The sequence below is a fragment of the Apodemus sylvaticus genome, chromosome 5 (assembly GCF_947179515.1).
Source record: "Apodemus sylvaticus chromosome 5, mApoSyl1.1, whole genome shotgun sequence".
Lineage (NCBI taxonomy): Eukaryota > Metazoa > Chordata > Mammalia > Rodentia > Muridae > Apodemus > Apodemus sylvaticus.
The window spans coordinates 152,482,804-152,604,628 of NC_067476.1; the positions used below are offsets into that span (position 1 = coordinate 152,482,804).

General features: G+C 45.7%; 3 protein-coding genes across 5 annotated transcripts; 2 read left to right on the forward strand and 1 right to left on the reverse strand.

Moving 5' to 3' along the window:
* The first annotated feature begins 218 nt into the window (after positions 1 to 218).
* On the forward strand, positions 219 to 34,721 carry Cse1l (chromosome segregation 1 like). Its single transcript, XM_052184328.1, has 25 exons — positions 219 to 356; positions 6,831 to 6,923; positions 9,336 to 9,478; positions 11,840 to 11,941; positions 12,024 to 12,169; positions 12,420 to 12,510; positions 15,551 to 15,658; positions 16,592 to 16,684; positions 16,788 to 16,955; positions 17,060 to 17,189; positions 18,110 to 18,175; positions 18,951 to 19,153; positions 19,737 to 19,821; positions 20,935 to 20,996; positions 23,744 to 23,880; positions 24,905 to 25,008; positions 25,937 to 26,034; positions 28,024 to 28,174; positions 28,283 to 28,491; positions 29,407 to 29,504; positions 29,596 to 29,681; positions 30,068 to 30,149; positions 31,127 to 31,273; positions 32,781 to 33,012; positions 34,205 to 34,721. Exons 2-25 carry the CDS (start codon positions 6,839 to 6,841, stop codon positions 34,292 to 34,294), a joined length of 2,916 nt encoding a protein of 971 aa, XP_052040288.1. The 5' UTR covers positions 219 to 356; positions 6,831 to 6,838; the 3' UTR covers positions 34,295 to 34,721.
* A 2,006-nt stretch (positions 34,722 to 36,727) lies between these two features.
* Positions 36,728 to 82,202, reverse strand: Stau1 (staufen double-stranded RNA binding protein 1). 3 transcript variants are annotated; one of them, XR_007978064.1, is made up of 13 exons: positions 82,000 to 82,202; positions 52,586 to 52,723; positions 51,233 to 51,398; positions 48,400 to 48,498; positions 43,290 to 43,520; positions 41,679 to 41,822; positions 40,707 to 40,853; positions 39,725 to 39,800; positions 39,385 to 39,545; positions 39,226 to 39,299; positions 38,633 to 38,755; positions 38,215 to 38,300; positions 37,776 to 37,820 (listed from the first exon to the last, which is right to left on the reverse strand). XR_007978064.1 is itself a non-coding variant. In XM_052184330.1 (12 exons), exons 2-12 carry the CDS (start codon positions 52,663 to 52,665, stop codon positions 37,805 to 37,807), a joined length of 1,470 nt encoding a protein of 489 aa, XP_052040290.1. In that variant the 5' UTR covers positions 52,666 to 52,723; positions 82,000 to 82,202; the 3' UTR covers positions 36,728 to 37,804. The 3 variants fall into 3 exon arrangements, 2 of the variants coding, with proteins under 2 accessions (XP_052040290.1, XP_052040289.1); XM_052184330.1 differs by having other exon boundaries at positions 36,728 to 37,820; positions 39,226 to 39,545; positions 43,290 to 43,502; XM_052184329.1 differs by having other exon boundaries at positions 36,728 to 37,820; positions 39,226 to 39,545.
* Positions 82,203 to 99,082: 16,880 nt separating this feature from the next.
* Ddx27 (DEAD-box helicase 27) lies at positions 99,083 to 121,086 on the forward strand. The gene is made up of 21 exons (XM_052184334.1): positions 99,083 to 99,240; positions 104,089 to 104,235; positions 105,556 to 105,615; positions 105,821 to 105,980; positions 106,420 to 106,460; positions 106,566 to 106,652; positions 107,508 to 107,613; positions 109,525 to 109,698; positions 111,540 to 111,690; positions 113,997 to 114,096; positions 114,186 to 114,327; positions 114,619 to 114,772; positions 115,605 to 115,686; positions 115,768 to 115,945; positions 117,755 to 117,861; positions 117,976 to 118,078; positions 119,641 to 119,735; positions 119,811 to 119,934; positions 120,109 to 120,196; positions 120,596 to 120,667; positions 120,773 to 121,086. Exons 1-21 carry the CDS (start codon positions 99,148 to 99,150, stop codon positions 120,789 to 120,791), a joined length of 2,283 nt encoding a protein of 760 aa, XP_052040294.1. The 5' UTR covers positions 99,083 to 99,147; the 3' UTR covers positions 120,792 to 121,086.
* The last annotated feature ends 739 nt before the right edge of the window (positions 121,087 to 121,825 follow it).

Sequence of the window (121,825 nt, forward strand, 5' to 3'; positions counted from 1 at the left end):
GTGAACGAACGCATTCCACCAACAGTTAAAAGCCACTGGGAGCCATCAGCAGAACCTGCCTTGGTCTGAGGAAAGAAACCCTAAACAGAAGCCTGCGTCAAAAGGCACGGTCTCTTGTGACGTCACTGCAGAACCGAACCTTGGTTCCGATTGGCCCTTGCAGCCGGGGTGGGGCCAAGGCATTCCTGGCCCCACCCCACATCGCGGCCTCACTCGCACATGCGCTGTGGCCGCCACCTTCGCCGCCGCGCCATTTTGCCAGGGTTTGAATGTGAGGCGGAGCAGCGGCTGGAGTGGGTAGTGTCGGCTGCGGCTCTCGCTTGGGACTCCCTCCTCGGTCTCGGCGTCCCCACGAGGTGAGGCAATAGAGCGAGCAAGGTGGCTGCGGGGACGCGGCTGAGGAGGAGGACGATCGCTGGGAAGCGGCTCTGGGCCTCTGCCTGAGGACGCGCGCCCGGGCTTCCCCGCACGCCGCCTCAGAGCCGGGCCCGACCGCTCCGGGAAGCCAGGGCAGCTTGAGGCTCGGCCTCACGCGAGCTTCTCGAACTCCCGCCCCTTCCCTTCCAGCGGCGCTCTAACTGGTTATGTCGCCGTCCGTCTCTCCGTAGGCGTCTGTTGATTGGTCGAACCCGCGTGTCCGTTCTCGGCGCGCCGGGGCCCGCAACGTGAGCGGTCTTCCGCGCTGAGGCCTGACCCGGCCGAGCCGGTCTGGTCCGTGCTTCTGAAAGAGGCCGGAGATCGCCCACTCTGACTTCGCGGGACTTCGGCCTCCACCATAGTGGACTTGGCCCTCGGGGTCTCACCTGGCTGTGTGGTTCGTGCCCCTAGGACGTAACGAACCTACAGTCAAATGGTGTTTCCCGTGCCTGGGGCTCACTGGCTTTCGAGTTGGATAATTAATCCGTGCACACTTGAGTCTTTTCCTAGGAGTGTGATTCAGAGCTAGTCGTTGCCTCTGCGAAATTTCTAGTTTTTTAATAGTTGGGTGATGCTGGGGGTGGAACCTGTGTTCTCTCGCATGTTGAAATGGCATTTTTAATTTTTTTTTTAACCCTCTCCTCAAACTTAAGATTCCTCACTTGCATATACCCGTCTCTCCATAAACACTATAGCCTCCATGATTGGCCCTTTTTAAGTATTCACGGTCCGGTCCTGCATGCTGTAGCTGTTTTCAGACGCACCAGAAGAGGGTATCCATTACAGATGGTTGTGAGCCACCATGTGATTGTTGGGAATCGAACTCAGGACCTCAGGAAGAGCAGTCGGTGCTCTTAACCATTGAGCCATCTCTTCAGCGCCCCCCCTCCTTCCCCTGCCCTGCATGCTAAGTCCCCACCTTTCATGATGTTAGAAGCAGCTGACCTCAGATCTTGTGGAGGCTGCCTCCCTGCCTTTCAAGTTCCCCTCTTAGGGAGGAGTTCTCAGTTCTCCGCTGTTCACATCACCCAGTTTTATGTGCTCTGTAGCATTGACTTTATATGTGCTAATTACTGCTTGTTTCTCATCTGCTCCAATGTAAGTTCTTTAACTTGTTAGTGCTGGGTTCCGTGCCACATGGTGAATGCTGTTATTTTATGAAGACATAGAAGGCCTCTATCTACCTATCTGACTGTCATCTGTTTTGGATAAAGGGTCTTACTTAGAGATTCATCTTCCTACAAGTGTAGGCTACTACACCCAACTCTTCACCTTTCCATTTGTGCAAAGGAATTTTCTCCCCCCTGGCTGTTTGGATTTCTAGTTGGGTTTGGGAAGCCACTCTCTCCACAGGAATGGGTGGTTGAGAGAACAGTACTTTTAACTGTGGAATTGATTTGTTGCTTTATTTGTTTAATGACTTCATTCCTTGTAACCCAGGGAATATAGTGAAGAATCAGAAATGGACAAGGTCTCACTGCGGAGCTCACATTCTAATTGGAGGAGACCATGAATGAATTCATTTATTACAGATAGTGACAGAGGTGACAAATCAAGACTGTTTCTCTGAAGACATATCATTTGAGCAGAGACTATCCCAGGGAAAAGTGGGGGGAACAAGAATCAAAAACTCAAGGACAGAAATAAACTTGGAATTTGGGGTGTTTTAGGAAAATCCAAGTCAAGTTGTGTGAAGAAGTGAGATAGTGCAGGGCTTTGTGGGCTGTGTAAGGAGTTCGGATTTGATACAAAGTGGTAGATTACTGTGATTAGGAAGCAGAGAGGCTGTAGGTGCTCAAGTTACTGGCCAGCCTGCAGTTCTCCTGAAGTGTGCTTAGTAACTGTTCTTTTAAAAAAGCCAAGGGTAGGGTAGGCAAGATGGATGGATGTATTGCCTGACCTTACAGCCAGGGTGTGGTCCCTGGGGTCCCCATGGTGGAAGGAGAGAACTGACTCCTGCGAATGTTGTCTTCTGACTGTCACACATATGCTATGGCACATGTGTGTATAATAAATACATATAGTAAAATTTGGGGGACAGGAGAGCTGGCTCAGTATTCAAGAGCATGTATTGATCTTGCAGAAGACCCACGGGTGGTTTCCAGTACCCACAGGTGGGTCAGATTGCCTGTAGCTCCAGGGAATCCAGTGGCCTCTGGCTTCCGTCTACACTTATGTGCGCATACAAGCAGACACTTACAGAGAGATACACAAATATACATAGATATGTAAAAACTTAGGGGCAGATGGTAAATTAATCTCTTAAGATGTCAGTTTTCATTTATTGGATTCCTTTCCCTCTCCCCAGATGCAAGGAAGGCCTCAGAAATGCTTCTCTTAGTACAGTAGACAAAAAGACATGTATCTTGGGACATTTTATTGTGGGTGTTTGTGAAATGTTTGGGAAACAATATTTGTTCTCCTCATCTTTATTTTCAACTGAGGACCCTTAAGACTTTAGCTACTCAAGACTTTAAAAGGTGTTAACATTTACGTGTATGAGTGTTCTCCTTTATGTACCTTTGTATGTGCACCATGTGTGTGCCCTGATACCTGAGGAAACCAGAAGGAGGCATCAGCTTCCCTGGGATTGGACTTGCAGATGCCTGCGGCTGTTGCAGTGTGGGCTCTGGGAGCTGAGCTGAGATTGTACTTTACAGCAGTGCTTTGACTAAGTCATCTGGGAAGAGGGATTGTTGCAGGCAAGTCTCTGGGATTAATGTTTTTGATTAATGATTAATATGGGAGGGCATAGCTCACTATTGGTGGTGCCACTCCTGGGGCAGGTGGTCGTGGGTGGTGTAAGAAGGCAGGCTGAAGTCACTGATAAGTGGATATTAATTAGCCCAGAAGCTCTGAATACTCAAGACACAATTAACATATCAAATGATTCCCAAGAAGAAGGAAGGAGAGGGACCTGGTCCTGGAAAGGTTTGATCCAGCATTGTAGGGGAGTACCAGGACAGAGAAATGGGAGGGGGGGTGACTGGGGAATGGGCAGAGGGAAGAGGGCTTATGGGGAGGGAGGAACCGAGAAAGGGGAAATCATTTGGAATGTAAACAAAGAATATAGAGGAAAAAAAAAAAGAAATCAGGCTGAGCAAGCCAGTAAGCAGCTCTCCTCCCTGGCCTGGGCTGCACTTCTTACTCCAGGTTCCTACCTCGAGTTCCTGCCCTGACTCCCCCGCCTAATGAACTACAGTGGGGATGAAATAGAGCCTTCCCTCCCCAAGTTGGGTTTTGAACGTGCAGTATCTACTACCGCAGTAGAAAGGTACTAGAGCAAGCATCAAGTGCTCTTAATTATGGGGCCTTCTCTCCACCCCCAAGACTGGTTTTCGAGGGGGTGGACTTGGGTTCAGTCTTCAGCACTCATGTAAAAGTCAGGTAGGGATGTAAATGCCTGTACACCCAGCACTGTGAGTGGGAGACAGGTGATCCCAAGGTTGTGTTATAAAACTTGTGGGTCATAATCCATGTCTCAAGTGACATCTGGCCACCCATCTTCAAGCTCAGACTTCCCTTGTAATAAACCCTCTTTTTTTGTTTGTTTTTTGTTTTTCGAGACAGGGTTTCTCTGTGTAGCCCTGGCTGTCCTGGAATTCACTCTGTAGACCAGGCTGGCCTTGAACTCAGAAATTCACCTGCCTCTGCCACCCAAGTGCTGGGATTAAAGGTGTGCCCCACCCCAACCCGGTTCATAGTCCAGTAGTCTTTATTGTACCTTTCTAGCGATTAGATGCTGTCTGTCGATTCCTTTGGCAACTTACTCCAGAAGATAAATGTTTTTCAGAATTTGGGTTTTTTGGGTGTGTGTGAACATAACTTTGTATACCACATACCTAGTGGGGTCTTGGGTATCACTTACACAGGTTTCCCCCTATTTATTTATTGGGTAGTGCGACACAATTCACACGTAGAGGTTGTTGAGCAGAGTCTATTTTCCTTCCATACAGGCCAAGAACTTTACTCACTCACCGTCTCACCAGCTCCAGCCACATTATTTCCTTGTGAAACCTAGATCTTTAAAAATTGTATTTGAAGTCTCAGACAGTCTAGGCCAAGATTTTTTTAAAATCATGTTTATTGTTTGTGGGGTCGGGTGGGTACTTACTTGCCATGTGCACATGTGGAAGTCAGAACACTTTTGTAAGGTAGGTTCTTCCACCATGTGGCTGCTTAGCAAGGAGCTCTGGCCATCAGGCCCTTGGCAGGTGTGTTTACCCTTGGAGCCATCTTGCTGGCCCAGAAGGCCATTTGCTGCCAGACGTTTGCCACATAAAGAAAACAAACTCCTGTCCATTAATTGATTTGGGGGGATTTTGAGACTGGAGAGAAATTATATGTCTGTAAGAAAATAAAATCCTTTCATTTTATTGATGTGGGGAGTTTTGAGACTGCAGACATGGATTACATGTTTGGTGCCTGGCAGTTAAGTGAGTCTTCCCTGTTGGTCTGGAAGCTGGGGCGGGAGGTGAGTTCCAGGTCAGCCATAACAATCCGTTGAGACCTTGTAGGAAATGGGGCTGCGGATGTCCCTTAGTCAGTAGAGAGCTTGCCTGTATCTACCAACTATGAGTTCAGTCCCAGAACTGCTTAAACCAGGCATGGCGGACGGCACACACCTGTAATCCAACATTGGGAAGGAGCAGAATGAGAAGTTCAAGGTCATCCTTGACCTTTGAAGCCTGAGCTAAATGTGACCCTTCCTCAATAAATAAACAAGTAGATAATAAGAAAAAAACCGTAAACTTTGTGGTTGTGTATGAAATATATAAAATAATTGTAGGACATTAGAAAGATGGAGGAGACTCAAAGACAATGAAAATCCCCTGTGTCCACCACATGCATAGATCCATACTACTCCTTACCCTTAGAGTGCATTTTCCTTTGGTCTTTTTCCTAGATTAAATTTCAGGTGTATGAGTGTCTTACCAGTATGTGTCTGTTTACTGTGTGTGCAGGTCTAAGGAGGCAGGAAGAGGTATCATTTCCACTAGCACTGGAGTTAGAGAGTTGTGAGCTGTCATGAGGGTCTTGGAAATTGAAACCAGGTCCTCAGGAAGAGCGGCCAGTGCTGAGCTGTCTCTTCAGCCTCTTCTACTTTCAGATATATGTAAACTTGCTAATGTAATTTGAATCATGTTGTCCCTGAAATTTTCCTACTTAGCTTTATTGCATTTACAGAGAATTTTCCCCCCTCAGGAAACCTAAGGATAATTTGGAATATGAGATTCTAGAAAAGGCTACATTGTCCCCATTTCCTTGGCTGGTATATATGGCTGTGTCTAAAAGTTGATGTCTAAGACATCAACTCTAAACAGAATGTTTTACATTCATTTTGTGTGTATGATAGGTGAGACAGAACATGTATCATATGCCATGGTGTGTGTGTGTGGCTGTCAGGACAGTTTAGTGTATAGTTTTTTCCACTTTTTTGTGGGTTCTGGATGGTATTAAGGTTTGGGGTATTTTGTTTTGTTTTGTGTTGTTTTGTTGGTTTTTCAAGGCAGGGTTTCTCTAGTCCTGGCTGTCCAAGAACTCACTCTGAAGACCAGGCTGGCCTCAAACTCAGAAATCCGCCTGCCTCTGACTCCCAGAGTGCTGGGATTACAGGCGTGCACCACCACCACCCGGCTGGTTTGGGTTTTTTTATTGTTTGTTTCAGATTTATTTTATGAATATGGGTGCTCTATTTGCATGGATACCTACATGCCAGAAGAGGATATCAGATCTCATTACAGATGGTTGTGAGCCACCATGTGGTTCCTGGGATTTGAACTCAGGATTTCTAGAAGAGCAGATAGTGCTCTTAACCAGTAAGCCATCTATCCAGCCCCTGTGTTTTCCTGGTTGTTTAGGAACTCTATAGACCATTCTGGCCTGGAACCTAGAGATCTGTCCATATTAAGCTTTTTAAACATAACATTTACATTTTAAAAAACATTATTGTGTATATATTGAGGACTCGATATATATTGAGGACTCCTTTACCTTTGTAAGTGTAGGTTCTCAGAATTGAGCTTTCAAGTCACCAGGCTTGTGTGGCAAGTGCCTTTACCTGCTGAGCTTTCTCAACAGCCTTGTACTTTCTTTTTGTTTGTTTGTTTGTTTGTTTGTTTGTTTTCTTTCGAGACCGGGTTTCTCTGTGTAGCCCTGGCTGTCCTGGAACTCACTCTGTAGACCAGGCTGGACTCGAACTCAGAAATCTGCCTGTCTCTGCCTCCCAGAATGCTGGGATTGCAGGCATGCGCCCGGCTAGCCTTGTTCATTCTTTGTTTTATGTTTTACTTTCGTGTGTGCACAGTGGCATGGGTAGGAAGCATGTGTGCTGTGGCATGTGGAGGTCATTTATGTTACTCACTTTGTCCTCAAGCAGTTGCTTATTTAGACTCTGTTTTTTTTAATTTTAGATTCAGTCATGGAGCTCAGCGATGCAAATTTGCAGACACTAACAGAGTATTTAAAGAAAACCCTGGATCCTGATCCTGCCATTAGACGTCCAGGTAAGGGTGTCTTTGTTCCTTGATTGATTGATTCTTGAGACACATAGCAGACACCTTCTGTGCAGTCTGCCTGGTTGTAAATTCAAAAGAAAGCTATATGTTTGCTTATGTTCTCAGGCCTGGTTTAAGTTAAGTCCTCGAGATAGGGATAATTCCCAAAAGGTGATTAAATGGTTGAAATCAAGGACTATGATTCTCTTCTTCCCTTGGTAGTTTGATTTAATTAACATTGTCTAAGTCCTAGAGTTACTTGTATGAACTTAGAATTTTAACCTCAGATACAAAAGTAAGTGAAGGGAGCCTCACCAGGCAGACTAGCAGCTTAGGAAGAGCAAGTAACGGCTTGGGATACCTTACCACTAGGCTAACTGGCCAATGTGTATGGTCAGATTTGCAACCTTGCTTGAAGAATGAGGATATCAATATGAAGTACCCTCATTTTTAAATGATGGTAACCAGCTTTAAAAAAACTTGGGAAATGTGGAGGTCAGAAAGGTTTTGAGCAATCAGTGATGATTCTTGCTATTAGAGTCCATGTGAAGCAGAGTGCCTCTGACCTTCAGGACATAATAATGTTCTGCTCACAGAGATGATTTGTCTTCAGAAGATCTGAGTCATAAGTGGAAGGAAATATTGTATAAAATAAACAGAAGGTGAATATGGGTGCTTTGTGTCTGTCCCACCCCTACTTGTTACTTCTTTGTTCACTGTAAAAGAAATCCAGTGCCAAGAACTACATCTGTGTTATAACTTTAGCCTCATCCTATAGAAAAGTCTGTGGGGTTTTTTTGTTTTTTGTCTTTTGTTTTCTCTAATTATTGGACAGTGTTATTTGAAGCTATTTCATACCAGTATGTAATGTACTTTGAGTTCATACACTCCTCATATTGGCTACCATCCTCTTTATCATCCCCTATAATTTGAGTGTGTGTGCATGCGTGTGCGTGCGCGCGCATACATGCGTGAGCGCGCGTACATGCATGAAAATAAGCCCATGCAGCAGCCAGAGGTTAATATATTGGGTATATTTTTTAAAAAAGATTTGTTTTATGTGTGTAAGTGCCTTTGTGTATGTATGTGCACCACATGTGGATATATGCACTACATGTGTTCCTGGTACCCAAGGAGTTGGAATTATAAAAGGTAGCAAGCTGCTGCATTGGTGGCAGGAACAGAACTTGAGTCATCTGGAAGAGCAGCAAGGGCTCTCTCTGACTGCTCTTAGTGATGATTTTTGAGACATGGTCTCTGAACTAGGAGCTCGCTGATTTGGTTAGACTGGATGGCCAGCAAGCCACAGGTAGAGAGAACTGTGCTTACTTGAATAACTGACATGCTCTCTTGTGTCCTGTTTTTATGTGGATGCTGGGGATGGAGCTCAGGTTTGTAATGCTTGGTCACCAAGCACTTATCCAGCTGAGCCACCTCCCTGGCCTCAGTCTGTTTTTCTGAGAGTCACATTAATGTCCCTGATGTGTTCCTAGATAAGGAAAAATTAATTGCTCTAATCTTCTTAGAATTTCCCAGAAAGCCTATGCTAACACTATTAAAACTTATTTTTTAATGTGTGTTTTTAAGGGTGTTATAAAAAGCCCCAGGACAGTATAGAAATAAACTGCCATTTCTGGGAAGCACATTTCTCAAAGAGTGATATGAGACCTGCACTGTCAGCGTGTGTATCTGACTATACCTACCAGGACCCTGCACTTGTTAGACTGTCTACATCTGTATTTATTTTTTTAAGATTTATTTATTTATTATATATAAGTACACTGTTGCTGTTCTCAGACACCCCAGAAGAGGGCATCAGATCTCATTACGGATGGTTGTGGGCCACCAAGTGGTTGCTGGGATTTGAACTCAGGATATGGTGACTCACAACCATCCTTAATGAAATCCTATGCCCTTTTCTAGGGTGTCTAAAGATAGCTACAGTGTACTTACATATAATCAATCGTTTTTTTGTTTGTTTTTTTTTTAAGTGCCATCTACCCATTTCCTGGGAAGCTGCAGGTTTGGGTGAATGATCACCTGAGTCGACTATTGATTGGTAGATGTGGAGAATTGAATGAGTCATTTCATTTAACAAGTGTGAACCATTTAATGGATAAAATGAGTCTGTTACCCTGTAGAAAGATGTTCTAATCTTTGTACTGGTTGGTTTCTATTTATGTATCTGATTTGTTTGTTTTGTTTATGAGAGAGAATGTCACTGTGTAGCTCCAATTCACAAAAAGCCCAGTGTGTAGCCTGGGCTGTCCTGGACCCTCCCACATGCTCAGATAATCGTTATTTGTCATCTAATCTTCCCCCTTTTTTGGTATTTTTATACTTTAAATATAGGCATAGTTCATTATAGGTATAGAGTGAGAACATTTTTATTATAAGTCTAACATGAAAATTCTTTTACAGCTGAGAAATTTCTCGAATCTGTAGAAGGGAATCAGAATTACCCACTGTTGCTTTTAACATTACTGGAAAAGTCACAGGATAATGTCATTAAAGTATGTGCTTCAGTAACCTTCAAGAACTATATAAAAAGGAATTGGAGAATTGTAAGTATTTTGGGAATGCACAGTCAAATATTGTGTGTGTTTCTATGGTTTATATAAATTCAGACATTAATGATGAACAGGTTCTTCTTCCAAAATGCCTGTTACTTCATTTAAATTCCACAGAACATCCTCAAACGTCATAATTCAGACTGTTAAGTGAGTGGGGAGACCAGGGATGTGAAGACAGTCTAAACAAATAAACTAGGTTAAAGGTGGGTATCTGTTGTGTCTGGGTACTCCCAGTTAAAGCATGGACACTAAGGTCAAGGACAGCCTGGGCAGCACAGTGAAATCCTATTCCAAAAATGTAAATTTTAAAGTAATTAAGATATTCATTCATCCATTTGTTTTACAGCAGGATCTTTGTAGCCCTGGCTGGTTTGAAGTTCTCTGTGTAGACACAGAGGCCGGCCTTGAACTCATAGAGATCCACCTGCCTTTGCCTCCTGCTGTGATTAAAGGTGATTTATATATATATATATATATATATATATATTTATAAGAGAGAGGGAGAGAGAGTGTGTGTCTTAAGGTCAAATACTTTGTGCCGCCACAGCTTTGTTTTCTGTTTGTTTGTTTTTTTTCTTAAAGATTTATTTATTTATTTATTTATTTATTGTATGTAAGTAGTCTGTAGCTGTCTTCAGACACTCCAGAAGAGGGTGTCATATCTCATTACGGATGGTTGTGAGCCACCATGTGGTTGCTGGGATTTGAACTCAGGACCTTCTGAAGAGCAGTCAGTGCTCTTATCTGCTGAGCCATCTCTCCAGCCCCCGTTTTTTTTTGTTTTTGTTTTTTTTCTAAGACAAGGTTCTCATGTAGTCCAGAGTGGCTTCAAAATATGCTATCTCTGAGAATGGCCTTAAACTCCTAGCCCATCAGCCTCTACTTCCTAAGTGATAGGATTATAGGCACACACCACCATGCCTAGTTTATTCAATCCTTGAAATTAAATCTAGGCCTTTGGGTAAACTATCTAAGTGTTTTATATAAGCTGTACAGTCAGCTCTGTGTTTGGGTGCTGTGGGCTCATATGTGTATGAGTGCCACCACAGTACATTTGATCTTGGTCCTTCCCTTTCCTGCTGTTTGAGACATGTTTGTTCTGTTTGTTTCTCTTCTGTGTGTTCTGGCCTTGGCTTCTAGGGCTCTGTCCCATCTCACTGGAGTGCTAAGGATTACAGGTATTTCTGCTACAAGTCTGGCTTCTGTATGGGTTGCAGAGATTTACTGAAACTCTAGTCCTCATGGTTGCCTGGCAAGCAAGCACTCACACCCACTGAGCCGTCTTCATCTGTCTGTTCAGAGACTGTCTCAGTTAGGGGCTCACTGCCGTGAGCAGACGCCAGGATCAAGGCAGCTCTTATAAGGACAACATTTAATTGGGGCTGGCTTACAGGTTCAGTCCATTATCATCAAGGCAGGAGCATGGCAGCCAAGAATATACAAACTGGGCGCACGCCTTTAATCCCAGCACTTGGGAGGCAGAGGCAGGTGGATTTCTGAGTTCAAGGCCAGCCTGGTCTACAGAGTGAGTTCCAGGACAGCCAGGGCTACACAGAGAAACCCTGTCTCGAAAAAACCAAAAAAAAAAAAAAAAAATGAATATGCAAACCGTCACAGGGACAATTTAGCCCTGAAACTCAACATTGTATCAGAAACCGTCATTTAGTCTCGGGTGTGCTGGGATTACAGGTGTCCATCTCTGTGCTTCTCTTTGAAAAAAAAAATGTATGGCAGGGCAGTGGGCAGTGGGCAGTGGTAGCACATGCCTTTAATCCCAGCACTCAGGAGGTAGAGGCAGGCTGGTCTCTGTTCCAGGCCAGCAAGCCCTTAGAGGGAGCTGTAGGACAGCCAAGGCTACAAAAAGAAATCCTGTCTTGTAAAAGTGACAGAGAGAGAGAGAGAGAGAGAGAGAGAGAGAGAGAGAGAGAGAGAGAGAGAGAGGAGAGAGGAGAGAGGAGAGAGGAGAGAGGAGAGAGGAGAGAGGAGAGAGGAGAGAGGGAGAACCAGTGACTATTCTTTTTTTTTTTTTTTTTTTTTTTTTTTTTTTTTTTTGATTTTTTGATTTGGTTTTTTCCGAGACAGGGTTTCTCTGTGTAGCCCTGGCTGTCCTGGAACTCACTCTGTAGACCAGGCTGGCCTCAAACTCAGAAATCCTCCTGCCTCTGCCTCCCAGAGTGCTGGGATTATAGGCGTGCGCCACCACCGCCCGGTCCTGTGACTATTCTTGAAAACTGAAGAACAGCTGCATCTCTCCATTTTCCTTGGTAGCGGTCAGTTGTATTTGATCTGTAAGCTCCTATGGACATGAGAGTGGGTCCGGTGTCACTTGCTTGTTGATATATTTGCTCATAGGTTGAAGATGAACCAAACAAAATTTGCGAAGGTGACCGAGTAGCCATCAAAGCCAACATCGTGCACCTGATGCTGAGCAGCCCCGAGCAGATTCAGAAGCAGGTGCTGCCCCTTCCTTCTGGGCTAGCCCAGGCTTGGTTCTCCGCTCTGTGGCTTTCTGCTCATTAACCCTTTCCTTCCCTAGTTGAGTGATGCTATTAGCATTATTGGCAGAGAAGATTTCCCTCAGAAATGGCCTGACTTGTTGACAGAAATGGTGAATCGCTTTCAGAGTGGAGATTTCCATGTCATTAATGGAGTTCTTCGTACAGCACACTCACTGTTTAAAAGGTATTAAGTTTATCTTTTAGTATACTTTCTCTTGTACGTGTCTGCTGTGTACCGTGTTACTCTTGAGTGTGTACATCTTTGCACAGCTCTCGGAGTTTGCTTCTCAAGCATTAATTTGACACTGCCCGAGTTTCTGTGAGCTCCTTAGATGTTTCTTTGTACTTTGCCTTCAGAAACCTCTGGTTGACGGTGCCCGTCATCTGTCTTTGAACAACAAACAATGCTTAACTTATACTTCTCCATTTCCTAGATACCGCCATGAGTTCAAGTCAAATGAGTTATGGACTGAAATTAAACTTGTCTTGGATGCCTTTGCTTTGCCTTTGACTAATCTATTTAAGGTATGGTATATCTCGAAAATCACCTAGTATTTTACATTGCTTAAGTACATGTATAAATTTTGAGATTTTTTTTTTTAAAAAACTTGTTTGATAGTGTAGCATTTCTTTGAGAAGAATTGCCCCCCTGTGCCAAAGTGGACATGCTAAGGCATGAGCTGCCTGGTTGGACACACCTTAAGCTACTCTGCTTCCCTGTTTTTATAGGAATATTTTAGAATATTTTAGAACAAAACTACTTTCTTTAGTGTGTTCTTGGTGTTTATAAGAATCATAGGGGCTGGAGAGATGACTCAGCAGGTAAGAACACTGACTGCTCTTCCGAAGATCCTGAGTTCAAATCCCAGCACCTACATGGTGGCTCACAACCATCTGTACAGCTACAGTGTACTCATATACATGAAATAAATAAATCGTTTTTTTAAAAAAAGAATTATATAAAGTTTTAAAAAATGTAACTTCACTCTCCTTTTCTTAATGAATTGAACAAGATCACACAAATGTAAGTAGTGAAATGGGAGCAGGGCTGACGGCTCACTCCTGTGATGGCGGAAGGTTCTTCATTCCCTGCTTGTAAAGAGGTTGGTTGTGTAATAATACTATTCAACTGTAGAGCTTAGGTTCTTTATTTTCTTTAAGATTTATTTATTTATTATATTAAGTTCACTGTAGCTGTCTTCAGACACTCCAGAAGAGGGAGTGAGATCTCATTATGGATGGTTGTGAGCCACAATGTGGTTGCTGGGATTTGAACTCAGGACCTTCAGAAGAGCAGTCAGTGCTCTTAAGCACTGAGCCATCTCTCCAGCCCCAAACTTAGGCTTTTTTATGGGTAGAGTAACATTTTTCAAAAATCAAAACAACGTATATAGTCTGTAGGCATCTGTATTCAACCAGTGTTCTAAATAAGGAGCGAGGTTTGCACGACATAAGCTGGTAAAGGAGAACTCACTGTAGGCCTAGAGCTTTACACATCACAGTTCATAGCAACAGACCAAGCCTCCAGTTGAGAAAAACCTTACTGTGTATTTTTATTTATTTATTTATTTTTTTTTTTTTCGAGACAGGGTTTCTCTATGTAGCCCTGGCTATCCTGGAACTCACTCTGTAGACCAGGCTGGCCTCGAACTCTGAAATCCGCCTGCCTCTGCCTCCCAGAGTGCTGGGATTACAGGTGTGCGCCACTACCGGCCCCGCATATTTTTCATTCTAAATTCTAGAATAAATCAAGCAACATTTGCTCACATAGTAGGAGTGTACAAAGTATGGAAAGTTTGTTCTGTTTGTAGCTTTTTGTTATTCTGTGGGTTTTAGGTTTTGGTATTTTGTGGGTTTTAGGTTTTGTGTTCTTTGTGTTGAGTTTTTTATTTTTTTGGTTTTGTTTTGTTTTGTTGAGACAGGGTTTTTGTGTGGAACCTTGACAGTCCTGAAAATCACTCTGTAGACCAGGCTAGCCTTGAACTCTGCCTGAGATCTGCCTGAGTGCTGGGATTAAAGGTGTGCAAGCCATCATTGCCCATCAGGGGTTAACATACAAAAATTCTGTCATTTACTACTTCTGTTTTGCACATTGGGTTTGGGAGGCCAGAGAACAAACGTGTTTGGAGACAGGGTCTCTGTCTAGATTTATTTACTGTATTTCATGTATGTGAATATCTTGCCTGCCTGCATGTCTGTGCACCCTGTGTAAGCCTGTTGGATTCCCTACAAGTATAGATTCTTATCCACTGCAGTGCTCTTAACCAGCTACTGAGTCATCTCACAGCCTTCTACTCGAAGTAGCTCTGGGTAGCCTAAAACTTGCTATACAAACCAAGCTGGCTTCAGACTCAAATGGATCCATCAGCCCTTTGAGTCCCAAAATTAAAGTTAGGTGCCACCACATTTTTCCCCCTCTTAGAATCTCACTCTTTAGCCCTGTTAGGCCTAGAACTTAGCATGTACATCAAATTGGCCTCAAACTCAGTGACCCTTGCACTCTTGAGTGCTGGTATTAATGGCATGAGGTATGCTATACCTAGCTTTTGTTTATTTGTTTTAAGATAGTCTTGTAGAGCCAAACTAGCCTTGAACTTAATCTGTAACCAGTGATCGCCCAGAACTTGTGATGATCCAGACTTCATCTCCCAAGTAGCTGGTTACATACGTACGTGCCTTACCCCCAACAAGTGTATATGTTGCTGAAGATCGAACCCTTTTCAAGCATGTCATTGTTGCTCCAACCCCATCCTACTCCAATTTTTTTGTGTGATTTTCTCTTCCTAGTAGCTCAGACTTCCTTGGAACTTTGGAGTGCTCTTGCTTGTATGTGGAGCACACGCTTGCCTGACCACACCCTGCTGTAACTCAGTCAGACTAGGGTCATAGTCCTTGTGAGTAAGAGTCCCTGTTCTCTTCAGAGCTCTGGCTCCCAAACGCATCCCTGTGCTGCCTTGTTCTGCTTCTGTAGACTCTCCAACTCAGAAGTCGAAGCAAGCAGAACATTGTTTAGATAAAACCATTGGGACAGCTAGGATAGTGACCTAACTAATGGTAGAAGAATTGTTTTTCTTTTTTTTTTTTACCCCCTTTCCTTTTTCCTTATTCCTTTTTCCCTTTTCCCTTTTCCTTTCCTTTCCTTTCCTTTCCTTTTTTGTTTTGTCTTTTGAGGCACTTTCTCCATGTAGCCCTGGCTGTCCTGGAACTGCTCTATAGACCAAACTCCTTTCTCTGCCTCACAATGCTAGGATTAAAGACACCCTCAGTGGCAGTTGAGGAATTTCTTAATGAGTGCATATTCAAACTGTTTTACTTGTTGTATGTGTGCACATAGGTGAGGGAATGAAGTCAGTGTTAGAATACGGGTTCTTTACTAGTTCTTACAAACAGATCAAAATACATACCCTTATTTTTCAGAATCACTTAAGTGAATATATGCTACTGTTTAAAGGGTTCCTTTGGAGAAGAAACATGAATAGTCTCAGCATAGTATAAAGCAATCTCACAGGGCTCAGCATGCTGGCTTATGATTCACTAAAGCCATGTTCCTAAATTTCTTCCCAAGGCCACCATTGAACTGTGCAGTACCCATGCCAATGACGCCTCTGCCCTGAGGATTCTTTTTTCTTCCTTGATCTTGATCTCAAAATTGTTCTACAGTTTAAACTTTCAGGTAAGTTTGTTTGGTTTCTTGCTTTTGTTCTTTGTCTCCTCTTTAAATACACAGTCCACCTGACTAGGCTGCGTTCCCAGCATTGGTTCTAGAAGGAAGTAAATCCTTTTGTATGGTTTGTTTTGTAGGGGTGTTTTTCTTCTCTATGCTTTACACACCCCAGAGTTGTATTTTACTAGTTCTTGGAGGTGACAGAGCTAGGGAAAGGCTGCGTTCTAGTGCATCTGGCAAAGCTGCTGGTTTTCACTGCCGCCAGAGCCTTTCTCTCTCCCTCTCAGGCCCACAGTGAAAACTGCTTTGAATAAAATTTCTAAAATTGGATGTTGGAGAAGTAGCTTGCCACCAGAACCAGAGTTGTAGACAATTGCAAGCTGCTTTGTGGAACTGCGGACTAAAAATTACTCAGCTGTTTCTTCATCATCTCCCCAGTTTTATTGACAGCATTACAGAATTGGGTTTCTGAGGGCCATTAGGATAGCAAAGCACGTAGAAGTGCTCCTTGGACTGTGACTCCAGGGTACACATGGTGGAAGCAGAAAGTCAGCTCCCAGATTACACATGTGTGAACACATGCACACAGGGGCAAAAGTTAATAGTTATGTAATTTTTACATTTTTTTAATTTAAAAATATATTTGCCTGAATGTGTGCCGTGTTTGTTGTTTATGGGGCCTGTGGAGGCTGGAAGTGGGTGAGATCACAAGGAGCTGTGAGCCGCTATGTGGGTGGGACCAGACTTACGTACTCTGAACTGTGGTGTGCTTTTCAGAGGCATATGAATTCCACTGCCACAGTTGCAGGTGAAGTAGAATTTTCAGACTAAAGTCTGGACTTGAGCCTACAGATGTGGGCAAATGTTTGGCATGATTGGGAAATTGGTTAAAGTAATCTGTTCATTTTAACCAAAAGTCTCAAGTCCGTGGTTATTCTTCAGGATCTTCCTGAATTCTTTGAAGATAATATGGAAACTTGGATGAACAATTTTCATACCCTCTTGACACTGGATAATAAGCTCCTACAGACTGATGTGAGTATTTAAAATATCGCCAGTCTTTGTCCTCCTCAAGAATTATTTTGGGCCAGTCTTGTGGTGCATGCCTATTTGAGATTTGTCTTTTCTCTCATGTAAGGATGAAGAGGAAGCAGGCTTACTGGAGCTTTTAAAATCTCAGATCTGTGATAATGCCGCGCTCTATGCACAGAAATATGACGAAGAGTTCCAGCGGTACCTCCCCCGCTTTGTCACAGCTATCTGGAATTTACTAGTTACAACAGGGCGAGAGGTTAAATATGACTTGGTAAGATGAGGGGTGAGACATCATATTCTTTACTTGTTTGTTTCATACAAGAAATAAATTAGTGTTGCTTTTAAATACATTCTTATTTTTGTGTTTTGTTTCAGTTGGTAAGTAATGCAATTCAATTTCTGGCTTCAGTTTGCGAAAGACCACATTATAAGAATCTTTTTGAGGACCAGAACACGCTGACAAGTATCTGTGAAAAAGTTATTGTGCCTAACATGGAATTTAGAGGTAATTATGGCAAAGTGGAAAGGGTTTTCAGGGGACTAAAAGCTGTTCTTTAAAGTGGACAAGCCGTGGAGATGGTCATAAGACCACAGCTCGGTCTGCATTCCTCCTCTTGCTTTAGCATCAACTTAACAAGATGACTTCTTTTGATTATAAGATTTAATCTTTTTAAACTGCCAGATAAAACTTGTGGCCTCTCATTATTGCGTGGTTTCTATACAAAGGTAGAAAATGTAACATTGCAATGATTGTGTACGTGTGTGCCTGTGTTGTGGGGTTTTCTTTTATAAAAATGTTGAGAAATAAAGTCTCCAATTCTTGAAATTGTTTAATTTTAGTATTATAAGTATTTTTTAATGTTTCACTAAAGTAAAGTGTTTTTAAATAGTTGGCTTGAAGGTTGATCCTGTCTTATCTGTTTAAAGTGGAGAGCCCATGTTTCTGCCTCTTGATTAGGCAGGTTCAGGATTGTGTTGTCCATCACTTGCCCAAGGCTTCTCAGATACCAGCTGCAACAGGGCAAGGAACCTAAGGATAATGTAATGTGACATTTGTTCTGTTTGTGGGTTTTTAAGCCACAGTTGAAGGATATATCTTTATTCTGATAATGTCTACCCTACTACATGTTTTTATTACCAAAATGATTTATCAAATCATAGTGAATATAGTTAGGTTTTGTTTTAATGTCTTTATTGGCAACATAGAAGATATTCCTAGAACAATGCTTGAACTTGTGCGTGCTGGAGGTGAAAGTGTAGCTTATGAGCCTTATTCTTTATTACAACTATAGTTTGCCCAATTCTCTGCTGTCACAGTGAAAGAAAACTTTGCTTGTAAAACAAAGCTGTTTTGCTGGCTTGGGTGTAGAACTTGATAGCTTGTGTTCTCTGGAAGCTGTGTTAAATGACCACCTTTCTCTTCAGCTGCCGATGAAGAAGCCTTTGAAGATAATTCTGAGGAGTACATAAGGAGAGATTTGGAAGGCTCTGGTATGTTTGGGTTTTCAGTTAATAGTCACCTAGCCAGCCAATTATAAAGCTTTGTCTTGCTAATGTGAGAAGTAACTAAGACTATACTTTCAGCTTTTATTAGGAATGTGTTCCTTCTTTAACCCTACCACTTCGTCAGTCAGTCCCTTCCCTCCCTCCTCCCAAAGCTCCCCTTCCTCTCTCACACTAACATATATACACAAAATTTTTTCAAAGTGTAAAGGGATTAAGGAAGATACTTAAATTGACTTCTGGTATCTTTTGTTTTGTCTTGTTTTTTTTTTGAGACAGGGTTTCTCTGTGTAGCCCTGGCTGTCCTGGAACTCACTCTGTAGACCAGGCTGGCCTCTAACTCAGAAATCCACCTGCCTCTGCCTCCCAAGTGCTGGGATTAAAGGTGTGAGAGCCACCGCTGCCGGACTACACAGAATATCTTTGCATGCATAGAACATACATGTGTGGGCACACCATACGCAGCAAAGCTCATGCTGTATGGTATCCTGTCTCAAAAACTCAGTTCTTAGAGACTCATCCTACATATCAATTCTTACATTGATTACTTGGGTTCAGTCCCTATTAGAAAACAAAACCAAAGAAGTGTTAAACCTCTGTCTTGTCAAAATATTCTCTGTAGGATTTATGATAGTATGACCACTTTAGCCTCATTCTTATTTCCGTATCTTAGAGGAAAAAATAGGTTCTTTTTGTGTGTTGCTGATAGTTTCTGGACTGGTTGTTTCTTTTTCCCAAGATACATTTTCTTTCGGTTTTATAGATATTGATACTAGACGCAGGGCTGCTTGTGATCTTGTACGAGGATTATGCAAATTTTTTGAAGGTCCTGTGACAGGAATCTTCTCTGGTTATGTTAATTCCATGCTCCAGGAATATGCAAAAAATCCTTCTGTCAACTGGAAACACAAAGACGCAGCTATTTACCTTGTTACATCTTTGGCATCGAAAGCCCAAACACAGAAGGTACAGCTTTTCTTGGTGGCTTTGTTTCTGAAACACATTGGCAGCCACAGGACTCAAAGAAACGATGTATTTCTGCTAATGGAGCCTGTTGCTCTTAATAAACTCTTCACAGTGTTCATGTAGGTGAGCTGGCTCACCGCGGACTCATGTAGAGATCTTGTATAGAACATGACATAGCTGCTTTCTTTAGGAGGTTGTGTGTTGGCTCTGGGATGGAGAGAATTTCAGCCCTGAACTGAAGACTAGCCAGGGTTACATAGTCAGACCCTGGTTCAAAAAAGAAAAAGGAAAAGCTGGATGGAACGATGGGATGGCCTAGTGGTTAAGAACTCTGGCTGTTCTTCTAGAGGACCTGGGTTGAAATCCCAGCACCTACATGCTGGGTCACAGCCATTTGTAACTTGTATGGAACTAGACAACCTTTTCTGGCTTAATCAGCACCTGACATACATGAAGGCAAACATTCATACTCATAAAATAGAGGATTTATTTAATGAAGTATTCATCTCCAGCTTTGATGTGCCTTACTGAAATTGGTCCTGTTTCTGGTACTGTTATTTTACTGTCATGTATTTACTTTCAGCATGGAATCACGCAAGCCAATGAACTTGTAAACCTAACTGAATTTTTTGTGAATCACATACTTCCTGATTTAAAATCAAATAATGGTGAGTTTTGTGAGTTTGTTTCTTTTCTGTAACTTAAATGTTATACCTTCACTTTTTGCAGTAGTAACTCAGGGGCTCTATCTTGTTCATGTTATTGGCAATTATTACATGGTTCCCTTGCTGCTGTCTGTAAAACTAACTTGACAAGAATATGGTTTGTTTGTGGGTTTTTTTTTGGGGGGGGGGTGGGTTTTTTTTTTTTTTTGGATTTGGTTTTTTGAGACAGGGTTTCTCTGTGTAGCCCTGGCTGTCCTGGAACTCACTCTGTAGACCAGGCTGGCCTCGAACTCAGAAATCCGCCTGCCTCTGCCTCCCAGAGTGCTGGGATTACAGGCGTGCGCCACCACAGCCCGGCAAGAATATGTTTTTATTTGTTTGTTTCTTTTTGGCTTTTCCAAGCAGGTTTTTTTTTTTTTTAATTTATTTATTTTTTTAATTTTTTTTGTCTGTCCTAAAACTTTCTCTGTAGGCCAGGCTGGCCTCAAACTCAAAGAGACTCACCTGCCTCTGCCTCCCAAGTTCTGAGATTAAAGGTGTGCGCCACCAAGGCCCAGCAATCCCACCTTTTTAAAGCTGAGGCAGGAGTAATAGTTCAGAGACTTTGAAAAGCAACAAGACAAGTTCAGGGCCAGATGGTGATAGATGAGATTCTATTTCCAAAAACAAGTAAAAAAAAAAAATCAAATTTAGTTTCAAAGGATGTTAGATGGCAAGGAACTTTTCTGTGTTTGAGTGTGTGCTAACATAAATTGAGATAGTTCTTTTAACAGTTTTTGTAGGCTTATATATAGCTAGACATGGTGGAGCATGCCTTTAATTCCACATGAGGTTCAGCAATATTCTAATGAGTTTCATTTGCTGGCTTTATAGTTAATGTTGACCAGTATTTTATCATCACTAATTTGTTTTGTTTTCTCTAGAGGAATTGAAAGTAAATCTCAGCTGAGTGAATTGAGTTCAGACAACTTAATTGTTGGGACAATGACATTCATGCACATCAGCCAGCTCTGGTCACTTGACCAGGAGTAGCTTGTCTAAGCTCTGATGTCTCATTTGTGAGTAATCTTTAGATCCTAAGTAATTGTGGTTTTTGTGTTTGTTTTTTTCAAACAGTGAATGAGTTTCCTGTGCTTAAAGCTGATGGTATCAAATATATTATGATTTTTAGGAATCAAGTAAGTAGTACTACCCCCCTGTCCCCAACCTTGAGTTTGTTTTATGTAGCGACTTCTTTAGTCTACTGTGTAATCAATATTGGACATCTACATCTAGCCAAAAAAATTCTTTAGTAACCTGTGATTCCATGTGATACTTAATTTCCCTTAATTATCTTGTCTTTTTCCCTTGTCCTGAGGACTGAAGCCACGGGCTCACACGTGCTACGGAAGTGTCCTGATGTGTTGTTGATCCATATAGTCCTCTTTGTATCTCGTGTTCTTTCATAGTTGTATTAAAGATGGTCCTGGGCTGGAGAGATGGCTCAGCAGTTAATTGCACCGACTGCTCTTCCAGAGGTCCTGAATTCAGTTTCCAGCACCCACATGGTGGCTCACAACCATCTGTAATGAGATCTGGTTTTTTCTGAAGAGAGCAATGGTGTATACATATGCATAAAATAAACTTAATAAAAAAAAAAAGACTGACCGGAACTCTGCACAGGTGGCTTTAGTTCTCCTATCTGGTGTGTCCTGCCTTGCCCTGGAGTAAGCTCTACTTACCTTATTGTTGGATGATCCACATAAAGTGCAGTGTGCACATTCTGCTTCTGGCTTAGTGCGTCCTCACGGTAGTGTCTGGATCCTCTAGTCTGGTTTGAATTAATACATGTATGGGGTGGATGGGCATGCCGCAGTGTAGGAACAGAGGTCAGAAGACAAGCGGATGGAGCAGTCCTCTCTTGCCTGCCGTGTGGATGGGGTGGATGTCGGTCATGGCCTCAAGCATCTGTATTTCCATCTTTTTGGAGCTGGCAGCTTGATTTCTCCCAAGAGAGGAGAAATACGTCATGGATGTACTTTGTCATATTATTCATGTTTTATTATTTGTGTTATTAAAGCATACAATGACAGCTATCCACTTTTAGAAATAGTAGGTTATCAATGGGTTCAGGGGAAAAGCTATCATCAACCCTTATATAACATTTTGATGTTTTGCATATTCTAAGGTTTACTTCCAAAATATAACCCTCATGATTTTTGCTGTATTTTAACATTACTACAATGTTGTCAATAGATAATATTATCTGTCTCTATAGAGAACATATTCTTTTGTTTTTGGGGGTTTTTTTGGATTTTTTTTTTTTTTTTTTTTGAGACAGGGTTTCTCTGTAAAGCCCTGGCTGTCCTCGAACTCAGAAATCCCGCCTGCCTCTGCCTCCCAGAGGGCTGGGATTACAGGCGTGCGCCACCACTGCCCGGCTGAGAACATAGTCTTGCAGGTTATCTTCCTTATTCGGGCTTTAGAATGTTTTCGCTGCCTGTTTTTGGCTAACAGGTCTCTGGCATGTAGGTTCTGTATCTTCTTGATACAGACTCTAAAGTCATTGAGAGTTTTTCTCAAATGAAAAGATGTTCCAGATTCACATTGTACATTTCCTGCCTAGACCTGGCTAGCCCCTCTAAAGGTGGAAATTTAAAGACCACTGGCGAAGCCAGCTATGGCTGCCCATACACGTAATCCCAGGAGTCTGAGAGGCAAAGGCAGGATAGCCCCCATAAGCAAGGCCTAGACCAGTCAGGGCCACTTAAGGATGTCCTGTCTCAAAGGAAAACAGCAACTCAGGAAAAACCACTGAACGGCATCAGGGTTGTTGCCAATGAAGTGTTACTGCTTCTAGGCTTCTCCTCAGGGAAAATTGGAAAGGAAATAAATCACTGTAGGAAATATTTTTCTCTTGATTTGGGTTTTGCATTATCTTCACAACAGTATCCTACAGTTTACCTAGACTGGCTTGGGACTCACCATGAGACCAAGTCTGACTTAAATTTCAGATACTCCTTAAAAATATGTACCACTGTCCTCACCTTTTCTGTAACTTTAGTCATGTTCTATTTATACTTACTTCCTTAATTTACCCTAACATGGAAGTACAGGGTGTTTTAAATTTATGTTGTGTGTGTGAGTGTTTTGCCTACTACATATGTATGTAGACCACATGTGTGCCTAGTGCCCTTGGCTGTCAGAAGATGGCATCAGATTCCCTGGTACTGGTGTTACAGATGGTTGTGAGCCACTGTGTGAATGCTGGAAACTGGACCTGGGTCCTCTAGAAGAGCAGTTAGTGTTTTTAATCTCTGAGCCATCTTTCTTGACAGACTATCTAGTTAGATACTTCCAGTACTGAGCCAGCAAGATGACTCAGCTGGTAAAGGCATCTGTGGCCAAGGCTAGAAACTGGAGTTCAATTTTGAAAATCCACATAGAAGAGTGGTGTCTCCTGCAAGATGTGCTCTCTCCTCCATGTGCTCAAACACACAAACACACACACACTTTTAACTACCACATGTAAAATAACTGAATTATTTTAAAGTGTGGTTCTTAAAATTGTAGAAAGCTGTTTATCAATATTTTGGTATGCTCACTTATTTTAAGATTCTGCCTTCATATGAGTTCAGAAAAGAATTGTGGGGGGATGGGAATAATAGGGCTAATGTCTAGAGAAGGGGCTCATGCCTGTCTGTACTTCAGTTCCAGGGGATCTGACTGCAGGCCCCTGAATGCACACAGTACACACTCAACACACATTGAGTAAATATTCTTTAAAAGTGACAGAGGACCCAGCCATTCAGATCTCCTCAACAGTATCCTTTCATGACACAACAGGGGTAGGTGTGGTCCTGGTTTTTAAAGTCATCGCAGTGTTTTTCCATTTTGTTTACTAAAAAGTAGCATTGGATTTAGAAGATATGTTAATATTTTTCAGGTACCAAAAGAGCACCTTCTAGTCTCTATTCCTCTCTTGATTAGTCACCTGGAGGCCGAGAGCATTGTTGTCCACACTTACGCCGCACATGCTCTGGAAAGGCTGTTCACCATGAGAGGGCCAAACAACAGCACTCTGTGAGTACTTGATTCCTGAGTCCTCCCTGTACTCGTTACCTTAGGGCAGAGGGTATACCTCTCTGGATGTTTTCATAATGTCATTAGTATTTAGGAAATATATGTGTAATTTTTATTCATTTAACTTCTCTTTCCAAAAGGATGTAAGACAACTCACAAAATAGACTCATTCTGTTAATGAATTAGAGCAGCGTAAAATAACAATGGTGAGGTTAATGAAAACAAACAAACGTATATCAGGAGGCCTGGTACAATGATGAGCCTGCTGGTTTTATTTGGAGTCTTCTAGCAGCCAAAGGAGAGAGGGAAACATGGAGACTTGAGTATTTATTGAGAGTAAAGCAATAGGCTTCTTTAGACTGTGTGTGGCAGCCTGTGTCTGCAGGGTCTCCCAACTGCTGCTGCACTTAACGCTCTTGTTCTCAGCTCTGAGACACTTGAGTTGAATCATTCTTAGGGTGTCAGGAAAGTAGCTCTTGTGGTCTGATGCCGGGTGAGATGCAGAGGAGGGCTCTGCATGACTTCAGACCGTTTTTCAGTGTTAATTCTTAAAGCCAAGTGTGACAGGGAACACAGACTCTGGCTCTGTTCTTCACCCAGCCTTGAGCACACATGATCTCAGTGGCCACTCAGGAGGAAGGCACATCCTGGGAGGCACCTTTAGGCCCAGATGTAAATGCAGAAATCATTTGCTGCACCTTCGAGAAAGGAAGGTGGCTGAAACCCTCCTCCTGATTGTGGGCGCTGTTCTCTGGCTGTAGATAGGAGCCAAGAGGACTGGATTGAGAGGACACTGAGCTCCCCTGGTGGGTTTATTTGTTCAGTCAGGCTTGACCCTGTTGTTTCTAATTAGGAACTTAGCATGAGCGCATGTAAGCAGCTACTTCCTAGAGGTGCGCACACCTGTCAGTGCTGAGAGATGGCTTATCTTATGCCAAGAAGTGTGATGTAGTATTTGCCCAGGGCACTCCGAGGTGGAAAGCTGAGGGTTGATAGTGACTGAAAGCTGTTTTCTCATTTATAGTTTTACAGCTGCAGAAATCGCACCGTTTGTTGAGATTCTGCTAACAAACCTTTTCAAAGCTCTCACACTTCCTGGCTCTTCAGAAAATGAATATATTATGAAAGGTAGGCTGTTTCCCTGGTGTTCAGACCATAACTATCTAACCTCAGATTACAAGGTAAACACTGTAGTTACACATCAGGTTCCACACTTCAAGAATCAGGTACTGTCCGTTTATACAAAAAAGTTCTGCTTTTTTTTTTAAATGTTACTTTGTTAACTAACATTTTTTTAAAAACGTTTTACTTTAGATCTGTAGCAAAATTTAATTTTTCCTTTCATAGAGTTATTTTCAGAGTTATTTCATATTAGCTCATGAAATAGTGTCTGTTGACTCTGCTGAGTGTGGTAGAGCAGGGCCAGCTGCAGGGAACCCTGGGGTTGTTGGAGCAATGACTGCCATGTGCTGCCTGCCCCAGGAAGGCTGGGGCCAGCTTCTCCTTCTGGAGCAATCTCTCTCACTGCCACATCTCAGAGGTCTCTATTGTTTTCAAAATCATGATACACGCTTTCCAAAGGAACTCCCTAAGGGAGTGTATGATGTATATGTGACTCTGCATTCATGTTTAGCATTTTAACATGATACGAGGATCGGTAGCTGACGTTTTCTTTTAGTTTCCTTTGAGCTGAGACTGTGTTTCTTTGAGACCATGGATAATGGTTCTGCTAGTGGTTTCTAATTAAAAGAAAATAGTACATCTGTTTCCTAAATGTTCTGGATGTCTGTCCTGACCACTGCATGCTCCTTCCTGTCTGCTTCTTTACTCGTCTAGTAATATTTCCCTTGTCCCCTTTTAAATTCTTTAACCTTTGGGTCTTGTAGAAGTGCTTTAGTATTTTCCACCTAAGCCTGATACAAAAGAAATACTTTTAAGTGTATGAAGAGATACCTAAGCACCTTAGGTTTTTATTTGATGAATTAGTGGCCCTTTTCTCCAGTCACTTTTATTTTAATGATTGACTGAACTGTCTGTCTGCTTTTATATTTTACAGCTATCATGAGAAGTTTCTCCCTCCTGCAAGAAGCCATCATCCCCTATATCCCTACTCTGATCACTCAGCTCACACAGAAGCTGTTGGCTGTTAGTAAGGTAACAGCCAGCTAAGAACCTAGCCTGCCTTTTATGAACATTTGCTCTGTGTGTGTGTACGCGCGCAGAATGTGAGCTTGTCAGCCCATGGGATTGATTTTAACTTCCTGTAAACTGCTGGGCTCAGAGTCCCTTTGGCACCAGGTGTTGTAGGAGGTCCATGCGTTCTTCTGTCCTCACGTTGGTATACTTTTGTGAAAGACCGTCTGGGATCCACAGTGGGCTGGAAATGTACAACCTGTCAGTGTGGGCTCAGAAGCCAATGGACAGTGTATGTTCTCATAACAAAATGGACAGATGACACTGTGAAATTAAGAAAGTGCATCACCCTGCATTTATTTTAAGTGGAGTAAGGTAGGATCTGCACTAATGGTTTATAGAAAATGACAGACTTCCATGTCTGTTCTTCCTTGCGTTTATTTCCGTTACGTAAAGTTCTTTGCTACACAGAGAAATCCTGTCTTAAAACAATAATAATAGTAAAATTCATTGACCAATAATTTTATTTATTCATACACAGACTTGGCTACTGAATTTATAAAAGTTTAAGGGCAACAGTCAGGTTTTTTTGTTTGTTTTTGAGATCTTTCTATATATATCATGGTAGCCTCAAATGCAGAGATTACCAACCTACTTTAATGGCACTGGGAATAAAAGCACACCTAGTGAGATTTTTTTTTTCTTTTGTTTGTTTGTTTGGTTGGTTGGTTTTGTTTTTTTTGTGTGTGTGTGTTTGTGTTTTTTTGTTTTTTGTTTTTGTTTTGTTTTGTTTTTTTGTTTTTTTGAGACAGGGTTACTCTGTATAGCCCTGGCTCTCCTGGAACTCACTCTGTAGAAAATTGAGAAAATAGGATTTTGTTATTTAATAAAACTCGAAAGTTGCTGTAGAGGATTGGCAGCCTGTGTGCAAGGTTCAGCGGAGGCAGGGTCAGAGCATGCCCTTGCCACTGCCTACAGTGCGGCTCTCCTAGGACACACGAGCTTGAGACAACTCACAGAGCTATGCTGAGGCGTGTGTGCTCCAAAGGAACTGTAAAGAACCTAGCTTAGTAACCAAGCATTTGCCCAGAGTGTGTGTAGGCCTGGGTTCATCATGCACTTCCACTCCCAAATAAATAAAATGACAAGCACAGGTTTATTTCTGTTTTGTTTTTTCCTTCTTTCTTAATGCTGATTTACTTTTTTTAAAAAAAAATGTTTATTCATTATTATATCTAAGTACACTGTGCTGTCTTCAGACACACCAGAAGAGGGCATCAGATCCCATTACAGATGGTTGTGAGCCACCATGTGGTTGCTGGGATTTGAACTCAGGACCTTTGAGAGCAGTCAGTGCTCTTAACTGCTGAGCCATCTCTTCAGTCCACTTTTTTTTTTTTTAAATGTGTGTATTTGCCTGTTTGTGTGTCTGTGCACCATGCTCATACCAGATGCCCACCAAGGTCAGAAGGTGTCAGATCCCCCAGAATTGAAGTTTACAGATGGTTGTAGGCCACCACATGAATGCTGGAAAACAGCCAGGCCCTCTACAGGATCAGCCAATGTTTTATTTACTGAGCCATATCTTCAGCCATCCCACTATTTAATTTTGTTAAGACAGTCTCATAACCGATGTGGTGGTACATATGTTTACTGCTATTACTCTGGAGGCAGAGGCAGGAGGATAGATAAGATCAACCTGGTCTACAGAGCTAGATTCAGGACAGCCCCCAAAACAGGGTCTCAGTATGTAGCCCTGGCTTACCTGGGCCTAGCTATGTAGATGGAATAGGCGGAATAGGCCTGGAGCTCAGGGAAATCGGCCTGTTTCTGCCTAGTACTCAAGGTGTGTTCCACCACGCCTAGCATTAATTCTGATGTTTTAAAAGGAGCTGACAAATATTTTACCTGTTTTTAGGAGGGTCAGGCATGTTCTGCTCTGGGTGATATATAATATAGTTACTTGCATGATTGAGATGAGATGGTCTTTTACTGTTTTTATTATTTCAGAATCCCAGCAAGCCTCATTTCAACCACTACATGTTTGAAGCAATATGCTTGTCTATCAGAATAACCTGCAAAGCCAACCCTGCTGCTGTTGTGAATTTTGAGGAGGCTCTGTTTCTAGTGTTCACTGAGATCTTACAAAATGATGTACAAGGTAAACCCTCCTTATCCTCATGCTGTGAGCGATTGGCTGATTAGAAAGCCCTGTCCTAGTGCCAGGGCCCTGCTGGCTGCCGCTAACAGCTCTTCATTTCTTCAACAGAGTTTATCCCATACGTCTTTCAAGTGATGTCTTTACTTCTGGAAACTCATAAAAATGATATCCCATCTTCCTATATGGCCTTGTTTCCCCACCTCCTTCAGCCAGTTCTCTGGGAACGAACAGGGAACATCCCTGCTCTCGTGAGGCTGCTCCAGGCATTCTTAGAGCGGGGCTCAAGCACAATAGCGACCGCTGCGGCCGACAAGATTGTGAGTCTGGTTACTTATAAAGAACTTAGCTTTTCAAGAGATTTTGAAAAACAAGGGGGAGCAGTTTTTAAATATTTTTGCTTACAATAATTCTATGAAATGAGATGTGGTTAATAAAAATGGTATGTGTACTTTATTGATATCAGCTATTATTTGGTAATTATATCTATAAGGGTCAATAGGTTAATTTCAAGATTTAATTTCAGTGGCTTATTGTGGTAAGAAGGTGTTGAAAGTAAGTCTCCAACTCCAATAAGCCCATGCAAAAAACATATAACTCAGTTATTATAAGCTATATGCCTAGATTGGGCAGGTCTATGACTATACTGCTCTATTCCCCAGCTATGAGATCCCTTGCTATTTGCAGCTTCTCCAGACCGTGTGGTTCTGCTCCATCTTCCTTCCTTCCTCCTCTTTTCTTTTCCTTTTCCTCCCTAAAAGCTCCAGCCCCACCTTACCCTTCCTCTGCCCAATCACAGGCTCTAGCCTTTATTTGACCAGTTAGAATGGGAAGAAGGTTCACATGAAATCACCTGAGTATGTGGATGTGACCCACTCCTAGTCTGAGGCAGCCTACCCCCCACCCCCAGGAAGCAGAATTAACAGAGTTGAGACAGCACCAGGGTAGCGCACAGTAAGAGGGTGTCATCCCCACCCCCTTGATAGTCAAGAAATAACAGCTGGAAAAGGCTGGGATGGTTGCACACAGATGTAATTCCAGCTTTGGAGGATGAAGGCAGGAAATTAAAAGTTCAAAGTCATCTTTGGTTCCTATGCCTCCCGATTCTCACTCCACCACTCCACTGCCTTCTCTGGTCACATTGTCCAGTAGGAGCCACTTTCCAAAAGAGCAGCCCGCGGAGCCCGTGCAGGCAATCCCTCCTGAGCACTCACTGTCCATCTGCTTTGTTGCAGCCGGGACTGCTGGGCGTCTTCCAGAAGCTGATTGCATCCAAGGCGAACGATCACCAAGGGTTCTATCTCCTCAACAGTATAATAGAGCACATGCCTCCGTGAGTCCCTTACCTCTGCACTGATGCAAAGATTCTCTTACATGCTCATAAGGGACCGAGCTGATCTCTGTGCTTCTCTTCGATCCTTTAGTGAGTCAGTTGACCAGTACAGGAAGCAGATCTTCATTCTACTATTCCAGAGACTGCAAAACTCCAAGACCACCAAGTTTATCAAGAGTAAGCACGTCATTTAGAAAGGGTTGGGACACGAATTTTGAGACTCTGGCTATGGGCAAAAATTCTTATCAGTCATAAACATTACATATAGAGTACCTGAAAAAAATTGTGTATCCCAAACACTAACTTAGTTTGAAATGTATTATGTTCCAACGTCTGATTTAGGGAAAGAAACATTTTCAGTAGAAATAGTAATGTATGTGGGAGAGGTGTAGGTTGGGGATTTCAAGTAAAGCTCTGTGATATAAACATGGGGCTTCTCTCTGGGGGGGGCGACTCGGAGACAGGCGTTGAACCCGGACGCTGTCCATGTTCATCCCCGAGGACTTGAAGGGAAGTTTCATTTCAATGATGTCACTACTGATACTCTTGTTTTCTCTCCACAGGTTTCTTAGTATTTATTAACTTATATTGCATTAAGTATGGGGCACTAGCATTACAAGAAATATTTGATGGCATACAACCAAAGTAAGTTGTGGCTTAGTTATAAGAAGACAGTGACTATACCTCTGTAATATAACCCAGTATGTGTGTTTGTGGTGGCTGTTGTGTTCTGGTTTAGGGATAGTGTATGGCGGTATGGACATAGAAAAGCTGATGTCCACATTTTCAAAGTGTTTGTCTTCTGTCATTCTCTGCTCGGTGTCTGAGACACTTTGTGCAGGGGCCACAGCCTGGCAGCAGTGACAGACAACCTTGCAGTTGGTGAAATTTGGTTCTGACTTTGTGAAAAGAATGTGTTTAGTTGTATGACCCATAGGGCAAGGAAGGCTAACAGATGAGTAGGGGGCTGGGTTAGGGGAAGTTCTGTGGACAACACTGCAGCCATTGCAGACTGACTTTAAAATCAGTCATGCTGTGGTAGTAGGAATTGTGGGCTATCTGAGGCTCATGTGCCAGACTCTGCCCCTTCACAGGGAGCAGAGTGCTCACCTTTGCTCTACTCTGCACGTCATCAGGAATAAGGATTCTGAATCATTTAGAATGTGAGAAGTTACTTGGAAGGAGTTGTTACTCATTCAAGGACTGATCAAATGCACCGGCAGCATTCATGTTTTTCATGATATTTAAGCAAAGAAAGGCAGAGCCTCGAGGCCGACCTGGCGGGTGCTCTGCTTTTGTATCTTAGCCATGTTCTTCATTTCTTGAGCAACTTTTAAAAACTTTTTTTTAAAAATTAACAATTTTTGAGTAACATTTTAAGCAAATAATTTTTCTCCTCATCTCCCCACAAAAGCTGCAAAGACTCTGCTTAAGAGAAGGTGTTCACAGCACAGCACTGACAGAAGGAACCGTAGCAGTCAGTCTGAGGCAGACTTAATATCGGGGAGTGTTCTCACTGTTTAGAACTGTGACTAAGTATGAATATAAGTTATATTTACTTTACTGTCTTAAGTATAATGTTTGTCTATTATTGAGTAGATTTGTTTTGCTTTTATTAATAGAATGTTTGGAATGGTTTTGGAAAAAATCATTATTCCAGAGATTCAAAAGGTATCTGGAAATGTGGAGAAAAAAATCTGTGCAGTTGGCATAACCAAATTACTCACAGAGTGTCCACCAATGATGGACACAGAGTACACTAAGCTGTGGTGAGTATTCCCGCCGAGAGCGTGGGGAAGGGTTTGTTTTCCTGTGGCTGCACAATTGACTGACTCACTCTTGGGGCGGGTGATGGGGGGGTGAGACCATTGTCTTCTGATCTTGGCTTCTCCACTGGCAGCTGATGGGTTCCAGCCTGACCTGCAGCCCTTCTGGGTTCACTGGTAGACTTCCATCCAGGTCTCATACTGCTTTCTAAGCCGGCCTCAAAGCAGTCCTCCTACACAGACTCCAGAGGCCTAGTGCTAGACCTGGTTTAAGATTTATTTATTTTATGTATGTATAAATTTTAACATTTATTTATGTACTGTAAAACAGTACATTGTTGTTGTCTTCAGACACACCAAAAGAGGGCATTGGATCCCATTACAGATGGTTGAGCCACCACATGCTTGAACTAAGTCTGTGCTCTTAACCAGTGAGCCAGCTCCCCATAGACCAGAATGGACTTGAAATCTACCTGTCCCTGCCTCCCAAGTACTGGTATTATAGACATGTACCACCTCTGCACAGCTTTTATTCTTTGTTTGTTTGTTTCTTTGTTTTTTGGGCTTTGTTTGTTTGGATTTGGTTTTTTCAAGACAGGTGTGTATAGCTCTGGCTGTCCTGGAACTCATTCTGTGGACCAGGCTGGCCTCCAACTCAGAAATCTGCCTTTCTCTGCCTCCCAAGTGCTGCTGGGATTACAGGCGTGTGCCACCACCACCCGGCTAGCTATTCTTAATTTGAAGGCAGAGGATCTCTGTGTCTCTGTCTCTGTCTCTGTCTCTGTCTCTCTCTCTCTCTCTCTCTCTCTCTCTCTCTCTCTCTCGTGTGTGTGTGTGTGTGTGTGTGTGTGTGTGTGTGTGTGTGTGTGTGTGTGTAGATGTCCATCTGTCTCCTCTGAAAACCCAATCTAGATTGTGTCTGATAAAGATTTTTTTTTTTTATTTTTTTGTTTTTTGGATTTGGTTTTTTCGAGACAGGGTTTCTCTGTATAGCCCTGGCTGTCCTGGAGCTCACTCTGTAGACCAGGCTGGCCTCGAACTCAGGAATCCACCTGCCTCTGCCTCCCAGAGTGCTGGGATTACAGGCGTGCGCCACCACCACCCCCGGGCTAAGATTTTTTTTGCTAGCCTCTTCCAAGTAATACTCCTTCGAGGATTGTGTGGCCCACTATGCATAGTTTGTCTCTTATTGTTCAGTTTTGTCTTTTGTCACATGTGTGTTAGCATGGTGGGGATGCTCATCTTCTGGAGTTGACCTCTGGGGTGTCTTCCTCAGTCACACTTCACTTTGGAGCTTTCTGGGTCCTTTATGGATTCTAGTAGACTGACTCTGCTGTTAGCCTTGGATAGCGAGCCTTTTATTCAGTAGTGCAGAACTCTCAACACTATGTTCACTGAGGAGCACTGGTGGTCTGGAACCCACAGCAGTCTTCATGTGTCAACCTCCTGAGACCTGAGATTTCAGACATAAGCCTCCTTGCTTTGGTTTTGTCTGCACCTTCCAATGCAGGACTCCTTTGTTACAATCCCTCATTGGCCTGTTTGAGTTGCCTGAAGATGACAGCATTCCTGATGAAGAGCATTTTATTGACATAGAAGACACACCAGGATATCAGACTGCCTTCTCACAGCTGGCATTTGCTGGTAAAAAGGAACATGACCCTGTGGGTCAGATGGTGAACAACCCCAAAATCCATCTGGCACAGTCACTTCACAAACTCTCTACTGCTTGTCCGGGAAGGGTAAGTGTGTGTGCTGTCACATGTCACAGGATTCTGACTCTTGGGGGCATGATTGGGAAGACAAAAGTTGAGCTAGTGTTACCCTGCTCTCCAATGGAGCGGAGAGAATGTTGGATGTGGCACATGCCTGTAATGCCAGCACTCAGAAGGTGGTCCCCAAGCCAACGTAGTCTACAGAGTTCCAGGATGGCTAGTACTGTACAGTACTTTATGGATTCTAGTAGACTGACTCTGCTGTTAGCCTTGGATAGCGAGCCTTTTATTCAGTAGTGCAGAACTCTCAACACTATGTTCACTGAGGAGCACTGGTGGTCTGGAACCCACAGTAGTCTTCATGTGTCAACCTCCTGAGACCTGAGAAACCCTGTCTCCAGAAAACAAAATGGTAACATACTCAAAAACTAATATGTTTTCAGTTGAAGACTGGCCCTTTAATTGCATTTAGCTAGTCTTTCAGAGTTTTTATACTATCTGATGGATTTTATTTTTCACACGTGGGGACAGCATGACAAACCCTGGTGTACCTAGTTAAAATAATTAGCAATGTTTTATCAATTATTTTTTCTTTATAGCAAGTTTTATTAGAATAAGTATGTGTAAGTACTTAATAGTCTTTGTATAGGCTTTGTTAAACAAAAAAATTTTTCTTTTGCCAAACATGGGTAGGGGTTGAATCTTTGCAATCCCAGATGAGATGGGTAGGTAGCTGTGAGTTTGATATTAGCCTGAGATATGTAATAAGAGTTTGTCCATAAACTAAAAAACATAAAATCCTTTTACCAACAACAGCACAGCAGAAATTCTTTATGGATTGTGTGTGTTTGTGTGTGTGTGTGTGTACATGTATGTGTGGGAGACCTTTAATTTTTTCAGGGGCCATCTACCTTCTTTTGAGACATATGTAGAGGTCACACAGCTAATTGTCACCTTACTCCTTCCAAGGCATGGGTGGGTCCTGGGAACCAAATTTAGTTAGGCTTGGTGCCTAGCACCTCTTCCCACATCACAAGTACCTTCACTCAGCTAGGCTAAGCCAAGATGTTTTGAAAGTATGAAATCAGTTGCAATATTTGGCTCTCCAGTGGACTGTGACTGGCTGCCCTTTCCCCACATGGTGGCAGCATCCCATCAAGCTCCAGTTTGCATATGCACACAAGAGCCTCCTACACCATGTGGTTTCATTCTCTTGTAGGTTCCTTCCATGGTGAGCACCAGTCTCAATGCAGAAGCCTTGCAGTATCTCCAAGGTTACCTGCAGGCAGCCAGTGTGACCCTGTTGTGAACTCTTCCTGACCCATGCAAGGGCTGAGGATGGTTCTTAGGAACCATGTGGACTTCTGAGCACAGCCCTGCTGAAGCATCACAGGTTTCCAACATCTTGAGCTTGTCAGAAACTCTTACAAAGGACAGTAAATATTGCTGTAAGCCAATGAGATTGTGTGTCTTGATCATCACTATTACTGATAACTTGTCTGGTTCGTCCTCAGTGGGACAAGTATTTACAGTCCCGTGTGTGGCCATGGGCTCTGGGGAACATTTGCACGGTTTGGGTTACTTCAAATTTTTGGCAGACCTTGACTGTGGAGACTTAATTTCTATTGTTTTGTTCTGAAGCTTGTATTTCTCTTGTCCTTTGTGTTTTTGTCTGTTTCTTTAAACTTTTATTGGAAATATGAAAAAGTAAAAAGATCTTGGTGACTTGCAGTGCACATTTCATAGTTAAAGTCTGTAATAAGCAATAAAAACCCAAAAGGTGTATCTAAAAGTGTCTTCAGGACAGGATTTGGTGCTTCTGAAACTTTGATAAAATGAGGAATTTCTTTAGATCTCTCTATTTTCCCCATCTGGACTCCATAAAAATACTAATTTTTAAATCATTTGAACTCAAAATGGTGGTTTTTGCTGTTTTCATGAAGAGTCTAAGCGAAGCAGTCATTCACACAAACTGAAGCGTGCCGGTGCTCCCCACTGTGGAGAGGCTGCCGGGCTACCTGGCTGGGGCAGGCATTTCCTATGGACAAGACCTGTGGAGCAGTGTAGGTGGGATTAGAATCCATCCTTACTGTAGATTCTGCTAAAGGGGAACTGTCTATTCCTGGTACTTAACCTGAACCTTCATGTGGTCACAGGCTAAGCAGTTGCTATGGAAACTATGGATAGCTTACCAAATGATTTCTCCTTCCCTCGTTTCTTTTGTGTGCCTGTGTTGGCTGTCTTCTTCCACAATGAGTCTTTTGGGACTGGCCCAGGTTTGTCAGGTTTGGATTTAAGTGCCTTGTCCCGCTGAACCATCTGGAAGAGCAGTCAGTGCTCTAATGCTGAGCCATTTATCTCTCCACTCCCAGTTTCAAATCTTATGTTTTTTCCCCACCATTTTATCTTTTTTGTGTGCACCCCTGTGTAAATTAATGTGCACCATGGTGAGGCCAGAAAACACAATAGGCTGTCATATCTCTGGGAGCACTGTGGCAGGTCCTCTGAAAGGGCTGCACCTGAGTCAGTGAGCTGTCTCTCCGGTATCTCATGGTTTTAGGTTCTGCCGCCGCTACTCCTCTTTACACAGTAGGTGTTACTAAGTTAGCTTTCTGCTTGAACAGGTGGGGTCTGGTGCATGTAGCCCCCTGGAATTTAGAGCTCCTCATATAAGTGTTTCTGGCATAAACTTAGTTGCAGAGAACTAAACCCAGGACCTAGGGAAGAGCGGCCATTGCTGAACCATCTCTTTAGCTCCTCCTACCCCTCCCCCCTTTTAAAATAATTGTAAAGACAGGAAGGTGGGATGATCTTGTATGTGTGGAACTCACCGAGTCCTCTAATGTGCTTGGCTCTTACGGATCTTCAGGAGAGCAAACTGCACAGGTGCAGCTGTTATGTTTTGGAGACAATTTCTTACTGATAAAATTCAGTGTTTACCTTCCCGTTCATCCTTTCAAGCTGCTGCTTAAGTGATTTTCATTTCATGGATGTGTGTGCTGTGCATGGAGCTCCCGTGGTGCTCAGAGCCATGGCCACTTGGTATATTTGATTATTACACTTTTAAGTGTAGTGTCCTCAGAATCAGCTCATGCTGCCAGGCTTGGTGCAAGTGCCTTTGCTCATTAGGTCAGCACTTGTCAGCCTGTGGGCCATGACTCCTTTGTGGGGTCACAGCAGTCGTGAGAACACAGTAGTGATAACAGCTTTCCTGTCGGAGGGCACCACCACATGAGAAACTGTATTAAAGGCCACGTGTGCGTTAGGAAGATTGAGAGCTGCTTTGTTCCCATCCTGTTTAAATGTATCTTGTTGTTTCTAAAGATTGTGAAGAAATAAACGGTAGTGACTCTGGGTAGTGACTCTGGGTGTGGCTCAGGGGCAGGCCAGGGCCAGCCATGCACTCCAATTCTTACACATTTATATACATTCCATAGCCAGGCTTCCACGCCCCCTTTAAAAGTAAATCCAGATTTTAAGCTGGCCACTCCCATTCTCTCATATCACACTTTCTTCAGTTACTGCTCAAGTGGAAAAAGACTTTCTTAGTAGCTGTTTATTGATCAATAGTTTAATATAAAGATTTTAGATCTTCAGGGTTTGTTTTTGTTTTTTGTTGCCTAGACAGAAACACAAGCATTACAAATATTTTCTTCTTTAAAAAAAAAAGGTGGGGAGGGGGATGAACCAGAAGATTGATCTAGAAGTAGTGGCATTTGAAAATAAATTAACAACAAAAAAATTTAGTATTACCATTTATTGGTGACAAAGAAAGACTTAAGTTTACTTACATTCCCTGGGTGAAAAGGTTCTAGCTAAGCCAGGAGTGGAAGCAGGGCTGCGCCTGAGGCCGCGGTGCTTCCACCAGGCCAGGCCGCTGGCCTTCCTGCCTCTGTGCACACCAGCACGGCACCAGGAAGCCTGTCTCCTTTCCCCTACTTGGAGGTTGGGATTGACTGTATTGGGCCCTCCAGGGACACCAGCCTGTAGTCTTCTGGGCCCACAAGTAATGTCCTGTAGTGTGGTAAAAAAGCTACCTCCTCAGGAGACACTCCTATTGACAATTTCTGTTCTAATCAGTAAAGGTCAGGGCTCATTTTAAAGTCTGCTCCTTAAAAATAAAGTTAAAAAGGACCATATCCTTTGATCTAGAAAGATTAAAAGTCCTAAGCTGTCCAATTTATACAAGGGGCAGGGAGTCAAGGATTCTGGTGCCAAGTCCAGAACTGTCCAGCCAAGCCAGAGGCACAGAATGCACCACCAAGCAGGGCTGTGATCTTTGCCAGTTACATGGCTGATAGCATTTCTAATCTGCTTGGTAAATAGATGCAACTGAGAAACTGAAATGAAAATCATAGTGTCGTATCAACCAAAGGAAAGAAGGAAACTAACAGGCATCACTGTTGAAGAGGAGGCCGTGGTTACGGTGGTGCTACAGGTGGCAGAGCTGAGTCGGAAGCACTGGGTTTTCTCTGGTGCGTTTAGCTCCGGGGCCGCTATAAGGCCTCTCTGGTGTGGCTGTCCGGGTTTTCCAAAGTATCTGAAGAAGCCAGCATGAGAATTGGCCGTTTCTCTGTCACGATGCAAAAACAAAAACTGGAGATGCTGGGGCTGGTCTCTGGATGGCAGAGCACGGCATCGTCACTAGCAGCCCAGCACAACCAAGGCCACCACCTGAAGTTTCTCGTCTTCTTTGCCACATTTTTATCCACCGTGTCTTGGCCCATTGGAGTTATCAGAAATTCCAAATTTTCAAAGCAGTTCTCAGTATTTTCAGTATATATGTTGGGTTTTATAATGGTTTGTGGCCAGAAAAGATTCAGCACCTCCCGCACCTTTAAGGAAGAAATGACAATGGCAGACATATTGAAATGAAGGCTAACGTCCAAAATGCAGTTTGCTAAGCCCAAGGCCCCATGTATGGGAACTGATAACAATCATCCTAGAAAATGCTGCTAAGTGGAGAGAGCAAAGAGGGATGCATGCATGTGTTGTGTCTGAGGAAGAAAGTGACAGTGGTGGCTGTAACTCTCCAAATCTGACACTGACACATACATGCAGGCAAAGCACCAATGCAATGTGTCTTATTCTCAAGTTTAGGGGAGGACTCTGTCTAAACAACAGTGGGTGAAGAGGTGGCACCTTGTGCACACACCCGCCAACACTGCCTGCCATGGATACCCATATGCTCCCCCACACTGGCATCGCCTTCTGCGTGTGTTCACTCACGCTGACACTGGTCCATTTCCTGTTCTTGGCATCTCTGTGCTCTGTTGGTCCAGCTCAGACAGCAGCTTTAAAATGTTCAGTGCAGCCTGGAAGGTGGAAGGAAGGAGTGGTCAGACCACAGGGAACAGACCAGTGTGATGCAGGAAACCCCAGCAAATGGGCAGCAACGAATGTTCCAGCCCAGCTCAACATAAAACTCCCATGTTTCCCTTCAAATCAGGCGGCGTCTTGAAGGGTGCATTATGGTCCCATCAAGTGAACAGCAAAGCTCAAGTGTGCTGATTCCTCCCTAGAACAGAACACCCCAAAGGGGGCTTAGCTGCCAGAGAAGAGCTCAAGTGAAGAATCAGGCCCGTCCACAGGCCACTGACACACTCAAGGGATGTGCCAGCTCCTCAGCACCTCCTGACCCACATACCATGTCATGACAGGACTCCACATCCTTGCCAATGCCGTGACTGACGAGAGGTGGCTGTGAGGAGCAGTTGATGAGAGAGACACACTCATTCTTGTTGTTCTTGGGGAAGTCTTTGTATTCAACCTAAGAAAAAACAGCACATCCCTTGCATGTGGGCCCCAGCCCAGAATCCTCCAGAAGCTGTTCTCCTGTTCATCTAGTGGCTTGGGTTTTAAATGCTTCCTAAGGAAAAGTGTCTTCTCTTCCTTCAGCCCTGGCCTACTTCTCTGCCACACACACACACCTCCTGGGCCAGGGTGTGCACATGGCACGCGTGTGGACATTGAGGACAACTTGCTGGAGTTGGTTTCCACCAATAATCATACTCAAGGTTGTTGGGCTTAGAATTAGGCACCTTTATATGATAAGTCACCTTCTCATCCTAAACCTTCAAAAATACACTGTATATTCAAATCTTAGATTAAGCCTATAATCTCGCCTTTTCTGGTTTCTGTAGTGCTGAGGACACTACAGAAGCAACTCTATTCAGGAAGAACCTGAATAGAGTTGAAGAACTTGAAGAGGTTCAGAGATGGCCACACAGCAGCAGTTACCTGGAATCCCTGGGCTCTGGATAGGTAGTACAGTTGCTCAGAGGGTCTTGTTCGAGGTCCATGGGGTACGTGGCCTGAAGAGATGTTACTCTTTAAAATGGTCTCGGCTGTGGGCGAGGTGCCCCCGTACAACAACTCGCGGGCTATCATGGCAGTTACCGTGGCCTTGGCAGGATTTGGAGCTGCCCTGGTGAAATCTTTGGTGTGGTGTCCTTGACTAACCCCGACAGCCTGGGCGACCTCTGGCACCATGGGGAGAATCCCAGCTGGCAGCTGATGATGGCTAAGATAAGGCATCCTGAATTCGTCCTCCTTATTACCTGCAGGGAACACAGCTCACCAGTCACCCTCGCCACCCAAGAAGCTACAGAACCACTTGCACCACTCTCCCCAGCACCATCCCAGCACATACAGGAAGGCAGTGACTCCTGTGCTTCAGAAAACTCAAAAGAGCCACACACAGCCACACTAATTCAGCTGACAAGAGGGCCAGACTTACTAGTTCCATTTTCATCCCCAGGGCTAGGTTCAAAAAACGTTACTTTCCTTCCATCTCCTGGTTTCTTTACTGGAGTCTTAAGAAAGAAAAACAGCAGTGAGTCCAGACAACAGAGAAGTGCTGGGGTCTGTGTGGACAGTCTTATCATAAACCCCACAGGGCAAACTCATTCCTCCCCATGACAGCATTCACATGGAGAAGAGCTGGCTGGCGCTGTGCCCAAGACCAGAAACATTGCCAGGAGAAAATGCTGGCTTCAAAGTGTTCAGCCTATTGGGAAAGTAGGGTCTGCACTGGTGCTAGGCAGAAACCCTTTACATAACTGGACTATCCAAAAACAGTACTTCCACAAGAACATCAGACACGGAGAGAGGGTGCTTCTGAGTACATGGTTTTGGAATGGGAAGTCTGGAAGGTCTCTCCAGACTCCAAATGCAGCGGCTGAATCCCAGGCACAGACTTCCAGGCAGTGGGTGCTATTTTTTGGTCATAAAACTGGCAGAACTCTAAGAAGCTCAGAGACCCCAATAAGACAATTGCTGGAGCCAACAATGGTAGCTGACAGTAACATTCAACTCAGAATTCACACAAGAATCCTAAATGTGATCTCAAGATTTGGCCTATTAACCATACTATCTTGTCCCAGAAAAACCAAAGCCAGACCCAAAACTAGGTCATGCAGACCCTTTTAAGCACAGGTGACAGTTGGGTCAGTTCATCCCAATCCCACTACCCATCAGAGGTAGAGAAGGGCCTCCTCCAGAAATGCACATCCAGCCCACAGTGACTAAACAGGAGAGACTTAACAGAACAGATGGCTCCCAGGACAGGAAGAACTAGACAGGAAACTCCCTCCTGCAAACACTAATCTCAATGGAGGAGGCCCAGCGGGCAGGCTGCTTACTGCAGAGAAGACGAAGCCTTGCCCCAGGCTTGCCCATGCAGGGAGCTAGGCCACCTGGCAGAGAGTCCCAGCAGTCACCTTCTCTTCTGACTTGAGTGCTGGCTTGGCAGGCTGCGCCTGGGGGACTTTGAACCCCAAGATCTCCAGCATGTTCTCAGCAGCATTGCGCTTGGCCACCTTCTTATTGGTCCCCGCTCCTTCTGCAGTGTGATTTCCAACCTTTACCTGTGTAAAACACCAACAGAGACCTATGGCTGAACCTTCTACCCAACCGGGACAGGAGCTGGGAGTTACCCAAAGCCCCAGGGATGACTCTGCTGAACTGGATGGTAAAAAGGCTTTGTGTTTCTGATTTGGAACTACTATTGCTGTGATGGTCACATTCAAGTTAGAGATGTTTAAAACTCTATTTTTAAAGAGTTTTTTTAAAGGTTAAATCTATGGCATGAGCCGGGCAGTGGTGGCGCACGCCTGTAATCCCAGCATTCTGGCAGATTTCTGAGTTCGAGGCCAGCCTGGTCTCCACACTGAGTTCCAGGATAGCCAGGGCTATACAGAGAAACCCTGTCTCAAAAAAAACCAAATCTAAAACACCAAAAAAAAAAAAACCAAAAAAACAAATGGAAAATGTGTGCCACAGCCCTTCCAATCAGCATATTTATAGACAGTATGTATGTAGGCGGCAGCACAGTGGCGCTCTTCCCATACCACTCTCCTGAGAGCTGGCTGTTGGTCAGATTCCAGCACACTTCACCAAAGTTGTTCATGATGATGGGGATCAGGCTGCTAAAGTCATCATCTTTGTGCCAAGCACTGAAAGAGCACTAGACACCTTCCTGGGCCCAGACCAGCCACTTCAGGCAGACTGCAAGTGGATCCTCTGTTTCTGTGATAGGATCTCACTATGTAGAGCAGGCTAGCCTTGAACTCAAGAGATCCACCCGCTGAGAGTGGACACCACCAAGCACAGCTAACTGCAGCACGGCCAGAGTCTGAACCATCAGGGCTGACATGGTCAGGGAAGGGCTACCTACAGCTCCACCAGCTCACCTGCATCACAAACTCCCTGCGGCGTGGAAGACCTCGTTCTGTAAGGAGCATATACTCTGGCTCCTTCTCCTTTTTTGCCTGCTGGATCTGTGCCAGTCTGCTGATAGGATTCATCCCTTGGCCATAATCCGGGGCTGTCTGTAGCTGAAAAACAATGTGCTGTTACTCACAGAAAAGAGCCAGCCAGTCCAGAGCCAGGACATGACACAAGAAAGAAACTTAGTGTTGGTGCAATCACTTGGAGTCAAAACTGTTTTAAAACTAAGCATGCTTTAAGACCATACTGAGATGCTCTGAGTTGGTGCTGCCTGTGACCTGTCACTCCCTGCATAACTGGAGACACTAACATAGTGGGTCTGCCATGTAAAGAGCTGTAGGACGACACTGTTTGGGCAAGAATGACAAAAAGGGAGGACTGAGCCAGGCACCCTAGGATCTGTGGCTGCTGAACTACATGGGCACCCATGCCTAGCGCACTCAATCACTAAAGCCCAGAAACCACTTACAGCCTCTGTAAAACCCTCAATGTGAAGATGCATCCCAACGGTAGAGGACTTGGCCAGCACACTTGAGGCCCTCAGCCAATCCCCAGTAACAAAAACAAAACAACAGTATGAATTAAAAGCCCTCCTGGTGAGGCCGGGGAAGGAGGACTGCAAGCCTGGGGACACTAGAGGCTCTTTCCTTTCACCACGGCATCTGTCAAGGATGATGGAAGTCATTTTCAGGACACAGCAGATGAAAAAGGAGTGGCTGGCTGAAGTTCTGTCCCTTTCTAGTGCTGAAAAGGGGCCAACTTTTTCATTTTGTTTTGAATAAAGATTCATTTTTATCTTATGTATGTGAGTGTTTTGTCTGCATTGCAATATCATATGTGCACTTGGTGCTCAGGGAGATAAAAAGGAGGAGTCAGATCCCCCCAGAACTGGCGTTATAGATAGTTGTGAACTGCCATGTGGGAACTCAGAACTGAACCCAGGTCCTCGGCTAGAGCAGCCAGGGCCTTAACTGCTGTGCCACCTCTCCAGTCCTCATGGTCAATGCTATATATATTTTTTTTTTGTTTTGTTTTTGTTTTTTTGAGACAGGGTTTCTCTGTGTAGCCCTGGCTGTCCTGGAACTCACTCTGTAGACCAGGCTGGCCTCAAACTCCGAAATCCGCCTGCCTCTGCCTCCCAAGTGCTGGGATTAAAGGTGTGTGCCACCACCGCCTGGCTTCTTCTTATTATTATTATTACTATAATTATATTAATCTATTATATTATTATTATTATTATTTTATTATGTCCACTACGTTTCATGCAAGCATCCAAGTCTTCAGAATAGTCTCTGTGGGCCCTGTAGTGCCGCAGTGCAGCTTCCACGTTGATGCCTGAGCTAAGGTGGCTCAAGAAAGCCCCACCCCTTCCACATGGAGACAACTGGCTGTGAAGCCCAACCCCAGGGGAAGCTGACACCCGACAGTTCTCCTCAACCCACTCACTCGGTGGCTCGCTCGTTTGTACTCAACCCGTCGCTCCCGTGTGGCATCTGTAACCTCCACTGTGCCCCGTGTGTGTTGGACAGCAGGTGCCTGGCCTGGCCTGTGGCTTCTGGGGAAGGCTCGCTCACCTTGCAGGTGGGCTGACTTTTCTTCTTGATCCTGGGCTTCACTCGCTCCACAACAGGGAGAGGCGGCAGCCTCCTCAGTTGCTCCAGCACGGCCCTGGCCGCGTTCTTCTTGGAGATCTTCTTGCTTTTCCCTTCTCCTTCCCCTACAAACTCCCCAACTGAAACCCTGGTCACAAAATTCTTCATATGTGGCGGGCCACTTTCCCGGGCCACCTGTGTCAGAAGGAAAGACTGAGTGAAAGCGTGACGGACACTTGTTGAAAGCGGTAGTGCACACTGCTTGGCACACTCGCTTCAGAGACCTGCGCGTGGAGGAACCTAGGACCGCTGTGCACGGGTGCAGAGGATCCGGGCAGAGGGAAGGACAGTTTGAGTTCTAGCATAGCAACAGCCTGGACAACTGTCGCTGTACCTTCCACCCCTAAAGATGACACTGACTGCCAGACCCTGGAAACAAGGGTACAACCCTCAAGGGTCTCCCCAAAAGGTCCCACATACCAAGAGAAGGAGACCCCTGCAAGGACCACAGCCACTGCAGACCCCTAAGCCAATGCATAAAGCAGCAGAGCGGCCCGGCCAACAGTAATGTTGGCTCACACGGGCTCTACCAACAGATGCACGTGCTGGATCTGCTCCCTCAGAATGAGAGCTTCTTAACAAGCCTCCGAACACACCAAGCTCATGAAAACAAAGGCTGAGGACTGTCACAGAGGAAAAGTAACCATAAAGGCAGGATTGAAAGGAAGGCCCTGAGCTGCGTGTCAGAACAGCCAAAATCTTCAGAAGAATAGCGGCGAGAGTGCAGGCCAAGTGTGTCTATGAGACCCCATAGCACAGCAATGCCCAGCTTCCTGGAGGAAGAGTTGGGGCTGAAAGTCTCTGCAAGCACACACCTGCTCCAATCTCAAGAACCTGGGTGTCACATCTACAAGATGGTCAAGCAACCGGTCATAGTGGAAGCTACCACTGAAATGTCTTATACTCTCTCACCGGTGAATGAAGGACACATTCACTGTCCTGCTTTAAGCTCTTCTGTCAAATTTGACATTTTTAAATGTAAAAAACTGAAAAAACTGTCTACAAAATAAAGTATGTCAAAGAAAGAGCTGCTGAGGTGGAGGTGAGAGGTGAGGGGGCCCAGGGGAGCTCGCTTGCCCTCGCCCTGCCCTGCACATCCTAGCAGTCGAACTTTCCAGGATGACGTGGTCTACACCCTCAGGTCAGATGTGAGCACTCTTGGCTCTCTGTATCCCCACAGCCCGCCTGGCCCCTCAGCAGTGGTGACACCACCTACTCACACCCAGGCTCCACCATGCTAAATGTGAAATATGACCTAGGCTGCTTGGTGGGAATGTGTTGGAGCCAGCAAATTCTGCCCTCCTATTAAACACCTAACTCAGAGTCCTAAGAGGCAGTGCACACAGAGCTTGGCTTGAGATTAACTATGATATTTATTTATTCAACAATACTTCCTGCTGGTCAGTGGTGGCGCAGGCCTTTAATCCAAGCACTTGGGAGGCAGAGGCAGGCGGATTTCTGAGTTTGAGTCCAGCCTGGTCTACAGAGTGAGTTCCAGGACAGCCAGGAGAAACCCTGTCTCAAGGGGGAAAAAATACTTCCTGAGAATCTAGCATGATCCAGGCTGTATGCCACATGCAACAGAGAAGGCAGGCCCCGCCCAACCTAACAATGGATGTGGCTATGACACTTCTGATTTGACAGTTACTCAGCAGGAATACTTACACAAACACCATCTACAGATGAACTACATGTGCTCATTTGAACGCAAATGTCCCTGAGGTCCCCAGTTGGTGGCGCGGGGTGGGTAGGTCAAGGATGTACTCAGGAAGTATATTCCTGTGGACAGCCCAGAGCACAGACCTCACCCTACTTCCACCGCCTGTCTCCTGTGTGTCGCTGAAGATCTAAGCTCTCAGCACCCTGCTCCTCCAGCGCGTCTACTCTCCTGCTGCCCCGATGCACTAGTGCTACCTGGGAGCATTAGCCCAAACTCCCACCTCTAAGTTGCCTCAGTTACTGTGCCTTTTGTTTGTTTGTTTGTTTGTCTTTTTGTTTTTCTAGACAGGGTTTCTCTGTGTAGCCCTGGCTGTCCTGGAACTCACTCTGTAGACCAGGCTGGCCTCGAACTCAGAAATCCACCTGCCTCTGCCTCCCAAATGCTGGGATTACAGGGGTGCGCCACCACACCCGGCAGTTACTGTGTCTTTATCACAACCAAGAGAAAAGTAATACGCCTCACAAGCCCATCACTAGGGGGCGCCCGAGCGACTTCTTCAGTGGCTGCTGAGAACTATCTGGAATGCCACCTACTCCTAAAAGCAGGTGACAAAGTGGAGGAGGAAGGGAAGCGATCTAGCTCCCAGAGGCCACCAGGACAGAGGGCTCTAAAAAGCCTGAGATTCAAGCAGAGCAGATGATTAGCATCAACAGCTGACAAACTTAACAGGAATCCAGGGGTGGTCCTGAGCAGAAAGATTTGGGGAGCCAGGCACCCTCTCTTAATCTAGCTCACCCTCCCTCTAGTCTCTAACGCTGGACCCTCATACCATACCACCCTAAGAAAGGGCGTGTTTCCTTTCCCTACAGGCAGTGCCCAGGGAGAATGTGGGATACAGCACTCCCCTGGCTTCCGCCCAGCAGTACGCCCGTCATTATCTGTGATGTCTCCTTCCCACCCCAGCCAGATAGGACCTCCACAGCAGGAGACAAGGACACTCCTCACACAGGCTGGTCTGGGAGGCAAGCACAGCTCTCCATCCCACATCTGCCCTGCAATGGGCAGGCAAGCACTGCCAGGTCTTAGGATAAAGTCACCCTCAGCTGGCTATGGGATGAAGGGTGAATGGATGAGTTTGGCAGGAAAATCATGCATTTTCTGAAGTAAAATGGAGTACTATAAAGAAAGAATTAAAATATCCTTAAAATAACAGCTTAACATAGGCAACAACAACAAATGTCAGAGGCTAAGCAGGCGCACACGGGTGAGAACCTGCCAGCCCTGAGTCTGACTGCGTCTACAATCTGGTCTGGTATCACACTTGTGAGCTGAGTAATGGGGAGATGAAGACAGGATCACTGGGGCTCACCAGCCAGCAGAGCTAAACTGGGGACCCCCAAGACACCAGTAAGAGACCTTGTTTTAGAAAAAGGCAGTGGCCCAATGACGCAGCTACTGCTGTGCAGTCTGACAGCCACTCGACCTGGGTCCTGAGGAGGAGGAGACGGTAGCACAGTGGTCCTCTGACCGACCAGGGGCGCTGCAGCATGCCCATTTACCAACACAGTAATTCGTGTTTTTAAAAAGCATTTTTTTTTTTTTTAGTTTTGTGGGGTTGGCAAAGCACCCCAGTGGTTAAAGACACTTGCTACCTGTCAAGTCCAAAGGAAACTCCATGTCCTCCAAAGACTTAGTGGCTAGTCAAAAGTCAGCATCCCTCGGGAGTGTGCATTTTCCTGACCAAAAGGACCATTTCCCTTATCCCTGCCAGAAGAAACAAATGGCTACCGTAGTGTCTCTCAGCACCGCTGGCCTCCAGGCTCTTCAGTGTCTCAGAAGTCTGTGACACATTTCAGAGTCTGTGCTGCTACCCCACCCCCACCCCCATCCCCCCCTCTTCTCAACTCTTCCTACCGCACCCTAGACTTCTCTTGTTCAAGGCCCTCCTTCCCCTCAGCAGTTCCTCTCTGCTTCTAACCCTGCCATTTCAGTTATCCGGCTCTCAGGCCTTCCTCCTGTCTCCTTCCCAGGCCGGGCCTAGTATGCCACCATTTAGTTTACCCTCTTCTCTGGGCTCTTCTAGATACCTCTGGTGGTTCTTTTCCTAATGTTTACAATAAAAACCTTCCACCTAACAGTGGCTCATAGCTTTAATCCCAGCACTTGGGAGGCAGAGGCAGGAAGATCTCTGTGAATTCGAGGCCAACCAGGTTTCAGAGCAAGTTCCAAGACAGCCAGGGCTTCACAGAGAAACTGTCTCAAAAAATGCAAAAACAAGAGCTGGAGAGATGGCTCAATGGTTAAGAACACTAAATGCTCTTTCAGAGGGTGCAGGTTCAATTCCCAGTAACCACATGGCAACTCACAACCAGCCCCAGCTCCAGGGCCTCCTGGAGCCCTCAATGGCCTCCAACTGGCATGTAACATGGGACAAATATACACACAGGTAAAATACCCAAAAACAAAATTAAATAAAGGAATTAGGCTAGGTGTGACAGCACGTGTCTTTAGTTTCAGCACCCAAGAGAGAAAGGCAGGCAGATCTCCATGAGTCCTAGCCCTTGCTCCAACTAGGGCTATACAGTGAGACCCTATCTCAAACAAAGGAAAACTTAAAAAAAAAAAAAAAAAAAGGCCTCCTCTTTTCTAGGGTATTAGGACTAGTCTAGAACAGAAATGTTTTTAAAATATAATTTTGCATTTTGAATAGACAAGCCAGTAATTACTATCTTTAGAACATCAGATCTCTAAGAAATGATTATTAAAATAGTAAGCCAGGGACACACACAATGAGGCCACTACGTCCCTTTTAAAGAACTTTGTAGATCTTGGGGCCACTGTGGTGGTCTCTTGATTATCAAGTTGAACTCATGCCTCTCCCCAGCACTGGCAAGTGGCCCTCAGAGAAGGTGGGGCTCACCTGGAGAAAGTGGGTGGTGGGGACAGCCCATCTTGGTCCTGCCCTTCCTTGTTAGCCCCTCTGCTAGTACTGAAGTCTACTTAAGTGGTTTTCTCCTACAGTGCTTTCCCTCCCCATCCTGCCACACAGCAGCCCTCGCCCCAGGACCTCCCCTCCAGGATGTTTCTCTCGGGTTTTTGTCACACAGCAAGTCTGACTGACCCTGCACCTTACGTAAGAGAGACATCGTGTCTGGGAGGAGAAGCTGCTTTCTAGAGAAGGGAAAGGAAGAGCCTGCGCTATGGCACAGTTAAGGAGAAGGACCTGCAGGAAGAGACAGTAAGCACTGCTCTCCTGAGCAGAAAGCAGGGCTGTCAGTGTGAAGGGTCGTTTGTTTTATGAGCACTGCTCCAATACTGAGGGGAAAGTTGACCCATAATGAACCAATTGTCGTACATGTGAAATAGGCTTACCTCAAAATTCACAGGCAAATTCCGCTTCAGCGCAATCTCAAACACTTGGCTTATTTCCGATTTATTGAGGTTTTCTTCCTCTGATTCTCTTCCATTTACCTACCGAAGAGTAATTGTTAATTAAGAGTCAATTTAAGGAGCCAGAGAGATGGCTCAACAGTTAAGATTGCTCTTCCAGAGGTTCTGAGTTCAATTTCCAACAACCACATGGTGGCCCACAAGTGTCTTTGTGATGGGATTGGATGTCTAAAGAGAGCGACAGTGTACTCACATACATAAAATAAAAAACAGAGTCAGCTTTGCGAGCCAGGTATGATAATGCAGGCCTTTAATGCCAGCTCTCGGGAGGCAGATGCAGGCAGTTTTTTTAGTTTGAGGCCAGCCTGATCTACAAAATCGGTTCCAGGACAGCTAGAATGACACAATTTTGAAATTTTTTTTTTTTAATAAACGAAAAAAAGAAGCTAACTTTCAGTCAAACCATCAACAGCTGGAGGGCACTGAATGTTGACTCTACAGACTTAACAATGAATGAGCCAGAAACCAAGGCCATATGGTATTGAATCTTAAGCCTCAGATCAAACCCTGCCAGAGGACAGTTAGTAAAGTCACCTTAACAAATGATAGCAGCACACCTTCAGGTGTAGTGGGCTGCCTGTGCTATGGAAGGCAGGCACCAGTGTGTAAGGAGGAGGGTAAGCCTGGCTACGTGTCTGTGAGCCAGGCAGTCGGAGGGAGGCTGGTTTGTGGTAGGTGCAGGAGCACACTACAGAGGTCCTAGAACCCACATTTGAAAGGTATGCAGTGGAACAGAATGCCCAACAGCTTTGGCTCAGACAGTGCAGCAGGCCAACAGCCAAAGCACAAACCAATACAGTCACCTCAACCAGGGTTGAGTCCACCTTTGTACCAAGGTTCACCAGTCCTCCTGCCAGGAGGGCTCGCTCAGAGGGCCCAAGCCACCTCTCTGAGCTGATAACATGGATTCTACAAAGTTCAACAGACTCAGGAGAGGATAGACCAGTAGCACCTGCAGTCTCAGACCTCACCAGAACTCCTGGCTTCACACTGCTGGTTTCTTTGGCCAAATTTGTCAACTTCTCTTTCCAGGATTAGTCCTGACAGGAACTCGCGGCTGACTTGCTAACAGACCATGGCAAGACTAGCCAGACTTTCTGTGTGGCTCAGCTCATCAAGCTGACTTGCCCATAGGACAGAAGACAAGCAAGCCATAACGATCAAATAAGATACCAGAAACAAAGCTCCCGGGTACAAATCCATGGCTACAGTTCAGGCACACCCCAGAACAGACATCTGCTTACTCGAGATCCACAAGCAATACTTTCTCCCCATCCAGCACCATGTGGTCAGGGCTCAGGTGCTTCCTTACTCCTCAACAGCAAGAGCTCTGGCCTTCCCTTCATATGCTTGCCGCCCTGCCCAAGCTGGACTCGGACCCTGGGACTCAAGGGACGATGCTACCTCAGTCAGCTAAGCAGCCAATACACCCTGGCCCTTACATCTGCTTTTCCGTGGCTAATTCTTAAAGCGAGTCTTCCCTCCAAGTGCCTTAGAAAGCTGAAGGCCTACAAAAGTTTGGTTTGAAATCTGACTACATAGGAAGGAGCCAGACCAGCTAGTGTCAACCTCAGCTACATCCACCCTGGAGTCTCTCACTGGCATGGAGCTGGTCAAGCAGCCACCACAGTCAGCCTAAGAATTATTTACTCTCCAGTCACAGGAAAACAAAACAAAACAACCTTAAGATTTCTTTCCTACCCTGGTAGTTTTAAATAACAAACCAAGGCTAATAACATTAGCATTACTCTTCAGCAACACGAAAGACAAAGGAACGGCCCCACACTCTTCAGCATCCCTTCCTGGAAGTGGGTTTTTCCACACTGTGAATGCCTGGCAGCCACTGGATTGATTATACATGTGCTAGAGTTAAGGTGGTGAGTTTATCTAATGTGGACTTTAATAAAAACAACATACAAAGGTGAGTCTCCTTATCTCGTTCATTTGGCTCTGGGACTGCCTAACCTACAAACATGACAGAAGCCAGGCTGTGGTTTCAGAGAATTGGCCTTAATAACTGGCTTCCATTCCCTATCTAGACGGATTCTCATTCTTGAGATGCAGTTCCCAAACTGTGAGACGGTACCAACGGTCCACAGAAGAGGGACACTACACAGAAACTATGGTGCCCTGCCAAAGGGAGCCATTTCTCTACTAGGCCCTCCCAAGCTGGTGACATCCTGGTGAGCTTCCTCTGCCACAACTAGCCCTGCTCAAGCTGCGGATCTGTGAGCAAAACGCATGCACCCTGCTCTGGGACGACGTGCTAGCAAAAGACAAAGCATTTTTACAGAAAATGGTGGTGGGCCAGAGGTCACAAGATAATCTAACTTAGCACTACAAATCATGGGTTCTAGCTGGGTGTGGTGGCTCACAGCTTTGATTTCAGCACTCGGGAGGCAAAGGTAGGCAGAGCTCTGTGAATTCAAGGCCAATTTGGTTTACATTGTGAGTTTAGGTTAGCCAGAGCGACACAGGAAAAACTAACACCAATCGGCAGTTCCATCCAAGAGCACAGGTGCTGAGAATCCAACTCACAAGCGAGAGCCCTGCCTTCCACTCCCACCATGTTCTCTTCCCTCCATTGCCAGGGGCAAAAGAAGGGCTTAGTTGTTAGTTCGCTTTCCTGCTGAGACGTTTAGGGGACACTCTCCCAGCCGCAGAATCTTGATGGCAATTGCCCAGTATCTACAGATATCAACAGCAGCTTGGAGGTGAGTGAGGTGTGTCTCCAGCTCACAGCCACCTTCCTTACCTCCAGCCTCTCTGGCAGAGGCTCACTCTGCAGAGTCCTCAGTGCTCGGGCAGGGGCTTCGTGTTTCACAGGTGGTCTCATCTTTCCTTTCCCATTGAACTGCTGTCCTCCCATGGAGAGTTCAACTTGGTAGAGTAACGGTGGGACTGGAAATGGGTAAAAGTATCTACAAACACAAGGGTGGGGTCTCAGTCTCCATCTGCTAAGTCAGCCATACCTTCTTCAGCAAACCCCACCCTTCCCCTACTCTGGCCTTGTCACAGTGTACATAGCTACAAATGCTTCCTGGTCAGAACTAAAAAGCTGTTCTAAAACTCACACTAACTACAGCTGCCGGCCACACAGTGTGAATAAGCAGAGCACTGGAGTCACACTTACTTCGAAGCGTAGCTGACAAATGCTACATATGCATCTGACGCGCCGTACTGGCTACACTGATGGGCCAGAATGGACATTGGTGCTGGGGGACAAACAAAGCTTGCTTTACCTTCTCAAGCCTTCAGTCTGCACTTGCTATCTCGAAAGGAGTCTGGGAATTTTAGGGGTGAAGTCATTTGGAAACGACCCTCATTTTTTGGAAATCTTGGCAGCACCAAGTCCAAAAGAGTCAGGTTCCTTCTACTTCAAAACCTGTATGTTTGAGGTTTGGCCCTTTTGCACCTCATCAGAGGAAGGGAGGAAAATGAAACATCTACTTTTCATCACTGATGTATTCACTGATGTCTCACTCCTGACAGCACAGGTTTTGAACACATGACAAGATCTTATGTAGCCCACGCTGTCCTGGCTTCTGCTTAGCAGATGATCTTTCGCTTTCACTTCCAGAGACTAAGGATTATAGGCAGTCTGCAACCACTCTAGGCTCTGACATTTCTGAGCATTCCTTTCTTTTTATTTTTTTCGTTTTTTTTTTTTTTTTTTTTTTGGTTTTTTCAAGACAGGGTTTCTCTGTGTAGCCCTGGCTGTCCTCGAACTCAGAAATCCGCCTGCCTCTGCCTCCCAAGTGCTGGGATTATAGGCGTGCGCCACCACACCCAGCATTTCTGAGCATTCCTTAGTCTCAGTATTTCGCAAAGTACAATGTCAGAAAACCCTTTCAGAAGCATGTGCGGCAGGGATCCTCAGAGAAAGGAAACAATGTAGCCATCCCGCCCACGGGTGTGAGTGCAGCTGCTCCTGAGCATGCATGCTCCTGCTTGGGCCCTCTGCAAAAGCAGCAGGCTTCAACAGCTTCCAGCACAGTACCAAAGGCAGACCTTATCTCCAGACGTGAACCTGAGGCAGACCAAATCATTACTCATGTCACAATTCATAGAGATCACGTTAGGGAAAAACCCAACTACCTGCACCTACCTGGGAGGATAAGCACCTCCACGCATGCCATAGCTGTAGGTGGACTGCATCCGAGAGTGGGGCTCCACGGGCTTATACATTGGCTTTCTTTCCCGTTTCACTCACAGTGCATTGAGCTCAGTGGAGAAGCTATACTTTCTACAACACAAAATCATACAAAGGATGGTTCAGGCCTCGGACACCAATGCAAATGGCCCAGCATTCTACCTCAGGATAGCCATCAGGAAATCCAAGAATACACACAGCAGATAGAATCACAGGAAAAACCTGGGAAAGGTGAGGCGAGTGGGTGTCTAGAGGCCAACGAGGACCAGAAAACATCCAGAGCTAGCTCCACCCAGCATCACGGTGAGGTTGAACCATGGTCACAGATGACAGGAAACCCAGTTTCATTTTCTTTTTTTTTCTTCCCTCTTACCTTTCTCCCTCTTGCTCCAGGCCCTGCTCACTCAGGCCCCAGTTTCAGTTTCATATACATCAAGAGGGAACTTTTACCTCAGAATTAATGACTTGAGAAAATACAGACTAAGGCTGGAGACAGGGTTTAAAAGTAAGAGCACTTGTTGTCTAATCTAAGACTAGAATTCAGATCTCTACATTGGCATAACAAGCCTGGGATCCCACACATGTCTGCTACTCCAGCTCTGACAGGATTGCTGTCCTCCAACCTAGCTGAGAAAACATGAGCCCACATTTTAGGAAAAGGTCCCACTCTAAGGAATAGGTAAAAAGTTCCATGAGAGATGCCAGTGCTGTCTTCTGGACTCTATACAAGCACACATGTCTGCATACATGTGCATGCACTCTCACAGAAATAGACACACACCACTCATCTTCTAACTTGCTCTCTTAGTCATCCAATTCACAAACTGTTAAAACATCCTGAAAAGATGAGTGTCACAGCACAGCCCACATTTTAAAACAAGCCTTGGGAGTGGTACTAGGTTAGAGAGATGGGAGTTCGAGGCCAGCCTGGTCTACAGAGTGAGTTCCAGGACAGTCAGGGCTATACAGAGAAACCCTGTCTCAAAAAAATCAAATCCAAAAAACCAAGAAAGAGAGAGAGAGAGAGAGAGAGAGAGAGAGAGAGAGAGAGAGAGAGAGAGAGAGAGAAAGATGGCTCAGCTGTTAAAAGCACTGACTGCTCTGCCAGAGGAAAAGGGTTTAATTCTTAGCACCCACAAGGCTACTAAAAACTCTCTGTAATACCAGTTCCAAAGGATCCAATACTCTTTTCTGGCCTCTCGAAGCACAGGCAACAGTGGTATGCAGGGAAAACACCTATACACATAAATTAATTAAAAGTAAGAAAGCATATCCCTTTTAGACCTTCAAGATGACATATAGGTTATCCTTTCCTGTCAAGCCTGCCCTAGGTTCTGTCCCAGAGACTCCTGTGGTGAACGGAAAGCCAAGCCTACAAACTGCCCACCTCCACACAGCACTGCACACAAGCACCACAAAGACACAACGAAACAAAAGAAACTTTAAAACAAATACTTTCACTAGGTCTAGTGGTGCAGGCCTATACGGTCAGCACTAGGAAGGCCAAGGCAGAAGGATTACAAATGAGGCCAACCTAAACAGCCTGCCTATCCCAAACCAGAAACAGCACTAGCAACAGCCAGCTTCATTAACTGCCCACGAAGCCCACATTAGGGCTGGAGAAGAGGCTCAATGGGTAAGAGCACTGCTCTTCCAGAGGACCCAGATTTGATTCCCAGCAGCCACATCATGGCTCACAATTGCCTGTAATCCAGTTCCAGGATATCTGATACCCTCTTCTGGCCTCTAAGAGCACCAGGTGCACATACATTCAGAAGTGGTGCACAGACAAGCATTCAGGTAAAACAACCACATACACAAAAATAAAAGTAAATCTTAAAAAAAAAAAAAGAAGAAGAAGAAATATACTGGGTGTGTCCCTGATCCACACAACAGGAGGGTCGGCAGGAGAGACGCTGTTTGGTTTGTTCTATGGAGGGCAGCACTCTGACCCAGAAGAATGGCCTTTCGCCTGTCTTCATAGTAAGCAGTGTAAGATAGGCCATAGGACCAACAGGGAGGACCATACTGTGACACCAGGTTTGGGTGCTGCCTCTTCCTGCCTCAGGTAACTTGGCCCATCAGTGACCTGGGCAGCCAGCCCTCCTCTTGCACAACTCCTATCGGACCCCACAGATCAGAGGCTGAGTACTGCTATGTTAGAGGACAGCACCTTACTGTCTGGCAGTTTTGTGGCTTCTAGTCGCTGTTGACCCTCAGGGGGAGAATAACCTCATGGTTTTTAGTCCTTGCTTTTTGGCGTGTGTGCTGTGTTTTTGTAAATCCTCACAGCCCTGTACTGGAGTGTAATAGAATCACCTATTTAAAGACACTACGTGATCTCAGATGAATATCATGGTTTTTGTTTTTTACTATGACAGAATTGTTTCATTTGTCAGGTTAATGTAAAAGACATATGCCACATGATTAGTTGATGTGTTTTTTTAATTTAATATTTAAATAAAATATTGGGGGGACATATAATTCCTCTTTAAATGCCTCTAAGCTATTACACAGAGTAAATTTTTAAAAATAAATATAATAAATATATTAATTATTAAATATATATTTTTATAAATACATTATTTTATATTATAATTGGTTGAACTAAATTTAGACCATGAATCAAATTAATAAGACTATCCATGGGCTTGCATACTTGGAAGGTCAAATGAATTACTGTTCTTCCTTATAATAGAATTCCCTATATCTGTCTATGTCTGTGTGTGTGTGTGTGTGAGAGAGAGAGAGAGAGAGAGACAGAGACAGAGACAGAGACAGAGAGAAAAAGACAGAGAGAATAAATAAATATAAATTGCATTTTAAAAACAACTTCGACTTCCAGGCCACGGTGGCTCACATGTTTTATCCATTCAAGAGGCTGAGGTAGGTAGATCTATAGTTTGAGGCCAGTTTAGTCTACAGAGCAACAGACCCTGTCTAGAAAAACCAAGAAGAAAACAAGAACCTCAATCACTGTGAGTAGAGTAGCCTTATAACTAGAGACCCCTGGAAGGCCTCCAGCAAGTATATCCCAAGTACATCTCTTGGATCCTCATCCACTTTGGGCCGTGTCTGAAGCACTATGACCTGCCAGCTTGCATGCAGACAGTATTTTCTAGCCCTTGTTCATCATCAGGAGACATAGAAACACCACTGCTGACAGAGTAAAGCATCTCTGGCCACCTCTGCAGATCATCTGCAGTCAGGGAATGCAGACAGGGATGGCTGAGAGGGATTTGCCACTCAGTGCAGGACCTGTGCTTGGGAAGCCATCACACCATACTAGACAGCAAGCAAAACACACTTTTTAAAGGAGCCTGTCTTGGCACAGATGGACTGATTTATTTTTCCTGTCCTGTGCTATTAGGAAATTTCTTTCTCTCCCAGCTATGGAGTCGCTGTGTGGTACAGGTCTTTTTATTTTAAAAAAAAATTTAAATAACAAAACACAAAACAAACAAACAACAACAACAAAAACCCTAGCTCCATCAGCCAGCTCCCCAGACCTCATGTCCAAGTGCTGGCCGCACTGCAAACACAGAAACAGGCCTCCCAGGCTCAAGCCACCTGCTGCTGACAGCCGCCAACATGGCCCTCGGACACTTTTAATGGGCATGATTTAAAAGAATTGCTCATCCCCTTAGAAACATATTCCTTCACCTTTCCCTCTATTTTGAGACCATCTCACCATGCTGTCCAGGCACTAATACAAAGACATATTCAAATACAGTTATGCTTGTTTGTAATGACTGATCTTTATTTTGTGTCTGGGTGTTTTGTCTGCATGTATACATCTCACAAGTGCCTAGGTGCCCAAGGAGATAGAGAACTGGTGGTACCCTCTAAACTGGAGTTACAAACAGTTGAGAGAGAGCTTCCATATGGTGCTAGGATTTGAACCTGGGTCCTCTGGAAGAAGAGTGACTGCTTTTAACCACTGAGCCATCTCTCCAGCTCCTAACTAGGCTTCCGAGTACCCTTGTTTGGTTGGTCTCATCCTGCAGCCAGGGTGTCTGGAACTCACTGGGATTATAAGTACAAAAGCTATCGCAGTCAGGTTAGAGTAATTCCTTTCAACTAGCTTCCTGTGAGTGGGAACTTCTGCTTCCTTACTTGTCTCAAGCACATGCCAGTGCCAGACACTATAGTGCACACTCATCTAAACCAGGCACTGCCATCCCCATCTCAGAGGGAACTCAGGCTCAACAAAGAGTCACCTGCTCACTGTCACAGAGCTCTTGGGAAGCTGAGCTGACTCCAAGGATGACTCACATACCTGCTGGACTATGAGCACCAGGATGGTGTTTTTATGTCAATTTTAATCAGAAGCTAGCCAAATGGTAAGCTCCAGGTTCAGTAAAAGACCTTGTCTCAAAAAAAAAAAAAAAAAAAAAAAAAAGATGGAGAGATGATTAAGGTCTCTTGGGCTGGAGAGATGGCTCAACAGTTAAGAGCACTGGCTGCTCTTCCAGAGTTCCTAAGTTTAATTCCCAACAACCACATGGTGGCTCACAACTATCTGTAATGGGCTCGGATACCCTCTTACAGTGCACTCATATACATAAAATAAATAATTCTCTTTAAAAATAAAAATGTGTCTCTTGGACCGGAGAAACAGCTTAGCAGTTAAGAGCACTGACTGCTCTTCCAGAGGTCCTGAGTTCAATTCCCAGCAATCACATGGTGGCTCATGACCATCTCTAATGGGATCCAAAACCCTCTTCTGGTATATCTGAAGACACCTACAGTGTACTCACATACATAAAATAAATAAATCTTTTTTTTTTTTTTTTTTTTTTGGATTTGGTGTTTCGAGACAGGGTTTCTCTGTATAGCCCTGGCTGTCCTGGAACTCACTCTGTAGACCAGGCTGGCCTGAAACTCAGAAATCCGCCTGCCTCTGCCTCCCAGAGTGCTGGGATTACAGGTGTGCACCACCACCACTCAGCCAAATAAATAAATCTTTAAAAAAAAAAAATGTGTCTCTTGCAGAAGACACTCAGTCCTCGCACCTACAATGGCAGCTCACAAAGCTTGTATCTCAGCTTCAGGGCCCAACACCTTGTGGCCTCCTCCAGCTCATTTACACAAACCTACACACAGACAGAGCTACTACAGACAAATGGAGACCTGAGGAAGACACCCCACACCCTCCTCTGGCTCCATGTGGGCACTCACACACAGACACAAAGCTTAATGAAAAGAGAAACTTCCTTCAAGGCTTGAGATTCACAAGAGATATATGAGGCATAATGGGCTAATCGTTCATATCAGATTTTCTGCTGAAGGCTTGTATCAGAAATACATAGCCAGCACCTGTAATCCCCTCACCCAGGAGATAGAGGAAAGAGCAAAGCAAGTCTTGGCTCTAAACTGAGAGAGAGAGAGAGAGAGAGAGAGAGAGAGAGAGAGAGAGAGAGAGAGAGAGAAGGAGTAGCAAGATGGCTCAGCAGTTAAAACTTGTTGCTCTTCTAGAGGGCATAGGTTTGGTTCCCAGCTCCCAACAACCTGTAAATTCCAGTTCAGAAGATCCAATGCCCTTGTCTGGCCTCTGACAGTATTATATTCATGTGGTATACAGCTCATACAGACACGCAAGCACACGGAATAAAATTGGGGGAGGGGTGCTGGCTATCCTGGAACAACTCACTGATTCCCAAGAGCTGGGATTAAAGGGTACATCACCACTACCCCACCCCCACCCCACCCCACCTCTCTCTGATTTAAATTTTTATCCCACTTATAGCAATGGCAGGCAGATCCCTGAGTTCCAGGCTAGCCTGGTCTACATAATTCTAAGACAGCCAAGGCTACAATGAGAAACCCTGGAAAAAGAAAAAAGAAAGAAAGCAAATCTTTCTTTCAAAGATAGTACAGCAGGTTACTCCACTTGCTACAAAAGCCTGCTGACCTTAGTTTGATCCCAGAACTCCCGTGATAAGAGGAGAGAACACCTCTCAAAATTGTCTTCTGATTTCCATAGGATGACATGGCAAATGTGCACACCACACCCAATAAGTATAAATAAGAAACAAATACATAATCTAATTCTTTCTCTCATACTATATCCTCTTATATGAAAATGTTTGTATATATACATTAATATATAATAACTTATCAGATACCAAATAGATTGAAAAAACTAAATTCAGTGACAACTCAAGCAAGGGGCTGGAGCTGACTCAGACTAGGAGTACATGGAGCTCATGCAAAAGACCTAGATTCAGTTCTTAGCACTCACATCGGACAGCTCAAAGCTACCTGTAACTCCATGTCTCTGGCTGCCACAGCCAGATGATACCCATAAAGTCCTGCAGGCACAAACATACACACATAAAGGTAAATAAATCTTTAACAGTTTTTTTGTGTTAACAGTATTTCATCTCCAAGACTGAAAAAAAAAATGACAAAGATAATGAGACAACCCAAATCTTCCTCTCAGACAAAGGTCCATCTTGCATCATGGGCCTTTCACCCAGACTGCTAACAAGTGGCCTCGCCGACTTCTGTCTCCTCACCTTCCCAGTCCACATGCAAACCAGCAGGGAAGGAGCCTGAGGACGGCTGCACATAGCAAGAAGCGCCAAAGCCTCTTAGCTCACGAAAGGCCTCAGCGCTTGGGACTACCCACTCCAAATCTACATCACTGTGGGACTTGCCAATCTCACTTTTTTACCCAAGGAAAGCATGTGTTTTCACAATCCATCCTGCACCGTTAAAAGTAGTGGCAATTCTTGGTGTATCAGGTATGGTTGTGCATGCCTTTAATCCCAACACTTGGGAGGCAGGAACAGGTGTATCTGTGAGTTCAAGACTAGCCTGGACTAGGACAGGACACCAGGACTATACAAAGAAACCTTGTCTTTAAATAAATAAATAAACAAACACAAGGCAATTCTCTAAAATTTGTATATTGAACCCCCCCCCCCCTTTTTTTTTTGCTTTTTCGAGACAGGGTTTCTCTGTGTAGCCCTGGCTGTCCCAGAACTCACTCTGTAGACCAGGCTGGCCTCAAACTCAGAAATCCTCCTGCCTCTGCCCCCCAAGTGCTAGGATTAAAAAAAAAAAAAAAAGCTGGGCGTTGGTGGCACACGCCAGAAATCCCAAGCACTCTGGGAGGCAGAGGCAGGTGGATTTCTGAGTTCAAGGCCAGCCTGGTCTACAGTGTGAGCTCCAGGACAGCCAGGACTATACAGAGAAACCCTGTCTCAAAAAAACCAAATAAAAAAAAAAAACAAAAACACAAAAAAAACAAACAAAAAAAAAAGAAAGAAAGAAAAAGAAAAGAAAAAAAAATTGCATCTTGAGCCACAGCTCCACTTTCAGCAGTATAAACACCAGAAAACCTGTGTCTGTACAAGCCATCAGGGGACGGTGGATGATCATTTACCCCAGAGAGATGGGCCTTACTCAGACAGAAACTTGACTCAAGCTAAACCCTGCTGACAGCTGACTCGTTCACAAAGTAAGCTTGGATTTTTCTCCTTGGGTTTTCCATGGTGGAAAGGACTGAAAAAAAAAAAAAAAACCAAATTCATGGACTTCTAGTCTCCTAAGGATTAAAAACTGCAGACCATGCTAGGAATATGTGCTTGGAGAAGACACGAACAGTCCTTCTGAAGCACCTGGAGCTGGGCAGCCCAGGCAGGGATTATGTCTTCCAAAGAGCAAGACCAAGGACTAGGAATGTTGTTTACTGGAACAACCCTTACCTAGGGGACATTAAGTTCTGGGTTCCATCCCCAGTGCTACAAACTAAGACCATCACCAAAGAGAATGCACAGCTGGGGCAGGACAAAACTGGAACTTGACAAAGAACTGCTCCGAGAGCCAGCCAATAAGCCCATCTCAGGGCTGAGCACTGTGCCCAATCTCAGACAAGAGAGCATCACCTTCCCCCAACCAGGACTTTCATTCTCCTCAGACCTAGCTTGGAAACCTCTTTCAAGTTGCTTTGGTCATAGTAACCCACAGTAACAGTAACCCAAACTAAGACACCAAGTTGTCCTTAACCTCCAATACAAGTCACAGTATATACTCACACACATACAAACATGCAAACCAACAAAACATAAAAAAAAATTATGTCTGAAGGTGGTGGTGCATGCCTTTAATCCCACCATTCAGAGACAGGGTAGACAGATCTGAGTTTGAGGGCAGCCTGATCTGCAGAGCAAGTTCCAGTACAGCCAAAGCTATACAGAGAAACCCTGTCTGGAAAAACAGAAAAACAAATAAAAATTTTTAAATTTCAATAAAGATTAATGAATGTCTTGTAGTAAATCTGGTCACCCCTTGCTTGACATAAAACATTTTTAATGCACTGAAAGGAGATTGAGAAAAGTGTTTTATCAGTTCTGGGAAATCTTTCAAAAGGCAGACCTTTGATACAATGACCATCCCAGATGGTATTTCCTGTTCATTGCTTTCTGAAACAGAAGGGTTAGATCGGGGTAGTTACCACTTCTCTTTCCCATGACTTCTAAGTGATCTGGTAACTGAGACCTATCTGTCCCACATCCAACCAGACCTCCGTGGTATCTGGGATATACAGGTATACATGGCAGTTTGCTTCATCACCACCACCTCTGCAATCTGCTTGACAGATGGGAAAGCCAGTTGAGAGGAGCCTAGAGAGGAGACACCAGAGGTGGCCCTCCCCGCAGGCTGCACTGGAGGATGTAATGGAGGGCTGTGAGCAGGTCAAACTGCAGCTATGGAAGAAGAAAAGCAGAGCAGAAACCAGTTCTTGCTCAGTCTCTGGCTCCAGAGCGAGCAGCAGACTCAACCTGAAGTTACACTTCAAGTGGGACATGGCTACTCTCAACAAAAATGAACAACTTGAAGATAAACAGCTTTCAGTGTAGCTAAGTCAGTGCTACAAAGTCTAAAGATCTACCCAAAAGCAAAGAGAGAAGGTAAAAAAGCTAAATTATAGAGGGGGTAAAGTAACTGCTGAGTTCAGCCAATCCTGGCACTCCCTCAGTTACAAAAGCCACACTACAGCATGTGCTGTGTTGTCAGTTACAAGTCTCAGGCTCCTTCCTATGTTGCCATGGCCTGGCCTTCCTACAGTGATTTTTAATGACTTAGAATATCCGTGCAATATATGTTCATTTTGCAGAGAGAATTGGCAATATGTAATGTGTATGAATATTTATAGAACACGGTAATGGCCTCTGGTCTCAAATCAGAGTGAAGCTGAAAGCAAGCTGGAGCTGCTGCTGCTAAGGGCAGTAGCTGATGACCCAGACTTTCCCACATTTGACCGACAGGAGGGGTTTTCACTGCTGCTGGTTCTTTCTCCTAATTACAGTAAAACATGGATCTGTTTCAGTAAAGGTTTATTAGGAGCTTCATCTAATTACAGACTCTAAGCCAGAAAACCACTGCTAACCACATCCTCCAGTGACCCTGTCCTGTCGTGGGACCGCGCAGGTGCCAGAGGAGAGCCTGGGAGCACAGCAGACTGCAGAGTGGTGAGCTGTGGGAAATTTGCGGCGCGGCGTCACACGGCACAGCATGGCACGGCACTCACACAGGATTCTTGCTTAGTTTTATTTGGATTTTTGTGCTTTCTTAGGGCAGGGTTTCTCTGTGTAGCCCTGGCTGTCCTGGAACTCACTCTGTAGACCAGGCTGTCCTTGCTCGATGCAGGAATCCACCTGCCTCTGCTTCCCAAGTGCTGGGATTAAAAGTTATGTCACCACTGCCGGCATCTTATTTTCTAAGTTAGAAGAAAGCCAAGTTTCTTCCTAAGTCAAAAGTGGGGGGCAGGGTGGACTGAAGAGGGAGAGGCTCAGCAGTTCAGAGTACTCCTTGCTCTTCTTAAGGACCTCGATTCTATTCCCATGGCAGCTCAAAACCACTGGAACTACAGGTCCAGGAAATCCAGCATCCTCTTCAGGCCTCCACAGGCACCAGGCACACATAGGTTGCATGGTCAACTAGTATATAAACAAAATACACTCATACACATACAACAATTTAATAATAAAAGTCAGACGTGGTGGTAGATAATCTGTGAGTTTCAGGTCAGCTGGTCTATACAACCAGTTCCAGGGCAACCAAAGCTACAGAAAAATCCTATATCCAAAACAGCAGCAACGGCAACGAATCAAGTGGGGGTCTGGAGAGTTGGCTCAGTGACTAACTGCACTTGCTTCTCTTCCAAACGAACAGCTTTGTTGCCCAGCACCCACATGGTGGCTCACAAACATGTTTAACTCCAGTTGCATGGGACCTAGTGTCTAATTCTGACTTCCATGAGCACTGCACACACATAGCACACAAACATACATACAGGTAAGACTCATCGTAGAACAATTCTATACAAATTTCATGGCCATCTTTCAAAAAGCAGAGGAAGTTTTAAGAGAGTTAAAAGTACTTTAAATAAAAAAGTATCAATGAAGGCTAGAAATGACCATCTTTATGGAAGCAGGCGACCAGGCAGGCCTCTAGCATTTCCTGGCCAATTAGCTGTTCCCAGGCAGAGTAACCCCTCGATGACTTTTACCATCAGGCCTCTCCTAGGGATAAGCCAGAGAAAGCAAATTACTTGAAAAGTCTGGCATATTTTCTCTCAAAGAGAGAACTCCCCAAAAAAGCAACACAGTGAGTGGCTTGAATGACCTCAATCTTCAGTGCAATCCCCAGTATGGCAGGTCGTTTGTTTGGGACAAAAACAGAGGCTACCGTCCTCAGCAGACAAGCTGCCAGTATGGACACACAAGTCTACAGGGGTTCAGACATCAGCTGAGACTTGTTCTGTTTTTTCTTTCAGCTGCCAAATGAGAAAGATGTCCTTCAACAAACCGAAAGAAAGAAAGAAAGAAAGAAAGAAAGAAAGAAAGAAAGAAAGAAAGAAAGAAAGAAAGAAAGAAAGAAAGAAAGAAAGAAAGAAAGGAAGGAAGGAAGGAAGGAAGGAAGGAAGGAAGGAAGGAAGGAAGGAAGGAAGGAAGGAAGGAAGGAAGGAAGGAAGGAAGGAAGGAAGGAGAGAGAAAGAGAGAGAGAGAGAGAGAGAGAGAGAGAGAGAGAAGGCAGGCAGGCAGGCAGGCGTGGTGGCACACACCTGTAATCCCAGCACTTGGGAGGCAGAGGCTGGCAGATTTCTGAGTCCGAGGCCAGCCTGGTCTACAGATTGAGTTCCAGGACAGCCAGGACTACAGAGAAACCCTGTCTCAAAACAACAACAACAACAACAACACAAAAAGAAAAAACGAAAAAGAAAAAGAAAAGGAAAGAGGAAGATGTCCTTCTCTCCCTGGCTCACTCCTCCCTAAAGAGGACAGACTTTCTTCCTGAAGTCTGTCTGGAGTGTTTACTCACTGACAAGAACAAATCAGTTTATTCCTCCTAACTTCAAACTCCAGCCATAGGTCACAAGCAGAAAAGGAGCTAAAACAAAGCCCACATTAACCTTCACAGCGGCAGAGCCTAAGGCTGAATGAACGCCTAAAATTAGAGAGGGTGGGGCCCAAAGGGATCCTTTCTGGCCCCTGCCCTATAAGGCAGACCCCCTGACATTTCTAGCTCCAGTCATAAATGTGAGGATTTTAGAGGCTCGTAATGAAACAGGCTTTCATTGAGACTGCCCACAAAATACTAGTCTCAAATAGCTCAAAGATTGGTTGAAATAAGCAGCTAAAATGTGAAAAAAAAAGTCAGGAGAGAGACTTGGGGGAGACCGGGAACAAGGGGGCAGCATTCGGGATGTAAAATGAATAAGTAAATGTATGGAAAAACAAAACTGACCATGAAGTGTAGGTGCTGGGAAGGTAGCTCACTGAGCAGTGCTTGCAATGAGAACATGAACGCCAGAAGTCGATCCCTAACACACACACACACACACACACACACACACACACACACACACACACAAATTTAAAAAAGAAAAGAATCAAGAGCAGTGTTGATTTATAATCCCAGCAGGAGGAACCCTGGGGTTTTCTGACTAGAGAGAGTCCAAACCAGCAACCTCCAGGTTCAAAAAGATAAGGTACACTGTAAGAGGAAGACACCAATTATCAAGCTGCCTGTCCACCACTGCCTCTCAGTGACACGGGATGTGTAGGGGCAACAAGACTATTTGAGAAGCTTTAAATTCTCACATGAGCAACTAAAACTTACCAGGCAAGAGGCTAGGGGTGGGAGGCTAGTAAGATGCACGCGCCAAGCATATAGAGCGCTCTAGATGTAGTCCTAGGCAACAACAAAAAATAACAAAAAAATAAAATAAAAGACGCCAAACAGCACTCATCCGCCAGCTTTTTACATCACTTGCTAATATCACCCTAGAAGTCACAGTTAAGCCTTTACAGAGAATGGGAAGCTGTGGTTCTCAAGAGAGAACAGTTTCGCTCCTCCAGGACCATCTGCCAATGGTGGGGTTATTTCCGGTTGCCGCGTGTGGGCAATGCAAGAGGGGCCTTACATATCTTGAGAACAGAGGAACCAGGGCCACCGGAACAAACATCACAGTTGTAAATGTGGAAATGCACGCATATTCAGTTGCTCAGAGAACAAAGCTCTCCACTACTAGCGTGTCAAGTTCAAAGCAGCCCTGGGACCTTGGAATTCCAACTGCTACTTCTGAGGTTGACTGCAGCTAAATCCTTCCAGACAAGCCGCCTCCTTTCAAGAATCTTTCTTACCATGGATGTGAGGGTCTCACAAAAGATCAAACTGGTGTCACTCACATGTAGAGAGCGGAGGTTGAAAACTTGGACACAGGACTCCTGGGCCTCACATCAGCTAGCTGACACAAGTGTCTCATAAAAACTTCAGTTGTAGTAGACACACCTTTACTCTGAGCAATGGCATGGCAGAGGCAGCTGGACCTCTGTTCAAGGCCATTCCAGTCTAGACACGATGGGCTTCTGGCCAGCCAGGGCTACAGACACTCTGTCTCAAAAAACAAAATTAATAAATAAATAAAGTCTCAAGCAGCCTCACTAAGCAAAAAGAAGTCACAGGCCCACACTCTTAGTGAGATATTGTCTAAAAATAAATAAAATTGTATACACATACATAATAATCATAACAAAAAAAAAACAACAAACAAAAGCAGAGCCTCACCTTGACTGACAACTATCACTTCATAAGTGTAAACACTCTTTCTGGATTGTGGGGAAAGGAACATGGACATGTTAACCTTGCCAAAAAAAAAATTTTTTTTAATTGCACATGATTTGCTACAAAGTAGCATAACAGTAAACGTGTTCCTCATTCAGCAGTAAATCCGGAACATCCTGGTGACACTGAGGACTCCTAAACAATTTAATACACAAGAAGACAGGGTCCTGAGGCAGCCAGAATTATCTGGCTTTCTGACTAACAAATACAACTCCAAAGTTTTATTAGTATACAACTTTTGTCTGGGTTTGGCAGGTTGTTTTGTTTTTATTTTTTGTTTTTTTAATACAGGGTTTTTCTGTATAGCTCTGGCTGTCCTCGAACTCACTCTGTAGACCAGCCTGGCCTCCAATTCACAGAGGTCAGCCTACCTCTGCTTCCTGAGCACTGGGATAAAAGTCTTCACCACCACACCAGGCTCTTGCTTTGTTTTTTTGTTTTTTTTTTTTAAAGATTTATTTATTTATTATATGTAAGTATACTGTAGCTGTTTTCAGACACCCCAGAAGGAGTCAGATCTTGTTACAGATGGTTGTGAGCCACCATGTGGTTGCTGGGATTTGAACTCAGGACCTTTGGAAGAGCAGACAGCGCTCTTAACCACTGAGCCATCTCTCCAGCCCCTCTTGTTTTGTTTTTTGAAACAAAGACTCACTATATAGTCAAGGCTTGTCTTGTAATAATCCTGCCTCTACCTCTTGAATGCTAGGAAATCACAAGCATATGGCCCCAAGCTCAGATAAGCACTTAAAAATAATTAGCTGTGTGTGTGTGTGTGTGTGTGTGTCCAGCTCCAGGCATACATATATACAACAGCATGTGTGTGGGGTCAGATGATTAACATGCAAGAATGGGTTCTCTCTTTTTTTCTGTCATGGGATTCAGGGACTGAAATCAGGTCACCAGGCTTGCCCAGCAAGCACTTTTAAGCACTGGGCCATCTTGCTCACCCATGACAAGACTTCTAATTAATTTTTCACTAATTAACCTAAGATAATGTAGTATTCGTTTTTGTATAACCAACATATCATTGCCCTTTGTAGAAGTGATCTCAATTCTAAAGAAACGTTTTATTTTTAATTAGATGTGTGTATATGTGTCTATACGTGGATGTGTGCACCTGAGTGCAGGTGATCACAAAAGCCAAAAAGGGTATCAGATCCCCTAGAGCTAGAACTGTGGGTGATGGTGAGCTACCAGCCTTGCAGAGAACTAAATTTAGGTCCTCTGGAAGCACGGGAAGAGCTCTTAACCACTAAGCCATGTTTCTAGCCCAAGACCATTTTCTGAGGCATTTTTTTCTAGTTGCAATTCAGTTTTCTGAGAGTAAAACTCACATCTCACTCTTGCTTTCCCCTCCCTTACCCTCCCCTCCCCTCCCAGGCAACAATCCTTGAACTTCAACATAATTCACACACCTGTAGCAAGGAAAGCCATGAGCACACGTGTGTCAATGCACCTTATACAATAATTTCCAAAATGACTGCTTTAAGACCAATGTCAAGCCAGTGTCCTAGAGTAGTTCTGAATATGTGTGTGTGTGTGTGTGTGTGTGTGTGTGTGTGTATATACCTGTACAAGAAAGAAATATAACCAAACGACTGAAAAACATTCCACTATGTACTTGAATGTGATCCCTAACACATTTGCACAGAATCAAGTAGACATAAAGGATTCTTCTGCACACAAGTATAACTGTTGAGTGGCCTGCTATAAAACAAAACAAAAATAAACAAAAAACCTTCCTGGGGGCAAGAGCAGTGGCTCACAACCCCCCTAATGTTGCAACCCTTTAATAAAGTTCCTCATATTGTGGTGACCCCCAACTATAAAATTATTTCATTGCTACTTTATATCTAATTTTGCTACTGTTATAAATTGTAATGTAAATAAATATCAGTGTTATCCTATGGTCTTAGGCCACCCTGTGAAAGGGTCATTTGACCCCCCAAAGTGGTCAAAACCCACAGGTTAAAAACCCACAGGTTAAAACCCGATGGCTGGAGATGCCTCAGAGGTTTGGAGCTCTTACAGAGGACCCAGGTTAGATGTTTAGCATTCACTTGATGTCTTACAACCATCCATAACTCCAGTTTCAGGAGATCTAATACTCTCTTCTGAGCCGGGCGGTAGTGGGGCACGCCTGTAATCCCAGCACTCTGGGAGGCAGAGGCAGGCGGATTTCTGAGTTCGAGGCCAGCCTGGTCTACAGAGTGAGTTTCAGGACAGCCAGGGCTACACAGAGAAACCCTGTCTCGAAAAAAAAAAAAAACTCTCTTCTGGCCTCCACAGGGATAAGGTACACACATGTGGTACACACATATACACGAAGGCAAAACACACATATATAAAATAAATGCATCTAAATAAAAATATGCTTCCTAAATGAGAACTCATTAATTGTTCCCCCTCAGAAAAACTGTAACACCAAACAAAAGTAAAAAAAAGCTGGGCGGTGGTGGCACACGCCTGTAATCCCAGCACTCTGGGAGGCAGAGGCAGGCGGATTTCTGAGTTCCAGGCCAGCCTGGTCTACAGAGTGAGTTCCAGAATAGCCAGGGCTATACAGAGAAACCCTGTCTGGAAAAAAACAAATACAAAAACAAAAAAACAAAAAAACAAAAAAAAGAAGGAGGAAGGAAATTGAATTCCAAGGCCAGGCAAGGTAGTGTACACCCTTAATCCCAGCACTCAAGGAGGCAGAGCCAGGAGAATCTCTGTGAATTCTAGGACTGCCAAGACTACACAGAGAGACTCTTAGTCAAAAATAAATTAAATAAATAAATAAATAAATAAATAAAGGTTAATTCTAATAGCCTACCTTCCCATAAATCTCATTTTCTTTTCTATCCCTCAAACCTTACTAGGCTCTTATTTCTCCTCCCCTACAACAGGTTTTTTCTTTTGGTTTTTTTTCCGAGACAGGGTTCTAACTGTCCTGGAACTCACTCTGTAGACCAGGCTGGCCTCGAACTCAGAAATCCGCCTGCCTCTGCCTCCCAAGTGCTGGGATAACCCTACAACAGTTTTAAAAATAAATTCAACAATTTATATAATAAAAGGGGCTGTGCAAGCCATAGAGGGAAGGAAGCAACCAATAGTTCTACCCAGCTATAAAGTCTAAGAACTGCAGTCATGACCAACATGGCAAGCTATCCCTAAAAGTGTAATGGTGGCACTCATCCCTTAAAGGTAACCAAGTCTTATGAGACTTAAGACAAAAACAACATGCATGGTACTGGAAACTTTTAGCAAACTACCTGGGGCTAAAGAGTTCATGGATCTTTGATGAGAACCTACAACTGCCACTTTACTAGACCAGCATAATCCCAAACTGCATTCCAAACATGTATCCTCATACCCACAAATAAGTGTAGATCCAAATCCTCACCAAAGAAGCTTCTTTGCATCAGAGACCATAATAGAAAACCGTAATTGGTAAAAAAAAAAAATGCATAAAACAACTGTTGTGGGGTATCCAACACAGCTGATGTATCTCACACAACTCCAGCCTTATCTAACTAAGGCTGAGGGAACACCACAGTAGAAAGGTGGTTATAAAAACTTTAAGAGGCATAGAATCAGGAAGTCTGTTATGAAAGCATGTCTCCTAGAAATGACAGGGAAGCCACACTCATAATGCCTCAACAATATGGATTCCTAAAGAAGACTGCGCAACAGTCATGTTTACACAGAAGAGAGAAATATACTACAGCAACCATAAGCAAAGAACCACAAAGACTAACAATGCTGAGAGCAGAAGTCATTTTCCCCAGGGATGAGCCCCTCTCATTGGCTATTAAACACTAAGAGGTCAGCTCTGAACAGGTATACGGGGGGTGAGGGGATGTCTGTGTGTGTATGTGTGTGTGTGTGTGTTCATGTATCAATATCAAATCAATATCAAAGAAAAAGAAGCCATGAGTTTGAGTGAGTGGTGGGCAGACATGGGAGGGGCTGGAGGAAGGAAAGGCAAATGGGGAAATTATTTAATTATATCTTAATAAAAATAAATTCAGCCGGGCGCACACCTGTAATACCAGCACTCGGGAGGCAGAGACAGGCAGATTTCTGAGTTCGAGGCCAGCCTGGTCTACAGAGTGAGTTCCAGGACAGTCATGGCTACACAGAGAAACCCTGCCTCGAAAAAACAATAAATAAATAAATAAATAAATAAATACATAAATACATAAATAAATAAATAAATTCAGGGCGTTGGAGAGATGGCTCAGTGGTTAAGAGCACCAACTGCTCTTCCAGGGGTCCTGAGTTAAATTCCCAGCAACCACATGGTGGCTCACAACCATCTGTAATGGGATCTGATGCCCTCTTCTGGCGTGTGTGAAGACAGCTACAGTGTTCTCATATAAAATAAATAAATCTTTTTAAAAAATTAAATAAATAAGTAAGTAGCCTTTTCATTTGTGCAGGTATAGCGCACATGAATGTACATCCGTTTCTGTGTATTTAAGCGTGAACAGGATAGGGAAGACAAAGGACAATCTCATGTTGTCCTTCTTCAAGATCCATCTACCTGATTTGGAGTAAGAGGTCTTTTATTGGCCTGAGACCCACCAAAAAGGCAAGGCTACCCAGTCAGGAAACCCCAGGGAGCTCCCTGTCTCTCCCTCCAAGCACCAAGCCCAGCTTAGTGAGAATAAAACTCAAGCCCTCAAGCTGCGTGCCAAGCACTCTACTCATCTGAGAAATCACCACAGCCCTGTAATTTTATAAACAAAATACATTTTTATTGCGTGTGAGAGAGAACACATATGTGCATGTTTGTGTGTATGTGAGAGAACACACATGGAGAGAGGGGAAGGGAGAGGGAGGGACAGAGAGACAGCGAGTGAGCACATAAGCTATGGTGTAAGCATGGCAGTCAGAGGACAACTGCGGGAGTAGGCTCTCTCCTTCCAGGGTTCCCTACCAAATAAGCCTTCTGGTCAGACAGTAAATGTTTTGAAGTCTAAACTTTTTAAGACCATAGGAATTTTCAAACCCACCAGAACACACAGCTATTCATAATCTGCTAGTGATTTCTGAAACCTGAGCTCCATAATATACCACGGAACAGAGCTCCACATCCAAGTTCACCTGCTTTTAATTCAGCAAAAGAGTGCTCGTGTGTGACCAGGCAACATCTAACTCGAAACACCTGCACTGACCGTGGTCTCTATGGAAACAGCTTTCGAGCTCAGCTTCCTAGAAACCAGCCTTGCCTCTCAGCAGCCCCCAGCGACGCCCAGGCAAGACAAGCCTGAGTGGGGTTTTCAATTCCACTCCCAGCTCAAGCAAGTGTCCAATTCTTACTTAGAATTAATGTCTCTGGACCTCAGATTCCCCAAAGCATTCACAGGAAAATTAACAAAGCCTCAATTTCAGCTGTAAACAAAAAACATACCAAGGACATCCTGAGGCCTGGCAGCGTAATGTTTCAGAACGAAAAGCTTACCCAGGGCCAGGCTGTGGTGGCGCATGCCTTTAATCCCAGCACTTGGGAGGCAGAGGCAGGTGGATTTCTGAGTTCCAGGCCAGCCTGGTCTAAGTGAGTTCCAGGACAGCCAGGGCTACACAAGAGAAACTCTGTCTCAGAAAACAAACAAACAAACAAACAAACAAAAACAAAACGAAAAGCTTACCCAGACTCAGCTTAGAAATATATCCACTGGGTTTTGTATACATTTTCTGATTTCTTTATGCTTTGGTTTCCTTGTTGCATACCCTTCCCTCCTACATTGTCTGCTGTCAAATAATTACTATCTCTCAAAGGAGGCGGGCAAGATGGCTCAGGAGGATTAAGCTACTTGTCACACAAGACTAGTGACCTGAGTTCAATACTGAGGTCCCATAAGATAGAAGAACCAGTTCCCACAAGTTGTCCTATGACCTCCACAGACATACAACATATATATTTATACACACAACATAAAAGCACTAAATTAAATGAAAAACTAGATCTTTATTATAATTTATATTCCTTTATGTGCACCAGAAGATTGATGCTGGATCCCATGGAATGGATGATTAAACAAACACCTTCCCTCAGAGCTCTGGCCAGCAGTGCTTTTTTAGCTCCTCCAGGCAAAGTGCTAGCAAGCACACATCAGAGTGCCCCTGGAGTTTGCAGCCCAGCCTGAAATTCTAAACACTGCCAGAGTTGTCTGAATGATCACAAGCTCTGCTTGCCCTCACACAAGAGACAATGTAAAGTGAGCTAAGTCTGGCAGAAGTTTAACAAAAAATCTAAAAAAAATAAAATAAAATAAAATCAAACAGTAAACACGTGGGTGGAGAGATGACTCAAAGCACTGGCTGCTTTGCAGAGGACCCAGGTTCTACTCCCAGCACCCACAAGGCAGGTCACAACTGGCTATAATTACAGTTCCAGGGGATCTGATGCTCTCTCTGTCCTCATCAGGTACAGCACGCACATGATGCACAAACATTCATGCAGGCAAACAATCACAGACATAAACTTCTGTAACTTAAAAAGAAATCAAGCCAGATGTATGTAGTAGCAGAGGCAGGTGGATCTCTGAATTTGAGGTCAGCCTGGTCTACAAAATGAATTCCAGCACAGCCAGGGCTAAACAAAGAAACCCTGTCTAGAAAAACCAAAAAAGAAAGCAAAATACAAAAGTCCTTGTGACTAAGATGCTCAAATTATGTTGAGGGACACCTGCAGCGCTCATGTCTGCATACTTTATGAACATGGCTAGTTTGCCAAGATGGCTCAGAAAGTAAAGATTCTTGCCAGCAAGCCTAGTTACCCTAGTTTGGCCCGTAGGACCTGAACTCTAGAAGAGAACTGACTCCTACAAACTATCCTAACCTCCACACAAGCGCTACAACATATCCACATACTCCCTAAAAAAAAAGTTTTTAGAAGACAGGGCCCTGCACTATCACCACAGTGTTCATTTACTGTCTAATTAAATCCAAAGAAAGAAAGAAATTCAAGTCAGGCTCTTGGGAGGCAGAGGCAGGTGGATCTAAGTTCCAGGTCAGCCTGGTTTACTGGGCAAGTCCAGGACAGTCAAGGCTACATACACAGAGAAACCCTGTCTTGAAAAACAAAACTAACAAACAAAAAACAAAACAAAGAAAATTCAAGCTGCATAAAATAATCTTCCATTTCTCTACTGTTACAAAGAAAAGTCACTGTCCACAAGTCAGTGAGGAATGGATAGCATCAGCAGTTACAGGCAGACCTAGCATTATGAAGAGGCAGACCTAGCATTATGAAGAGGCAGACCTAGCATTATAAAGCTGGACTTTACGCACCTTAAGGAGGGCTCTCTGGGAATAGTGTTTCCTCTGGATCTAAGGGAGTGGGAGGTGGGAGACTCTTCCAAAATGAAAAGCGGGATTTACAGGGGTACATCTGCTCTCCTGAATTGCTCAATTCTTGGGGAACCTAGAATCCATAGGCAGAAGTTTGTAAATGTGACATCAGCATGGCATCATGCAGTGCACACTCGACGCTACCACGGATACAGCTCCTCTGACCTCACAGGGACATGCACGTGGCAAGCTCTTCCTGACAAGAGAGCGGCCCTGAAGGGACTGGCCTCATGCACCGCCCAACCACACGGCCTGATTTCCAAATTTGTGAGCCAACTCCCTCAACTATAGGCCTGCCATCTGATTGTAACTGTCTTTGCTATGTTTAATAAAAACAAAGGCAATTACACAGAAAAACTACTAAAAAGGCATTTCTACATATTGGTCTATAGGATTTAAGATTAAATTACAAAAAAGTAAAAGGAAAAAGTCGCAACAACTATCAGCTAGAGTTCCTTGTCTTGCACTGGCATGTTTTCTACAGGTTTGAATCACTTCAGTCTATCTCTTTCACAGACAGTACAAAACTACTGTTCACTGACTAAATTCCACAAGTCAAGTTACAAGCTTGCTTCTTTTTCTTTTCTATCTTTACACCTCAAGTTCTATCTCTAAATAGTAAAATATGAACAATTCTAATTTGAAAACTGAAAATGTTCTTAACAGACTTTTCAGTCTGGTGTCTAGAGAGACAGAGGCTCAGTCAGTAAATGGCCACCAAGCCTGGCACCTCAGTTCAATCCCCAGGACGCACGTAACTCCCACTAGTTGCATTTTGACTTCTACATGTGTGCTGTGGCAGATATGCACACACAGGTACAGACGCACCACATATACATACACACACACACTTTTTAAAGAAAGCTTAGCACAGTAAGTAGACAGAGATGGGCAAGTGCCCAGAGCTTGCTAGCCTAGCCTTATCAGTGAGCTTCAGAACAGTGATTCTGTCTCAAAAAATACAGTGGGGAAGGCAGAGACAGACAGATCTGGTCTACATAGCAAGTTCTAGGACATCCAGAGCCTCATAAAGACCTGTTTATAAACAAACAAACAAATAAACGTGGTGGGGCTTGGAGCAGAGAAATGGCTAAGTTTGTCGTAAGGGGCGTTAACCACCAAGGCAAGCCTGAGGGCCTAAGGTCAAGTCCTGAGACCTACACGGAAAAAAATTGTCTTCCACAAGTTATCCTCTGACCTCTACATGCACACAGCATAGGGTGCATTCATGGACACATGGACACACACATACACAAGAATTTTGAAATAAAAAGGATGAGGCTGGAGAGCAGGCTAAGGAGTTAAAGAGTACAGGCTGCTCTTTGAGAGGACCTGGATGGGTTTCCAGAACTCACATACACACTTCTAGCCATCTGTGACTCTACTTGAAGGGCTCCAATGCCCTCTTTTGGCTTCCTCTGGTACTAGGCATGCTCATGGTGCACAGACATACATATAGGCATGACACTTATACACATAAGATAAGTAAATCTAGACCATATATAGTAATAATAATAAGTAGAGCCCTTTGTTCTGGTTTCTCTATTATCTTGCTTTCATGAAGCATAAGCTCTGTCTGAAGCTGGGCAGAGTCTAAAAACTTCTATCTTTAATGGATTCTGTAAGAAGCTATCATTACTATGCACACTTAAGTCCCAGATAGAATGCATTAGCTGGTGTTGTCGCAGACCCCTGCACTGGACTCTCAAATGCTCCTAGACACTAAGCCAGAGATCACTTGACTGTGAATTCAGGATCACATACTACAACCTTACAATAGACAATACCGATTTACATTATTTTGTCTTAAAAATACTTAGTTTTGCCGGGCATTGGTGGCACACGCCTGTAATCCCAGCACTCTGGGAGGCAGAGGCAGGCGGATTTCTGAGTTCGAGGCCAGCCTGGTCTACAGAGTGAGTTCCAGGACAGCCAGGGCTACATAGTGAGACCCAGTCTCAAACAAACAATCAAACACAACAAAAAACAAAAGGCAAGGGGGGTGCATATACCTTTAATCCTAGCACTTGGGAGGCAGAAGCAGGAGAATGAGTTTGAGGCCTACCTGGTCTACAAAGTGAGTTGCAGGACAGCCAGAGCTACAACGAAAAACCTTGTCTAGAAAAAAACAACAACAAAGAAACAAAAAACCTGAAAAAGACTTCCTTTTTCCAAGTAACTTTGTTTAGGGGGAATTAGGGGAAGATCTCCAATCCCAGTACTTTCTAGTATCAATGCTGCTCTTTCTTTCCAACCTGCCCCTAAGTGCCTGGCTAATTTAGTTCAGGGTTAAACTGCTTCCTGAATAATTTCTCTTACTTCCTTTGAATCTTTCATGGCCTGAACAAGCCTCTGGTTCTCCTTCTAGCCATGTGTCCCATGTAGCTGGTTCTAAGAAGCTGACCAGCAACACCCACTGCCTTTGGCTGTGAGATGCTACTGAGACGGTGTGAGGTGGGATGACATTCAGGAGGCTAGCATGAAATCAATTGGAATGGCCAGCAAGGTGTCACCCAACACAAGTGAATTAGAAAGGGGTCTGTTCTGGGATAGTGAGGGAATAATACTGCTCAAGTTATTAATTGCTTCCCTCAGGGGCAGGCCTCGTGCTCTCTTCAGATCTTGTTTAATTTTTCCATGTCCTTTTGTGGGGGGGGAGGGGAGGGGAGGGGACACAGGTCTCATGAGGGTAGAACAGTCTTATACTTGCTATGTAGCCAAAACTGGCCATGAAATCCCGATTCTCCTGTCTCCCCTTTCCAGGTGCTGGGATCACAGGCTTGGGTTGATATGCTTGGCCTAAAATCCATGCTTTCCACAAGTCAAAGTAACTGAGGTATAGGTTTTATGTTTTTGCAGAATTCCCTGTTAGAAATGGAATGCTATTTGCTAATGCTGTAATGTACAGAATCCTGGGCAGCCCTCTGTGTCAGAGGATAACATACCCAGTGAAGGCAGATTAAGCTTGAATCCTACAATTCTCTGTTGTCCAACTTACCCAGTCTACCCAGGGAGGTGCCCTAACCCTTTACCTGGACGACAGGCAAGTAGTCAGGGAGATAAGGCTCCTTTAGATTGCTGCAGAGGAAAACTTCACTGTTGCAATGCTGAGCTTACCACTACTGTTAGACAGAGATCTGTCTGATGAGAACTGAGGCACTAAAAGAAGAAAAAAATGCTGATTCTGCACGTATACTGTACACCAGGCTGGCTTCAAACTCAGAAATCCTTCTGCCTCTACCTCCTAAGTGCTGGGATTAAAGGCACGTGCCTTCCTTGGCCTAGAAGAATTCAGTAACAGGCAGCTTTCATTTCTTATATAAACAGAACCTTTTGGATTCTTTTTCTGCATTAAATAACTCTACCAGATAACTATTTGGGGGCAGGGAAGTTGGTTCAGACAGAGTCTGTCTTTGTAGTCCTCACTGTACATAAAACCAGACTAGCCTAGAACTCAGAAATCTGCCCGCCTCTGCCTCCTAAGTGTTGGGATAAAAGGTATGTGCCGCCATGCTTTCTATCTCTGCTTTCCATTTATAATCTTAATATGCAAAAGAACACCTGTGATACCAAAGATACCATGGAGCCCCCACTTACAAGATGACATCACTTTAAATCAACCTTGTCACTAGTGTGAAAATGAAAATATTCAAAAATAACAGGTTACTGGCAATAATTTCCTTTTACTCACTTGAGAATGGTTCACAGTGTGGATTTTAGTTTAGAGCACTGAGCTGTGGAGGAAACAGATATCCAGGCTGTCATCTGGACCCTCTGACAGTCCCTCGGAGCTACTTCTACTCCTACCATCTCTTCTTCAGGCGAGAACAAAAGATTTGGTCAGCATTATCCTGGTGCAAACGTTCAATAGACAATTTGCTTTAAAAGTAGAGATTTTCCAGTCAAATCATAACTGGAAGTAAAAGCCAGCAAAGCTCTTGACTTTTAAAAAAGATCTGGGGCTGGTCACGGCTGTGCACGCCTTTAATTCCAGCCAGCAACTCAGGAGACAGAGGCAAGTGGATCACTGTGACTTGGAGGTTAGTGTGGTATACACGTTGAGTTCCAGGACAGCCACAGCTACCAAGTGAGATCCTATCTCAAAAAGAAAAAAACTAAAATAAAATAAAATCAACCTTAACAGCTGGTGATGTCACTTAGCAGTAGAGCTTTCGGCTATTTTAAGCAAGGCCCTAGGCCCAGCTCAGCAAGCAGAACAGCTAAGTTAACCATCTTTAGTGAATATCATGTGGTGCTGCGGCAACTGTTAAATGCATCAAAACCGGATGACGATGTGAGACAGACAAGCGTGCCAGGGCAGGTGAGCTCAGCGATACGGTAAGGGAGGTGGTACTTAAAGGGGCCAGGACGAAAGTTCCAGAAACTTTGGTATGTGTTTAAAACTTTGTAATAAAATGTTGGGAGAAGTAACCATAGCAACTCACAAGTCTTCTCAAGTTCATTTTTTAGCTTGCAATGTCTGTATCTTAGAGCAGCGTAAGCACTACAGCTGGGGTCCTAGAAAGACGTTTTTTGCTTTTGAAAATTCTACAAACACTTCATCTATTACAGGCCCCATGTAAAACAAGTCACGAAAATTCTATCAATAGTTTGACATCTCTAAAACTTCAAGCTAAAAGAACGCTTTGCAAGCAATTCCAAGAGCTGTCATCTGAGGGGACAACAGTGTCACTTAAGATGGACCGTCTGGAGGTCCTAACACTCCAGCTGGGAGGGACGATGAGGGGAGAAGTCAGACTGTACAACTATACACAGATTGTCCAAGACAAAATGAAAAGTTTTATTTATCAAAAACCCACAGCCTGGGAAACTGAGCAGGTCCACTCTAAAGACACTCTGTTCTCTTGGATCTAGGTAAAGAGCCTCCAGGAAGGGAATGTGCACTGGGTCCTGCATCTGACCTACCCTGGGTACAGCAGGAATAAGGCTTTGGCTTGGCCTTCAGACTAGGGGACTCCGGGGACCCAAGAGCCAGATCCACGCCTAAGCTTAAAAACAATTTGTATATAAATGAGCTTTCTGAATACACCTTAAGAGAACATCTATTTGAAGAGACTACAAGGGTAGTAAAAATTCTAAGTACTCCAAAGTTTTACTTTAAGCCTAATGGGGAAAGATCATTGTTCTTAAATGTTCTATTCCTTCTTAGACATCAATTCTGGGATTAAGGACAAACTCCTAAATTAATCTGAAGAGACAACCCCCTCCCACCACCCTGGCTGGAACAACTGAAACCACAGAACACTGGCACTGTACTAACCAAGCTCTTAGGGGAGAAATAACAAAGTTACAGAGAAAATTGAGCAACAGCAGCAGTCACGACAACATTCTGGTCAAGCTCGTCTCTGTGAGGGACCTTTGCTTTTAGCCTAGGGACATGCCAGTCTCTGACCTGGAGCTGCACCCTGTCCACAGTGCTGTTCTTAGCATTCAGCCAATCTGTGGTTTGTAAACACTGCAGGTACCTTCAGACAGCAATTCAATGGGGGGTGCAGTAGATTGGGGGTTTACAATAGAGAGATTAAACCTGCAGCCTTGTCTGTGTTAGGCAAGGGCCCGCCATGGAGCTCCGGACAGCCCGATGGTCCTTTTCTTTTTACTCAGAGAGAGAGAGAGAGAGAGAGAGAGAGAGAGAGAGAGTGTGTATATGTCTCTGTCTGTCTCTCTCTCTCTCTCTCTCTCTCTCTCTAATAGCTAGGACACACAGCCTGGGGGTTTTTAGAAAGCAAGTTTTGTTTATTTTTCCTTTTTGTTTTGTTTTAAACAGAGTCATCTTTTTGTTGTTGTTGTTAATTTGTATTTGTTTACTGAAAATAGATTCTTCTTTCATACAATACAACCTAACTACAGTTTTCCTTCCCTCCAGGCCTAACTCCACACTCCTGTCTCCTCCAGAACAAAACAAGATATAATAAAATAGGACAAAAGCCCTCACAAAGCTGGACAAGACAATCCCACAGGAGGAAAATAGTTCCAAGAACTGGCAAAAGAGTCAGAGACAAAACTGCTCCCTCAGTCTCATGAACACACCAAGCTAAAGTCTATACCATGTTTGCAGAGAACTGAGAACAAGCAGACCGTGCAGCCCTGCGCTCGCTCACAGCTTCTGTCTCCACAAGCCCACACGCACCCTGCTTGGTCCTCTGTCCCCTCTGACTCCTACAATCTTTCCTCCCACTCTTCCCAGGGGTTCCCAGACCCGAGGGAAAAAAGCAGATAAATTTAAGACTGTCTAATGTCTGACTGTGTGGAGTCTGTCTTTGAACAGTCCCTAAACAAACGAGTCTGCAAATAGTGCCAAGCATATCCTTTGCCATGTCACAGATTATGATAGACTCAGCCAAGTGGTATTTTAAGGCTGTGATAGAGAACCTGAAGTTGTTTTGAAGTGTTAAAGTTGAATGCTATAGAGGGCACTGTGTATTTGGTCACCCAGCTTTGACACTTATTAACTCATAGCTAAGGTCTGACTTATTTCTTCTTGAACCCCCTCCTTTAAGCAAATCCTAAATCTATCATAATCTTAGTCATTTTGATTTTAACCAGATCACCTCAGGCTGATTATTAAATTGCCAATGAAATGAAATTTCTCAGTATATGGATTGATAGTGCACAGGCTCTCTCTCTCCTCTCTCTCTCTCACATTTTTTCTTTGGAGGTCTGGCTTCTTGGTTGACACATGACTAAGAAGCAGCAGGAAAATGGCTGCAGAGTTAGAGGACTCCCCTCCTCTAAGGGACTCCCACTTTTCAGCCCAGATTTCAGCCTTACTCCTAAGGACTGAATCAACAGCTCCTCAACTATTAGTGACTGAAAGTCAGCCAAATGTTGAATGCCTCTGATCCCAGCACTCCAGAGGCAGAGGCAGGCTGATCTCTGTTCAAAGCCAGCCTGGTCTACAAAGCAAGTTCCTGGACAGCCAGGGCTATGTTACACAGAAAAACCCTGTCTCTAAAAACAAAACAATCCAAAACAAACAAAAAAGTCATTACACTCAACAATTTACGCTAGAAACTATTTCCTGACTGTTACAAAAATATTAGGAAGATGTTGAAAACAGAACACACTGCTTTGCAATATCGAGATGGGTGCGATATAAACATTCTCCACTTACTAAAGAAACTGTCCAAAATAATCTGCCCATAGGCTCAAGAGAAAGGTAGCTCAGGAAAAGGCGCAATGCTTAGAGACTGTTCCAGGAAAAAAGGTAGAAAGCCGTCAAGGAAGACAAGACACCAGAGGTTGACCTCCGGCCTCCACTCAGAAGAGCACAGAAAACGCACACGGTATTACTCTTGTAAGTCTGCTCCCGAATGAGCTGTGAATCTTTAAGGAGGGGATGCTTATGACACTAAGAACAGATTAAAAACAAAAAAATGAGGTTTTGAGATGGCTCAGTATGTCAAGTCTTTGAGCATGGAGCCTGACAACCTACTGAATCTCACAAGTTGTCTTCTGACTTCCACAACAGCTGCTGCTGATATAATACTCAAAAATAAAACCCAAAGTACTTCATCTTACTAAAGAAAACAGAGAAAGGCTGAGTCAGAATAAAGACAGTCTCCTAAAAGTTCACCAGAATGGCCAAGACTTCTGCCTCCACACTCCCCAAATGTATTTTTAGTTTTTACTTCAACAAGTAGTGATGTAATTTACATTTGCTAAGCACACATCCCTGAAAGACCAAAATCCTAGTTTAAATCTCTTCCAACACTTCTAATTCTCAAGAATTAGTTACCCAGTACAGAGCAAGTTCCAGGACAGCCAGGACTGTGCAGAGAAACCACATCTCAAAACAAACAAACAAACATACAGAACTACAGCTACAAGCAGTTGAAAACAGTGACCTTAAAAAAGGGCACACAATACGATGGGCAAACAGATCAAAATAAAGCTTCATGCCACAAGGAGGGAGTTTAAGGGAAACCCGGGCCCCCGGGAGTGAAAAGCATCTTTGCATACTCCACCTCCAGAGCTTGACACACAGGAGGGCTTCTAAAAGGTCTGCTGAACCCAAGGGGAACTTATGCCAGCAACTTTCTCATAAAAAGGAATGGCAATAAGGTTCTGGATGGTGGCATGGAAACATGGGACAGGTTGCGTGCGGAGCCTAGGGGAGCCGGTGAAGCCCCTACAGCTGGCTCTACAGAGACGGTGGCTTTACATCCATACCCTGCCTGGTACAGTGTCCCCATTAAGCGCGCGCCCCTCTGGTGCCAAGGAAGCACAATGCCCAGGCACTGCCAGTGGGCACGCGGGATTCTTCTGCCTCGGAGAAAACCCTAAAGGGAAGGTAGGTCAACTTCTGCCCAGTCTGCACCCTAAATTATACCTTCATATCACGTTAATAAATTATGCAAACGGCTTATTGGGACACGACGTGGGTCTGGCACACTGATAAGCGCTTTACACGCCCCATTTCACTGCAACTTCACAGCCTGAAGAGGCAGGGACCGGGTTGGGACAGGATTAATACTATCCCCCCTCCTTTTTCCCCTCACAACAGAGACACAAAGAGTATGAAGTGACTTACGAAGGGGGCAGAGCCGGGAATTGGCACCTTATTCCGCGGCTCCGCAGTGGCCGCACCACCGTGCACAGCACCGAAACCCGAATGCCTTCCGACCGACCCGGCCCCTGCCCGCGCCCCCCCCCCCCGCCCCCGCGTTAACTCCGCGGCACAGGGCCCACGAGCGGCGCGGAGGGCCCGCCTCCTCCGGGAAGGCCCCGCGGGCGGAGACGGGCCTGGGCCGCAGCTCCCGTGCCCGCGAGGCCTAGCCCACCCGCCGCCCACCCCCCCGCTGACGCCGTGCCTGCGTGGGTTCTTCCGCGGCCCGGCCCGGCCCAGCCGGCCGCCTTACCTGGCTGCTTCCCCAGAGCTCGTCCCGGGGCCGGCGGTCTTGGGCGGCGGCGAGGAGGGGAAGAAGCAAGACAAGAGGGCGAGGAAAAAGGGACCGGGGGAGGGAAGAGGCGGAGTGGCCGCGGAGAAGGCGGGCGCCGCCGGGCCGGGGGTCAGAAGAAGGGGGAGCGCACACAGACGCGACGACAAACCAGCGCAAACGCTGAAGAGCGGCTCGGCGCCCGCAGCCTGGCAGGAAGTGACGGGGGAGGGGCCGCACCCGCCCCCGGCCCCCGCCCGCCTCCATGCCGGCCCCACCCCCCAACACCGCGGCAGGAACCACAAGTCCCAGCGGGCGCCGCGTCCAGCATGCGCTCTCTAAGCACGCAAGGCCAATAGGGGCCGGGCAAGGCTGCGTTGGGTCTGAAGCATGTTGGGAGTTGTAGTTTCTCGGGTGCTCTGGCTCGGCCTGGAATACAGGCCTAACTTCCTATCTTTTCTTGGCTTTATGTTACCTTCCTACAGTCACTCCTTCTTCCCTAGGCTTGTTAACTTGCTGCTGAGTGCAAGATCAGAAGCTGAAAATACAGTGAGAATGCACAAGTCCCTACCCTCATGGAGTTTACATTCTACTGGGGAAATCAAAGCAAACGAAGTTTGAACCTAAAACAGACAAGCACAAACCCTTTCTGGTTGCTTTCACGCAGCTCTAAACTGAGGGTGGTTCTGTGGACAAGAGCCTGGTATGGACTTATTTAGTGTGGTCCTGGTAGAAGCAAGCCTCTATCACTCATCCTGTAGCTTTTTTATTCTCCCTCTTGGGTTTTCTTTCCTTGGTGTTTTTCTTAATTTTCTGAGGGATTGGGGGGTGGGTATGAACAGGTGTCCACCCGAGTGCAGTGCTGTCACTTCCTGCCTGGTGCAGAGGTTACAGGCAGTTAGTTGTGAGATAGATCCTCTTCAAGAGTGGTTAAGTGCTGGGCTGTCTCTCTAGCCCTGTAGCAGTCCTCTTATGGGAGGCAGGGGAGACAGGTCTTTGGAACTAGAAATATGGGGTGCTTGTTGGAGGTTATAGGAACTGAGTCACTGGGGTCCTCTGTGAGTTGTTTTAAGTGATACCTGTGGGTGAAGTACCTAGGTAGACATTATAGCTAGAGACCCAAGACTCTGGGTTCCATCACTACCCCAAAAGTACAAACAAACCTAGCCAGGTGGTGACATCTGGAAAAAAAACAAAAAATAATAAATAAATAAATAAATAAATAGCCCAGTCTCCTTGTCAAGGCACTGTGACTGACTTTGCATGAATTCATGATGCCATCTACTGTAGCTAAAAAGACCCTCCTCTGACTTGTGTAGGCCTCCGGAGACTCTTTTTATCTGAATCAAGTCTCCTTAGTTTGCTACTTGTGAAATTCAGTGACACTGAGTTCCAGAACCAAAACCAGCCCACCCTTCCAGTTCCCAACCAACTCATGGCTAAGCAAGCAACACACAGATATACACTTCAGAGCCGTAAAGATGCCCACTGGGTAAAATGTGCATATTTACACGCAAAATAATAAATTTTGGTGGGTTTTCGGGGTTTTTTTTGTTTTGTTTTTGGAGTTTTGTTTAAAATGGGGTCTTACTATTTAGCTCTGGCAGGCCTCAAATTCAGAGAGCTCAGAATACCCCTGCCTCCTGGGTGCTGGGATTAAAGGTATGTGCCACTACAACCAGCTTAAAATAATTAACTCCCCAGGCCCTGTTTCCCTGTGTAGCCCTGGCTCTCCTGGAACTCCCTCTGTACACCATGCTTGCTTCAAACTCACAAAGATCCTTCTGCTTCTGCCTCCAGAGTGCTAGGAATAAAAGTGTGTGATACCAACCCCCCAGCATAAATTTTATTCTTTATTTTTGGTTCGTTTGCACAAAGTTTTGCTATGCTGCCCAAGCTGGCCTCTGTCTCTAGACAGAGTGATTCTCAACCTTCCTAATACTGTGATGCTTTAATACAGTTCCTCATGCTGGGATGACCCCCAACCATAAAAATATTTTTGTTATTATTTCATAACTGTGATTTTGCTTCTGTTGTGAATTGTAATGTAAATATCTGATATGCAGAATATCTGATATCCCACCCCTGTGAAACGGTTGTTTGGCCCCAAAGGGACTCAGAGCCACAGGTTAAGAACTGCTGTTCTAAGCCAGGCGTGGTGGCGCATGCCTGTAACCCCAGCACTTGGGAGGCAGAGGCAGGCAGATTATTTCTGTGTTCGAGGCCAGCCTGGTCTACAGAGTGAATTCCAGGACAGCCAGGGCTACCCAAAGAAACCCTGTCTCAAAAAACCAAAAAAAAAAAAAAAAAAAAAAAAAAAAAAAAAAAAAAAAAAAAGAACTGCTGTTCTAGAGGCTGAAGAGATGGCTCAGCAGTCAAGAGCACTGACTGCTTTTCTGAAGGTCCTGAGTTCAAATCCCAGCAACCACATGGTGGCTCACAACCATCCTTAATGAGATCTGACTCCCTCTTCTGGAGTGTCTGAAGACAATTACAATGTATTTAAATATAATAAATAAATCTTTTTTTTTAAAAAAAAACCTGCTATTCTAGGTGATCCTCCTGCCTGTGTCCCTCAATTGCTAGGATTACAGGTGTGTACCACTATGCATAACTAATAAAAACAAACCCAGTATGGTCATGGTAGCACATACTTTTAATCCCAGCACTAGAGAGGCAGAGGAGGGCAGATCTCTGAGTTCAAAACCATCCTGGTCTACAGAGCAAGTTTCAGGCTCAGCCAGGGCTACACAGTGAGAGCCAGTAACAAAATTACAACAAAACAAACAAGTCTGCGGACCTTGGAAGAAAACTGTTAGTTTATATACAGAAGAAAACAAACTGCCTGGAAAGCACTGTACTGCCTGGGAAATGTTAGTGATTCTCCCCAAACAGACAGGTGCCAATCCGATGCAATCACAATAGATTCTTTTTAATTTACTCAGGGCCCTCGGCACACCACCGCCATGCAGTACAGTTTTGGTAATGAGGAGGCCCAAATAGTCTATCGAGGCAAGATTTTATAGTAAGCAACAAGAGGGGTAGGGGGCGGAGGGGAGGGGCATGTGAGTGTGTAAGCATCTAATTGGAGAGCTACTATGGCCTTTAACACAATTGGCTGGTGCTGGGAGTCATATCATAAACTTAATGTCTGCTTCCCTCTGCATTGGTGGTCATTAGGCAGGGGGTGGCCTTGTAACCTGGGGGTGAGGATCTGTTGGGGTAATGACCTGGAGAAGCTGGTCTTGGAGGTGTGACCTGGAGATGCAGGTCTTTTGGGGGGTGAGCCTAGAGACTGGAGCTAGGCTTGGGTTTTGTTGGGGGGTAACTTGGAAACTAATGCTAGGTACCAGCCTGTTAGTTTACCTGAAATCAAGTTCTATAAAATAGAGTCTGAATTTAAAAGATTTGGTCTCTCAGCTCCAGGAAGTCCCAGGGCTACTGTGTGCCTGGATCAAGCACAGTTCTTCGGTTCAGGGTAGTTCTCAAAGAGAACAGTATTACATCTTCAGGTTGTCCTGAGTTTGTAGTATCTCTTGTTCTTTTCCCATTTCTTCCATGGAGTTTGTTCACTTGTCTATAAAAAGGGCTCAGGCTAGCCTTTAATCCCCACACTATGGAGGCAGAGGCAAATAGATCTCTGAGTTTGAGGCCAGCCTGTTCTATAGAGGACTGAGAAACACTCTCTTGAAAATCAACATACTAAACAACAAAAAGTTAATGGGGGAGAAGGGCTTTGCTACAAAGTGAGTTTAGGGGCCAGCCTGGGCTACATGAAACTTTGTCTCAAAAAAACAAAAAAGAAAATAATGTAGGACATTAGGACATGTAGGACAGGCAACATTGTTGAGCTATCCTTAACAACTACAGTCTTGGCAGACTGTTTTCTAGGACTGCAGAGGCCAATGCAGCTGACATCCAGAGAAACCTGAGCGAACTCCAGATTCACAGCAGTGGCCTGGCTGTTCAGTCTCGGGTTCTGGAGAGAAGCGACCAGAAAGCTGTAGACAGGAAATGGGAGTCAGTGTAGGGTCCTGCAAAGACTGGCTGGCTGGTCAACCTTGGGAGTGGACTGAGCACCACTCAGTGAGGCAGCTCCTTAGACGGGGACATGGGTGATTTCATGTGGGAGCATCTATGGGGAAGAAATGGGTGGATGTGTGAGTTAGTAGGATGCTGGGACCATAGATATGGGGAAGGGGGCTAAAGGTTTCACTATGGCCCATTGTGGAAGTGGAAGTGCATACCCTTAATCTCGACACAACGCAGAGGCAGAAAAGGTCTCTCTGTAAATTCAAGGTCTTCAAATGCAGTTCCCGAGTGTTGGGATAGGCATGTGGTGCCACACCTGGCCTTGGGGAAGTTATCCTGTGGCACTGGTAAGAGCTGGGTGCTGAAAAGCACTTACTCCTGAAGAGGATCCAGCTGGCTTCCCAGCACCCTCATGGCGGCTCCCAACTCTCCACAGCTGGTTCCATCATTTGGTCATGTTTCTAAAAGGTTCAACCCATCATGTGTGACCATGGTGTGAGACAGTCTGTAGCTTGGTTGGGCAAGGCCACTCCGGATACTCGACTCCATAATCCTATGGCCATCAGTCACGTGTGGCCAGGCCCATAGTGTTCTGGCTGAACCTTTGCAGTCGCCTGGCAACAGCCAGGCTTTCTCCCCCCCTCGGTTACCTGGCTGTTGCTAGGTAACCCAGCTTACTATAAATGGAGGCTTCCTGCCCCTCCTCTCTCTCTCTCTCCCCACTTCCTCTCTCCCATGTCTCCTCATCCCTCTTCTTCCTCCCTCTTCCATGTGGTCATACCCATCCCTCATCTCTCTATCTTCTCTTTCTACTTTTCTCTCTCTACTCAGAGAGAGATGGCTCAGCGGTTAAGAGCACTGACTGCTCTTCTGAAGGTCCTGAGTTCAAATCCCAGCAACCACATGATGGCTTACAACCATCTGTAAAGAGATCTGATGCCCTCTTCTGTGTCTGAAGACAGCTATAGTGCAATCACATATAATAAATAAATAAACCTTTAAAAAAAAAGGGCATTTGGAAAAATAATTTTTTTTAAAAAAAAGATGTGGATCTGCTATAAAGTTATGGTCGTGAGCAGTCATTGATGCAGAAAAGTAACTTGGTTCAGAGCAGGGTCAAGCTGACCACGCACGTACCCTGTTATGTTCAGTATGAGGTTTATTAATCTTAGGAAAGCTTTACGTAGGACCCATCAAATTAAAGGTCAGTATAAACTGTTATATCTAAAATGGCTTGAGTCAGAGCTGACCACCGGACAGCACTTCCTACACAGTGAGTGTATGAGCTCACTGTGGGTTTTTTCCTTTATATGCCTGCCCTGAGAAATGTTTGATGCTGTAGCCTCAGATAATTCTGAGACACTCCCTGAACTGATCAGTATTAGTAAATGGGATGGTTTACATTCAATAAACCATCTCATTCTGACTAAGACTGGTGTGTGTGTGGTTTGTGGAGCAAATCGTGAACCCAACACTCTTGACAAGCTGCCAGTGCTCTTAACTTTATACCATCAATCCAGCCTCTAGATGATGATGGTGGTGGTGGTAGTTAAATCATTGTGACAGGATACGTGTGCTCTTAACAGATGACCCATCTCTCCAGTCCTGTGGATCAAAAATTTAAACAAAAAAGGATGGTGTGAAGGTCATCAGAGGAGCTGTGCGGGGCACATCCCTGTAATCCCAGTATGTGCGGTATTCAGGTAGACTGATCAGGAACTCAAGGCAGCCTCAGCCACCTGGTGAGTTCAAGGCCATTGAAAAGAAAAAAATGTGTCCTAGGGATAAATGTTGTAAGGTCTGAGTAACTGTCTCAGAATGAACAAACAAAAGTAGTAGAGAAACCTCGGAGGAAAACAAATGCCTAACTCTAAGATGGAGAAGACCTCTTAAAGTATAAAACAAAGTTTAGGATATCTGAAGAAAAAAGTCAGAACATTTGATGTCTTAAATGAATGAATGAACAAACAAACAAACAAATAAATGTGGGGCTGGAGAGATGGCTCAACAGTTAAGAGCACTGACTGCTCTTCCAGAGGTCCTGAGTGCAAATCTCAGCAACCACACGGTGGCTCACAACCATCTGTAATGAGATCTGACGCCCTCTTCTGAGGTATCTGAAGACAGCAACAGTGTACTCACAAAGTACACTTTCTCGGAAAAAAAAAAAAGTTGAGATTAAAGGCATGTCTCCTACCTTAAAGACCCAGATTAGAAGTGGCTCTTCTTCAAAGTAAACAAAAATCCCTCACACATATGCCCTCCATTTTCTTTTTTTCTTTTTTTTTTGGGGGGGGGTAGGGGGGGTTGAGACAGGGTTTCTCTGTGTAGCCCTACCTACTCACTTTGTAGACCAGGATGGCATCGAACTCAGAAATCTGCCTGCCTCTGCCTCCCAAGTTCTGGGATTAAAGTCGTGCACCACCACTGCTTGGCCCTCCATTTTCAAGAATTGCCATCACAGTAATTAATCATATAAATGAGAAAGGTTAATGGCAAACTTTACAACTTGTAAAGAGATATGAATAATAAAAAGATTTCTAACAGAAAAAAAATGGTCAAAAATATCTATAGTCAGTTAACAGAAAAACAAGTCTCTATTAATCCCATGAGAACTCCAGGCCTGGCATGCCTTCGATCTCTGGAAGCCTGAGACAGGAGGATCTCCATAAGTTCAAGGCCAGCCTGAACTCCAGGCTACTGAGATAGACTATCCCAAGAAAACCTTTTCAAAAGGAAGAGAGGATATGATCATGAGGGGCGTGGCGAGTGTGGGTGGCGGTTGGGGTGTAGCTTTGTACAAGGCTCTTGTTTTGATCCCCAACCCAAAGGAAAAAAAGGGATCAGTAGAAGGGCTCACACCTGAGATTTCAGTCTGAAAAGCTGAGGCAGGAGGATTGCCTCACATTCAAGGCCAGCCAAAACTACATATATACTTTCCTTTCTCTTTTGTTGTTATTTTAATTTTCACTTTTTTTTTTATTGTAGTGAGGTACATGCTCATGTGAATGACTGGAATGGAGGTGGCCCATTTTATGCCTTGCAGGTAGAAGCAAGAGGACAACTTTGTGGAGTCAGTTCTCTCCTTCCACCTTTAACTTGAGTTCCAGGGACTGGATTCAAGTCATCACATTTGTCACCCAAATCTTTACCCGCTGAGTCATCTCATCTCACTGCCTAATTGAGTTTGTATGTTTTAAGATTTACATTTTTTAAGTTTTTTTTTAATGTGTCTAGGTGCTTTGCCTGTACGTGTGTATGTGAACAATGTGCCAGAGCAGGTGGCCAGATCCTATTGGAACTAGAGTTACAGATGGATTGTAAGCCACAGTGTGAGTGCTGGGTCTTCTGGAAGAGCAGCCAGCACTCTTAACTGCTGACCCATCTCTCAGCTGTTCCCCAACTGCTGTCTGCCTTGGAGACAAAGTCTCCTGCAGCCCGGGTGGCCCTGACCACCAGTAGGCGAAGCACACATGGGTCGTCCTGTCCTCCTGGGTCCACCTTCCAAGGGCTGAGGTTACAGGTGGGTACCAGGCGGTCCTGCTCATGGGGTCGTATCAAACCCAAATCTTCATGTGTGTGAGGCAAGCCCTCTACCAACTGAGCTGTAATGCCAACCTCCAAAATAATACCAAAAAAGTTCGAAGGCTGGGCTGGAGAGATGACTCAGCTGCTAAAAGCACTGGCTGCTCTTCAAAGGCCTGAGGATTACCAACACTAACATGGTGCCTCACAATCATCTGAAACTTGAGTTTTAGGGAATCCAATGCCCTCTTCTGGCTTTTGTGGCCACTACAACCAGATCTACATGCAGGCAAAACACCCATACACATCAAATAAATACATAAATAAATAAATAAATAAATAAAGCTTATGGTACAAGTCTTTTTCTTCTACTACTACTTTATTTACTTATTTATCTTGAACAATTTATTTCTTTATTTTCTTTATGTATGTAAGTACACTGTAGCTGTCTCCAGACACACCAGAAGAGGGCACCAGACCTCATTACAGATGGTTGTAAGCCACCATGTTGTTGCTGGGAATTGAACTCAGGACCTCTGGGAGAGCAGTCAGTACTCTAAACCGCTGAACCATCTCCCCAGACCCTAGTGAGGGTTTCTATTGCTGAGATGATACCCCATGACCAAAAGACTGCTTGGGTAGGAAAGGGTTTATTAGGCTTACACTTCCATATTGCTGTTCATAATTAAAGGGCATCAGAACAGGAATTCTAACAGGGCAGGAACCTGGAGGCAGGAAGTGAGGCAGAGTCCATGGAAGGATGCTGGTTACTGGCTTACTCCCCATAGCTTGCTCAGCCTGCTTGCTTTTAGAATGCAGGACCATCAGCTCAAGAATGGTGCCACCCACCATAGTCTGGGCTTTCCCTCATCAATCGCTACATAAGAAAACACCTTATATCTGGGATCTTATGGAGCGTCCCTCATTTCAAATAACTCTGGCTAGTATCAAGTTGACAGAAGACTAGCCAGCACAGAAACCCTGTCTCCAAAAAAAAACAAAAAAATTTCCCGGCACAGGTGAGGCAGAGGCAGGCAGATTTCTGAGTTTGAGGCCAGCCTGGTCTACAGAGTGAGTTCCAGGACAGCCAGGGCTACACAGAGAAACCCTGTCTCGGAAAAAAAAAATTACGAATAAAAAAAGTCTGACAGTACTTTGTATAGAGGCGTTATGCACTCCAAGGCAGAGAGGTTAGATGTAGGGATTTGAGTTAGTTCTAGGCCATCAAGACAGCCTCTGACAACATAGTTGACCTAGTTAGTTCTCAAATTTAATGCCAAGTAACCCAATGGGAAAAACAACTCCATCAGCATATGTAACTAATTTTTTCAAATCCTATTTTTAATGCTGATTCTTAAATACTTTAAACTCCTTTGTAGCCTACCACCTACCAGAAGTGTTGGAAAAGAAAGGATATGGGGCAGGGGGGTGGGGAGGATGAAGTGAACCTATTTAGAAATGGTTCTTTTTTTTTTTTTTTTTTTGGTTTTTGTTTTTTGTTTTTTTCTGATTTGGGTTTTTTCGAGACAGTATTTCTCTGTATAGCCCTGGCTGTCCTGGAACTCACTCTGTAGACCAGGCTGGCCTCGAACTCAGAAATCCACCTGCCTCTGCCTCCCAAGTGCTGGGATTACAGACGTGCGCCCACCACTGCCCAGCTAGAAATGGTTCTTTGGAGCAACTCCCATCTGTGTTGTCTGGAAATCAGCGGTTCAGTTCACAGGTTAGCAGTGACAGCTCAATCCACTCACAAAAACTTCACAGATATACCAGCAGTCCAGTTCAGTAGAGTAGGTTAACGACAGCAGTGGTATGACCTAGCAGAGACAGCCAGGCCTCAGCCTCATCTCCAGTCAACAAGAAGGACCAACAGGAGCACAAGGTTAAATTCTCCACTGTGACCCAGCAAAGATCAGCAAAAACTGGAGACCCACAGGCATTACACCTAGCTGTACCAGCAAGCCAAGGTCTGTCTCTGTCCCTTCGGCGAGTCCTATTTATACCCTCCAAACATCATGTGTTCTCCACATTCCGTGTCTTAGCACAGGTCTTGCTTCAGCCTATGTCTTATCTCAGCACGAGTCTTGCCTTAGCACATGTATCCAATCAGCCCAAGTCTTCCAACTCCCAACAAATGGAGCTCAACTACACAATGTAAGGTGGACCAACATATATGTAATGTTAACAAAGAATCTTTTATCACATGTATTTCATGTGTCGTTTTAGCAGAACAGTCTCTCTTGTGTCTGATTTAGTGAAACATTTTCTTCAGGAGTCTTAGTCTCTCACCTGTGTCTACTTCAGGAAAACACTCCTTTACTTGTTTGCCCCAGCAAAACACCACCCAACACAACCGACTCTCCAAAGAGCCCTTAAGTTTCTATTTCATACAGGACCCGGAGTGACTCAAAGACAGCAGTATCACCATGGCTCACCCAGCATGGGTGACAGCTCACAAAGCCGGGAACGTGGAGCACACTGCATAGCCTGCAGGTAGGTCACCAGGTTGGAGCGTGCCCTTTCCAGGTAACTCAGTTGGTCTGAAGCCCTGACTGGCAGCTTAGCTGGTTTCTGCTTTTTACTAGACAGCTGGTCTGACCAAGTCTTTGCAGCTTGGGCTTGTCTAAGAACCTTCTTTGGTACTTTTACTACTTACTCTGCCAGGGAGGGGCCCAGTGGATCTGCTCAGTTTCCTGAACTTCCAGAATCTATTTTGACTTGTTTACCTTCCTATTTAAGAAGCTTTCCTGCAGGACTGAATGTTTCAATCCCAAAAGAAACTATTATGTCTTACTGATCAAGGGAATGTAATATAATACCTGGTGGTAACTGAAAATGCCCTGGGCTTATGTACCCAACTTCCTTTAAGGGCAGGAGGAAAGACTGTCTTCACCAAGACAAAGTGAACTGCCAAGAATAAGGAATAAGCTTTGTATCTAAGAATAAACTTCTCTTCTACCCACAGTGCATGGGCCCATCTGTTCATCAAATTGGCAACACTTAGGTGGCCAATGTGTTTGTCATAAATCTTGCTACAAAAATCCCGGAATGAAATGGACAAACCTTTCTCAAAAGATTAAAAATATGTAACATGTAAATAATTTTTTCTTCTTGTTATTAATGACACTGCATGTTTATTCTGTCGTTTGGCTGGTTTTGTTTGTTTTTTGTTTTTGTATAGTTTTGTGGGTTTGACACTGTAGTCCAGGCTAAACACAAAAACTGTTTCTAGTACCAGCAGGCAGAATAACTTTGTCACACCTGGACAATCCCAAGTACAGGGACTTGGAGATGCTGACTCTGTTCCAAGCAGCAGATTGTCTGTTAGGCGCCTTTGATTGACAGACCAGGAGGAGATGCCACTGGCATCTGGCGAGTAGAGAATGCCACAAGCAAGCATCTTACAACAAACAGCTTCCCGCCAGCCCCAGAGGTCAAAGGTACTGACATGAAACAAATCTTTGCTGTAATTATTTTTAGATCCCCCCAACACACACACACACACACACACACACACACACACACAACACAGGGTTTCTCTGTAAGGCCCTGGCTGTCCTGGAACTCAAAGACTAGCCTAGCTGGGTGGCGGTGGCGCACGCCTGTAATCCCAGCACTTGGGAGGCAGAGGCAGGCAGATTTCTGAGTTCGAGGCCAGCCTGGTCTACAGAGTGAGTTCCAGGACAGCCAGGGCTATACAGAGAAACCCTGTCTCGAAAAAAACCAAAAAAACCAAAAAAAACCAAAAAAAAAAAAAAAAAAAAACCCAAAAAAACAAAGCAAAGCAAAACAAAACAAAAAGGTGTGCACCACCATGCCCAGTATTGTTTTTTTTTTTTTTTTTAAAAATGGGTATGAATGTTTTGTATGTAGGGCCATGCATATACCATGCACATGTTTTGTGCTCTTAGAGTTCAAAAGAGGGAGTTGGATCCCCTGGAACTGGCGTTCCAAATGTTGGCGATCCAGGTATTGGTGCTGGGAGCCAAACCCAGTCCTTTGCAAGAGCAGATAATGTTTTCAGCCACTGAGCCTTGTTGCCAATCTCTCCTCTCTCTCAGTATGTATGTATGTATGTATGTATGTATGTATGTATGTATGTATCTATCTATCTATCTATCTATCTATCTTTTTTGAGGCAGAGTTTCTGTCTTAGTTTGGGTTTCCATTGTGAGAATAGACACTATGACCCAGGTATTTCTCTCTCTCTCTCTCTCTCTCTCTCTCTCTCTCTCTCTCTCTCTCTCTCTCTTTCTGTTTTTCGAGACAGGGTTTCTCTGTGTAGCCCTGGCTGTCCTGGAACTCACTCTGTAGACCAGGCTGGCCTCAAACTCAGAAATCTGCCTGCCTCTGCCTCCCAAGTGCTGGGATTACAGGCGTGTGCAACCACTGCCCGGCTCAGGAATCTCTTATAAAGGATAACATTTAATTGGGACTGGCATAGATTCTGAGTTTCACTCCATCATAATGGCAGGAAGCATGACAACATCCAGGTGGGCATGACCCTGGAGGAGCTGAGAGTTCTACATCTTGTTCTGAAGGAAAAAGGAGAAGCCTAGCTTCCGGGCAGTGAGGAGGAAGGTTTCTCAAAGCCCACCTTCACAGGGACACACTTCCTCTAACAAGGCCACACCTCCTAATAGTGCCACTCCCTGGGCCAAGGATACTCAAACCACCACAGTTTCTTTGTGTAGTCTTGGCTGTCCTGGAACCAGCTCCATAGACCAGGCTAGCCTCAAACTCACATCTGCCTCTGCCTCCTGAATGCTGGAGTTAAAAGCGGGCACCCCGACTGCCAGGCAGGCATATTACTTATTTTTGTTCTGAGATGTGTGTGTTTCTATGTGTTTATTCGTGTGTGCGCTCACGTGTGGGTGTGTGAATGCCAGAGTGATTTGTTCCATTGCTGTCCACTTTGATTGCGAAGCAGGATCTCTTAACAAAACCAAATGCTGATTGGCTCGACTGGATGGCCAGGGCTCTGCTCATCTGCCTCCCCACAGCACGGGGTTACAGCCACACAGAGCTACTCTAGTTCATGCCTGGTCTCTCATGACCCACACAGAATGTATGTTTGCAAGTGCTCAGAAAACAATACCCCAAGGAGGTGTCATTGGAACAGAGTCTTTGCCATGAAAAAGAGCCAGTCATGCATTAAGTACACAAAACAGCATCTTAAACAGAGGGAACAGACCATGTAAAGGCTTTGGGTAGAATGAGATTCATCTGTGTGAGTGTACGGGGCAAGCATGGGAGACAGAATGTTGGAAAGAGTGGGTAAATCCTGCTGCCTAAACAGGGATTTTATTCTAAGAGTAGGGTGGTGTTTAAGCAAGGGCCATGACATTAAAATTCAGTGTTTTTCCCCTTTAGTTGGCTATTTGTATGCACACGTGTAGACACATGCATGTGTGTATGCATGTTACCATGAGTGTGCATTTGTTTTGGTCCCTGTTTTATTGCTGTGAAGGGACACCATGGTGGAAGCATTTAACTAGGGCGTTCTTACAGTTCAGAGGTTTTGTTCATTGTCATCATGGCACAGAGCAGTGTGTAGGCAGACTTGGTTGAAGCTTTAATTTTTTTCTCAAACCTACCTTTAATAACGGTTTTGAGGGCTGGAGAGATGATTCAGCAGTTAAGAGCACAGAATGTTCTTCCAGAGGTCCTGAGTTCAATTCCCAGCAGCCACATGGTGGCTCACAACTATCTGTATTGAGATCTGATGCCTTCTTCTGGTGTGTCTGAAGAGAGCAATGGTGTACTCATATGCATAAAATAAACAAATCTTAAAAAAAAAATAACAGTTTGTAAATGCTTTAACCTCTATTGTAGCCTACCACCACCAGAGGTAGTGGAAAAGAAGGGATATGGGGGAAGTGGACCTGTTTAGAAATGGTTCTTTGGAGCAAATCCCATGGGTGCTGTCTGGAAATCAGCAGTTCAGTTCACAGGTCGGCAGTGGCAGCTCAAGTTGCAGGTCACCTGCAAACATTTCATGGATATCCCAGCAGTTCAGTTCAGTAGTGTCAGGATAGCAGAAGCAATGGCACGACCTAGCAGGAACAGCCAGGCCTCAGCTGCATTTCTACAAGTCAACATGAGGAACTAGGACCAACAGGAATGCCAGGAGTTCTCTGCTGTGCCTCCCTCAACAAAGCAAAGATCGGTGAAGACACAAGACCCAAGTGTTGCAGAGCTAATTCTACAAACAGGATCCTCTCACAGTCTGTTGAGTCCTTATGCTCCCTCTAAACATCATGTGTTCTCCATAGGCCTTGCCTCAGCATGTGTGCTTGTCTTAGCAAAACTCCATGTGTATCTCTATCAGCTGCCATCACCCTGTCAATTGACGAGTCCTCAGAAAAGGCAAGAAGCTACAGAACATCACCAGAAGTTGTTTTTTTTTTTTTTTTTTTTTTTTTTTTTTGGTGTTTTCCTCTAAGGAGTACTGACAAATGGAGCTCAACTATGCAATGTAAGGCTGACCAATACATGCGTGTCGTTAGCAAAGAATCCTTCATCAGGTGTCCTTCCACCTGTGTCTGCTTCAGGGAACTATTCATTCCGTCAGAAGTATGCCTTAGGGAAACATCCATTCACACGTGTCTACTTCAGGAAAACACTCCTTCATGTGTTTGCACCAGCAAAGCACCATCTAACACAACTGACTTGCCAAAGAACCCTTAAGTTTCCACTTCACATGGTGCTGGAGAAGGAGCTTAGAGTTTTACATCCGGATCCCCGGGCAGCAGAAACAGAGACTTTGGGCCTGGCTTGGGTCCTTGAAACCTCAAGGCCCACCTTCAGTGGCACAATTCCTACAAGAAGACCACACTTCCTAATGCTCTCAAATAGTACCACTCTCTGGTGACCACTCAAATCTCTGAGTCTATGGAGGGCCATTCCTATTCAAACCACCACAGGATTCATGTGTGTGGAGGACATTGGGAGTTATCCTGAATGGCTTTCCACCTTATATTCTGAGGCAGAGTCCTGTTGATGCTGGCTAATATAGCCAACCAGTTTAGACCCAGGATCCCAAGTTTCTATCTCCCAAGTGTTGAGATTCCAGGTGGCCTCCATGTCTGATCAACTTCTTCATGACTTCTGCTCCTCACTCTCGAGGGATGAACAAAAAGACAAATACTTTATCTACTGAACCATTCTCCAGCCCAGGTTCTTTTTCTGTTTAGGTATATGGTTTCATATAGCCCAGGCTCGCTTTGAATTCTACAGAGGATAGCCGTGCACACTGCATCCTTTTGTCTTATCTCCCAAATGTTGGGATAACAGGTGTATACAAATACAACTAAAGGTGCTGGGAATTGAACCTCGAGCTTCATGCTATACAGTCTATAAGCTGAGAGCAACGAGTCCTCTGTTGTGTGTGTGTGATATATGTATATATATATATATATACATATATTATATATATATACACACACACACACATAATGCCCATATGTATCTATTTGGAGAACAGAGATCCATGTGTTAGGTGGTTTTTCCATCTTCTATTTTGAGACTGTTTCTCTTTGAGCCAGAAGCTTGTTGTTTTGGCTAGATTGGCTGGCCAGCAAGCCTTGTGGATCCTCTTGTCTCTGAGTTTGGGTTAGAGTACTCACTCCGTGATTCAGATTTTTTTCTTTAAATGGATGTTCTTTTTTTTTTTTTTTTTTTTTTTTGGTTTTTTTGGATTTGGGTTTTTTGAGACAGGGTTTCTCTGTGTAGCCCTGGCTGTCCTGGAACTCACTCTGTAGACCAGGCTGGCCTTGAACTCAGAAATCCGCATGCCTCTGCCTCCCAGAGTGCTGGGATTACAGGTGTGCGCCACCGCCACCCGGCTAGGCTAATCTTTGAGTTCCGGGACAGCCAGGGCCTCACAGAGAAACCCTGTGGTGTGTGTATGTGTGTGTGTGTTGGGGGGGGGGTCACCACCGCCCAGCATCATGATTCAGATTTTTTAAAAAGGTATTTCTGATCCGGGTGGTGGTGGTGGTGGTGGTGGTGGTGGTGGTGGTGGTGGTGCACGCCTTTAATACCAGCACTTGGGAGGCAGAGGCAGGCGGATTTCTGAGTTCGTGGCCAGCCTGGTTTACAGAATGAGTTCCAGGACAGCCAGGGCTACTCAGAGAAAATCTGTCTCAAAATGTCAAAACAAACAAACAAATGACATTTCTGTTCTATGAAGAATGAATATAGCAAAGTTCCATAGTAGCCTAGTCTACACAGTAAGCTATAGGGCGTCACAGTGTGACCGGCTCTCTCAAAATAACAAAAACAAAACCAGAAAGGTTCTGGGCAGTGGTGGTGCACGCCTGTAATCCCAGCACTCTGGGAGGCAGAGGCAGGCAGATTTCTGAGTTCGAGGCCAGCCTGGTCTACAGAGAGAGTTCCAAGACAGCCCGGGCTACACAGAGAAACCCTGTCTCAAGAAAACAAAAACAAACAAACAAACAAAAAACCAGAAAGGTGTTTTTGTTTTCGTCTTTTTTGCTGTTGTTGTTTGTTTTTAAGGTTGTGGTTGATAAGTCAATCAGGAGGCAGACACAGGTGAATCTCTGAGTTCAAAGCCAGAGTCATCTGCATCGAAAGTTCCAGGATAGCCAGGGCTATACAGAGAACGTCTTTTTGTTGTTGTTGTTGTTTTGTTTTGTTTTTTCTGGGGTTCTCTGTACAGCCCTGGCTGTCTTGGAACTCAATCTGTAGACCAGGCTGGCCTCAAACTCAGAAATCTGCCTTCCTTGGCCTCCCAAATGCTGGGATTAAAGGCATATTTCTCCACTGCCCGGCTACAGAAACAGTCTTAACACCACCCCTCTCCAAAAAAGCACCCCCCAAAGTGTTTATTGTGGTGAGGAAAAAAAAAACCCAAAACTAAGAACTTTAGAAACTAAAACTTACAACTCGAACACCCTTAAAAATTATCTATTATTATTTAATTTTTTTTATGTGCAGGATATCTTGCCTGCGTACATGTCTGTGCACCAGGTGCTTTCAGTGGGCGCAGAGGCCAGATCTGGAGTTACAGACAGCAGTGAGCCACCTTGTGGGTGCTGGGAATCAAACCAGTCAAACCTGGGTCTTTTGCGAGAGCAGCCAGTGCTCTTAACCACTGAACCAGCCCTCAAGGAATCCAGCCTCCTGATAATTATTATTATTGTGTGTATACAGAGGGGCGTGTCCATTTGAAAAGGGAATGTGGTCCAGAGGACAACTCTAGATTCCCTGCTCTTCTTTCCCCTAGTAGGTACCGGGATCAAACTCTCGGCAGCCCTTTGCTACCATTTTGTTGTTAATTTCCCAAATGTACACATACTTCTAATTTTTCCCTCACCTTTACACGCTCTCAGACTTCCATTTCTTCCCGAAAACTGACAACGTAGTTTTCTACGTTAAACAACGCCCCACCCATTTGATTTCATTAGTCGAAACCACGCCGGCGAAGCCTCAAAGTTCCCCAGAGCGGAAGTGACGTACAGCACTTGCGCGCGACGCCGAGGCAGTCGCGGAAAAGACTGGTCGTGTCGGCGCGCGGCACTCTCCTCCGGAAGTGGCTGCTTCTTCAGCATGCTGGCGGAGCTCGGCTTCATCGGGACCATCGGCGAAAATGACGAGGTGCCGCTTGAGCCCGAGTCGGACTCCGGAGACGAGGAGGAGGAGGTGGGAGCCGACAGGGGAAAGAAGCCACGGGCGGGAGCGGCCGGGAACGAGCTAAGTGTGCTGAGGTGTCCATCCAAGCTGTGTGGAGTCGAACTCCGCGGGCGAAGTCAGTCCTGCTTCCTGCCCAGTCGGGCACACATGCGCCCATGTATCCATCAAGCCTCGCAGGGTGTTCTAGTGATGCCAAGCGGTGGGGATGTAGTTTTAGGGTGAGTGGCGAGAGAAAAAAAAAAGCAAACAAATCCTTAGTGCCTTACACCGTCATCTACCTACCTCGTACGGCACTTCGGATAGCCCAGGGCCTCTGCAGTCCTATTCGGGAAAAGCTAAAGTCTAAGGCTCCAGTCTTTCAGGATGTTGTGAGGTCGTTTGGTGCTCTGCTGGTCAGCTTAGGCGTCTGTCCGAGGCTTCTGCCCCGTCTGTCCAGCCACACACCGTTCTTTGCTCCTCCCACTGCCTAGTCACACCGGCACACCTACAAACCTGTATCCCTTACATATGTCCATATCCAGCTTAGTCCCGTCCTTACCAAGCAGCAGAGTGGTCTTCTCATGATACAGTTCCAGCCCTGCAGCCCTGTCTGTGGCTTTCAGAGCAGGTCAGGCTCTGTTGTCCTTTCTGCTATTTTGACTCTCAACAGCCCTCCTTGTCATGACAACACTGGCATCGCAGTCCATTCACGTCGTAGAAAGTTTTGTTCTTCTTTTGCTCAGTCTTTCACATCCCCACCCAGCCCATCCCCAAGGCAGGATTTCTCTCTGTAGCCCCAACTGTCCTGGATCTGCCTCTATAGCCCTCGAACTTAAGAGTCTCCTGAGTTCTGGGATTAAAGGTGTGCCGTCGTCGTCGTCGTCGTCCCCCGCACCCCCCCCCCCAGCTTCCCTTCATATGTTTGTTCTCTGCCTGGAAGGCTTCCCTCAGCAGTTCTTAACCTGTGGGTCTCTACCCTGGAGACCCTGGGATCTCATTTCAGATATTTAAATTATGATTCATAACAGTAACAAATCATAGTTGTGAAAATGGTTTGGGGTCACCACAACTCAGGCTTAGGAAGATTGAGAACCACTGGTCTAGACATCTTAGTCTGCTCTGGCTTTTGTGCTCTCCACAACTTTGTTTTGGAACCCTCCTGCTGCCCCCGCTTCCCATCCCAAGTCCCTTTGTGCTACCACTGTACAGGACAGCAGTTTTCTGGTGTCTGCATTTGGAATGAGTCATTTTAAATAGGATTCAGGGGCTGGGGAGATGGCTCAGCAGATAAGAGCACTGACTGCTCTTCCGAAGGTCCTGAATTCCAATCCCAGCAACCTCATGGTGGCTCACAACCATCTGTAATGGGGTCTGGTCCCCTCTTCTGGAGTGTCTGGAGAAGCTACAGTGTACTCAGATATAATAAATAAATAAATAAACCTTTAAATAGGATTCAGGCTTGGGAGCAAGAACCTAAGTGTCTGGGTTGGAATATCATTTTTCCGTCCTGACACGTCCCAGGTGGTGACCGTGAGGTACTTAGCCAATACGTTACCCGCTCTGTAAGGGAGACGTGAAGGACGCCTCACTTGGTAAGAAGCTTGCTGGTATCCAGTTCTGTATCAGTTTTGTGTTTTGTTTTGAAATGGGGTTTTGGCTGTCCCAGGCTGGCCTCAGATTTGATATGTAATTAAGACCAGACTTGAACTTCTGACTATCCTCTCTGTTTGCATTTTTTACGTACATTCATATGTGTGCATGTGTATATGTTCATGTGTGTGCTTGTTTACATGCTTGTGTGTGGGGCCAGAGGATAACCTTATGGGCTGTTACTCCACTTGTCCACCTTGCTTAAAGGCAAGATCTTTAAAAACAAACATATATTAACATTTATTATATGTTTGTTTATTATATATTCTTTATATATGTTTATTATTACATTAATATTGCATATTTATTATATGTGAGTACACTGTACCTGTCTTCAGACACACCAGAAGAGGGCATCAGACCCCATTACAAATGGTTGTGAGCCACTCTGTGGTTGCTAGGATTTGAACTCAGGACCTTTGGAAGACCACCCAGTGCTCTTAACCACTGAGCCATCTCTCCAGCCATGACAGGATCTTTCTTTCATTGGTGTGGAGTTCACTGGTTAGGCTAGCCTGGCCATTATTACACTTCCCACTCCCCACCTCCCACCCCCATGTATGTATCAGTGCTTGGAGTTGTCTATGCTCTTACTGTTGGCCGCCAGCGGCCACATATGAACCGGATTACCTGGAAGAGAATTCTGAGGGTGATGGGAAGGGGGCGAAAAGAGAGACTGAGTCAAGGCGACAGTGCTGGTCAAGACTAACTTTAATATTTCTATGTCAAGATATATAGTCTTAGGAGAATAACCCAACCCCTCCCAGAAGCTGGTCACATCAAAGGGCAGGCCGAGAACTCTTTGGCTCCAAATCTCAGCGGGTCGCCTGCTTCCAGTCTGGCGGGGTCTCTGCTGGGTCCCAGGTGAAACCGCCTTGAGGCAGTGTTGGTAGTCAAGGTGAAGACGCCTTATTGTTCCAAGGAACAAAGGCCGGAGATAGCCCATCGAAAGAGTGGGGGTTGCCAGCCAGCTTAATGTTGTGGGGGAAGGGACATCTTACAAGTGTAGTATATGTGTGTAGCTATATACACTGTTAGCAGGCCAGAGGTTAATGCATATCAAGTGTCTGTCATTCCCCAGGAGCTGTCCACTTTGTTTTTGGATACAGTTTTCTTTTCTTTTAAAATTTACTTATTTTGTATATAAGTACATTGCATTGTAGCTGTCTTCAGACATCCCAGAAGAGGGCATCAGATCTCATTATGGATGGTTATGAGCCATCATGTGGTTGCTGGGATGTGAACTCACAATCTTCAGAAGAGCAGTCGGCGCTCTTAACTGCTGAGCCATCGCTCTAGCCCTGGATACAGTTTTCTTACTGGAAAATAGGACTTAACAGTTAGGGTCAGCTGGCCAGTTAGCTCCTGCGGATGTCAGTTTCTGCCTTCTCAGATGTTTTGGAAATGTAAAGACATGGTTCTTGGCTGTCCTGAAACTCACTCTGTAGACCAGGCTATCCTCAAACTCTGAGATCTGCCTGACACCTCCGCCTTCCAAGTGCTGGGATCGAAGGTATGCACCACCACAACCATCTTAAAGTTTATTCATTCATTTATTTATTTATGTTGCGACAGGGTTCTTCCAAGTAGTGCTGGCTGTCCTGGTACTCACAGAGATCCACCTGCCTCTGCCTCCCAAGTTCTGAGGTTAAAGGCATGGGCCACAGCCACCTGGCAGATTTATTTACTTTTATGTGCATAGATATGTTTTGTTTGCATGTTATGTATGTATACGACATGCTTGGAGTACCTGAGAAGGCCAGAAGAGGGCACTGAGTTTTTGTTTTGTTTTGTTTTTTGGATTTGGTTTTTTTGAGACAGGGTTTCTCTGTGTAGCCCTGGCTGTCCTGGAACTCACTCTGTAGACCAGGCTGGCCTGGAACTCAGAAATCCGCCAGTCTCTGCCTCCCAGAGTGCTGGAATTACAGGCGTGCGCCACCACCGCCCAGTAAAGAGCAACACATGCTAGGCGGTCTTGGGGATAGAACTCAGACTGTTATGTTTGATAGCAAGTGCGTTTACCCACTGAGCCACCACCCCAGCCTTTCGGCACTGAATTCTTTGCAACTGAAATTACAGAAAGTTGTTAGCTCCTGTGTTGGTGCTAGGTACCAACATTCCCCGTGGAAGAGCAGTCAGTACTCTTCACTGCTGAGTCTTTTCTGCGGCCTACACGATGACTTATCTTTAACGCTTACTGGGGAGCCTTGTGTACCTTAGGGACTCAATAGCTGTGCCTTTTCTCTTAGCTTTATTGAGGTATATTATTGTAATTGTGATTTTGTAGATATAAGGTCTATAATGTGACAGATTCAGTATCTGTATATTATTGTTGATATTATTATTATTGTTTAGATAGGGTTGCATAGTCCTGGCTGTCCTGGAGCTCATTGTGTAGTCCAGGCTGGCCTCAAACTTACAGAGATCTACCTGCCTTGGCCTCCCAAGTGCTGCGCGTGCGCATACACACACACACACACACACACACACACACATTATCAAATGTCTTTTTTTTTTTTTTAAGTTCTGGCAGTGCTGGGAATTGAAGCTGGGACCTCATGCACACCAGGCAAATGCTCTATCACCGAACTTGCTCTCCAGCCCATTAGTTAGGCTCTGCTGTGATACAACACCAAGATCCGATCCAAAGCAATCTGGGGAGGAAAGTATTTATTTCAGCTTAGAGTTCTATATCACAGTCTATCATCAAAGGAAGCCAGTGCAGAAACTCCAGGCAGGAACCTAGAATCAGAAGTCATGGAGAAATGCTGGCTTGCTCAGCCTGCTCCTAAAACAGCTCAGGACCGCCTGCCCAGCAGTGGCACTGCCTGTGGCAGACTGGGCCCAACCAGATCAGTCATAATCAAGAAAATGCTGGATGTTTTGGAAAGAAGCTTGTTAGGTATTTGATGACATTACCTGTGGACTCACTGACTTCTGGCCTTTATAGACTACTGAGTTCCCACTGATAGGTGTGTTTAAACCTCCCAGGACGGTTGGAAGCTGGTCACTTCCTTACTGTCCATATTTGCCTTCTATGTATGTTTCTTTTGTATTCTGTGTGTTGATTTGAACCCAGGGCCTCACACATGCCAGGCAGGCTTTCCCAGCTGGTCCACCCATGCTCCCGTCTGTGAGTTTCCTGTCAGGTTCCCTCCCTTCCCTTTTCCTGTTCAGCCTTCCCTCCCTCCGCCTCAGCAGGGCTCTCACTCTCACCTCTCTTTGCAGGGACCCATCGTGCTGGGCCGCAAGCAGAAAGCCTTGCAGAAGAACCGCAGTGCTGACTTCAACCCGGACTTCATTTTCACTGAGAAGGAGGGCACGTATGACGGCAGCTGGGCCCTGGCTGATGTCATGAGCCAGCTCAAGAAGAAGGTGAGACTGACGATGGGATTCAGGCCGTGGGCGATGGGCTGTTTCGGTTGGACAGCAAGTAGGTATTAGGACAAACACCTCATGGTCTTTCACCTTCATCTTACGCTCAGCAGGGTTGGAACTTGAGGACTTTGAAAATAAGTTATATAGGTTTGATGGAGTAGGGAGAGGAAGTCACAAGTGCCCCATAGTCCCCGTGACTTAGCAACAGTAGAAAGCACTATAAAGTGGCCTTATTGTAGACTGTAGGCACAACTATATTAATTTGTCTAGGGATGACATTTAGAAGTATCAGAGACTCTTACTCCAATTGGTGAGATGGTAAGGGCATTTGTCACCTGATGACCTGAATTCAGTCCCCAGAGCCCACAGAGAGAACGGAGTCCTGCTGTTTGACTTCACATGTTCTCGATGGCTCTTCTCCCCAGACCTGCTTCAGGGAATGAGTAAATGAAATTTTCTTCTTTATTAAATGCCCACATCAGGGCATGGTGGTGCACGCCTGTAATCAATCAGAGCACTTGGGAGGCAGAGGCAGGAGGATTTCTGAGTTGGAGGCCAGCCTGGTCTACAGAGTGAGTTCCAGGACAGCCAGGGCTACACAGAGAAACCCTGTCTGGAGGAGAAGAAAAAAAAAAAGGAGAAGTTTGTGTGTGAGTGCATTCCATGCACATGGTGTGTGTAGATCTAGAAGAGGGCATCAGATGCCCTAGAACTGGAGTTTTAGGTGGTTGTGAGCTCCCCGTGGAGCTGTGAGCTACAACGGGACCTGGTTTTTCCAGAAGAGCAGCCAGTGTTGGGCCGGGTGTGGTGGCACACACCTGTAATCCCAGCACTTGGGAGGCAGAGGCAGGAGGATTTCTGAGTTTGAGGCCAGCCTGGTCTACAGAGTGAGTCCCAGGACAGCCAGGGCCACACAGAGAAACCCTGTCTCGAAAAACAAAACAAAGAATGTATGTTCATATATACATGTAATATGTTTAGATCAAATGCTCTTTTGGTTGTTAACCTTGGTTAACAAAGTTTGCAGATTGATGAAAATTTTCAAAAATGAGCTAAGCCTTAGGCAGCATTGACTAGTAACTTTTGAGACAACTGTAGATGGGTTGACAGCCCAGGTTGGCTTGGAATTCACTGGAGTCAAGGCTGGCTTTGACTTCCTGCCTTCTTGCCTCAGCCCTTCCTCATGTTAGATTACGGGCATGAGCCACCATGCCTAGCACAGACAGCCTTTCTATCCTAACATTTGGGTCCTGACCCTGCGACATGCTGTCCTTTTGCATTATTCGTGTCTTTGACCTGTCTTGATTTTCTCTCCAGAGAGCAGCCACTACCCTAGATGAGAAGATTGAGAAAGTACGGAAGAGAAGGAAAGCAGAGGTGAGGCTGAGGCTCGCTGTGGTGGTTGTAGCCACACTCTGGCCTGTGACTTTGGGTGTCACTGCCCGAGAGTTGGGTGGGGGAGCAGGGGCTCCGGTCTGGGTGGTCATTGCCCCTCACTGTCTGCCTGTGGAGCTCAGCATGGCTTCTCTTATGTTCTGAATTTCCTGGTGCTTGTAGTCACACCTACTTTATTTTTCCTCAGGATAAGGAAGCCAAGTCTGGGAAGGTGGAGGAGAAAGAAGGCCAGGCGTGCTCTGAGCTAAAGGGCCAAGAGAATCTGGGCGAGGATGAGGCAGGCTCCAAGGATGAAGAGTCAGAGACTGACTACTCCTCGGAGGATGAGGAGATCCTCACCAAAGCGGGTAGGCCGATGCACCTTGGCTCTGTAGGAGGGTGTGCTGGCGCTCGTCTGTGCTGGCACCTGCTGGTCCCCACAGTGCTGGGATGAGTTATGTTAGATTGTCTTGTTACTGGCCACCCCGTCAGGGGCTTCTTTGTGGGAGGCTGCTGCTCTCCTCATCCTCAGCTCCACAGAGTGTTGGCCTCTCTACAACTTGCCTATTTGGGGTGACTCGGTTGATTGGGTTTACCCATGCAGTTTAGGGTTCAATGAGCATTTTGGTAGAATTTACTAAAATGTCACAGTGTTGTGTTAGGAGCCTGCTGTCCATACTGCACTAGGCTAGTGTCCTGTCTGCATTTGTAATTATCTGTGAAAGGAGGCTGGGACAGCAGGACGTGTGGTCCAGAGGCGGGTGCTGGGTAAGAAGCATTCTGCTCACTGCTATGTCTTTCCCACAGACACACTCAAAGTGAAGGAGAAGAAAAAGAAGAAAGGCCAGGTGAGCCTGGGTGGGAGTCGCTGGGCAGCTCGCTTTCGCAGCCTGAGAGGTCATGCAGGCTTGGTTGCTTTGCTGAGTTCTCTCCTGTCGTCTGATCTGTTGCAGGAAGCAGGAGGATTCTTTGAAGATGCATCTGAGTATGACAAAAACCTGTCCTTCCAGGACATGAACCTCTCCCGGCCCCTCCTGAAGGTAGTAGCTTTGGCAACAAGAGTTAATTCTTTTTGGATTGATTCACTTCTCTCTGCGTGCATGTGTGGGCTCACATGAAACGTGCATGTATGTGTGTGTGCTGGTGCCTGTGCAAGCCAGGGGAGGGCATGGATCCTCTGCAACTGGAGTTAGGAGTAATTGTGAGATACCATGTGTGCTGGGAACCAAATTCAGATCTTCTGCAAGAGCAGCAAGTGCTCTTAATTACAGAGCCATTGCTCTGGCCTGTTTGTTTTAGACAGGGTCTATGAACATGCTGTGCTGTGTAGCTGAGGTAGGCCTGATCCTCCTGCCTTTGTCTCCCATGGGCTGGGATCTTGCTGTGCATCACCATACCCAGCTGACAGGGGTTGGTTCTTGTGGTAGGCTCCATCTAGGCTCCTTCATCCCCTTTGACCCCTCAACGCTGTTGTGGCCTCAGCTGCAGAGAACCGACTTGAGCAGTAAGTCCCACTTTCATTTGGGATGATGCCAAAGTCCTCCCACTGACTTCCAGACTTCTCTCTCTCTTCTTCTGGTCCTTTTGGGGATAATGTAGCACTTCTCTCTTTTGCCCTTGCTGTTTCCTGGCTTGAAAGACTCTTTTGGAAGTCTCCTGGGGTGCTCTCACCCCACAGGGCGTGGTGAGTCATCCCTGACACGCCTGTTGTGACGTCTGCAGCTCCTTTCTGGCTGCATTTCTCTCTGTAGAATGGGTGTTGAGCGCAGCTGGTTAGGCTCTGGAGCAGAGGCACTCAGAGGAAGTTGTGTGCCCTGACTGCTTGGTTACCTTGTTGCTTGCTGTGACCCACTCCCTGCCCACCTGCCCTGTCTGACTGTAACTTTTCTTTTCAGGCCATTACAGCCATGGGCTTCAAGCAGCCCACTCCCATCCAGAAGGCGTGCATCCCAGTGGGTCTGCTGGGGAAAGACATCTGTGCCTGTGCAGCTACGGGGACAGGTGAGAGGGTGGGTGGGAGGAGGAGGCCAGAGCACATTAGGACTCTAGGCTGCTATAGTCTGCTAAACACACCCCGTTCTTTAAAGATTTACTAGTGAGCCGGGTGGTGGTAGTGCACGCCTTTAATTCTGGCATTCAGGAGGCAGAGGCACGTGGACCTGAGTTTGAAGCCAGCTTTGTCTTCATTGAGCATTTCAGATCAACCAAGGCTACACAGAGAACCCTATTTAGAAAAATCTAAAATAAAATAAAGATTATGAGTGTTTTGCTTTCATGTATGCACACGTACCATATGTGTGCAGGTGTGGTTTAGGGCATCGTAGCTGTATCTGGAGCTGACTGTCGGCTGCCATGTGTGTGCTAGGAGCTCAGCCCAGGTCCTCCGCAGGAGCAGAGAGGTCTCTTAACCACTGAGCTACCTTTGCAGCCCCCCCCCATGTGGCTTTTGAACTATTGAGTGAGTTTATAAAGCTGGATGTAGTGGTGTTTTCCTCTAATCTCAGAACTGAGACAGAGAAAGGTTGTTGAGTTTCTGCTCAGTCTGGGGTATAGAGTATCTTAAAGAGAAAAGTCTATAGAAACCTGTACTCAATTGGCGACTTGGAGATTTTTCTTGCTGTTAAAATTAATTATGTGTTTATCTTGGGTTCCCGGGAGCTGGAATTACAGGTAGTTGCCAGCTGCCTGGCGGGGTGCTGGAGCTCGCTTATAACCACTGCCGACTTCCCAGCCCGTCAGGTGGTTGTTGTTGTTGTTGTTGTTTTAAGATGTATTTATTTTATGTATGTGAGTAACTCTTTTGCTATCTTCAGACACACCAGCAGAGGGTATCAGATCTCATTACAGATGGTTGTGAGCTACCGTGTGGTTGCTGGAATTGAACTCAGAACCTCTGGAAGAGCAGACAGTGCTCTTATCCGCTGACCCATCTCTCCAGCCCCTCTCAGCTGGTGATTTTAACAGCTTTAAAAGCTATTGGGATGCCAGTTTGGCTTCATAGCAACATGTTGTAGTACATTGAGCTCAGAAGTAAAGAGCCCTGGCTACTCTCTCAGAGGACCAAAGTTTGGTTCCTGGCACATACTTGGCAGCTTAGCAGGTTTTTATACCTGCAGTTCCAGGCATCAGATACCCCCTCTCTACTGGCCTCCATGGGACCAGGTATACATCCACGCAGGGTAAATACTCATGTAATACACATGTAAAATATAAAATAAATAAGTGTCGGGGCTAGAGAGATGACTTAGTGGTCAAGAGCACTGACTGCTCTAACAGGGAACCCAGATTCAGTTCCCAGTCCCCCATGGCAGTTCACAGCTGTCTCTAACTCCAGTCCATTGCCCTTGTGTGGTCTATGGATACACATATGTGACATTCATGTATAGACATAAACATAAATGTCACTAAAGAATGAGTCTTTAAAATACTAGCTAACTGGGCTGGAGAGATGGCTTAGTGGGTAAGAGGACTGACTGTTCTTCCAAAGGTCCTGAGTTCAAATCCCAGCAACCACATGGTGGCTCACAACCATCTGTAATGAGGTCTGATGTCCTCTTCTGGTGTGTCTGAAGACAACTACAGTGTACTCACATATAATAAATAAAGACAGGAATAATCCCAACTCTTTAAAAAAAAATGCTAGCTAACTAAGACGCTGACATCTGAGGTTCGTGTCTGGCATCCACTACTGTTAGGGCGGGGGTCGGATGATAGTGGGTCCAGGGGAGACCCGCTGGCCAGCCCAGTCACCTTGCTTTTCTCTTACGTTTATGTGGACATGGTGTGACAGTAGGCAAGCACTGTTGCATGAGTCATATGTTCCCAGAAGCAGACGCGGCTCCCTGGGCTTAGGTGGGAGCAGGCGTGGGAGGTACTGAGGCTGCTCTTTACCCCCCTGCTGCCCTCCCCTAGGCAAAACTGCAGCCTTCGCACTGCCTGTCTTGGAGCGTCTGATCTACAAGCCCCGGCAGGCGGCGGTCACCCGCGTGCTGGTGCTGGTCCCCACCAGAGAGCTGGGCATCCAAGTACACTCCGTCACCAAGCAGCTGGCCCAGTTCTGCAGCGTCACGACCTGCCTGGCTGTGGGTGAGTGGGGGCCACCAGCCTGTGGGAGATGGATGTGATGGATAGAGGATGGGGTGTGCTTCACTGCACCCCGGATGTCAGGAAAGACCCTTGAGTTAGCTGGGTCCACCTGAAAACTAGTGGACATGTTTCACAGTGGGCACTGGAGGCAGGGGAAGAGGATTCATTAAGACTTAACTCTTTTTTTGCTTTGTTTTATGTTTCTGAGATAGTTTTCAATCTGTAGCCTAGGTTGGGTTGGAACTTAACTGTCTAGCTCAGGTTAATTTCAAACACAGCAACCTTCCTGCTTCCCTTCTGCTACTGGGTGAGAGTCAGCACACTTAGCACGTCCTGGCCGCTTTAATTGTGGAGCTGAGGCTTGAATCTAGGGCCTTTTGCACTGAACTGCATTTCTACTCACAGAACTTAGCCTTGGGGCTGGGCAGTTTGTCCAGTGGTTCAGAACATGTACTACTCTTAAAACAAGGGCCTGGGCTTCAGTTCCCAGCACCCACATGCAACTCACAACTCTCTGTAACTTTAGTTCTGGAGATCTGACATTCTCTCCTGACCTGTGAGGCACCAGTACCAGGCATGCACATAACACACATAACACACGCAGGCACACAATAAAATGAAACTGAGCTTTACAACAAAGCCCTCCTGCCGTGTGACACAGGCCTTTAAACCCAGCCCTGAAAAGCGGAGGCCAGCCTGGTCTACACAGTGAGTTCTAGATCAGCAAGGATGCACAGTGAGACCCTGTCCAAAATCCCAAAGAAGACTTAACCTTGAGAAAGAAAATCCAGGTATGGGGCTGTGGCTCCATGGTAGAGGGTTTGTGTTGTATAGCTTCTACAGTCTCTGGGTTCAGTTTCTTCTCTCTTTTTTTTGTTTTGTTTTGTTTTTATTTGTTTGTTTTTTGAGACAGGGTTTCTCTGTGTAGCCCTGGCTGTCCTGGAACTCACTCTGTAGACCAGGCTGGCCTCCAACTCAGAAATCTGCCTGCCTCTGCCTCCCAAGTGCTGGGATTAAAGGTGTGCGCCACCACCGCCCAGCTTGGGTTCAGTTTCTAGTAACACACAAAAACAGTATTATTTTGGACTGAAGAGATGGTTCAGCATCCTGAGTTCAAATCCTAGCAACCACACGGCGGCTCCCAATCATCTGTAAAAGGCTCAGACCATCTGATGTCCTCTTCTGGTGTGTTTGAAGACAGCTACAGTATACTCTTACACATAAAATATCACTTATTAAAAAACCCACAGTATTATTTTCCATAGAAACATTCATGATCCTAGCACTTGGGAGAATGATGTAGAGCTCTTTGCCAGCCTGGGCTACATATGTGCGACCCTGTCTCAAACCAGTAAGAAAGATGAGGCTTCGAAGGTCAGACTTGAAGGTACTGCATCTGTGTAGGACAGAATTTCCACTTGGCGTGGGTGATAGTGTTTGGGGAGGGCTCTTGGAGAAGTTAGTATCATGGAGTCTGACTTTTAACCTCTGCGTGTGATTAGAAATCAGGGATGATCGTGGTCCTCAGGACAGGGACACCATCAGTTTGTACACCCGCTGCTTTCACACCTTGAACAGCTTTAGTCGTTGGGTTCTGACTGCTGCTTTGATGTCTGCTCTCAGCAGATTGTCATGAATGCATCAAAAATCCAAAGGAGACCTAACCTTGAGAAAGAGAATTCAGGGTTGGGGCTGTGGCTCCCATCGATGCTCATTGAGAAATCATATTGCTGAGGCCTTACACCCTCGTTCCCCTGTGTGCTCTCCATTTGGCCTGAGCCCCAGGCGGACGGCACCACTGATGAATGACTGACCAGCCATCTGTGGGGTCTGTTCTGCAGGTGGCCTGGACGTGAAGTCTCAGGAAGCCGCTCTTCGGGCTGCACCAGACATCCTCATTGCCACACCTGGCCGGCTCATCGACCACCTCCATAACTGCCCTTCCTTCCACCTGAGCAGCATTGAAGTGCTCATCTTGGATGAGGCCGACAGGTATGCCTGAGGCGGGGCCTGGGGATCCTGCACTGTCCCCGCATACACGAAGGCTCTTGGTGACTCATGTGTACCACTATCGCTGTTCACACTGGGTCTCTGTTCAGATGCAGACCAGGCTTCCTGGATATCCCTGTGCTTTCTCCCTTCCCTCCCCTTCTCCGCCTCTCTCTCCCTCCTTCCCTATTCCTTTCCCCCTTCCTCTTTTCCTCCTTTTTTTTTTTTAATCTTTTTTTTTTTTTTTTTTTTGGATTTGGTTTTTTCGAGACAGGGTTTCTCTATGTAGCCCTGGCTGTCCTGGAACTCACTCTGTAGACCAGGCTGGCCTTGAACTCAGAAATTCGCCTGCCTCTGCCTCCCAGAGTGCTGGGATTACAGGTGTGTGCCACTACCTCCCGGCTGATTTATTTATTTATTAGATATCTCCTTTCCTCATTTCTCTTCCAAATACCCCCATCCCACCTCCCCTCCCCCTGCTTACTAACCCACCCACTCCCACTTCCCTGCCCTGGCATTCCCCTACCCCTGGGGCCATGAGCCTTCTTCATGGGTCCAAGGGCTTCTCTCATTGATGTCTGACCAGGCCACCAGGCCATCCACTGCTCGCCATGTGGCTAGAGCCTTGGGTCCCTTCATGTGTTTTCTTTGGTTGGTAGTTAAGTCCTTGGGAACTTCGGGGGTACTGGTTAGTTCATATTATTGTTCTCCCTATGGTGCTGCAAACCCCTTGAGTCCTTTCTCTGGCTCCCCCATTGGGGACCCCATGCTCAGTTCAATGGATGGCTGAGAGCATCTGCCTCTGTATTTATCAGGCTCTGGCAGAGCCTCTCAGGAAACAGCTCTATCAGGCTCCTGTCAGCTAGCACTTCTTGGCATCCGCAGTAATGTGTGGGCTTGGTGACTGTATATGGGATGGGTCCCCAGTGGGCAGTCCTTCCCTCCTTTCTAGTGAGCTGCTTAAGAGGTCCAGGAGGTCACTCAGGAATAGTGCCTGTAATCCCAGCGCTTAGAAGGCTAGGATGCCGAGGCCAAGGCATGAAAATAGCCAAGTGTGAGTCTGACTCTCAGTACATAGCAAGTTGCAGACCAGCCTGTGTCCAGAGGGAGACTGTCTCAAAAAAAAAAAAAAAAAACGTAAATAATGTGAACTCTTCCATTTTCTGAGATTTGAAAATGTCACTGAGTTCCTCAGAACAAATCTTTTTCTTGTCTATACATGGAAGTAAGAAAAGTGCCCATCTCATGCCGGATGCTCTAGAGAGAGTAATACAGGCAAGGCAGTTCAGCTTCCACAGGCCATCTCCAGCACCGCTCCGCACTCTGCCTGCCCCTGCACATGGCCTGCCCCTGCACACGGCCTGCCCCTGCACACGGCCTGCCCCTGCACACGGCCTGCCCCTGCACACGGCCTGCCCCTGCACACGGCCTGCCCCTGCACTCTGCCTGCCCCTGCACACTGCCTGCCCCTGCACACTGCCTGCCCCTGCACACTGCCCTGCCCCTGCACACTGCCTGCCCCTGCACACTGCCTGCCCCTGCACACTACCCCCCCACTACACTCCCCTGCACACTGCACTCCTCCCCCACCACACACACATACTGCTCTCCCCCTGCACATTGTCCCCCCGCCCTCCTCTTGCTCATACATGTCCCAGTTGAACCAGTGGCAAAGGTCTGTTGAGAGGATGGAGGAACTGAGCATGCGTCACGGGTAGCTCAGCTCATGGCAGCGCAGTCCGTCCAGCTCAGCTGCGTGTCACATCTGTGGTGCACTTGTCCTGAAGCCGTTACCACCCACATGGGGCTCGTGGGAGCTCAGCCCAGCACTTGACCTGCTCCACGCTTCTGCAAGCCCTTACCCAGCAGCCTCCTCCCTAGGATGGGTTAGCATTCCAGTCACCCTGACATAGAGAGAGGGAGGCTGAGCGCTTATTCCAGACAGGGACTAAAGAGGCGTGGCCACCACCTGCAACACAGTAGCATTGGCGGACGGTGGAGGAGCTTTGGTCTTGTCCAAACTCTCAGGTGTCTGACAGGCCCGTTGACATTGTGGTTATATAGGAGCAGGTTATTGTCTGTCAGAATATGTGCCGCTGGGACATTTGGGGACAAGCTGTTGTGATCTCAGTGCCTTGCAGAATAAAAGGGCAGAGTCCTGGTGGCTCAGTCATGACGTAATGAGGGTGAGACATAGCGGTCCCAGAGTCAGCCTGAGTCTCAGTACCTCTGTGTCCTATGTGGTTGGTGGCTTCCCTCACCCTCGCTCCTGACAGGAGAGCTTTCTCACTGTCTGCCCCTTCCTCCAGGATGCTGGATGAGTACTTTGAGGAGCAGATGAAGGAGATTATCCGGATGTGTTCCCATCACCGCCAGACCATGCTCTTCTCGGCCACCATGACAGATGAGGTGGGTGCGCAGGGGTCCCAGCCGGGCAAGCCCTCTTTTCTTGTTCTCCGCCTCACAGAGCTGAGCAGCCCTGACCTTGTACTTGGTAGGTGAAAGATCTGGCCTCAGTCTCCTTAAAGAATCCTGTGCGGATATTCGTGAACAGCAACACAGATGTAGCTCCCTTCCTGCGGCAAGAGTTCATCCGGATCCGGCCTAACAGGGAAGGGGACCGGGAAGCCATTGTGGCAGGTGAAGGCAGGCTCAGGGCTGGCCTGGGCATGGGGGGCATCTGCAGTCAGCCTGCCTCCGTCCATCCGTTCTCCCCAGCTCTCACAGTGGCACAGTCTGTTACTAGCCCTCGCCACCTCTTCAGGAAGCCAGCCTAGCCCACTGCCTCCCATTTCCCTCAGCCTGTGCTGGTGACTGTGCTTGGGAGTTGGCCTCTCTGACTTTGCCTTGGCTTGTGAGGCCTGCAGACAGGTTACAGTCAGACAGGATACGGTCAGTCTGCCCGGTGCCGACTCACTCTCCTCCTTGCAGCTCTGCTGATGCGAACCTTCACTGACCACGTGATGCTCTTCACCCAGACCAAGAAGCAGGCCCATCGCATGCACATCCTCCTGGGGCTGCTGGGGCTGCAGGTGGGCGAGCTCCATGGCAACCTGTCCCAGAGCCAGCGGCTGGAGGCACTCCGGTAATGCTCACTCGGGACATGACCCTCCTTCCCAGTCAGCCCGGGACCTCGTGGAGAGAAGATGGGACCTTGGGGTTGGGGTAGAGCGGAGGCAGGAGACACAAACAATACAGTGCCCTACTTTAAGCAGTTGTATGCTAGTGTCTGCCATCACACCTATAGTCCCAGCAGGTGGGACTCCCTGGCATCTCGGAAAACAGTTAGTTTTAATCTGTGCTGTAAGGGTGCGTGTAGTTAGAGCTCGCCTGACCTTTGAGCAGGTTGCTCTCCTTGCGCTCCTGTGTGTGGCTTTCCTGGAGCAGCTCACTTGTGAGATGATTAAGGCTCGCCCTGGCCAGTGGTCATTTCATGAGCATCTGCTCTGCATGTGCTCCATGGTTCCTGTATAGCTTGTCATTCAGTTCTCAAGAGCAGAGGAGAGCTACAAGACAGGGACCCTCAGAGCGCCCCTCACTCCTGCCCTGTTCATCAGCCTGAGAGCTGTGTGTAAAGCAAGCTCCTGAGGCCCTGACCTCAGCTCTGCTGTAGGTGGGACAGACGGGTCCCAGACACGACTGTGATGGGACATGCCGCTTGAACCAGACGCACCTGATTCGATGTGCTCAGTCAGTGCGAGTTGTTTTTATTTATGTTGTGTGCTTGGGTGTGTGACATGGTACCAGTGTGGAAGTCAGAATTCCTTGTAGGAATTCTATCTTTCCTTCCTGCATGTGGGTTCCCTGGATTTAGATCCTTCCAACATGGGGTCTTAGGTCCTCAGGTAGCAGACACCCTTACCACGTCACCGCATTGGGCCGAGTAACTTACCAGACATCTCTTTGGCTCTTTTTAGGCGCTTTAAAGATGAACAGATTGACATCCTGGTGGCCACGGATGTGGCAGCCCGTGGTCTTGACATTGAAGGAGTAAAAACAGTGAGTCTCTTGTGTCGTTTGCTTTTGGTGGGGTCCCTGTGCCTCCTGCTGCACCTCTCTGATCCTTGTTCTGATCTTCAGGTGATAAACTTCACCATGCCCAACACCATCAAACACTATGTGCACCGGGTGGGGCGAACTGCCCGTGCTGGCCGAGCGGGGCGCTCTGTCTCTCTGGTGGGAGAAGAGGAGCGGAAGATGCTGAAGGAGATAGTGAAGGCCGCCAAGGCTCCTGTGAAGGCTCGGATCCTTCCGCAGGGTGAGCAGCACAGGGTGCGGGGTCGGGGTCGGGGTCGGGTGACTCGAGCTCTGCCACCTCCTGAGTCCCCTGGACAGGCCTCCCTCCTTCCCTAGGTGACCACTCTACTGTGTACCACCAAGAATGTGGCGGTAGGTCCGGCTGGCCAGAACTTCTTAGGTGCTCTGTTCTCATCAGCTCTCCTCCTCCTGGCGGGCACGGAGCGAGGCTGGCGCTTGTTCCTGGCTTCCATGCCGTTCAGTCTGCTCCTGTGGGTGCGGACCCTCCTCCTCTCTCTCTTCTGTTTAATCCAAGACTAGACATGGAACCTCGTGCCTTGTGCACACTGGACACCCGCTTTGCCACGAGCTTCGCGCCCAGACCTTGTTTTATTTTGAGATGTGGTCTTAGTTGTCCACGGTGGTCTCACACTGGTTCTGTGCCTCAAGTCGGACTCATTTGCTAGTTGCCTCTTCCTTCCTTCCTTCCGTCCTTCCTTCCTTCCTTCCTTTTCTCCCTCTCTCCCTCCCTCCCCTTTTCTTTCTTTCTTTCTTTCTTTCTTTCTTTCTTTCTTTCTTTCTTTCTTTCTTTCTTTCTTTCTTTCTTTCTTTCTTTCTTTCTTTCTTCTTTCTTCTTTCTTCTGAGATGGGGTTTTGCTATGGTATGTAGATCAGATTGACCCCAAACTCAGTGGCCCACCTTCCCACCTTCCCCTGCATGCTGGTATTAGGATTAAAGGTGTGCCCACCATGCCTGCTTTGGCGTGCATATTTTAATGCTGCTGTGTTGAATTTCCTTGTGGGCATTCGTGATAATAAAAGTGAACTCTGTAATCAAAGAACCCATTCTTCACGGGTGGTGGTGCACACCTTTAATCCCAGCCCTTGGGAGGCAGAGGCAGGCGGATTTCTGAGTGCAAGGCCAGCCTGGTCTACAAAGTGAGTTCCAGTACAGCCAGGGCTACACAGAGAAACCCTGTCTCGGAAAAAAAACAAAAACAAACAAACAAAAAAACACCCGCAAAAATAAAAAGAATAAAAAAAAAAAAAAAACATTCTTCAGTGTCTCTTCTCTGCAGATGTTTCTAGTTTCTTTTTGTTTTGAGATTCTATTTATATATTTTATATAGGTGGATGTTCTGCCTGCATGAATATCCGTGTAGTGTATGTGTGCAATGCTCTTGGAGGCCCGAAGAGGGCGTCAGATCGTGTAGAGCAGGGGTTCTAGATGAGTGAGCCACCTGCGGGTGCTGGAGCAACCCGGGTTCTGGAAGTGTTCTTCCAACCCATATTTTCCCCATTTTCATTTCTAGTTGTCATTCAGGGAGTAGGTCCTACTGTGTGCCCAATTTCAGTGCTGCTGTCCCAGTACTTAGGGATTGAGCAGAAACAGAACAGCTGGTGTTCTGCTGTGAGTGAGTTAATAGTGTGACCCAGTTACAGGAGGAGAGGCTCCTGTTAGAAAAGATAGCCATTCTGTTTTTGCCTCCCATCTGGCTGTGGGAGCAGCTGGACCACAGATGTGTGCTGTTGTGTGGGCTTCATGAGGGCTCTGGGGATCTGACTGTGTCTTTGTTCTCGCGTGGCGTCTCCACAGCCTGTGTTTGTTTGTTCACTCTTGAGAAGACTTCTGGCTCTCTTGTGCTCAGGCTAGACCAAGCAGGTCTCAGCCTGCTGAGTAACCAGGATGGTAGGCTGGCTTCACAGGCCTTCTTAGTGGCAGGTGTTGAGGAAGACCACACTGTTCTGGGTTAGCAAGTAGACATCTGTGTTATCTTTGCTAACTGCCTAGTAGTCACCCTCAGTTTTATTCTTTATTCCTTTCCGTAAGATGTTATCCTCAAGTTCCGGGACAAGATTGAGAAATTGGAGAAAGATGTGTATGCAGTGCTGCAGCTGGAGGCGGAGGAGAAGGAGATGCAGCAGTCGGAAGCCCAGGTGAGGCTGTGTGGCCAGCTCCTTCCTTGGTTGCTCAGTGACAGCTGCAGCGCTCGCCCATCCGGCAGGGACTGCTGCAGGTCCGCCATGGGTGTCCTTGTACCATCCCCACAGATCAACACAGCAAAGCGACTCTTATCCAAAGGGAAAGAGACAGCAGACCAGGAGCCTGAGAGGAGCTGGTTCCAGACCAAAGAAGAGAGGAAGAAGGAGAAAAGTAAGTCTTGAAGGCTCTCACTGACTGAGTGTTGTGGGTAAATTGTTTGCCAAGCAAACCTAAGGGCCTAACTTTGAATTTCCAGAACCTGCCTCTCAGCTTTAAAAGGTTAAGATGGGCAGCATGCCTCCTTATCAAATGAGTAGTTTATAATGGAACTTTCCGTGTTGAGGGATATTGAAAATTTAGCCAATTTTTGCCATTAGACAGATAGGGTGGCGATGTCCTGAGAATCTTTGCCCCTTAGTTAAATAAGCGTGTGTGCTTCGTAGGGTATTCTGAAGGTGAGGAGGGATGCAAATTTCTGACTGTAGTGGCAGTTTTAAAATTATCTCCCATGTAGGCTGTACCAGCAATGTCCTGCTTCTGTCTGATGGACAGGCAGGGGGTGAGTGTGCTAGACTCCATGGTAGGAGGGACTGTGACCGTTGGCAGAAGCTATTGCGTACTAGGTTCTTTGTAGTGCGAGTGGAGACAGGGAGAACCTTCAGTGTGTTGAGGCAGCTGGGGCTTGGTGAGCCAGGGGGAGGGACAGACACCTCAGCTGTCCTTCTTCAGGGGTCTTATGTTATCCACCTTCTTTATTTTTTTAAGATTTATTTATTTTGAGCCGGGCGGTGGTGGCACACACCTGTAATCCCAGCACTTGGGAGGCAGAGGCAGGCAGATTTTTGAGTTCGAGGCCAGCCTGGTCTACAGAGTGGGTTCCAGGACAGCTAGGGCTGCACAGAGAAACCTTGTCTCGAAAAACCAAAAAAAAAAAAGATTTATTTGTTTTGTGAGTACACTGTTGCTGTCTTCAGACACACCAGAAGTGTGTCCCATTACAGATGGTTGGGAGCCACCATGTAGTTGCTGGGAATTGAACTCAGGACCTCAGGGAGAGCAGTCAGTGCTCTTAACCACTGAGCCATCTCTCCAGCCCTGTTTGAGTTTTTGAGACAGGGTCTCTCATTGGTCTAGAACTCAGCAAAGGTGCTAGTCTGGCTGACCTGGCTGGCCAGTGAACCCTAGGGCCCACCTAGCCTTTCTCTGTCACCCCAATATTGGGTTATAAACAGATTACCACCATACTCATTCTCTCTCTCTCTCTCTCTCTCTCTCTCTCTCTCTCTCTCTCTCCTTCCCTCCCCCTCCCTTCTTCCTCCTCATTCCTTCTCTCCGTGTCTCTGTCTCTCTCTGTCTCTCTCTGTCTCTCTGTCTCTCTCTCTCTCTCATCCACCTGCTGTCCTCTCCCCTTGCCCCTCCCTCTCCTCCTTGGTGCTGAGTGTCGATCCATCCATCTCCCTCCTGACTCGAGGTCTGTTTTTCGAGGCTGCTGCACTTAATTAAGCCGCTGACATATGCATGGGTGGGGGTCATTCTCTCACACAAGGCCAGTTTGCCAGTGGCTGCAGCTGAGGACTGTGACTCCCCGTCTTCCTGCAACCACTCATTGAGCAGCCCTCCCAGGCCATCATGGTTACCAAAGGGCACTTCACTCGGTGAACTGACACTCCTAGTTCTCTCTCATTTTAAGCTTCAGTAATCAGCCCCTAAACTTCACACTTTTCTCGCTCTAGTTGCCAAGGCTCTACAGGAGTTTGACCTGGCTTTAAGAGGAAAGAAGAAAAGGAAGAAGTTTATGAAGGATGCCAAGAAAAAGGGGGAGATGACAGTGAGTGGCCTCCCTTTGGGCAGGGTCTCATGGAGCCCTGGTGGGTTCTTTGCTCATGCCGCACTCTGCCCCTAGGCAGAGGAGAGGTCCCAGTTTGAAATCCTCAAGGCACAGATGTTTGCAGAGCGGCTGGCCAAGAGGAACCGCAGAGCCAAGCGAGCACGGGCAATGCCTGAGGAAGAGCCTGCAGCAGGCCCCGGTGAGCGATGGGGAGTCCATTCTGAGGCCACACCATGGCAAGGGTTGGCGGGGATGGCAGTGACAAAGGTTTGAAGAAACTGGGATGTATCCATGCACTTGTCCCTCCACTGAGGAATTCTCTTCTCAGTGTCAGGGGAAAATGAGTGTCTGACTCATTTTTCTCTGTGTGCAGCCAAGAAGCAGAAGCAGCAGAAGAAGTCTGTGTTTGATGAAGAACTCACCAACACAAGCAAGAAGGCCCTGAAACAGTATCGGGCTGGGTACGTTTTAAGTGCTGCTCAGCCCTCAGTGCCTCCCGCTGAAGGACCTGAGCGCATGCTCACTCCTGGCTCGTCCCTAGAGCTTCATAACACAGTGGCGCAGGTCCTGATGAGCAGGAGGGCTCCTAGTGTGCTCCTTACATAAGCTCTGCTTCTAGACATCTTCATCTGGCTGGTTGCCAAAGGCCTCTACCCACTGATTTTAAGTTGGTATCTGGCTTCCAGAAATGCATATTGTTCTGCACAAGCCCACAGGAGACCGAATCCCAGGCACTGAACTCCCCCTAGGGCACCCCTGACCTGTGCTGGCCTGTGAAGCAGAGATGAAGTAATGTCACTCACATGTCCCACAGCCTGCTCATAGTCATATGAATATGTGCCACACTTCATCTCTTACAGCCCTTCCTTTGAAGAGAGGAAACAGTCAGGTCTGCCCCGCCAGAGGAGAGGGAACTTCAAATCTAAGTCCAGGTGATGTTGCGCTGTGGAGGGCAGTGGCCCTACCCATGGGGCTGGAGAGGCAAGCGCGGTGCAGTAGTCTCCTCCTTCTGCTTTTAATTTTAATTTCTTTAATAGGTACAAGAGAAAGAAGTAGTCTCAGTGGTGTGAAGAAGTTGGTGGAACGATTTATATCCCTTCCCTGTGGGAAGTCGTCTTGGTCTGTTTTTTTCCATTTATAAAACCCCAAACCTGGGGCTGGAGAGATGGCTCAGTGGTTAAGAGCACCAACTCCTCTTCCAGAAGTCCTGAGTTCTCAGCAACCACACGGTGGCTCACAACCATCTGTAATGGGATCTGATGCTTTCTTCTGATGTGTCTGAAGACAGCTACAGTGTACTTATATACATAAATCAATAAAATCTTTAAAAACAGCAGCAGACCCTCTTGAACGAGCTTGTTGTCTGTGGCTCTGCTGTTTCTGTTTGGGTTGGTATCTAGGAACTGTTTCTTAGTGTTACTCATGCATGCATGCCTTCTTTAAATTGAGTGTCTCGCTGTGTATCTCACAGGCTAGCTTGGAACCTGCTGTTTAGGCCTCAACTTTTTGACACTTTTTGATTACAGGTATGTACTGCTGTGCCAGGGTTCCCTTCCTCACTAGCTCCCTACACGTATCAAATGCAAGAAGTCTATGTTGAATTTAGACTTCCTCACCTCAGTTTGGAAACAGCCAGTTCTCCAGGTGCATATACACTGCTCGTACTTGTCAACTCAGGGCTCAAGTGCTAGTGTTGAGGTGTGGGTCAGACCAGGCTCTGTCTTTGGTGGAAAGCTCTCCCATGTTAAAAGGCCACCGGGCAGTGGTGGTGCACGCCTTTAATCCCAGCACTTGGGAGAGAGAGCCAGGTGGATTTCTGAGCTCGAGGCCAGCCTGGTCTACAGAGTGAGTTCCAAGACAGCCAGGGCTACACACCCTGTCTTAAAAAACCAAAAGAAAAAAAAAAGGCAGGGGGCCAGTGAGAAGTCTTAGTCAACAAAGGGAAGACTGACCTGAGCTCCATCCTGGCGACCTGAACAGTGGAAGGAGAAAACCCACTCCTTCCAGTTGCCCTGACAAATGCATACACCATGTCCAAGCACAATAAATGTGTTCTAAACAGTGAAGTGTAGAACTCATAGTCTCAGGGG

Bases quoted from the DNA above. Each gene is read 5' to 3' on its own strand.
- Cse1l (XM_052184328.1), top strand. From the start codon at position 6,839: ATGGAGCTCAGCGATGCAAATTTGCAGACACTAACAGAGTATTTAAAG. The intron at 6,924-9,335 runs GTAAGGGTGTCT...ATTCTTTTACAG, and splicing joins TCCTGCCATTAGACGTCCAG to CTGAGAAATTTCTCGAATCT. The intron at 30,150-31,126 runs GTAAGTTGTGGC...TTTTATTAATAG, and splicing joins TTTGATGGCATACAACCAAA to AATGTTTGGAATGGTTTTGG.
- Stau1 (XM_052184329.1), bottom strand. From the start codon at position 52,665: ATGTATAAGCCCGTGGAGCCCCACTCTCGGATGCAGTCCACCTACAGC. The intron at 48,499-51,232 runs GTAAGGAAGGTG...ACTCTTCGGTAG, and splicing joins CTCTGCCAGAGAGGCTGGAG to GTAAATGGAAGAGAATCAGA. The intron at 38,756-39,225 runs GTAACTGCTGCT...GTTTTTTCTTAG, and splicing joins CCAGAGCCCAGGGATTCCAG to GTTGAATACAAAGACTTCCC.
- Ddx27 (XM_052184334.1), top strand. From the start codon at position 99,148: ATGCTGGCGGAGCTCGGCTTCATCGGGACCATCGGCGAAAATGACGAG. The intron at 111,691-113,996 runs GTATGCCTGAGG...CCCTTCCTCCAG, and splicing joins ATCTTGGATGAGGCCGACAG to GATGCTGGATGAGTACTTTG. The intron at 114,097-114,185 runs GTGGGTGCGCAG...TGTACTTGGTAG, and splicing joins CGGCCACCATGACAGATGAG to GTGAAAGATCTGGCCTCAGT.